Here is a 144,179-nt window from a genome sequence, read left to right as displayed (position 1 = left end):
TTTTTAATAAGTTATTTAACTTCTCTGGCCTTCTCTCTTCACATTGGTACAATGAGGAATTTGTATGAAATCATCTTTAAAGTTCCTTTCAGCTCTTTTTCTATGATCCTGTGATCACTTGGAAAGGTAGAAATATTTTGAATGCATTTTTCTAGAACTCTGGAATATTTTTAATATGACTGCCAAATATTTTGTTTATTTCAGAAGGAACAAGCTTAGGTTAAGTGCATTCGATATAAATATTTTACGAATAACTCTCAGAAATTAACAGTTAGGAAAAAATTAATCATATTTCTGTTTCGTGCTTTTTCCACTGAAAGGAAGGCCTTGATTTCCCACATACCACAGATAATCACTTCCAGATGTGCCCAGTTTTCAAAACAGCCTCTTCTTTGTGCAATCATGTTTGGGCCCTCTAGGTATGACAATCAGGAAATGCACAATTGCCAGTAAAATGCTTGGTCAACAAATAGACTGGCTGCTGTTCCCTTCGTCACACACCTCTTGTAAACTAAACAAATAAATCATGACAATAACAAATGAGATTTAGCCTCACTGCAGTCCCAAGCAGCTGCACAGTAATTGTCCAAACCTTAACAGATCCCTGATTTCTCTAGTGCTTTGTTTTTGCTTGTGTGTCTGGGGGGGAGGGGATGGATGTGTAAATTTGATAAGTCATAAAATGTTCTGATTAGTAATGTCATTTTCTTTCTGACTCCTTTCACTTGAGTTTCCCATAACTTTGAAACATTATAGTTCCTAAAGAGTCTTGATATGGTACAGAGAACAAAACTGAATTAATGGAAATTTTTTAAGATGGTAGGCACTTCTGCTATTATGTTGTGTGTTCCTTGTAGGGAAACATAGGGGAGCTGGAAAAGAGTGTTGGCCTTGGAGTCTGTGGCCTGGATTCAATCTTGACTCTGCCTCTTATTGACATTATGATCCAAGCCTCAGTATGCCCATCTGTAAGCTCAGCTGCACTTATCACAGTGTTTGACGCATAATAGTCACACAGCAAATGTCTGACAATGATTACATGAAAACCATTTATTTAGCTAAATAGTAACTGACTGACTGAAGTCATTTGGCCAAGTGCTCTCTCAGGTCCCTTCTGGTCGTATGGTCCTATTTAAGATGTGTCTTCATTATGTTTCTCCATTGACAGAGCTAAGATTTTGATTTTTAAGTTAAAGAAAAGATGTTGAGTCTTTTACATTCAGGCTAGTAACCAAAATCACATTATCAAGGGAAGAGTGGATGATAATAGCTGGAATTTATGTAGTAAAGGTTGTGGGTTGTGAGACTACTTTATATGCATTTTCTTCTCACAACAACTCTCTCAGTTAAGTACTTCAAGTATTTCTCTTGTCTTTCTACAAATGAAGAAACTGAGTCTAAAACAGGTTAAGTAACTGACCATGGATGCTCATCTAATATCCAAAAGTTCAACAGCTTTAGGAGAGTAGAACAAGAAATCCCTGCCTCCAAGTCCTATCCACTATTTCTTATGCACGCTGGCTCTAAATAACCTTGTCACCTCATTGGATTGGGCCTGTATTTAGGACATATGTCTCTATAGTCAAAAGGAAAAGTCTATTTTCCTCCCTGGTCAATATAAATGGACAGAAGGAGCTGTCCCCTCACCTTCCCTGCCCCCCTCAAAAAAATATGTGACATATATTTCAAGGTTAATATGGAAAGTGCAAGATCCTAACTTATATTGAAGGACACATGTAAATAAATCATCAAACCTGCTCATTGGAACTACTAGCAAGAAATTCAGCAATACAAAAGCTATGACAAAAAGATACAAAGGATCATTCTGAGAAGAATCATATGAAATGCGGCAGAAGGAACTAATGACCCAGAGCCTTTCCTGTTTAAATATGACCAGAATTTACAGGTTTGAAGGATCTCAATAAGTATCTACTAATTTCTGTGTGCCAGGCACTGTTGGGCACCAGGAATATAAAATTAATTAATAAAACAATCCCTTCTTGTAAAGAGATTTCATTCTTCTAGTCCATTTGCACCTGAATAAGAATTCCTTATATAATGTGCCCAAAGCATGGTCATCCAACTTTAATTTAAAGATCTGTGCAACCATCAGGAAACCATGACTTCCAGAGAAAGTCTTTTTACCTTTGGACTTGTCTGTTGTTTTTTTTTTTAAATCACCTGACTTATAACCATCAATTTCCCTCTTTGCTCTTTGTTACTCATTCTTCTGGAGAAGAGAAAGCTTTGTTATTAAAACCCCACTGGAACATATATTATTCTTAAATACCAAATACCCAAATAACATTCGAATACATTATTTTGGCTGTATTTTGCTGCTTGATTCTGACAATTTTTGATGTACAAAGACTTCACAATTTAAAAACAACTTTCTTCTGTTCTTCCTTCTTATTTTTTTCTCTGAAGGAGCCAAAAGCTCTCTGTGAGTACTAGTCACCATTTTGCTTTCTTATGCCCACTGTGTGAACCCAACCCAAAAACTGATGTTCAATTAGCCATTGCCAAATCACTTCCTGGTACTCAAAAACTCCTGTTCACAAGCATAACAATGGAATTGAAAATGCTCATGATTCAGAAGAAGCTTACAGACTTCCCAAGCAGTATTCCTACTCATAGCTGAACCTTGGCCATTTCAAAATCTGGCTGTCATTAGAATTTACATTGTATTCTTGAAAAGAGGGAATTGGACTGCTCAGACCTTAGCCACCTGGGATAGCAATGCTGAAAAGGCTAAATGTGGGGATTTTCATTTCCCATTTAAAAACTATTATTCTCTAAATTTGTGTGTGTGTGTGTGTGTGTGTGTGTGTGTGTGTGTGTGTGTGTGTGTGTGTAGGCATTGCTTAGCTGCCCACACTTGGAGCACTGAGAAGGGACTTTCTCCCAGTAACTTTGTCCACCAAGGCAAAGAAAAATCTGAGAAATGAAAAACTGGTGAATTTGATAGATGAAGAAAGCCAACAGTGAATCTTCACCACAAAGCTACTCAAATAATTATAAGTCACATTGTGATTGAGCCCAGAGGTTTGCAAAGCTTTTTACATAGATGAGACAATTTGATCCTCACACAACTTAGTGAGGCAGGGAGTAAAAGGACTACTAACTCTGTCTCATAAATGAGGTTCTAAGTTATGAGAAGAGAAGGAACTTGACCAGTGTCACACAACCAATAAGTGTTAGAGTGGGATTCAGACTTATCAAGTCTCTCTTGACTCCAAGTCTCCTGCTCATTCAACTACAGGCTTCTCCCTCTCACATAGATAAGGAAAGGGTCTGAGGACCAGTGCAATGTTTCTAGAATCCTCCTGACCCCTGCAATACTTTCTAAGATAAATGTGCCAGTAGATGGAGGAAACTTTTATTTCTTCCTCACCTCCTCTATAAAAGTGGCCATGAATCGTAGAGACAGATTTTCATGAAGATGCCTTTTACTTCGGGCATAGTGATCCAATAAAGCTTCAATTGCCAGTACACCACTCTGTGGCAACACTCATAATCCCTGTGATTTCCCAAACCAAAACAACTTTTCTCGACCACCACTTCTTGTGTGTATGGTCTTCCCCTAGTTAAATGTGAGCTCTTGAATCTGTATCTGCAACAGCTAGTGTGGTGCCTAGACAATAGTAACTGCTTAATAAATGTTCTGAATCATTCACTTATTCATTCATTCAACATTCACCTTACTAGAATATATGCTTACCCTAACAACGCTACCGTTGCTCAAAGCATTATTGAGCTCCTTCTTTGGAATAATTACATTTAGAATGATTTTATGAATCTGCAGGTCAAGGCTGGTTCCTTCCCCTGGAGAGAAAACAAGGGTACAGGTACCCAGAGTCATCTAGAATGATTGATGAACCTATAGATGAAGCACAAACACCAAAGGAATTCTACCCAACCCTGAAGACTGGTACACCTAGAAGTGACTGAGGCCTACAACCCCTTGGTCCCCTTATTCTCCTGGATGGTAAACAACGCTAACCAGAAGACCCATAGTCCTACCATTCTTCACAGGGCTGACTTCAGTGGTTACAAGGCTGACTTCAGTTCTCAGGACCAGAAATTGACAGAGACCCTGAGAGTCATGAATTAAAGACTAAGGTTTCCATTCCTTTTGTATCTGCGTCTTCCAGAAGCTTTTTATTGTTTTTTTTTAGACCACACTCTTTTCCTATGTTATATTCCCTATGTGACCTTCCCTTATGATCCAGAAAAAAAGGTAAAGCACATCAGCGTTTCAACAGTTATTGCAATAGAGCTGATGTGTATTCCACTACCTCCCTACTAAGCAGAGAAAAGCAGGCCTGAGAATATGTGTTCTGGAACCAATAGTAAGAGAGCAGTGGCCTTTTTTGTACTTTTTAATTTAAATTATTATAGTTATTGTTAATATTGTCCTCCTCATTTGTCATTGATCACTCTGCATCAGCTCATACAAGTCTGCTGGTGTTTTTCTAAATTCTTTATATTTGTTGTTTCTCACAGAACAATAATATTTAATTACATTCATGCACCACAGTTCATTTAGCCAATCCCCTGTTGGTAGATATTCACTTTGTTTCCAATCGTGATTTGTTAGTTTCTACCTTAAAATGCCTATCAATATATTTTTAAAGCCCTAACATGATATAGGGATGTTCAATGGTGAATACTTCTACCATTGAAGACTGTTAATTATTCTATGACTTTGAGAGTTGACTATGGCACTAAAATGATAGGTGATTATATTAGCATCATATGGCCATTTTTTCCAGAGACAGGACATGAACCTGGGTATTTTGATTTTGCTAAAATTTCTCTAACAGAATCTAGATCAAAAATGGAATAATGGAATATCTACCTAATGTGTGTGTGTGTATTGCCATTTCTTTCTATCTTTGGTCTCCTTGCAGTATTCCCATTTATGGGATCAGGTTAAAGGATAAAAATAATTTTGTGATTTTCCCATACAATTCCAAATGTTTTCTAAGATTTAGAGACCAGTTTACAATAACACCAACAGCTAGTTAGTCAATAAACATTTTCTTACTATGCTGCACGTGGAGTTTACTTGACTGCCTACCTAATCACACCTGTTCCAACATAGATGTTAACAATTTCAAGGACGCTTTTATTGTTTGCATATGAGTGCATCACTGGTGGCTTCTATTTCATTAATTAGCCATGAAAGAGAAACCGTAGCTTGGCAGATAAACATTTTTTTGTAAGACACAGCATAATCCAGTTTCAAATCTTACCCTTGACACAAACTGGCTTGTGACCTTGGCAAATTACTTAACCTCTCTATTCTCTATGCAACTTGCTAAGACCATAAACTGCAAAGCAGAAGCAAATTTGTTTTAATAGAGGAAGTAACTCACCAGGAGCTCCCTAGATTGATAAACTCATATGTATGATCAAAAACAAAAATGAGAACTCCATAGTTAAATTAAAATAGCATAGAAATATGTTTCTATTCCATGCAATCGAGAACAGGACTAATCCAAAGCTGTCCAAAGACTCACAGAATGTCTAAGTTGGGAGGGGCCTTAGAATCTATTCTGGTCCCTACATGCAACATGGGCCCCATCTACACCCACATAAAAAATATAGATCACTAAGTTTTGGCTTGAAGATCTCTAATGATGAAGAACTAATGATATCATATGATCCCCATTTTAATTATGGACAGAACCAAGTGTTAGGAAGTCTTTCATTATAGAAATTAACAACAAAAAAAAACTACTTCCCTATAGATCCATTCATGTATGCTTGGTCTACTCCAGGGCCAAGGAGAACCATTTAAAATATCCAAATGTGTAAAGATAAATATGACTACTGAAGTCTCTTGTTGAAGCTAAATTAGTCCAATTAGATATTTGGATTTGGAGTTCGAAGACCTGAGTTCCAATACCTGCTTAGCTAATTATAGTTGTTGTTATTATTCTCAAAAGTAATAATAACTAGCCTTTGAAGCTAATATAGTCTTCAAAATTTACAAAATGTGTTATAAATATTAACTCATTTCATCCTCATAAGAATCCTAGGAGGTAGGTGTTATTATAATCACCACTTTACAAATGTGAGAAAACTGAGACAATTAATTAATTTGTCCAGAATCACAAATCTAGTAAGTATCTGAGGTCAGATTTGAACTCAGACTTTTGATCTAGGGCTCTATCCATTGTGCCATCTAGCTACTTCTTATTACTTTTATGTCCATAGACAAATTATTTCCACTCCTTGACTCTCCATTTATTTATTTATACACAAGGAAATTGAACTAGATGACCCCTTAGGTGCCTTCTAGATCTAAATTTGCTACCTTTTGATCCATTCTCCTTGAAACAATGGCCTGACAGTCACTGAAGAACAGTTGAGATAGGTTAGAGACAAAAGGACATTTCCTGACACAAGAGGCTGTTAGTCATTGGCATGGTTTGTAATCTCTTTTTCCAGTAGTTCTTTGTGTTGGCTTAGGTGTGAGTCAGCAGGTTGGCCAGGGAACAGGATTGGAAAATGGCTTAGCACCTTTTAATTTTAAACCAAGATTTCTGTCCTATTAACCTCCCCCCTTAAGCTGAGGTGGTCTACCTTTTACCTGCCACCGTAACTACTATGGGACTGTGGCTTATTGTAGATATTCTATACCATGCAGCTACAGACAGACAATGAGAGTCATGAAGTATTATTGAACTCAGGCTGTAGTAGAACATAATGTACCAGTGAAAATTGTGAACACTGTCAGTGTTTTAGACATCAAAATGGGGAAATAGAACAGGGGATAGCCTGGACCCACAGAAATGGGAATATCAAAACTTAAAAGGAGAACTCAAGTTGGATGAGGGCTAAAGGCTAGAAGGACCAGCAATTGATAAGTAAGTAGGTCAGAACAAGTCACTTAAACTGAGCTTCTACACTAGAAGGGCGAAGTCTTGGGCACCTTTGTTTGGGGAGCTAAAAAAAGGAGCCTGTTTTTTTTTTCAGAAGCAGAAACAAAGTCACATACTTTTTAGGTCTCTTCTTTTATTTCTAATGTTTCCCTTTCCCAGTTGGGAAGGAGCTCTGAATACAGCCTCCTATTGGGCCCTGTTTAGAGGATAAATTGAGGGAGAGAAAGAAAGGTATTTGGGGCCCAAGTCCCAGCTTTTGGTCTCAGTGGCTCTGATAATGAGTTTCATTTAGACATTCTCGATATTCTGCAAGTTTCAAATTCCTTCAGTGGATATGGTTTAAAAAATAATGCTGGACTGCACTTAAATTGGAAAGATTCAATTATGCCTTTTCTTAATAGACCTTTGTGGGATATACAATTTATCTCATAAGCCAAAAAAACACCAAAAATTCAGCAATACCTTTTATCTGAAATGGCTGCTATACACCATCCCAGAATAGCATATTAAACCAATAGTGAACAAGCTTTATTAAAAAATATATATTTATTTATTTTGACAATCTTTTTAAATTTTGAATTCTATATTCTCTCCATTCTTCCCACATTTCCCACCTTCACTGAAAAGGCAAACAATATGATATCAGTTATACATGTGAAATCATGCAAAACACATTTCCATATCAGCCATATTGCAAAAACAAAAATTACTAAAGTAAGAAAATTATACTTCAATTTGCCCTCAAAGTTCATCAGTTCTATGAAGGTGGGTCATTTTTTTTCATCCTAAGTACTTTGGAAATGTCTTAAACCATTGTATTGATCAGAGAAGCCAAGACTTTTACAGTTGATCATCATTACAACATTGCTATTACTGCATGCAATGATCTCCTGGTTCTTCACACTTATCTTTGTATGGGTTGCTAAAGGTCTTGCCATTTTTTTAACTCACCTGCCTTGTTATTTCTCATGGCACAATAATACTCCATCACAATCATGTGCTACAACTTCTTCATCCATTCTCCAAATGATGAGCATCCTTTCAATTTATCTCTTTTAATTGTCTATTTTTGCTTTTCCTTTGTCTGAAGTAATGATTGCTACCCCTGCCTCTTTTACTTCATCTGAAGCATAATAGAGTTCTGCTCCAGGTCTTTGTTTTAACTCTGTGTATGCCCTTCTGTTTTAAGTCTGTCTCTTGTACACAGCATAATGTTCAATGCTGGTTTCTATTCCATTCTGCTACCTGTTCATTTTTCAGTTGATCTCATCTCATTCACATTCACAATTATGATTACCAACTGTATATTTCCTTCCATCCTATTTTACTTTGTTTATTCTTCCCACTTTATATTTTTATCCTGTCTTCCATCAACAATTCACTTTACTTTTCACTATTGCCTCCTTTAAACCTCTCTCCCTTTTGCCATCCCACAAATCTCTTATTCCTTTTATGTCCGGTTTCCCTATTAGGTAAAACAGACTTCTATACCTAACTGAAAAGTTCATCTATCTATCTATCTATATCTATATCTATATCTATATCTATATCTATATCTATATCTATATCTATATCTATATCTATATCTATATCTATATCTATATCTATATCTATATCTATATCTATATCTACATCTATATCTATATCTATATCTATATCTATCTATAGATAGATAGATAGATATAGATATAGATATATAGATACAGATATATATGCACATATATAGACATAGATATAGATATATACACACATATATAGATACAGATATATAGATATGTATGTGTATGTGTGTATGTATGTGTGCATGTATGTATGTATATGTACATATGTATGTATGTGTATGTTTATAGATAGATATAGATATAGATAGATAGATATAGATAGAAAGAAATATTCTTTACTCTTTGAACCAATTCCAGTGAAAGTGAGGTTAAAGCATTGCCCACCAGCCCCATTTTCCCTTCCATGATAAAAGCTCTTCCTTGCATGGCCCTTTTATGTGAAAAAAAATTTCCCATTCTATCTCTCCCTTCTACTAGTGCATTTTTCTTTCTCACCCTTACATTATTTTTTGGACATCATCTCAACATAACTGACTCATACCCATGCCTTCTGTCTATGTAGATTCCTTCTAACTGCCCTAATAATTATAAAGTTCTTGGAAGTCACAAGTACTATCTTCCCATAAAGCAATATAAACAGTTTAACTTTATTTAGTCCCTTATGACTATTCTTGGCCCAACTAGATTACACAATGGAGAGAGTGTCAGGCCTCGAGTAAGGAAGACTTATCTTTCTAAGTTCAAATCTGGCCTCAGATACTTACTAGCTATGTGACTCTGACCAAGTCACTCAATCTTGTTTGCCTCAGTTCCTCATTTATAAAATGAACTGGAGAAGGAAATAAAAAACAACTCCAGGACATTTAATGAGAAAACCCCAAATAGGATCGCAAAGAGCTGGATGGGACTGAAAAACCTGATCAACAACAATAATTACTCTTTCATGTTTACCTTTCTATGCTTCTCCTCAGTCTTCTGTTTGAATGTCAAATTTTCCATTCAACTCCAGGAGTTTTCATCATGAATGCTTGGAATCTCTGTTTCATTGAATATGCATTTTCCCCTGAAGGTTTATACTCAGTTGGGTAGGTTGTTCTTGGTTGTACTCCTAGATCTTTTACCATCCCAAATAACATACCCCAAGCCCTCCACTCCTTTAATATGGAAGCTCCTAAATCTCATTTGATCATGACTATGGCTCCACAATATTTTCATTTTTTTCTGGTCATTTGCAATTTTTCTCCTTGACCTAGGAGCTGGGGAATCTGGCTATAACATTCCTGACAATTTTCATTTTGGGATGTCTTTCAAGAAGCTATCAGTGGGTTTTTTTTTTCAGTTTCTATTTTACCCTCTAGATCTCAGATACCAGTGTAGTTTTCCCATATAATTTCTTGAAATATATCTAGGCTCTTTCTTTGTAGTCTAATAATTCTTCAATTACCTCTCTTCAATTTTCCAGGCCAGTTATTTTAGCAATGAGATATTTCACATTTTATTTTTTTTCATTCATTTAACTTTGTTTTATTGTTTCTTGATGTCTCATACATTCATTTACTTCCACTTGCCCAATTCACAATTTTTAAGGAATTATTTTCTTCAGCAAGCTTTCATGCTTCTTTTTGTTTATTTGGCAAATTCTGCTTTGTAAAGTGTTCTTTTCTTCAGTAACTTTTGTGACTCTATTATCAAGCTGTTAATTTTCTTTTCATAATTTTCTTACATTTCTTTTATTTCTTTTTTCCAATTTTTTTTTAACTCTTCCAGGCATTCTTGCTGCCCTTAGGTGCATTTACCATGTTTTTGTTGAGGCTTTTGTGTAGTGCTTTTCACATTGTTGTCCTCTTCTAAGTTTATATCTTCATTTTCCCTGCCACCACAGAAGCAGTATTATATCCCCAGAGCAAATGAATATCTCTTTGGGATAATTGACAATTTTAGAACGTGGCAACAGAATGAATAGAAAAGCAATATGGGGTGTCAGCTAGGTGGATAGAACACTGGCCCTGAAGTCAGGAGGACCTCAGTTCAAATCTGGTCTCTGACCAAACACTTGACACTTACTAGCTGTGTGACCCTGGGCGAGTCACTTAACCCCAGTTGCCTCAAAAAAGAAAAAAGAAAGAAACAAAAAGAAAAGCAATATGGTCCTCTTTGCATCAGGAAAATTAGCAACAGGTTGGACTAGATGACAGCTGAGAAGGATTCTAACTGTGTAACTCTCCTGTGAAAACAAAGATAGTCTATTAAAGCCCACATGGGACCACCATCTTGGTTGGGGCTTGAAAGGAAAGGAGAATTTCTATCTTCAAATCCCAATTCTTTTCACTGATATGGTAGTGATCATTGCACCATGTTGCATCATGTTCATTGTTAAATCACATGCACCATCTCTCCAAAAATAAACCAAAAGAAAACAAATGGAGACAAGTAAGTGTAATGCTCATGTCAATAACACCCTTCTCTGAGATTTGTAAAACATATAAAGAAGGCATAATGACACGGCATAAGTAGCAAATTCACTACTAGCTCTAGCAGGTAGAGGGGCATCACAGTTTATCCTGTATATAATTTTCTTTGAATATATGTTTGCATGTTACCCCCTATCAGATCATAGTTTTTGCCTCTTTTTAAATCCCCAGAAGTGTTTGGCATATAGCAAGTGCTTAATAAATTTGTTGTTGTTGATTGAGAAAGCTTTGGACTTGCAGTCAGGAAGATCTAAATTCCAATCTGTGCAATTCAGGATGTCCCATTGCAACTCATTTCTACATATAAACAGTCAAGTAAGGTTTAGTATGTCTCTAAAACCAAAGTCAAAAGATAAGTATTTACACTCAGGTTTGAGTTAGACATATTAATTTTTATATTCTCTTGTTACCTGCATATGTCTTCTGAGATTGCTTCAAAAATAGAATTTTTTAGTGTGCTTTCTCTCTCACAGATGCCAAAGATGATGAAAAGAGACTGAAGACAATAGAATGAGTGATAAAGCATTTACCATGCAAATCCCAGCTCTGCAGATAATGTAATACTTCTCCTGACTAATTCAGTTTTAAGAGGGCTATTTTTAAATGTGCTTCTATTGATCCTTCTCTCTATTGACTTTAACTATGCTCAATAGAGCATGGCACAAGCAGAAAACATTTCTATTGCTATATTTTTAAGTGAATTGGCTTCCCAGGTGGGATTTCTTAAGATCTCCTAGCTCTAAGCTTTCATAATGAGGCAATGTCATGTGGATTATAAAGAACTTCATTTCTTCAAAGGACAGACATCCAGACTGGCAGCATCAAGAAATCTTATTGGAGCGTAATATTTCCATGCCCTCAAAAAGAACATAAAAAGAGTTTGGTGGCAAATAAGAAATTATAGCCTATTGGGTGGTTTGCAACATTCCTGGCTCTGGCTCTACCCCAAACCCTTCCAAGCAACCCAGTACTATTTTTTTTTCTTGATGCTGTTAGCAGATCTTAGTGACTTCTGAAGGAATAGTAAAGATGGAAGAATAGAGAAAACACTAGGCTGAATTCTACCAATGTTGCCCTCCAAACAACTTTAAAAACAGTGCCTCAAAACAAATTCTAGATTGGAGGAGCCAACAAAAGATCAGAGTGAGACATTCTTGCAGCTGAAGGTAATATGGTGGGTTAACAGGAGAGATCTGTGACATGAAGGTGGAGCACATAGCCCATATGGATGAAATACCAGTGGTGAGATTAGGCAATGGTGACAGAAATGAGCAGCTTTGTGAGCTCTCAAGCCAGAGATGGTAAAGGGACCTAGCAATTGGTCAGAGAGAGATGACAGGAGATCCCTGTGCTGGCACTGGATGCAGCACCAGATGTTGTTTAGCAAGCCCATTGCCTATACTCACTTCTGAGTCATAGTTCAATGGCAGATGGAAGCACTTTCAATCAAGAGAGATCAGGAGCCCTGGAAACCTTGAGGAACAGTGTCAATTCCCATCTCAAGGGATCAGGGACCTTGCGGAACAGTTTGTTTTTTGTCCCAGGGGAACAGGGGCTCTGAGGAGCAATATTGATTGAAATACTAAGGGATCAAGGTAAGGACAAGAGTGGAAACCAGGAAAGCAGTAACCACACCTCTCCCAAGATCACACCAACTTAGAAATACTGAAAACTTTCCAACTCCCAGAACTAGCTCTGAAAACAGCAGCATGAAAAAGCCTAAAGTTTGAGGCAGAATCCTCCACCCCCAAGCCAAGAACAGAGTCAAACATTAATGTGAATTCCCAAACTAAGAAATAAAATGGAAAATATTAGAAAGAACACCCTGATGATAAAAAGTTGCTGTGGTGACAAGGAAGATTCCAACACAAACTCAGAAGAAGGCAATGAAATCAAAACAGCTATAAGCAAAACCTCCAAGGAAAAACAATACATATAAATTGGACACACGCCCCACAAGCATAACGGAATGGCTAAAAAAAATTTCAAAATCAAATAAGAGTAGAGGAAAGATCAGTGAAGAAATGAAAGCAATGAAGAAAATTAACAAAAGGCAATAAACAACTTTGTAAAAACTTGGGGCAACTATATGGCACATAGGACAGAGTGCCAGGCCTGAAGAAAGGAAGACTAATCTTCCTGAATTCAAATCTAACCTCCAACACTTGCTACCTGTTTGACCCTGGGCAGTCATTTATCCCTGTTTTCCTCAGTTCTCCATCAGTACATTGAGCTGGAGAAGGAAATGACAAACCACTTCAGTATCTTTGCCAAGATAGCCCCAAATGTGGTCATGAAGAGTTGGAGATGACTAAAATTACTGAACAACAACAACAAAAGGAGACAAAAACTGAAGAAAATGATACCTTAAAGAAATAGAAGTGGCCAAATGGAAAAAGAGGTTCAAAAATTCACCAATGAAAGTAACTCCTTAAAAAGCAAAATTAGGTAAATAAAAAAGAGTCATAAAATATCACTGAAGGCATTAATTCCTTAAAATTAGAATTGGGTAAATGGAAATTAATGACTCCATGAGACATCAAGAAGCAATAAAACAAAGTCAAAGAGATGAAAAATAGAAGAAAATATGAAATATCTCATAGGAAAAATGATTGACTTGAAAAATAGATCAAGGAGGGATAACTAAAGAATTATATTATCTGAAAGCTATGATCAAAGAAAGAGCCTGGACATCATATTTAAAGAAATATTAAGGACAACTGTACAAATATCCTAGAATCATAGGGTAAAAAAGAAATTGAAGAAATGTGCTGATCACCATCTGAAAGAGAACCCAAAATTAAAACTCCCAAGTATATTATTACCAAATTCCAGATTTTCCAGGTCAAAAAGAAAATACTTCAAGCACTCAGAAAGAAATCATTCAGATACTGTAGATCCAATCAGAATCACATGATATTTAGCAGGTACAGATTAAAGGAGTGAAGAATTTAGAATATGATATTATAGAAGACCAAAAAGCTGGGATTACAACCAAGAATAACCTACCGAGCAATACTGAGTATAATTCTCTGAGGGAAAAAAATGGACATGTAATAAGACTGAGTATTTTCAAGCATCCCTGATGAAGAGATCAGAGCTGAACAAGAAATTTGGCTGTTGTCAAGCAAAGTGTAAAGAGGTAAACATGAAAGAGAAAACACAATAGACTCAGTAAGATTAAACCATGTACTTATCTATACGGGGAAATGATACATGTGACTTCTAAGGACTTTATCATTTTTAGGGCAGTTAGGACTCTAGATATGAAGAGATTATAGGAATGAGTCAATTATGTTGTGAAAATGCAAATAAAAATTGTTAGGTGAAAAGGAGAATGTCCTTGGAGAGGGGAAAGGTAGAAAAAAAGGGGACAATTGTCTTACATTAAAGGGACCTGCAAGGAAGAGCTTTTTTTCTTCCACTTACTAATATTTTATTTTTTTCAAATAACATGTAAAGATATTTTTCAACATTCATTTTATAGGATTTTGAGTGCCAAATTTTTCTCCCTCCCCCTACTATAAGACAGCAAACTTTCCTTCTAATTTTGGTTGCATTGGCTTTGTTTGTGAAAGACTTTTTTAATTTGATGTAATTAAAATTATCCATTTTGCATTTTAAAATATTCTCTATCCCTTGTTTGGTCATAAATTCTTCCCTTCTCCATAGATCTGACAGATAAATTGTTCCTTGCTCTCCTAATTTGCTTATGGCATCACCCTTTATATCAAAATGATGTCCCCATTTTAACCTTGATATACCATGTGATATGTTGGTCTATTACTAGTTTCTGCCATACTATTTTCCAGTTTCCTCTGTAGTTTTTTGTCAAATAGTCAGTTCTTAACTCAGAAGTTGGAGTTTTTGGGTTTATCAAACAGTAGATTATTATAGTCATTTATTACTTTATCTTGTGTACCAAACTTATTCCACTGATCTGCCACTGTATTTCTTAACCAGGACCAAATGGTTTTGATGATTTACACTTTATAATATAGTTTGAGATCTAGTATGGCTAGGCCACCTTCCTTTGCAATTTTTTCATTAATTCCCTTGATATTTTTGACCTTTTGTTCTTCCAGATGAATTTTGTTATTATTTTTCTAGCTTTATAAAATATTTTGATAGTTTGATTTGTAAGGCACTGAAGAAGTAAATCAATTTAGGTAGAATTATGATTTTTATTCTATTAGCTCAGCTTACCCATGAGAAAGCAATATATTGTTTCCAATTGTTTAGATCTGACTTTTTCTGTGTGAACAGTGTTTTATAATTATGTTCATATAGTTCCTGAGTTTGTCTTGGCATCTGACTCTCAAATATTTTTATTGTCTACAGTTATTTTAAATGGGATTTCTCTTTCTATCTCTTGCTGCTAGGCTTTGTTGGTAATATATAGAAATGGCACTGAGTTATGTGGGTTTATTTTATATCCTGCAACTTTCCTGAAGTTGTTAATTATTTCAAACAGTTTTTTTTTGATTCTCTAAGTATACCATCATATCATCTGCAAAGAGTGACAATTTTTGTTTCTTCATTGCCTATTCTAATTGCTTCAATTTCTTTTTCTTCTGTTATTGCCAAACCTAACATTCCTAGTACAATATTGAATAATAGCGGTGATAATGAACATCCGTGTTTCACTCTTGATCTTATTGGAAAAGCATCTAGTTTATACCCATTACATATAATGCTTGCAGGTTGTTTTAAATAGATACTACATCTCATTTTAAGAAAAACTCCATTTGTTCCTATGCACTCTAGTGTTTTTAATAAGAATAGGTGCTGTATTTTGCCAAAAGCTTTTTCTGCATCTATTCAGATAATTGATAGAGTCAATAGTGCTATTGGTTTCCTAACATTAAACCAGCCCTGCATTGCTGATATTAATCTGGTCTGGTCATAGTGTATTATCCTCAGGATAAAGTGCTATAATCAATTTGATAATATTTTGTTTAAAAATTCTGCATCAATATTCATTACAGAAATTGGTCTATAATTTTCTTTCTCTGTCTTGGCTCTTTCTGGTTTACATATAAGCACCACATTTGTATCATAAAAGTAATTTGGTAGGACTTCTTCACTTATTTTTTCCCAATAGTTTATATAGTATTGGAATTGTTCTTTAAATATTTAAAATTCACTTGTAAATCCATCTGGCTTTGGAAATTTTTTCTTAGGAAGTTCGTTGATGGCTTATGCAATTTCTTTTGCTAAAGTTGCCTTTTTAATCTTTTTTTTCCTCTACTGTTAATCTGGGCTTTTTATATATTTTACAAATATTCATCCATTTCACTTAGATTATCATATTTTTTGGCATACAGTTGGGTAAAATAGATCCAAACTATTGCTTTGATTTTCTCTATGTTGGTGGTAAATTCACCCTTTTCACTTCTGATATTGGTAATTTGGTTTTCTTCTTTCTTTCTTTAAATCAAATTAACCAAAGGTTTGTCCATTTTATTCTTTTTTTTTCATAAAACCAAGTTTTGGTTTTAATTATTAATTCAATAGTACTCTTACTTTAAATTTTATTGTTCTGTCCTTTGATTTTCAGAATTTCTAATTTGGCCTTTAACTGGAGATTTTTGATTTGTTCTTTTTCTAACTTTTTTAGATTCACGCCAAATTCATTGATCTGCTCATTTTCTATTTTATTCATGTAAGCATTTGGAGATATAAAATTTCCCATAAGAACTGTTTTGCCTGCATCACATAAATATTGGTATGTTGTCTCATTGTTGATGAGATTATTGATTGTTTCTGATTTGTTGTTTGACTCACTCATTCTTTAGAATTAGATTATTTAGTTATCTAGTTCTGAGAGAGAGAAGATGAGGTCCCCCAAAGGAAGAAACTTTCAATTGAATGGATAAATGATGGGGGCAGGTAATGCTTGAAACCGTCTGAATTTGTACAAAGAAGGAAGAATCACACACACACACACACACACACACACACACACACACTCCACTGACAATAGAAATCTATCTTAACCAAAAGGAAAGTAAGAGAAGAAAGAGATAAGAAAAAGTGGGGGTTGGTAAAAGGGAGGACTTATAAAGGAAGGTTGTGGTCAGAAGCAAAACATAATTTAGAGGAAAAAGAGAGAGAGAGAGAAAGAGAGAGAGAGAGAGAGAGAGAGAGAGAAGAGAGAGAGAGAGAGAGAGAGAGAGAGAGAAGAAAATAAAATGGAAGGAAATGCACAGTCAGTAATCATAACTGTGAATGTGAATGGAATGACTCATCCATAAAATAGAAGAGTATAGCAGGATAATTAGAAATCAGAATTTCTCAATATGTTCTTTAAAAGAAAACTGAAACCGGGAGAAACACCCAGACTTAAAATAAAGGATTGGAGCACAATCTTTAAGCTAAATCTATGTAAAAGTTTCAGGGATAGCTATCATGATCTCAGACAAAGCAAATGCAAAATTATACCTAATTAAAAAGGATAAACATGGAAACTACATCTTGCTGAAAGGAACCCTAGATGATGAAGTAATATCAATACTCAACATATATGCACCAAACGGCATAGTATTCGAATTCTTAAAGGAATGGTTAAATGAATTACAGAAGGAAATAGTAAAACTATACTAGTAGGGTACCTCAACTTTCTCCTCTCAGAACTAGATAAATCTAACCCTAAAATAAATAAAAAGAAGACAAGGACAGGAATAAAATCTTAGAAAAGTTAGATACAATAGGCCTCTGGAGAAAACTGAATGGTAATAGAAAAAAAGTATACATTGTTTTTCTGAGTTGTGAATGGCACCTTCACATAAATTGATCATATGTTTTGGCATAAAAAACTCACAACCAAATGCAGAAAAGCAGAAATATTAAATGCATCTTATTTAGATCACAATGCATTAAAAGTTGTATTCAATAAATGGCAGTAGAAAGATGGATCAAAATGAATTGGAAACTAAATAATCTAATCCTAAAGAATAAATGGATCAAAGAAAAAATCATAGAAACAAGTAAGAGTTTCATTAAAGAGAATGACAACAATGACACAATGTTCCAAAATTTGTGGCATGGAGCCAAAGCAATACTTAGGGGAAATTTTATATCTCTAAATGATTACATCAATGACAAAGGGAAAGACCAGATCAATGAATTGGGAAGAGAACTAAAAAGAATTAGAAAAAAAAATCCCCAGTTAAATAACAAAATGGAAATCCTGAAAAACTAAAGATTATTAAAATTGAAAATTAAAAATTAATTGAATAAATAAAAATAGGAGCTGGTTTTACAGGAAAAAAAATCAAATAGATAAATCATTGTTTGATTTTAAAAGAAGAAATCCATATGATTACTTTCAAAAATGAAAATGCTGAGTATACCTCAATGAAGATGAAATTTAAGGAAGTATTCAGAGTTATTTTGCCTGATTATATGCCAGTAAAACTGACAATCTAAGTGAAATGGATGAATATTTATAAAAATATAAGCTGCCCAAATTGATACGATTAAAAACAGAATACTTAAAAAATTCTATCTTAGAAAAAGAAATTGACCAATTATGAATGAGATCCTTAAGAAAAAAATCCCCAGGACTAGATGGATCTCTAGTTGATTTCTACCATATGTTTAAGGAACAATTAATCCTAATATTACACAAGTTATTTTTTAAATAAGTAAAGAAGTTCTATCAAATTCTTTTTATGACACAAATATGGTTTTGATACTTAAACCAGGGAAATAAAAACAGAGAATTAAAGCTATAAACCAATTGCCTAAATGAGTATTGATACTAAAGTTTTACTAACAAGGAGATTATAACAATACATAACAAAGATCACATACTACAACCAGGTGGGATTTATACCAGGAACATAGGGCTCATTGAATATTAGGAAAACTCTCAACGTAATTGATCATATCAATAACAATAACAACAAAAATCTCATGAATATCTCAAATGATATAGAAAAAACACTTTTTGGCAAAATGCAAAACCCATTCATACTAAAAAAAAAAACACTAGAAAGCATAGAAATTAGTGGTGCTTTTCTTAAAGTAGTAAGTAATATCTATCTAAAACCCAAATAAGTATTATTTGTAATGGGGATAAACTTGAAGCTTTCCCAGGAAGATCAGGAATGGAACAAGAATGTTCATTATCACCACTATTTTTCAATATTATATTTTAAATGCTAGCTATACCAACAAGACAGGGAAATTAAAATGAAAGAATAAAAATAGGCAATGAGGAAATAAAACTATTACTCTTTGTAAATGAAATGATGGTATACTTAAAGAACATTAGAGATTCAACTAAAAAACTAGTTGAATCAATTAACAAATTTAGCAAAGTTGAAGGATATAAAATAAACCCATAAAAATCATCAGCATTTCTATATGCTACCAAGGAACCCCAGCAGCAATAGAAAGTGAATTCCATTTAGAATAACTGCAAATGATATAAAATATTTGGGAGTCTACCTTTAGGTAAGCCCAGGGATTATATGAGCACAATTACAAAACACTTTTTACACAAATAAAATAAGATCTAAACAATTGGAAAAAATATTAATTGCTCATGGGTAGGCCAAACCAATATAATCAAAATGATTACCTTACATAAGTTATTTCCCTCATTTAGTGTCATACCAATCAAAATGCTAAATAATTATTTCATAAATCAAGAAAAAAAGTTGTTGAGTCATTTCAGTCATGTTTGAATTTTTGTGATCTTTGGAGTTTTATTGGCAAAAATAATGGAGTGGTTTGCCATTTCCTTCTCTAGCTCATTTTATAGATGAAGAAAGTAAGGCAAACATGGTTAAGTGATTTGCCCAGGACCAAACAGCTACTTAGTGTCTGAGGCTCAATTTGAACTCAGGAAAATGTTTCTTCCCTATTCCAAGCCCAGATCTTTATCCACTATGCAACCAAGTTGCTTCTCCTTCTCAAGGAGGGGGAAGGGATGAGAGGAAGGAATATAATTTGTAATTCAAATTTTTTAAAAAATTGTAAAAAATAGTTTTTAAATGTGATCTTCTCAATTTCAGTATTTGTCCTGAGTTTTACCCTGAATGCTAGGGGACTCCTGGAAGAATTGAGTGATGTTCTCAAGGGCTAGTAATCTTGGAGCACTCCTTAGGTGGCATCAGATAATCAAAGGCAATTTCACACTTCCTCAAATCTCTGTGCAGACACTTGGGGTGGCCCCAAGGATCCCTAAGTCCAGTTATACATATGGGTCATAAGCTAGGGAAATTTGAGGTTCCAAATCCACCATGTAATCCAAGGCCATGTAATACCTGACGCTATAGTCTGTGATTTCATTTATACATGTAAGAAAACCATGGGTTTCCACGGGAGAAGCTAAGATATGCTACTCATGCAACTTCACCTCTCTTAGTGTCACTTTCTTCATCAGTAAAATGTATGGTTAGATGCAGATAAATCTGATATAGATTTAGATATATCTAGACATAGAGATAAATATAAATATGCAAATATTATATATTTGCATTTGCTTAGAGTGTATACATTATATGTGTTTATCTCTATTAACCAAAGACCAGCCTAGCACTTAATCAATGCTAGTTTTCTCTGTCTGTCTGTCTGTCTGTCTGTCTGTCTCTCTCTCTCTCTCTCTCTCTCTCTCTCTCTCTCCTCTCTCATATATATTTTATGTCTATATACACACAATCCTGGCCTGCACTGGGAAAATTTCTACATTCCAGTCAGTCACACAACATGTGTGAGTATATAAACACATACATATACACTTATAGATACACATATATACATACATTCTGAACGAATGTACTTTCAGTTCTGTGATTCTGTTATGCCTTATTTTATAAGTGAGCTCTCTCAATGCATGCACCAAGACAGCAAACAAGCAATGATGCAGCTATTCCTTAGATGCAGCCAAGAGCTAGCTAATAATAACTTATATTTCCCTCAGGCTTTAGGTCTGATGAATGACTTCCTCACAATGCTGGGGTATATTGTGCCAGTCTTATTGTCTCCATTTTATTGATGAGGAAGTGGCAGCTTTTAAAGACCAAGTTTCCTGACCAGAGAAAGGGAACAGCCTTGAAGCCACATTATATTTGGTTTTGTAAGTGGCTGAGTCCAGATTTGAACTCAGTTCCTCTGACTGCAAACCCAATGACCTATCTACTATGCTCAGATAGCTGCACCTCCCTTTACATAAATCCAATGTCTACAAAATATGACTTTACATGATTATAATAAGTATGCCCTTATTAAACAAGGTTATTGCACTCCCATGTTTATAAACAATTGCAACAATATTCTCATTGAGATACATTTAAGACAACCAATCACAATATTTAGGGAACCTCCATTTACAAAAGGGTTATTTACTTTACAAAAACAAGTTTATTTTAAATATATTTTCATATAGCACATAACTCACACTATCTTAAGGTCTACTCTCACATAAGTTTTAGGTCCCATAGCAAACTTATATCTTTTACTCATAGTATTGAGAATATTAGTTAGAAGTTGAAAGTGAATCTAAGATTATCAGCTTCAGTACCCACTGATATACCTTCCTTTTCAAATATCAGTTTAAAATCCTTTGTGTCAGTCATCTTAAATAGCTTTGAGAAAGGGATATTTATAGTAAGAATATTTTGTACAAAACATCTCCCAAAAGTTTGTTATATACTCTCTCCTGAGTAAACCCCAGGATCCAGGCAAAGTGAGCTCAAGCATAAAGATAAAGAGGGAATTCACAAACCATGGGTTTTGGAAGTCATTTTCTCCTATTTGTGAGGTGCTCTAGAAGTTCCCCTTAAGGATGGTGAATCTGCAGCCAGTCTATCCTTGGATATCGGTGCAGACACTGTCATTACCCAGTTTTGTACTGGCGGACAATGCTAGGTTACTGATGGGGAGACGGGAAGAAAAGAGCATCTGGACCTTTGAAAATCTCATGTCTCAATGTCCCCCTCTAGCCAAAGTGTGTGTGTGTGTGTGTGTGTGTGTGTGTGTGTGTGTGTGTGTGTGTGTATAGAAGGCTAACACTAAAGATTCTCCACCTTTCTACCTGGACAGTTCTGTTTCAGAGGTTTTAGCTAAAACTCAACTCTTTGCTTTCTTGAGCTCTTCAATTTCAGTTTAATCAATGCTTTTCTTGAGGACCCAAAAGGCATGACAAAATCTCTCAGATTAGACTAGACCTCCTGTCTCATGTCATTTTATTTCATCAAATGCCTTTGAAAGAATTTTCATAATGTATAAAGCCTATGATTAATTGAAATATATTTTCTTCTAATTAAGCTATCAAAGATAAAATGATATGTGGTAGTTTCATGTTGTCTCCCCCAATGAAAACCATCAATCAGAAAGTTTTTATTAAGCTAAATGCCTACTATGTGCCAGGCACTATAACAAAATTTGGGGTGACAAAGATAGAAACAGTCCCTGTTCTCAAGGAGTTCATGTTCTAATGGGGTAGACAAACACAAATAATTAAGCACCTGTAAGATACATACAGAGAAAATTGAATTTAACCTTAGAGATAAACATTCTAGTATCTGGAAAGATTTGGAAAGGCCTTCTTCAGGAGGCTACATTTAATCCATGGCTCACTCAGTCCATGAATTCCCCAGTGGCTAGGCTTATAGTGGAACAAGAGTAGAAATAGATATGGTGAGTCTGGGACACCAAGATGACAGGGAGGAAGAAGGAAGAAGGAGGCAAATGTCGAGTAGAAGAAAGACGTAGTGTTGGAGTTGAGGTGGTAGAAGGATAAGCCCAGGGCATCCAAGTTCGGGGCAGAGGACATGTCCCTGTCCTGCCATTCTGCACATATGGGAGTGATTAAGGGTCGAAAGGTACTGTCAAGTGAGGTCAGGGGCCCATTTGTCCTTTGGATCCCTAGCCCCTATAATATTGCTTGACACACAGTAGGTACTTAATAAATGGTTGTTGATGAGTTGACTATCATTCAATTTATACCAAATAATAGTTCATGTGCCCATCTTTTAAACTCTGTCATTAGTTCATTCAATTCCTTTTTTGTGAAGCTTGTCCAAATGGTAATAAATAATAAGTCTAGATAGACTTGGATTCAGGAGACCTAGAATAAAATGCTTGGTTCTGTCACTTACCTATGAGGCCTTGGACAAGTTATTTACCCTCCATAGACCTCAATTTCCTCAAACATGAGCAAGGGGTTTGGACCAGATGACCACTGAAGTCTCCTCTATTTATGAGTCTGATATCCATGATCTTCTTCTCCCATGCCCCTACATAAAATGTAGCCATTGGCTGCCACATATATCACTTTTATGTCACTGATTCACAATGATTCCAGGCAGCAAAGAAAGGGAAATGGCTGGATTCAGGGATATTGGAAGCACTAAAATGTAGTGATGATCATTCTGCCACCCAGTAGTGGTTAGACTTTCTTTCATGGCCTTATGGACTTGACTCTTTGTGATTTAGAACTCCCATGTGTAGCCCCCTCCTGTCATAATTGACCAGTATCTCACATGGCCCATTGTATTGAGGCAGCCCCAACCATACTTCATTTTACTCTGATACTTCTTGGCTACCACCTTAAATCTACCTTTTTTTCTCCAACTGTCTCCAACTTTTCTGTTCTGAATCATTGTCATGTCATATAATTTTCATTACTACTGGAAAAGGTTTATCAAAATTTGGAACTCAAAATCTTGTGGAAGTGGATGTTGAAAACTAAAAATAAATATTTTTTAAAATGGGGAAAAAAAGATTTATCAATCTGAACCCCTATTGTTCCACTTACCATCACATTACTTTCCAAACCAAAATATACATCCCCAGCTACCGATCCCTTTTTTTAATGTTGTCTCCCTCTGTCTGAAAACAAACTCTTTGTGGTTAGGGATTGTCTTTGTTTTGTATTTGTATTCCCAGAGCTTGTTATATAAGTTCTTAATAAATTATTTTTATTCATCCATTTACTCCCTCATTGTTGGCAGGAGAAAAAATATCTTGGGGAAACAACCTCTAAATATCTCTTTCTAGGTATAGCCTATAAACATTCATTCTAATGAGCCATGGAATAAATTATTGATAATACCACAAGATTACATTCATTTACACTTTGTCCAGCTCATTCAGTATAATTTATGGCCAAATATAGACTTATTTTCCCCAATTCTGACTTGTACATGTTCTGGATTGCTTTTGTGTGCCGGTCACTAGGATGATATATTGTTGGAAAATCAGGAAGAACAGAATAATGAGATAAGAGACAGTGAGATAGGAAACAGAATGATAAAAAGGAAACATCTTTATTATTAACATAAAGAAATATTAAGCATTTATTGCAATGTTTTCTAATATGTCAATTACGTGTAATTTCTATTCATCATATGCGTAATTAGCCATCACTCCAGTTCTCCTTCATTGGCCCTCATGAAGTAAAGATAATCCTGGATTCTTGAAGTCTATGACAAGGGAAAACAAGCCATGGCTGTTCCTAGCAAGGTAGAAAGGTCTCTAGTCTTGGGGTCTAGGGAAGAAGACTATCATTTGGCCCAAAAACTATCCAGGTAAGATTGGGGCAAGTTCATTGGCAAGCTATTCCTTGATTATGGCATATCTCAAAGACTACCTACCAAGGCATGGAGGCATTGCCATATGCTTTGGCAGAAGGAATAACCATGTATAAAATTACAGACTGGAGTGTTACAATGTGCCGAAGTGTGAGCCTGCTGGGTTTTTTTTTTCCTTTCAAACATATCCAGTTTAGGACTGCTTCCCATGTTTGGTATCATTTTATACTTAAAGTATTTTCTTCCATCAGGCCTATAGTTTTTAATTATAGCAGATTCCTCATGTGGCCTAGAGAAATAAGATGATTTGTCTATTGTCAGAAAGGCAAGTAGTGGCAGAACCAGTATTTGAATCCAAGTTGTCTGAATTCAAATCCAGCATTGTATACATTTTCCATTTACTTCTCTGTGTTTGTGGTGTGTCTGAACTACTACCAAGAAGAATGTAAGGTCCTTAGGAACAGAGACTATTTAATTTTGTCTTTGTACCACCAGCACTTTGCACAAGACTTAGCACATAGTAAGCATTTTATATATTTTTTCCAATTACATGTAAAAACAATATTTTACATTCACTTTAAAAAAATTTCAGTTCCAAATTCTTTCCCTCCTGCCCTCCTCTCCCCCCTTTATTGATAAGGCAAGCAATTTGATAAAGGTTTTAAATGTGTAGTCATGCAAAACATTTCCATATTAGTCATGTTGTGAAAGAAAAAAAAGAACAATGAAATAAAAGCAAATGTGTACTTCAATCTACATTCAGACTCCATCAGTTCTTTCTGTGAAGATAAATAGTATTTTTTTATCATAAATCCTTCAGAATTGTCTTAGATCATTGTATTGCTGAGAATATCTGAGTCATTCAGAGTTGATCATCATGCAATATTGCTGTTTTCTTGGTTCTGCTCACTTCACTTTGCATCAGTTCATGTAAGTCCAGGTTTTTTTGAAAGCATCCTGCTCATCATTTCTTATAGCACAATACTACTCCATCACAAGCATATGCCACAACATAGTAGGTATTTTAAAAATGATTTCTGAATTAAAACTAAATTCAATGGGGCATATGGTAGAAGAATGCAACACGGTCCTTGTCTTTTAAGTATTTGTAACTTGGTTATAAAGACAATTAAGAAGGAATAAACATTTAGGGAATAACTAAAGAACATCTATAATTGAGAGTGAAACTGAATTTTCAAGACACAATGCATTGTTACTAACAGTAGAAGCCCCAGCTCTTCTCTTTGGGCTGGCATGAAACCCTTGGGGATCATAGGACATCACATGCCTGTATTGATTAGGGAAACACTCACCGAGGCTCCACCTGTATATGTCCTCAGCAATTAGAGAAGCCATTCGTTTTGATGACAATGACAATGAAGCCTCACAAATACTTCCAAAGTGCATGTTACACCTATAAAATATTTTGACCCAAGCAATAGCTGTCAGTTATTCTTACCTAACCAGGGTAATGTGGACTATTCACCTGTTGTGTCAGTATCAGTAACCTGCAAAGATATAGAATACCATTAGTGAGACAATTGTATTTAGATTTAAATTTTCTTGGCCTGAAGACATTCATTCTCAGCTCAGCCATCATTGTCTAGAGTCCAGTAATTAGAAACTAGTATTACTTGTCCTGATTACCTAGTAAATAAAATATGACAAAAATAATAAACCTGATTCATCACTTTGTAGTGCCAGGGCATCCTAGAATTTCAGATTCAAAAGGTCCTTTGGTAGACATGTCTGAAAACAAATTTCTTCTCCACCATGACACACAGTTATATGGCATCTTCTTAAAGACTTCCAGTGAAGGAGAGGCCACTACCTCCCAACTCGAGATATTCTGCTTTGGAAAACTGATTGTTAGGAAGGCTTTTTTTCTTTAAATTTTCATTTTTTCCTCCTTGTATCAAAGCCTAATTTGCTTCCTTGCAACTCCAACTCATTATACTTTTCCCCCTCTAAATGCAAGTAAAAATGAGCCCATTCCCTCTTCTACCTGAAATACCTTCAAACATGAGAAAATGACTCTTTAAGACCTGCCTACCAGTCTTCCCTTCCCCAGATTAAACCACCCCAGTTCTTTCCAATGGCCTTTCAGGATGCCTTCCTTCTTGTCCATATCAAAATACACTGGTAGGAGGCTGGAGATAATGATCTCCTGTTGTATGACACTGATAAATTTGCACCGGAAACTTGAGATTTTAAGTTTTTATTTGCCCAGAAAACTTAAAGAATAGAGATGGACTGGAGGGAGGGCCACCAGAGAGAATCCTGGCCATTATAGGAGGAAGCTCTTACTTGAAAGAAGAAAATCAAGGACTTCCATGTTCTGAACTCACTTTGATGACTGAGAAGAAGCATAGCATTGCACTTATCCATGAAAGAAATGAAAGACAGCAAACAAGCATTCATCAAGAGTCTCTTGTTTCAGCTACTGGGCTAAGTGCTTTAGAAATATTGCACTTGTTCTTTATAACGACTCAAGGAGTGAAGTGCTATTATTATCCCCATTTTATAGTTGAGGAAAACTGATGCAGACAGAGGTTAAGTGAGCTGCAAGGGTCAAACAGATAGAAAATCTCTAAGGCCAAATTTGAACTCAGGTCATCTTTACTCCAGGCACAGTGCTTTATATATGTGAAAGTTAAAAAATAGACTGAAATACATGATTGTAGTCTGGTAGGGGAAAAGTGGCATAATTAGGAGCAATGATATGATGTATAAAACAATAATTTAGGTTACACACAAGGAGTAAACATCTTTTAGTAGTGAAACTATTCAGCTATAGAAGTGTGTTAAGGTGGCTAGTAGAAAGTCACCCTCTGAACCAGGGACAAAGAAACCTGGATAGCAAATGAGAGGAAATCAAGGTACTGGATGAAGGAAGACTTCTCAGGCTCTCATATGGTGTGGATGTTGCCCCTTTTCATATATTTTAGAACTTAATAGTATGGTATGATAAAATGATAACTGACATTAGAGTAAAGAGAACCTTGACAAGTGTGCTACCTCTAGCCTAGATCGTTAATTAGCCATGGGATTATAGTCAAGTCACCCAACCTTACTGAAACTCAGTTTCTCTACCTCTAAAATGAGAAAATAATAGCAATCTATGCCATAGGGCTGTAGAGATGATGAAATGAGATTATGTATGTAAAACACTTCATAAAACATAATTTGGTAAAAATTTACCTATTATTGCTAAAATTTTGTAAAGTTTCTAACTTAAAACAAAATAAAGGGTCCCTTTTTGAGGCCATCATTGTTTGTTTAATATTTTTATTTGTCTTGAAATGAGAAAATTTGACTGAAAAAATAATCTCCAGTTAGATTTTATAATTTGATATCCTGCCATACCAAGTTTATTAATTGCTATATAATTATGAAAATTATGAAAATCAAGTGTTTGGGGAATTGAAGGCAAACACCAAGCATGTAAATTTGAGGCCCATTCTTTTTTAAAGTAAGAACTTTTTTTTTGACCTGAGAATTTGCCACTCTACCAAAACTCAACTCTCAGAATGAGCAGATTCTCAAAAAAGATTCCAAAGGAAGATCAATTTCTAGCTCATGGTCAACCTTCCCAAAAGGAAAGAATTCCTTGATCTTTGGACCATTCTTGTGGGCTCATTACAGTTTTTCCCTACATATCTTGGTTTTCCTAGACAAATTTTTTTTCTTTTTTTTATGGTAACATATTTAACCATTGCCAAGACCTATTTAAATTCCATCAACCTATCTTTAAAAAATAAACATCACGTGCGTGGGAAGTTTGAATTTGCCTCCTATGGTTGTCATGAAGGAAACACTTTGTAAACTTTAGTGCTGCACAAGGTGTTGCTATTAAATTATTCATTATAATTTGAGTATTAAATATGTAAATACCAATGATAATAAATTCCTCTACCTTTTTATTCAGTAGGGAGACATCAAAATTGAAATCATTAATAAACCTATTATCAAAAAATGTTGCAGACCATAGAGGACATTTAATATGATGACAAACAATAATATCTTAAGATCATAGAATGAATTTGAACTTGGAGGACAGAGGAGAAATCTCAGAGTCCCAGAGAGGTTGAGTGCTTCTTTGTCCAAGAGTACAGAGGCAGTAAGTTTCAGAGCCAAGATTTCAATCCAGATCTGATCCCAGATCCAGATACATTTCTGCACCACTACTAGTAGTGAAGATTCCATCGACTTGAAAGCTAGTTATCCCATCATTATTGTCTCTTTACTTGAGTCACCTCTGTCTTTGAGTGCTGCCTCTAAATTTCCTCCTCTGCTAGTAACTTCCTCCTTATCTTATATCCTGAACTCATCTTATGTTCATGATTGTTAAGATTGTTAATGAATGGGAAGAATGCTAAGGTAAGGTACACTAACCCCACCATAAAGCCTCAGGTGACCAGGGAGGAAGACTTGCATATTCTCCATGGGAGCTGATTATACTTCTTGCTTCCCTGGAATCAGAAAACCCTTCCTTATATTGAGTCCAAGAAGAAATTCCTTTAATTTTAGTAATTCCTCTCCACCCCACCTTGGACTGATTTCTGCCCTCTAGGAATATACAGAAAAGGCCAAACATCTTGATAAGATACTGAAATTAAATGGGTGCTTACTATGCACAAAGCATTGGGACTAGAAGAGCCATCTCCCACCCTCAGGGAAAGTGCAGGATGGATAATCTAGGTAGGCAACCATTTACTGAACTGAACTGGTAACTTCCTTAACAACACCCTAGTGGCCTGCAAGAGTTAATGGGAGTTTAAAAACTACCTGGCTTATTCACAGTGCATAGCTTTAGAACTGAGAATATCAGGCCTAATGTGAAAAGACCAGTAGGGAGCCTGGATATGTGTGATATGTTGTATATGTTTTCCTAAGACTTGAGGTTGAAGAGACAGAGGTTTCAATATTACTTTTTGCATCTTAGTGATTAATTTGGGAGGGCTCAAATGCGTGTATATGTGGGGGGGGATAGAGACAGAGAGCCTCAGAACTATGAAGCCACTACTAGGGAGATGGTGATGTTAAAAGAATAGTCTTTTATTTTGAGTGACCACCAAAGAGTGGTCCTTCATTTTGAACTAATTATTCTGGCTTGTTTTTCTTTAGTCATTTTAGTTCAGTTTGACTCTTTGTGACCACATTTGGGATTTTCTTGGCAAAGACACTGACATGGTTTGCCGTTTCCTCCTCCAGTTCATTTTATAGATGAGGAAACTGAGACAAACAGGGTTAAATGACTTACCCAAGTTCATACAGCTAGTAAATGCTTGAGGCAAGATTTGAACTCAGGAAGATGAGTCTTCCAACTTTAGGCCCAGAACTCTACTGCATCACCTAGATGGCACCTATTCTTACTAATTAGGTGCCAAGCTCTATTGTTTCTCTGCTCCAGGAAGAGTCCAAGTATTGTCTGAACCACCCCCCTAAAGTTCAGCTCTTTTTTTGGGACATAGTCCTAATTTCCTTCACCTGCTTCCAGGTTTGAATGGGGTCTGTCATTTGGAAACAGTTTGAATTTTGGATTTAACATCAACACGTAATCCAAGCAAAAATGTCAATATGGTATGCGTTCCACTTCAGCTTCTCAGATAAATCTTTAACTGCAAAAACTTGGGGAGCAGGGTCATTTTCACTATTTTTAATGGAAAATGTTCTAACATGCACTGCACTTTTCACTGGTTTCTTCTACTTAGGATTCTGAGAATCAATTGATCTCTTCTTCCTTTTTTCTTGGTGACTTGGAATCATCATTGTATAATAATATCATCTGAGGTTATGAAGATAGAGAGGTCTGTTTATCTCTATGCTAAGTAAGCTCAAAGCTATCTCCCATTCTCTTCATATCTGTGTGTACACACATGTGTATTTTTTTTAACTTGTGATCTATGGCAGATGGGGAAGCCAAGTCTCCAGTCTGATTTAAATTGCATCTAAAATACAACTAAATTCATTCTGAGAGCCTAATGGGTTCTCCTATGAGAGCAAAAGGATTGTGTTTTAGTGCACAGGTCTTAGGAACATAGCCTTCACTGCTTAGAACTTTTATGCCTTTGTTTAGAGGCCTCAGGTATATTCTGAATAGTAGAAACTTTCAGATAATTCACCAGGAATCAAAGTCAAGCTCACTATCCTATAGTTTACAATACCATTTTCTTAAATTGTATGAGAACTAGGGCATTTCCCCCCTCCAACCCTGTAGTACTCTTCCTGCTCTCCAGTCTTTCAAAGATCTCTGAAAATGTCTCACTCATCACACATCTGGGCCTGGTGTAAAGGGCAACTGGCATAATATCCTTATTTAACTGTATTTCAATTTCTTATTATGTATTCTTGTTCTTTTCTTTCTCCTCTGAAAATCATTCTTCTTGATAGATAAACCAGATGCAAAATCAAACTTAAACAACTGTCTTCTCTCCATTTCTGTGTTAGCCAAGAACTGGAAATTAAATATATTTCCAATGATTGGGGAATGGATAAAAAATTTGAGGTATATGAATGTAAGGGGCAGTTAGATGACTTAGTAGATAGAGTGCTGGGCCTGTAGTCAGGAAGACCTGTGTTCAAATCTGATTGCAGACATTTGGCAGCTCTATGACCTTGTTCAAGTCATTTAACCCTGTTTGCCTTAATCCACCAGAGAAAAAAATGACAAACCATTCCAGTGTCTTTGGCAAGAAAACCTCACAGACAGTATGGCCCACAAGGTCATGAAGAGTTGGACACAATTGACATGACTAAACATCAACATATGCGTATAAGAAAGTATTAATTTGATTAATATAGAAAAATATGGGAGGATTTACATGAACTGATGTTGAATGAAGTTAGCAGAGCCATGAAAACAATAGACACAATGCCTACAACAATTTAAATGGAAAGAACAGAAAGTACAAAATTAAAATTAAAAAATGAATGCCCCTTAAAAATAAAAAAACAGACACTCCTTGCAGAGAGGGGGGCACAGACATGAAACATTTAATATATTAATAATTTGGTGATTTATTGGTCAATTTAGTTGATTTTTATTTTCTCCTTCCTCTTTTTCTTTTTAAAAATTTATTATAAAGAATGACTGGGGATTTGGGCCTGTGAAAGGTACTTAAGTGGGATTTAAGCGAGATAGAAGCAAAGAACACCAAGAAAATTATTTCTAAAATTGTAATTGAAGCAAGTTAAGAAATGTTAACTAATTTCTCTGCTTTGAGCAGAGTAAAAGAGAACTCAAGTATAATTCTGGATAATTGGAGTTCTCCACCACCATCCTGTCATCCTCCATTCTGGGTTTGTGGTCTGTTTCCAAAACTCATAATTTAATACCTAGAATTTATATGGTACTTTAATATTTGTGGAGGAGCTAACTGAAGCAGTGGATAGAGCACGGGACTTGGAATCAAGAGCACTTACCTTTATGGGCTCAAATCTAGCCTCAGATACTTAGTAGCTGTGTGACCCTGGACAAGTCACTTAACTCTGTTTGCCTCAGTTTTCTCATCTGTACAATGAGCTGGAGAAGGAAATGACAAACTACTCAAATTGGGTTCACAAAGAGTTGTACAAGACTTACACAACTCAACAAAAATTTGCAAAGTAATTTGCATTTGCTTACTCATTTAGTCTTCATAATAACCCTGTTAGGTAAGTGTTATTCATATCCCCTCTCTATAAATGATGAAACTGAGGCAAAGAGGTTAAGTGACTTGTCTGGGGTCTCACAGCTAATAACTGTATGAGGCAGGATTTGAGCTCATATCTTCCTGGCTCCAGGCCCAGTCCTCTATCTGCTGTACTACCTAGTCTACAGAATACTCTAATGTAAATATTTCTTCAGTTTTTGCATCTGTTTGTCTAAACTCACGTTTTTCACCATGCTTGACCTTCCTAATCTTACTGGATTTTTTATACCAGTTAGTCAATCCCTTCCTCCATCACTGTATTTTTAGATATTCTGTGTTTTGAATAAGGTACACGTTTCTAGAGTCTTATTTTTAAGCATCCTCTTGACCCTTTTAAGACTCAATGAAATGTAGGAGAGCAAACTTACATCCTTTTATTTTTGGCTTTGTATTCTCAGATATTACACAATGTCTTGCCCATAGCAAGTGTTTAGTAAATTTTGAATTTGCAGGATACAGGTAAATTACTCTAGGAATATTTGAGGCAATAGAGAACATGTTTTGCTGAGAAGATTGGTAGAGAAAGAAAGGATCGTGGAGAAGGTGGCATTTAGATTGAGTCTTGAAAGGAAAGGATTTGTAATCCTTTAAATTGAAATTTTAACAGGAGAGTACATTTCATTCATGGAAAATTTGCCTTTGAAAATTCAGGGACACAGAAGAAAATAGCATTTTTGAATCCTTGGAACAGATAGTCAAGATCGGTTACAATGACAAATGCATTGAGTAGAGTAATGTCAGACAAGGTTTGGAAAGGTATATTGGAGCCATTCTCTGACCTTGCCTTTTTTATTTCCTTTGCCTGGAGAAAAAAAGTACTTTCCCATAGTCTCACTGATTGGAAACTTGTTTAATTGGTCAGTGGACAGTATGAGAACCATTTATTTCCTTTGGGCTATTAACTGTTGTCAGGAGAAAGCAATGTGAGAGAATTCTGATTGCATCATCAGTTTCCTAAGAAATACACTGAGGTCACATTTTTTTTTTTTACTTATGCACTGAAAAGCCAGCAGATGGCAAGCTTGAGACTTTCCAGGCATTTCTGATTTGACTTTCAACTTGAAACCCTTGATATATGTGTGCACGTACTGATCCATCAGTCACTGAATCTCATGAATGGATCTTTGCATGTAAGTCTTACACAACTCTACAATTTCAGGGTTCACAGACATCATACTAGAATCTCAGCCATTGGTAAACAAAGAACATACTTTGTATTATTTCTTCTTTGTTACTAAATCATAGCATTTCAGTGTTTCATGGGAATTCAGAGCCAAGCTATGCTGGACAATTATTTATCCAGGCTTTAACTGGAGACCACCAATGAGGAGAAATTTAGTACTTTCTTCAGCATCCTATTCCATTTTGAGATGATATAACTTTTAATAAGTTTTGTTCTTCCAATATTAAGCCTGTCTGTGACTTTGTAACTTTTACTATCATTCTTAGTTCTGCCCTCTGGGGCAAAATTATCCAATTCCAATGCCTGCTTCACATGAAAACTCAGCAAATATTGGAAGGTAGCCATTGTGTATTCCCTTGGTCTGTTTTGGAGGCCAGACCAAACATTTCTACGTACTTCAACTGAGCCCTACATAATAATAACGTAAGACCCTCCATGCTCCTGATTACCCTTTTGTGTTTATTGATACTTTCCCTACAATGTGGTACCCAGAACTGAGTCTATCAGAGTGAATTGGTTTGGGGGCACTACTATTCCCCCTATTCCTGGGAATTCAACTTCTGTCAGTAAAACACAGGATTCCGTCACTTAGCTGGCATATGATGTTGCTGATTTATATTAAAAGGAGTCCATTGAAATCCTCATATCTTTTTCAAGACGAACTGTTCTCTAAGAGATGCTTTTATTATGTAGTTATCCAAGAAGCAACACTATATTGGGAAAGCTAGCGTACCTTGCACGACACATGTTCACTCTTGATTACTATGATTAAAGAAAGATGTCAACTATCCTTAAGTTGGACTTAATAAATCTTTGTGTTATCTAATGAGATACCCGGTAGCGTAGTTGGTAGAACAGAACTGGTCCCAGAATATCTTTATGTGTATTCTCAACATTTTTAAAATGCATTAAGCTATATTATATCCTACCTACAATTCAAAAGAAAGTCCGTGTATCAATGAAAACCTGTCTCCATTTCAATAAGTGAATTTGAACTTCACAAATCTTGATTTCATCCAGGGATCCAGGCAATGTCAATATGTGGATGGGCTTACATGTCTAATATGAGGCTTCTGCTAAATGAATATAATTAGCCTAGAAATAGAAATGGAACTATAATTCATCAATATGCTCATTGTTTTCCCCTCCAAATGCAAATCTTCTCCTAACATGAAACAACTTAACAAGCATGTGTTAAGTGTATACTATGTACCAGGTATTGTGCTAAGATCTGAGGATGCTGTGACAAAAACAAAAACAATTCCTACCCTCAAGTCTTTTAACCTGTCTAAGCTAGTTTTCTCATCTCTGAAATAGGAATAATAATAGCTGTATGCAATATTAGACCAACAAACCCCACTTCATAATCACATCACAGTTACTTAGGTTTCTGCAATTATTACTTAATTTAATCAAACAGTTTATAATGTATTTCTGGCTCTTCTACTGAGAAGAAAAGTAATTTTAAAAAAATACAACAGTGATTAGTGCCAGGAAAAGGGGCGAAGTGAGTATTTTATCATTTTTCTAGAGAAATAGGATGAATTCAGTGATTTTGTGGATAAAGTTTTAGGTCTGTTAGGGCACAGAACTGATTGGAAGGAACTGGAAATACAAGACTTTGTGTATATTTGTGTGTGTGAGAGAGAGACAGAGACAGAGAGACAGAGATAGACAGAGAGAGAAAGAGAGAAAGGGGCTTATCTTTTTCTCAACTCTAGCTTTTATTCTTCCATGTCCTAACAGCTGGCAATGCCCCTGCTGTAGCTAAACAGGAGAAGTTATGAAGAATATGTCATACTTTCTCTTGTTTGGAGATGACTTGGCACTAACAGCTGTTAGGACTTGGAAGGGGGAAGCAGGAGTATGCACAAGATGTTCCAAAAGTGTTAGTGCAGTTTTAAATCAAGAATTTTGGGACACCTTGTATCTGTATGATTGGGGTCTGAGAAGCAAACTAACTTTCTGGATGAGGGGTGGAGAACCTGCTGCCTCAAAGCCACATTTGGCCCTCTAGGTCCTCAAGTGTGGCCCTTTAACTAAATCTAAATGTCGCAGAACAAATCCCCTTAATTTAATATAAAAGATTTGTTCTATAAAATTTCGCTTCAGTTAAAAGGCCACACCCAAAGACCTAGAAGGCCACATGTGGACTCGAGGTCGCAGCTTCCTCACCCGTATTCTAGATACTCTCCCTTTGGAAAATATGAATATTTCATTGAATTAGAAACCAAGAAATGAACATGGTGACTATACACAGTGATTTTCAGAAGACTGATGTGCCACATGAACCTTGCATGCAAATCATGGAAACAATATTACTAGCTGGACTATAGTGCTTCATTCAGTGCTCTGAATCGCTATTTTGAGCAGGTTCTGGATAAGCCAAGTTTGAGTCTGTGTGTGTGTGTGTGTGTGTGTGTGTGTGTGTGTGTGTGTGAGAGCGCTTGTTTTCTTTGATCAATGTCTTTTTCAAAAATTTTGAAACATATCTTGTAAATTACAGTGAGAACCCAATGAGCCCATCACTGCTCTGTCTAAGGCTGGCTACTGACTGGAATGAATGAAATGCTTCATCTGATACCTTTTGGGACTCAACCATACCATCCCAGAGGGTGAGTAGGACAGAATAAGCAAGTTCATCCTTTCCCAGTATCACCTAGTAAAAAATCCTAAGAATAAAATGTTCACCTTAATTCTGACTTGACAGACTTCTCTGGACTAAGAGGGTCTTTGGGCTGAAGAAGAGCCTTATCCCTTCTAGGAAGTGGATAGTATTCCACTAGGAAGTGGAAGTATTTCTATAACTATGCCCTTTTGTCTTTTAGGCTCGGTAGCCTTCTCCATATTCTCTACTCTCTCCCTTGACACACTCCTCCCCACTCCCTCCCCCCTCCTCAGAAAGTTTTGAGAAAAAAGAGCTTTGACTCTGTAGGTGTATTTTCTCCTTTCCCAAAGAGAATGCTAAAGGGGGGAGGGGGAGGGGAAAGGTGCATCTTGGTCCTCTTGCAGTTCATTAGGGTCCCTGGGCGGGGCTGAGCAAAGGCCAGCTAGGGTATTGGCTCTAAACATATACATATATATCTGTCTTTTTCCCTCCTCCATCAACCTCCTAAATTCCAATGAGGTCACTGCGATGAGCAAGAACAAGACAAAAAGAGAAGGGGAGGAAGAAGAGGGTGGCGGTGAGGGGGAGGAAGAAGGAGAAGAAGAGGAAACAGAGACAGAAAGGGGCAATCAGACAAGGTCGACTTTTTCTGAGACACAGCAACTGTGAGGAGTGTGGTGCTGAATGTAATCTGCCTGGAAGAGAGACGGAAGCGGAGATAGAAGGACTGAGCCGCTTTTCTATTACGACAGTAACAAAGGGAGACGAGGCAGAGAGGAAGCAGAAAGAAGAGAGTGAGCCCTCCCACTCGTCTCCCCACACACACACACCCCCAGCAGAAGACAAAACCCCTAGGCTCGGGAAAAGAATCAAGAAAGCCCGAAGTGCTGGAAGACACGGGACGGAGAAAAAGCCAGCTTACAAGAGAGGGGGCGTGCAGGTTTCCCGCAGGGACTTTGGACGCAGCAGCACCCTGGACAGCGCCCGGGTGAGCGCATCCCTGACAAAAAGACTAAGCTCTAAGCGGCCATCCTCTTGAGAAGAGGTTACTTTTGCAGCATCTCCCCTCTATCTTTCCTTCCCTCCACTTCAGCTTGCCTTCAGCCCTGGAGCAGAAGGAAATCCTTTGTCCTTTGGCACTTTGAACGTGCCAGGAGGTGCCCTGGGTGCTTTGGTCCCGTCCAGAGAACCTCGCTTCCGTCTCTGGGACCCGCATACCTGCTGGAAAATGCTAAACTGGTGAAGAAAGGGGAAAAAAAGTTTTGGGGGGTCTGCTAGGGGGAGAGAGGGGAGTGCACGGGGAGAGCGGAAGACAGAAGGTGGATGGTTTGTTTCCCAGGCTGATCTGGAAGGAATGATGACCGAGGAAGGATGTGCACCAGCGGCCAGATCATTGGGAGCCTGCTGGTGCTCTCTGTGCTGGAGATAGGGCTGGGGGCGTCCAGCGTGGCCGTGGGGGCAGTGAGCTTCAGCCTGGCCCTCAGAGAGCACCAGCCGCAGCTTGGAGACTCCTCTCCGGTATGGAGCGGGCTGTGTGTACGTTAAGCCATTTCACTCTCTCTTTACCTCTTGTTGCTGATGATCATTGCGTGTTTAATAGCTCCTCCCCGGGAGGGAAGGCCATAATAAACCTCCCCCTTGCATGTCAGTCTGGAAAAGCATCCCCTGTGCATTGTTCCTGTTGGTAGGCTAAGCCTGTCCTCTGGGGTCCTTTTTTTTGTTTGAATGCCTGCTTGGGGTGAAGACCCAATGAAATAAGAATCTCTGGTTTACCTGGAGGGTGAAAGGGTCTTCTGGGAGATCCTGGAATGGTCCTGTTAGTTGGAATAATCAGGGGGTGCCTTTTTCAAGAATGTCAAGGGCATGTCCTCTGACTTCTCTGTTCCTTTAGAAGGAAAATCGGATGGAAACATGTCATGGGTTTTGTAGTGTCTTCAAAAGCAAGCAGGATTGTAATTATTCTTTTGTCTTAGGGAAAATGGTGCCCAGGACACACAAGTGGCAATCCAGATGTGACAAAGCTAGATACATAGGGTGTGTGTGTGTGCCTGTGTGTAATCTCATATGCCTCAAGTAATGATAATATTGTCCTCCCGTCCTTTTCTGCTAGTTCTCTCAGATGATTATTTATTATTTATCAGCATACACCTGGAAACCACTCTATAAGTTCTAGGCAATCCCTTGTTTGCAGTAGAAGGTAGGGGGTGAACAACAACAGAGTACAATTTGTTACAATACCTCCAATCACATAGTTCCTACTGAGAGGTTTCATACACTTCATGAGGTAAGCTGCCAGAACCAACATACCTTTTGTTTCTTCCTCTATAGAAAGATTCAAGAAAACTTTAAGAACTTATTCCTTCTGCTAGGAATTGTAGTTTGGGCCTAACTGCAAAAATTGTTGGGGGGGGGTTTCTTCTCCCTGGGTTCCATTAAATCTTGATACCTTTCACATTGTACCTTGGAAGATTGCTATTAGAAAATGTGATTTTATTTTCCTAGTAATTCTATTAGTGAAATTATAAAATTATTTGTGTTGTGTTTTAAGTGAAAAAATGGCCATTTGGGTGCATAAGTGTAATAATCCCAAAGACAATTATTCTTAATTTAGTTGATAGCTAATGCATGCATATTGATGAGGATTCTCATGGGGTTCTCTAATAAGCCTAAATTAAAGTAAACCTTACCCTTCAGAATTTAGTAACTGGGTCACATCTTTTAAAGTTAAATTTGAGCAGATTTTTTTTTCTTTATAAAAAAAGAGAAAAAAATTAACTCTAACTCCAAGAAAGCTTTAACGTGTTCAAATGAGTGTACAATTTTTCTTTGATAATAATAACAATTATGGCTAAATTGTGTAGCATACTTGGCTACAAAACTTTTTATACACATCATCGTTGGACATTCTTTTGACCTAAGCATAAGTAACCTTTTCAGACTGATAGTACAAATATATGGAATTAGAGTTTATTAGTTAAAATACAATGGAAACCTTCAAAATAAATTTTCTTCATCTTATATACACTAGGTAATATTTTTGAAGTCATGGTGCAGTCACAGAGCAGAACAATAAACTTCCAAACTCTTCCCATGAAAAATTGCAGTTACTATGAATTGTTACCTAGCTCTAGCGTTCATAGTGGTAGGAGAGGCTAGCTTAACTGGTGACTTGATGACCAGGATTCTTGCATTGTTTTCCAAATTTGCTCCTCAGCAAATCAAAATAAATGAAGAAACTGAAGCCATGTCTTCTTGGTGCCCAAACAGCAGGCTTGTTGAGTGCGGTTAGGAAGAAGATATTAATTAAACTGGTTATTTGGTATCATATATAGAAAAGTATCTAGGAATTTGGTTGACTCAGCTTCATTTTGCACCTGGTTGTTTGGCATCCTTGAGATGCAAACTACAAGAGGCCATGGTTGTGTCTTCATGAAATTAAGCTGTCTAGTCAGTTCAGTAGGGGGAAAAGCCTATAACTTTTCAGGACAATGAGGGTCTGGGAGGTCACCTAAATTAGTTTAAATTGATGACTTCAAGGTGTGTGGAAATTGTTCCTGACTGCCAAAAGCAGCAAATAATAAGTGGGCAAGGGGCTGGTATTTGAAAGTGATGCTGTAATCAAAATGAGAGGTGGCATTGAAAATCAAGGAAAAGTCATAGAAAAAGTTCAAAGTGACAAAGGAATGAAGTGGGTAGGAAGCTGCTTTTTCCAGAATATTGTGACATAGATGATAACAGCATTGAGATTTCCTGCAACTAACCTAGAAGCAGGGACTCAATCACTCACTTCTGCCTGCATGGTCCTAAACAAGTCATGAAATCAATCTTGAGTTGGAAGTGAATTCAAAGGCCATCCCATCTCACCCATATTTCAACTTGACTCCCCTCTCCAGCAAGGCAAACAAGAAGTCATCCCTTACTAACTCACAAAGTAACTCGTTCCAGTTTTGCTAAGCTACTTAACTTAGTTAGATTTCTACTTCTTCATCCACAAATAAGAAAATTGGACTAAATGATGTCAGTTGTTACTCTTGGCTCTAAAATTCTGATTCTATGTGTCCTTACCATTTTGTAGCATTTGTGTGCTTGGAACTAGCTCTTTTCTTCTCCCTACAAATACAACATAAGGCAAGCTCTTGGAAGCACATTAAAATATTGCCAATGTTTAGGTTACCTAAACAACCCTGCCTAGTATCTTTTGTATTAGATAGAATGCTGGCTGAAGAGCCAGGAAGACCTGGATTTTAATTCCATCCCAGATATTTATTTACAAGTTATGAAATGCTGGGCAAATCATTAACCTTGGCTCAGCTGTAAAATGAGCACAATTATTCTGTAGCTGTTGTCTAAAGAGGTTGTTGTGAAGAACAAATGAAATAATTTCTGAAAAGTGCTTTCAAAAACAGTGACAGACATTTGCTTTATTATGATTATGTATTGTCTTTATTACTTTACTCTATATAGTAAATCTAGTGCTTCAGATGGGTAGAATTTTTGTGAAGCTTCAGAGACCTACTTGTTTAATGGCCTCATCCTTCACCATGGCAACAACTCAACCAATTGTATGTTGTGTTAAAGTCCGTACATATGCAAATTTTAATCCATACCCCAACATAGAGATAATATTCCACACCTAAAGGGAGACTGCACAAAAGAGAAATAAAGCATTTCTTTTTTGCTATAATTCTAAAGTTATTTATTTCCCTGTAACTAAATAAAACTAAGTTAAAGGTAGGAGATATCACAACACAAGGAATGACATTGGGTTATGATATTTGAATCCAATTGATCCATGACTCAGGAGTTCCCAAATTTATTTGGCCTATTGCCCCCTCAAAAAAATTACTCAGTGCCCTCCTGGAAATCTTGTGAACTAGGAAAGAAGTCTCATATTAAGTGTACAATTGCATCTGAGGCTACTACCACATACCTGTATCATTCCAGTGCCCCCAGGGGGTAGTATCACCCACTTTGGGAATCACTGCAAGTGATTCTTTTCTCCCATGAATATGATTTAGCACTTGCTTACTCTGAATTCTGACTCCATGTGCAAAGCAATGCTAGGTATCTGAAGAAAATAAACCATTTACCTTAGTGTAACTTGCAACAACTCTAGTTTTATTTAATCAAAGTAGATTGTAGATCGTAGATTGTACAGTAGATTGCACAGCAGTTCTGGTAGGGATGACTACCATATTTGAAAAGATAATGATGAGTCTTTCTCTTTCTAGACACTAGAAAAATCTCTTTCTGCAGCCAAGGATGCCTTTAGACTTGTGGTAAATCACCATGTGGACATCTGGTGCTTATGAACATCCCCTCTACCATTACTGAATGTGCAGACTAAAGGCACGGTATTTCACCAGTTTCAATATTTCAGATGCCAAATATATGTTAGATCATTTCAGACTAGATCATCTGAATCTCTTTGGCCTAAATTATACACATCATCAATGAGAAATAACATGCATCTCTCTTCAAAATTACAATATGTGTTAGATCTGGCATTATTGTTTAGGTAGCCAACATCCACCTTTCGTAATATGTAACAGTATTACTAGATCAGAGAAAATACAAATTTCAAGCAGACAATCTATGAATAATAGGATCAGTAACATCAAGTAATCACTTGAGAAAAAAAACAATACATTAATTCCATTTTACTTTCAAAGTCCTAAAATAAGGCGTGTTTTTTCCCCAGTGAGTTAACATAAAGTTTAACTGAGCCACAGCTCACTCAGTGTGAAGCTTTTGGTTGTCTTAGCAACCAAATACAATTGCTAGGTGACTCCTATGATTGTGGATGGAATATTCCAAATGTCCTCTTGGTATACCAACAGATATATCTGTTTCCCGCGTTTTAAGAGTTGGTACGTGAAAGAGGAATCAGTATTGCTCTGTTTGGTCCCAGAGGGAAGAACTAGGAGTAATACATAAACACCACACCAAGGATTATCTTGTTTGGATAGAGGGAAAACTTCTTCACCATCCAAGCGTCCACAAATAGAATGAAATGTTTCATGACACACTGGGTTCCCTCTCATTCGAAGTCTTCAAGCAAAGAATGAATGTCCACTTGTTGGAAATATTTTGGAGGGCATTCTTAATTAAATATTTATGACTTCTGAGGTTCCCTCCCATTGTGATATTAGGAGACTCTTTTCTAGCTATAAAATCTGCTGTAATGCCAGCCTTGTAGTGGTTAGGTATGAAATCAAGGAGAGTCTGGAAATCAGTTGCTAAAAGGTGTTTGGGCATAAATAACCATGCTGACAAAAATATTTAATGCATTGACTACAACAGAAGAATCTATTTCCATTGTTTATCCCACTAAGTAGAAATGTCACTCAAAATAGTAAGATAAAAAAAAAAAAGACTGTGAGGCTGTAAGAGAAGCCAAAATAAATGTAAAGATTAAGTAAGGTTCATCCAAGTAAAGCCAATTATAGTCTTTGCCTGGGGTGATTTTTGCCTATGCCAGTTCAGCATCTTAAAGAGCTCAGGATTTCTTTCATGGCAGTCTCATTTTAGAAGGTGGCACTATTTGATTCTCCATACAGGAAAGGCATGTCAAAATATCTGCACTAGGCCTTGATGATTTGTTTCTATGAAAATGCCCATATTTGGATAACCCTGGAAGGGTAATTCCAAGCCAGCTAATTGGAAAATGTAAATTTTTGAACGGGATAGAATGTGAGGAAATTAGACTCAAATTACTCTTGGAATTTCAGCCAGAAAATATGGCCTGACTTGATTAGTCCAATGTGAGAAGTAGCCAGCTCTCGTACTCAGGAAGCCTTTCAATTAAAAGAAAGCCTCTATAAGAATGGTTTATCTAGGATAGACAAGTTTCAAGTTTTCCCCTGGGAGAGTTAGGTAGTGTCTCTGATTTATATTGGGGCTTTCAGAGTTGTGATAAGATCGGGCAAAGGGAAGAGTGGACTAGCTCAGAAGTCGAACATGAACCATTGGCTTCCTCAACATAATTTACCCCATAATTTAGCTCAGTGCCAAAACATGAAGTGGTGGGAATGAGAGAGGAAGGGATAAATACATGATCCCAATGATTTTCTCCCACAATCATGTTAGGATAATAGTTGTTGTTGTTGTTGTTGAGTCATTTTCATTTGTGTCCAACTCTTCTTGACCACATTTGGAGTTTTCTTGGCAAAGAATACCAAAGCAGTTTACCATTTCCTTCTTCAGCTTGTTTTACAAATGATGAAATTGAGGCAAACAGATTTAAGTGAATGGCCCAGGGTCACACAGCTACTAAGTATCTGAGGCTGACCTTGAACTCACGTTCAAAGTCCTGCCTCCAGAACTGGAGTCCACTGTGCCACACATATGCCCCAGGTTAACAGCAGTGAGAGCTAGGTGGCACAGTGGATAGAGCTCTGGACTGGAAACCAGGAGGAATCATCTTCCAGAGTTCAAATCTGGCCTCAGATACTTACAAGCTCTGTGATCCTGGGAAAGTAACTTAAACGTGTTTGCCTCAGTTCTTCATCTGTCAAATGAGTTGGAAAAGGAAATAGCAAACCATCCCAATATCTTCGCCAAGAAAACTCCAAACATGGAGTCAGTCAGACACAACTGAAATAAACGAACAACAAAACATAGATATAAATTGGTCCAAGGAATCCATTTCATAGATGGCATATTAAGGATTAGGAAAGTACAATAACTTGCCCAAGTTCAATCAACTCATGAGTGGCAAATCTGGGATTTAGACACAGGGCCTTTGATTCCAAATCTACTATTTATTTTACTATCCCTGAAGGTACTTGGCATAATCAACCTATGAACATTTTTTAAAAGATGCTTCTATTATGCATCCAGGACAATGACATCCCTGGAAAACACAAAAACGTAATAGCTACTTCCTGTCCACAGGCAAGAGGAACAGAAACTAAGTAACAAGTAATATGACTCAATCTGTGGTTGAGGCTTGAGTGGGCTGGGAGGGCCTAGAAGTGCAGAGGCCGAGAAAAGAGGAGGCCTGGATTTCAGGGAGGCTTTGGAGGGTCACACATTGCAATGGGAGAGACCTAATTTAGATTTGGGGCTTTTTTTTAATGATGTGTAAATGACGATTGTTGTTATTATTATTGAGAGACTGTGCAATGTGGTGGAAGGAGACACGTTCGAAGCCCAGTGGTCTAGTTTCAGATCCCAGCTCTGGCACAATCTGTGTGATCAACTTGCTGTATAATCTGTATTTCAAGATCCTTGTCCATAAAATGGAGTTGGACTAGACAGTCTGCAAGGAGCCTCCCAGCTCTAGATTTATGATACCTTCATCTTGGAAGGATGGTTAGACATTGCATTGGTAAAGTGAATAAGGAAGAACATTCTAGGAGAAGGGAATAAGGAGTCACAGAGCACAAAACATGTTTGTGGGACAGTTTATGGGACTAATCTGGATAGAATTTAGAATGAGTTTAGTCAAATGTAAGGACACCTAGACGGACAGGTAAGGTAAGAATGCATTATAGAAAACCTTGAAATCCAAGCCAGTGTAAATTTTTGTTATTATTTTAGCACCATGGCCAAAAGATCTAGAGGATTCTGCTGACAAGCCCAAGGTCACAGGTTCAGTGAAAGCTTTCATTCCCACGTATCTCAAACCTAAACTCAGTAAGCAGTCATCTTGTCAGCACTGGCATGTAGTCATATGAGACACTAACTAGGTGGACAGGAACAGATATTTGTAAATGTCTCACTAACTTAGAATCCATTCCCTGATCAGAACTGGTCAAGCCAAGAAGATTCTATATTATTGTTATTATTAATATTATTAATCTCAGAGAATGAATTTTCAATTTGCAATCACTATTATTTTGCCCCTTGATTATCTTAGTTTCCTTATACTTTTCCAAAAGAAAGATTTTGCACCATTGCTAGTTATATAGTATATAGACTTAGTCTTGCTAGCAATTGTGTTATTTCAATTCCTTTGTTTTTAAATGGATCTTTTTTTTTAAAGATAGTGACTTCTGAAAACGATGAACTTTGGTCTAATGCACCTATCCATCAAAAGAATAAATCCGAATTAGATTTGAGTGAAAATGAGTAGACCAACAGAACCCCTGAAGTGCAAGAAACCTCAGAGGCCAACCCAAGACTGAACAAGCACCTTTTCTGTAACATGCCCTATGCATAGTTATCTAGCCCTTGCTTAAATAAAAGGAAACCCATGATGTCTTGGGGCTGCTGACTTCACATTTAGAAAACAGCGCACACGTGCACATGCACACATGCACACATGTGCACGCGCGCACACACACACACACACACACACACACACACGCACCCCAAAGGAATCTCTTTTGGGGCTAAACATGCATGATTTATTCAAATGATCTTTATATGGAACATACTCAAGGTCCTTCATCACCTGGGCCATCCTGCTATCCAAATTCTCAATGTTCTTACTAAAACGTGAAGGTTTGTTTAGTTCTCCAAGTGGAATTTATTGAATCTCCTCATCTCTTACTGCTGGGACAGCGATTAAATCCTTTATTTGTCTCCTGGAAATCACTCTCCTACACAGCTTCTTCTGAGAAGTTCATATGATACAGATAATAATTCAACTAGTAACGGCAGGAGTTTGTATTGATAATACCATTTATTTCTCTGAGGTCCAAGTGCTCCTTTTACCTCATTTGTGTTGACATCCTGCCAGTTTGGTGAGGAAGTTTCTTCATTTATTGGGCATAGAACCTGAAGTAGAAAGAAATTAATTTTTTGGCTCAAGATTCAATTCATTATGACCTAAACCAATATCTCTTGTTTTCTCATCCAAGGATATAACCAACAGACTAGAATACCAGAAACAAAAATGGCCATGCAGCCAATGCAGGGTGGTAAATGTTCCTTGAAATGCAAGCTGCTCCCAGATTTTGGTTCAGGGCTATGGCAGTGGGGAGAATCCGTGATTTCTCTACTCTATCAGCAGCTTCAGATGACTATGAGTCATCTTGATTCGGGGAGGGTGACATGCCAGGGAAATTGTATGAACCCTAGTTATGTTGATTTCCCTTAGGAATACAAATTCCCTCACTTGGACTGTAAGAGAAACTGGAAATAGAAAAATCGATGAGGAGAAATCACAAGTCAGAGCATCACAAGGTCAATCAAGATTGACCTTCATAACCTCATATGTGTAACTTTCTCTCCATAGCTCCAGAAGTGGAGAAGACTTCAGAGGCCAATGAGTCCAGCTGTCTCACTTTTCCAATCTGTGTTGTACTTCAAGCATATAAAATTCTAAATATTTTTGCTTGATCATAATTACAACAGGAGGCACTAATTAATTCCATTTTACTTTGCTTGAGTTCAGAATATATTAAATCCATCATATTAATTCATTGGGCAGGACGAAAATTTAGATACACCTGGCCTAACTCAAAAAACAAAAAAGTCAAGCTACTATTCTGCAAATAAAAATGCTTCGTCAAACATTTAAAGCAAACAATTCTCTAGGTTAACATTATTATCAATAAGAACTAGAAAATAAAGTGAGTGTCCTACTGGCTTATAGACTCTGCCTTTAGACATGAAAATACATGAAATATAGATGTGAATTGCTAGGGCGGTCCCTTTCATTTTTGTTAACTTGTTTTTACAGATTCCTTTTGGTTTTATGCCAGTCATTTGTGAATTTTCCCCAGCCACCCATCACTTAGTTAAACTTGCCTTCTAACAAATGAAAACAATTAAGTAAAAGCAATTGGCACAGGTAATATATCCCATGATGTGGACATTCTAGAGTTGGCTGGTAATTATAATTACCCACCTTCCATTTCGTTCAGTTTTTTTCTTTTCATTTACATAATGATAGCCATTGAGCATATCATTTTTCTTGGTTGTATTAAATTCATCCTGCAACAGTTGACACATGCTTTCCTGTGTTTCTAGGAATTCCTCATATTTTTCATTTCTTACTCCATGATACCATTATCTTCAAATGTGATAATTTCTTCAGCCATTTCTCAATTAATTCATGTTAATGTGGTTTCCTTTTGTTCTACTACAAAAAAAAATTCTACTCTGAAAATTTTGTTATATGTTGAACTTTTTCTATGTTTGTTCTCCCTACAGTATTTCCCTAAATGTGAGATTTTCAGGTCACGTGATAAGAACATTCCATTAGAATGCAGAGCATTGAGTCCAAATTTGTTTTCCTAGATAGTTGAACCAGTTGTGAGATCTAACAGTAGTATATTATTGTTCTTATCTTTCTACAGATCCTTCAGTATTTACTTATTTTTGTTTTTGTCATCTTTATTTTCTAGATTTTTAAGTGTGAAGTGAATTCCATGATGTGTTTTAATTTTTATTTATCTTATCATTAGTGATGCAGAACAAGTGTTTATGTGCTTGTTAATAGCATGTAATTCCAAATTTTGGGAAATGAAGTATATATTTTCACTACTTCTCTATTTTGGAATGGTTCTTGGCTTAATTGAAAGAGTTTTCAAACTGCAGTTAGGAAGAACTGAATTCAAATCCAGCCTCAGACACTAACTAGCCGTGTAAATAACTTATTCCTCTGTCTGCCTGAGTTTCTTCTTTTGTAAAATCAGGATAACCATAACACCTACCTTACTGAGTTGTTGTGAGGGTAAAATTAGATAATATTTTCAATATGTTTTTCAAACTTAAGGCAGTATAAACATGCACACACACACACGCACACACACACACCCCTATCTATCCACCTCTCTCTCTATGTGTGTGTGTATAAATATATCTCCTTGTACGTGCTACATGTAGTATATACACACACATATATATAATACAAATATATATACATATATAGCTATTATTATCACCATCATTATTTCTGTTAGTCAGCAAATGTATATTAAACAGTAATTATGTGTCAAGCAGTGTGCTAAGTGCTAGGCAAAAAGGGTCACAGCATAAGGAGTTCACATTTTAGTGGTGGAGAAAGCATGTAAAACTCAGGCATACATGAGATATATACAGAGTATATTGAAGTTAATCTTAGAAGAGAAGCCAATAGTAACTGTGGGGATGTGGAAAGACATCCTACAGAAGAAGGTAAGATTTGATCTTATTCTTGAAGGAAGTCAGGAAAACTTAATAGGTGGAGATGAAGAGGCTGAGGATTTCAGGCTTGAAGAAAAGCCAATGCAATGGGAGACAGAGTATTGTTTAGAAAGAGCCCCAGGATTAGAGAGTATTTGGGGAGGAATAAAGTGTAGGAATACTAGAAATATAAGAAGGGAACATGTTGTAGAGAGCTCTAAAAGCCAAAAATAAAACATTTTTTTCTTTCTTTTTTTTTAAGCAATTGGAGTTAAGTGACTTGCCCAGCATCACAAAGCTATTGTCAAGTGTTTGGTCTGAGGCCAGATTTGAACTCAGGTCCTACTTTCTTCAGGGCCAGTGCTCAATCCACTGCACCACCTAACTGCCCCATTTTTTTTTCTTAAAGGCAATAGAGAGCCCCTGGATTTTATTCGTTAGGGGAGTGACGTAGTCAGACTTACTTCTTAGAAAAAAAAGTATTTTAGTAGCTGAGTGGAGGATGAATTTGGAGGGGGTAAAGAATTGAGCTAGGGTATCCAGTTAGGAAGCTATTTAAATGGTCTAGGCAACAGTTAGTGAGGGACTGAGCTTGGCTGTGACTGAACAGGGAAAAGTTGTATATGAGAGATGGTGAAGGTTAAAAAAAGAGACCAGACTTATGAGATCTGGAAAGTGAATGAATGAGTGAAAAGTCAACGATGACACTAAGGTTGAGAGTCTGTGTGACTTGGAGGGTATTCTTTATATATCTTGGATATTAGACTTTTACTTCTGATTATTGCTCTAAAATATATATTATGGTATATAATATGTTATATATTGTATATTGATATTTATATACATATAACATCAATGCTACATGTATTATAAAATATAAGTACAAAGACTTGTTCCAATCATGCCCCTTCTTATCATTGCCACATTGATTGCATGTGTGCACAAGAGTTTTAATTTTATGTGGTCAAGTTGCCTTTTTTTTTTATTTTGCAGCCTCTTTTATCCCCTGTTTTGTCACTTGCTTTTTGCAAGAAATATATTTTCAAGGACTAAGTCTGAGTAGTTTCCATTAGTAAGGTCCCTTTGATTAGCCAAGGAAAAACATTGCATGTCGAACTCCTTGGTGAACTCTAGGATCTATGTTTCCTCTTTCTTTGCTATTTTTCAGAGGACATACAACAATAATAGCAAAAGGCTTCCTTTACTTGTCAAGCTAAGAATCATCACTGGATTATTTTAAAAGAAGAAAAAAATATCACATAGCAGAAATGGAACAGAACACAATGCATAATGCATTAAAAATGACATTAAGTTAACAGTGTGGGGGAGATGTGAAGATGGATTGAAATTCTGAGGAATAATTGCAATTTTCCCTATATCCTGAAGACTATGGGCTTCTGGACAGTGCTTTTTTTTCTAGATTAGATGCTGGGAACTAGGATTTCACTTATTTGACTGTGCCATACCCATGATTCACGTGTTCCATGGAAGTTTTCACTTTTCGATTATTGTTCTTCCCTGATTATCCTCTTTCTTTCTCCCTTCTTTTCACCTGCTCTCCATGCCAACTAGAATTTCTACTTTGCTGCTGGTGGGGGCTCATGCTGCATATGTCCCTATGGTATTCATTTCAGTTCAACTGCTTGTTCATTAAACCATCTTCATTCAATGCTGTGAATGTTTTACTTTGTTGTTGACTAACAGAAAAGCTCTACTCCTATTAAATAACAATTTATTTGAACACATTCTCTTCAAGCAAAAGTAGAATTACATCTTCAACTGAATGCTAGATGACTCATAGTTGGCAAAGTAGCAGGGATTTCTGTTAAGGTACAAGTTCAATTGGATGACCTTCCAACTCTGAGTTATGAGATTCAGCCACATATTTTAGGCTAATAATTCTACTTTCACTTGCATTGTGACAAAAGGGGTTATTTTTGGCTCTTTTCCCTTGTTGACAACCATTCTTTTTCTTCTCTTCCATTCCATACCTGCTAAGACTCTGTCTTTATCACTAGAGACATCTATCCTCTACCCCATTCCTATCCCTGTTCTCTCCCCTGATTGCCTTGGGCACCAAGTTAGACCAATCTGTGTTCTACTCAAATGACATTTATCATCATAGTTACCACAAAACAACTGACATTTATTATAGATATTACCTCACTTTTTACTCAAAATAACCATGTGATATAGATACTGGAGTTATGATACTATTGTCCCTATATTAGAGAAGATGAAAAAAAAAAACTGGTCAAAGGCATTAAGTGCCTTGACCAGGGACACAGGCAGTAGGTAGATTGGACAAAATCTCAGAAAGCTTTGTAGATCATGGATATGCTGCAAACAAATATGGGAAAACACAAATCCCCATGATACACCAAGATGGATGATGATGATTGCAATTCACACCTCTAGAGCACTTAATGGTTTGTAAATTGCTTTTGATATATAAAGCTGTTTGGTCTTCCCAACAGCATTGGGAGGAAAGTGCTACTCTTATCCTGGTTTTACAGATTACAAAGCTGAAGCTCGGAGAGGTTAAATTGCTTGCCTAAAGTCACACAGCTAGTCATTTCTTGAGACAGGATTTAAACCCGTCTCCTAACTCCATGTACAGCACTCTGTCCACTTTGCCTCTCGCACTATCTGTGAATCCCCTCTATCAGGGGCTCCAAACACTTAAGGAAGCAGAGCAAAATTCACTTTTTTCTTCTAACAGAAGAGAATCTATGGCCAGAGGTGACGTGATAGTGAACTGTCAGTGAGTTTCTCTCAACCCATTCAGATAAGCACCTACTCAATAATTAATATTCTTAAAGACTTGTCTGAGGCATTAAAAAGGTAAGTGACTTGACCCTGGTCACACAACGTCAGTGGCAGGACTTGAAACTAGGTCATCCTGACTTTTCAGGTGGCACAGTGAGTAGAGTGACAGGTCTGGAATCAGGTGGACCTAAGTTCAAATATGGCTTCAGACACCTAGTAGCTGTGTGACCCTAAGCAAGTCACTTAACCCTGTTTATCTCAGTTTCCTTATCTATAAAATGAGCTGGAGAAAAATGGCAAACCACTTCAGTATCTTTACCAAGAAGAGCCCAAAAGGGGTCATGATGAGTCAGACAAGACTGAAATGGCTGAACAACTGCATCCTGACTCTTGGGTCATCTCCATCCAATGTGCCAAACTGCTTTTAGGCTTCTCTGCAGCTTCTGTGCTCATTATTTCATTGTACTAGAGTGCTATTCCACAACATTCACACCTTGCTTAGCCATTCTCCAATTCATAGCTATCTATCTTATGTCCATTTATTTGCTGTCACACAGGGAAGAAAAGTGTTACTTTGACAATATTTTGACAAATATTCAATCTGTCTCTCTGTCTTGGACCTCCTTGGCATGCAAAGATCTGGACATTTAGTCACTTTCTTAGCATGATTATGAATTACTTTCTAGAAGAGTTAGATGAAGTCACCGGACTACCAAGAATGTACTAACATAGCTGTCTTTCCACAGCTCTCGACTATTTCCAACACTGATTCTTTCTAACTCTTCACATCTTTTCCAACTTGTTAAGTTTAGGTAAAACCTCAGAGTTGTTTTTACTTCTATTTTCTTATTAAAATTGATTTATTACTTATTCATGTCCTTTTACTACTAATCTATTAAGGATTGGATTTTTTTCTGTATTTGTGTAAGTTCCATTATATACACACACACATAAATATACATATATATCTTGGATATTAAATGCAAAGATTTTTTCCCTAATTCATCATTTCCCTTCTTATGTTAAACCTGCTTTTGTTCATGCAAAATCTTTTCAATTTCATGTGCTTAAAATTACCTTTTATCTTTTGTGATCTTCTCCGTCTCTTGTGTAGTTAAAGTAGTGTCCCCTGATCAGAAATATCCTTTCATTCAACTACAACTTGCTTGTATCTTCTGGTTTCATTTATGACTTGGATGACAAAGCTGATACAATTAGTTTCTACAGTGGGAAAATGAGTCAAGTATTTCACATTCAGTAACAGGGTAATATCTTTGGGATTCTTAGCACCCTTTGTCTCCTTTTGCTGCCATCCTACTAATCATGAGTGAAGAAGCAGAAGAAGGACACAAAGGACTAAGGCCCACCTTGTATTGTTCTTTGTTTTATGTGTTTCCATGGCCAGACCTCATCATGGCCCATGTTTGTTGAGCATCTGTATGCAGTTAACTATCTTCAAAAGCTGATCCTCAAAAAATAAAATCACTTAATTGTAGTTAAAGTGTGTGAATCCTTTCCAGTGTAGTAGGATGGGCTAGTGTTTTTCTTCTGCTAGCAGAGACTTCAAAAATCCAGGGTTTTCTAGACTTTTTTACTGACATATGTGAGGACATTATAGAAGAACAATAATTCTTCTCAAAAATTCTAATAATAGCACCAACTCATATATGTGTGTATATGTATATGCATGCATGTACATATGCATGTGTGTGTGTATTTATACATGTATCACACAATAGCCACCAACTTTTATCTCCCCAAATCGTGAGTTTTTCAGGATCATATACAGTCATAGATTTTTCAGCTACAGTAGGATTGAATCCAGTCTGTTTCTTCTATAGATGAAGTAGTAAAATGACTTCCACCAATGTCACATAATTAGTAAGTGTCTGAGGCAGGATTTGTACTAAGGTCCTCCTATCTTCAAGTCCTGCACTCCATTGACCACAGCAGCCTCAAAACAACCACAAACACAACAATTAGTGTTTATGTAATTGTTAAATCTGCAACGAATCGGTCAAGTCATTTGAACCTCACAACAGCCTCGTGCACCAGGTACTACTATTCCCCACATGTCATCAATAAGCAAACTGAGGCAGAAAGGCAACGTGCCCTGGAGTCGTGTAACTATATGGTTAAAGTCTAAAGTGAGATTTGACCTCAGGTCTTCCTAACTCTAAATCAACTACTGAAATTCACAAAGTTAAAGAAATTCCCAAAATTGAGAGCTCTGACTTCAAAGTTCAGCAGTTCCTCTTTATTCTCTTTGCAGAGTGAGGCATTACTCTCGAGTTATTTGGAGAGTAGAACTAATGCTTTCAAAGCTACCTGGACATTTTCAAGCCCCTGGAAAGCCATTGATCAGTACAGGCAAGGAGGAGAAATGCCTCAACAGAGCCCTTAAAAAACAGCCAACTCATTTGTCAATGATCAGCTCACAATGTTTAGAAGAAACTTCAAAGTCTCGCAGTTCTGAATGTTGGCAACCAGGGGGCTGTGTTGTGGTTTCTTTTTAAAAAAAAGAAATCCAAAGACTTGAGAAACAAAATTGCAATCAGTTATGCCTCTCAGGAGAGAAAAATAACATTTTGGGCATGGCTTTTTCAGAAAGGCTTGTGAATAAACAAGTTCCCGTATTCTGCCGTAGGGTGCATTATTTCAATAAACAAGTCACAGATGATTCCATTAAAAGAAATGCCTTAAAATCCATCCTCTTAAAACAGAGCCATATCACGTGAGATCCATGCATGTCCATATCCATGTCCCAGAGGCCCTCACTAAATCAAAATAAGGACTGAATTTGGGGGCATATTTTGAAATTTAAACATCCTTGCTTAATGTAAACCCATTTTCTCCCCACTCAGCTATAATCAAGGCAAAAGGCATTCCTTAAGCAAACAGTTATGTTGGCAAAGAGTAGGATAATCCTAGCTATAATTCATGATGTTTCTAACCTTTCCCTTGCTCCCAGTTAAGAGGATAGCGTGTGTGTGTGTGTGTGTGTGTGTGTGTGTGTGTGTGTGTGTGGCTAGAGATTAAACATGTGATTTCATTGGTATAGGGAACTCCTAAATGTTGAAACCCTCTCTAATAATGCACCTTCTCTGCAACCTGGTCTTAGAGCATTACCTAGAGAGGAGGAGGGGGAGGGAGGAAAAGGGAGGGTAAGAGACATAGAGACAGAGACAGACTGACAGATAGACACACACACACACACACACACACACACACACACGCAGAGTGAGAGAGAGAGAGACAGAGAGAGAGAGAGAGAGAGAGAGAGAGAGAGAGAGAGAGAGAGAGAGAGAGAGAGAACTAAATGACTTTCCCAGGTATTTATAGAGGCAAGACTTGAGTTCAGGTCTTCCTAGTTCCTAGCTTTTTATACTCTAGGTCATGTTGCTCCTTCTATGAGGAAAAACAGCCTTTGGCAATATCAGGAGAGACCTGGCCTGAAAGTCTGGAAGACCTACATTCAAACACCTTTAACCTAGCTGTGTGAACTTGGGCAAGCAATTTAATTCCTCAAGCTCCAGGTAACTCTGAAAGGTTATACATTGCATAACAGATGCCAATCTGCATTGGCAGAGGGGAGAAGTTTCCTCTGGCATTGAGATTGCAGGCAGAGTCTCTATCTCTATTGTTAGCTGTGAATAAAAAAAACAGCATGGGGTAATAGAGAGCTTGTCTCAGAGTCAAGAAGATTTGGGTTCAAGTCCTGTCTCTGATACACTTTGGCCTTGTGACCTTGGGCATATTCCATGACTTTTTATTGCCCTCCCTGGAATTACCCTAAGACTGTAATTTGAGAAAGCGTTGGTGATCTGCATTGGTAGACAGAGCTTCCACACAGGGAGTAAACTGTGCTGATGAAATCAGAGGTCCAGAACAACACCAACAAAAGGAGCCAGTGATTCTTGGATCACAGGGTCACTCTGAGGATCAAATGAGGTAATGCCCATAAAATGCCATATAAATGTCAGCTAGGATTATTATCATTCCTTAGACCTTTGCTTTGCTCTTTAAGATCCGTCCATTTCAGAAACTTTCAAAAGACCAAAATAGGATGGAGCTGGGGAAGCTCTCGCACTGTCTTTCTTCAAAACTGCCATCTGGAACTCATTATTGGCCATGGGCTGCCCAGGAACTGGGGCATTCACATTTCATATTGCAACACAGAGTTCTCAGGAAGCTGGAAAGTAAATACTCTGTGTATTAAAGACCTTCTCAGAACAAAGCCTTCAGTGCCAGACTGCCTTGGAGCCCATACTAGAAATGGATTGATCATTCCAAAGTATCTCTCTCTCCTACAGCAGGCCAGGTTCATGTTAGGAAGCAATGGGCAGCAAAATCCCCTCAGACTTTCCCTAAGAAGATGAATCATGGCCCAGAATGTCTGGTTCAATTAGAATGACTCTTCCAATGGACTGTGGGTCCAGAGCAATCATACTGCTTGGTAGGCAAGAGAGATATTACAGGTTCTGTTTATGTGTTATTTCTCTGGATCTTCTGCCTCATATGTGAATGCCTCTGTTTCCTTTGCCTTCATGTGAGACCTCTTCTTTTCCTCTCCCTTTCCTGGAGATGAATAAATTAAAACCCAGCTCTAGGAAGGTATTTTAATGCAGAATTTCTTAAGATAAGTTCCACAGACTCTCAAGGGTTCTATGGTTAGATCTGAGGGAGTCTGTAGTCAGATTTCAGGGGGCCCATGAACTAAGATGGGATTAAAGACTACATCTTTATTCATACTAATCTTGGAAATTCAGCATTTCTTGCAGTTATGCATGTAACTACAATAGCTCGTAGGCTTTGCCAAAGTGTTAAAGTGACTCATGTCAACACAATATAGACATATTCCCATACTCTCCCATAGGATTCATTATTTCTATCAACCAAAATAAACATTACTTCAATAAAAATAAAAGGTCAAGAATTCCTATCTTAAGGTCCACAATTTTGTGGTGAAAAGAACATCAAATTAAAAGACCTGGTTTCTAGACTTGGCTTTGACACTTATTTTCTGTCACTTTAGGGTTGTTGTACAATTTTCTGGGCCTAAGTTTCCTTATCTGTAAACTAAAGGATTTGAGCAAGATTCCCTCAATGGTTCCTATAACCCTGTGATCTTCAGGCTAACCTTAGGTGAAAGTATCACATAGGTTCTATTTCTATGCTGTTAACCTTCATCTACTATGCTATATTAACCTCCTAAAAGTTTCCTGAGGGTGATCTCACCTCTCTCTCCCTGTGTCCTTGTGCTGTCTGGATTTCCTTCCTTCTCCCACCACCCTCTGTCACAAGTCCTGTGCTTTTCTCATTATTGTAGCCCCTTATGAAGCTTTTATAATAGGACTCACACCTTGTTCAGTGAATCAGATAGAAGGGGCATGGGCAGATGTGATAGAGCCACTATATGAAGCCAGCTGCTCAGATTTTGAAGGGGACCCTCTGAATCTGGCTTCAAAGCCAAACTCGGTTGATTACCAGCTATATGCCTGGGTAGGAGGAGCATTTTAACTTCTCTGGGTCTGCATTTCCTGCTCTATAAAATGAGGGGGTTAGATGAGTCACATGCAGCTTCCATGTATGATCCTGCTTTGATGCATACTTACCCCTGCCTAGGAGCAGGAGGGTGCCTAGGGTAGCTAGGTGGCTCAGTGGATAGGGCACTATCGGAAATGAGGAAGACTCATTTTCCTGAGTTCAAATCTGGCCTCAGACCCTTAATGGCTGTGCAACCCTGGGCAAGTGATTTAATCCTATTTGCCTCCATTTCCTCACCTATAAAATATACTAGAGAAGGAAAAGCCAAGCCACTCCAGTATCTTTGCCAAGAAAACTCCACATGAGGTCATGAAGAGTCGAACTTGATTGTAAAATGACTGAATGCACTTGCCTAAATCCAAGCCCAGCGCTGGGCAACAAGCTTCTCCACTGGGTCGTCTAGTCTGACTTTGATTCTTTTGGCAAGTCAGGGTCATTCTTCATCTGCCAAGCAGCCTGTAATAAGTGACCACAGATAAATGACGTCCTCTCATAGGGTGAGTGGTTTCTGGGCTACGTCCCAGGCCTTCCACCTTAGGAAACCTGGACAGCTTTAGAGAACATTGTGCACACAAACTGGCTGCCTGGAAGGGGCCAGAGCAGTTTTCTCCAAGAGATAATGAGATGGTCTCAGAGCATTTTTCTCTAAGCAATTGTGAAAATGGTTTAACAAAGTGTTTTTACTCTTGATGAGGTGTGGCATTCTAGAAGAGATTATCAAAAGTTTGGCTAGATGCCTTTTTTTTATTATTATTATTTCCCAACTATAGGAGACGTAATTTATGCCATGCTGTATATAACTTTCTTGAGTTTAAAAAATGTTTTTAAAAGTCAGTGAAGGGACAGTGTTCAGGGAAATCAGGATAATTCAAATTGATATAGCACTTTCAGATTCACAGATAGCACTAATTCCTTTGATCCCCACAGCAACCTTATAATGTGGGTGCTGTGGTTGCCCCCATTTTACAGATGAGGAAACTGAGACATTGAGATGTTAAGTGACTTCCCCAGGGTCACACAAGAAATGCCCCTGTGGGATTCGGACCTCAATTCCTCTTGACTCTAAGGTCATCTCACTGGCCACTATACCACCTTATTCAGCAAGGAGGATGTTAATCTCCTGGTCCTAATAGGAGTAGAAGACAAGAGAAATTAACATAGGAGGATGCTTACCTTGATACTTGTAATTCTATCATCAAAGAATCCGGTTTTTAGGGTAAGCTGAGTCCTGATTTTTGCTGGAGAGACAGATCAAGAATTCACCAACACTTTGCTGTTGACTAACTTACCAGATCTCTGTCATTTCAGAAGAGAGGAGAACATTGTAGGATGATAGTGATTCCTCTAGGGAATAGGAAACCACTCAATGGGCCCAGGATTTTTCAGTTTGAATTTGTTTACTTCTGAATATATTCAAGTCATGTCTGGGAGAAGTAAAGACAAAGGTGAAAGTGAGAATCTAGCTTTCCAGCTACTGGCAGTCTAGAAGGAATCTTGGAGTTCATCTTTGCCAACCCCTAGCCCTTCCACAGGTCAGGAAACTTGGTCCCAGAGAGGATAAGAGATTCACCCAACCTCACAAAACTAATTTGTGCTAGATGTGGGTCTACAGTGGCATCTAAGTAGAGTGAGGGAGGGTGAGAATTTGGGGGGAAATGAGAAATTAATTGATTGCTAAATTTTAAAAAGATAAATGCCCAAAGAGGACAATTTTTATGCAGCTATATCTAACTATGATGAAAGAGACATCAATGGCAGAATAAGCATTTATAAAGCACACACTATGTGCCAGGCACAGCAACGGGCATTGAAGATACAAAGATAGGCAAAGGACAGATGTATCTAGATGTGCAGACCTGCCCATTGTGCTCAAATTCTCCTGAAAATGCAAGCTAATGAGGCAGAGAAGTGTAGTGGTAAGAGGTCTCAATCAATTTAACCCACTTACAAGAAATTCAACTTTTGGAAATGTCTTTTGTTTGTTTCAATATCACCTTAACTTCTGACTGCATTCCTGCCACCTTCCCAACCAAGGAGACCATCCTTGTGAAGAAAAAAAATGCAGACCAAAAAACTAAAGGACATATTAATTGAATCAGACAATGTATTTAGTACTCCATCCACAGTGTCCCGCCTCTGCGAAGATGAAAGGGAGGGGCATTGGAAGGTTGTTGGTCATTCCATTAACTTCCATTACGTATGTTGTTTTCCAGTTCAGATTACTTCCCTTTCCAATAGTTCCCATAAGTCTTTGCATGATTCTTCAAATTCTTCATTTTTTATAGTGTAATGATACTCTATTATGCATATTCATGTATCACAGGCAATTAAGCTATTTCCTAATCGTTGAGCATTTACTTTATTTTCAGTTCTTTGCCAACGTAAAAAGTGCCATGATATTTTAGTGCATATGGGACCTTTGTTTCTTTCCTTTCTTTCCTTAGTGCATATGTCTAGCAATGAAACTTCTTGGGCACAGGGTAGGGACATTTCAGTTACTCGATTAATTACAAATTACATTTTGAAGAAATGCCCAGCTTCAACAAGAGTTTATTATTGAGCCTGCTTGTCCCCAGCCACTCTGGATTTGCTCATTCCGTCTCTTGGCATCTTTGCCAATCCATCAGGTGGGAGATGAATCTTCAGAATTGCTTTGTTTTTATTAACGTTTTGGAACAAGCTTCCATCTAGTTGTTGAGCTTATAATTTTTCTCAATAATTTGTTCAAATATTTAAACTACTCCCTTTTTTATTTAAATGTTTTTGTACTGTATTTATGTAAGTGTTGAACATGTCTTGGTATATTTATTACCAGATGTTTCATGCTATTTGTCATTATCTTAAGTAGAAGTTATCGCTGTTCAGTTGTTCAGTCATGTCTCACTCTTCATGGCCCTATATGGGTTTTCTTGGCAAAGATACTGGAGTTGTTTGTGATTTCTTTCTTCAATGGATTAAAGCAAAGAGAGGTTAAGTGACTTGAGCAGGTTCACACAGTTAGTGAGTGTTTGAGGCCAGATTTGAACTCAGGTTTTTTGACTCTAAGACCAGCACTCTACCCACTGAGCAACCTCGCTGCCTAAATAGAACTTTCTTTTTCCATTATTTTCTTTTGAATATTGTTATTGCTATCTATAAGTGCTACTGATTTTTCAGATTTATTTTTTATCTTGAAACTATACTGAAACTATTGTCTCAAGTCAGTTTCTTGGATGATTCTCTGGGTTTTCTAAGTAAAGCATCATGTCAATAGACTATAGTTGTTTTGACTCTTCTTTGCCCATGTTATTCCTTTAATTTCTTTCTCTTACTGCTGTCACTAGTAATTTTAGAATTATTTCAAATGCTTTGAAATTTCAAACTATGTCAAATATATATGTATATATATATATAGTGTGTGTGTGTATGTATGTGTGTGTACATATGCATATATATATATATATACATATATATGTACATATATATATAGAGAGAGAGAGAGAGAGAAAGAGAGAGAGAGAGAGAGAGAGAGAGAGAGGAGAGAGAGAGAGGAGAGAGAGAGAGAGAGAGAGAGAGAGAAGAAACAGCTAATTCCTTGTAAAAGAGAATTGTTGCTGAGCCTTGAAGGAAACTAGAGAAAGTAAGAGGCAGACTCCTGGGTCTCATAACTATGGTTATACACCTCTCTGTCGATGCCTTAATTCTGTCCTATTCTACTGTCCGTACTCTTCCCTAACCCTCCAACCCTGAATTTTTAACTCACATTATTTGAGGAAATGCATATATATTTGAACATGTATGTGAGGAATGATCAGAGACACATATATTTCTGTATGCCTCTGCCACTGGGGATAAGAGCGAGCAGGGGTAGGAACTGGAGCACGCAGATAGATGCATCATTGTTTAGCCCATCACTAGGCTACAGAAGTATGTGTCTGACAAACAAGATCCTTTTGACTACTTTTTTCAAAGTGCTCATGACTGGTAGTTCAAGTTCAGCCTAACTTTAGCAAGCCTTCCTTCCTTTCCTTCTCCCAGTCAAAGCCAGTAGTATGCATTAGCTGGTAATTTGCTTTTCTGTGTCTCTCCAAAGGCTCATTTCCCCCTCTTTTCAACTTCCTAAGAGATTTATATCGTGCTGTGGTGCTTCCCCCTTTGGTTCATAGGTTTGCTGGTCTTATCTGTGACCGTTATTATCAGTATGGTCATAGGTATGTCACAAGCTCTCTGCACCTCAGTTTCCTCATCTGTAAAATGGAAATAATAACATCTATAACACCTACCTCTCACAAAGTTGTTTCCAGTATCAAATGAGATAATATGTGGATAGGACTTTGCAAACCTTAAAGCACTATGTAAATGCTAGCTTGTTTTTGTTGCTGCTATTGCTATTATCAAGAAGAAAAAATTCATGGTCACCTATTATAGTGCAATGGAAGGAGAATAGGTTTTGGAGTCAGAGGAGACAGGTTTGAATTCTGACTTCACTGCTTTAGAGATCATGTATTCGAACCACCTCATTTTACTGATAAGGAAACTACCAAGAGAGGAAAACTGACTTCCCTGAGGTCATATTGCTACTAAGTGGCAAGGCCAAGATACAACTTGGAGCCTCAGTTTCTTGAATTGTAAATTAACTGAGCCTTAATTTCCTCACCTGTAAAAATAAGCTGGGGAAGGAAATGGCAAACCACTGAAGTATCTGCCAAGAAAACCCTACCTAGGCTCATGAAGAGTCAGATATTGGAACGACCAAACAACAACAACAAAATCAATAATAGTACCTAGAATCTCTCCCTCAGTGGAAAACTGTGAAGCTCAAAGAAGATAATCTATGAAAGGCAATTGGGCTTAAAATGCTACATATGCTAATGAATGATGAATGATATATTATAGGAACAGTGTAAACAAAGTGCTGGGGTGGAGTTGGTGCAAGGGAGGCAGCTCATTCCTGGCTGGGAATTTGTGAAGACTTCCTAGAGAAGGCATCATTTAAATGGGTAAAAATGGATAAAGACAGAGTAACATACTGGACTTGGCCTTAGGAAGACTTGGCTTCCAATCGCCCTCTAGTATTTACTAGCTGTGAGACCCTGGAAAGGTCACTTCTCGTGTGCCTCAGGCATTATGGAAGAATCAATCTACTTAGCCATAGATCTGGTTGTAATCTGCATTGCTTGAGGGAAGGGAAGTGCTTCCAAATTTCATCCTGGGAGGTAGCAAAAGAGCAACTCTTCCTAATTAGGCTTCCACTTTCCCCATCAAAATTCAACTCCCATTGAGAAGTTGTCCATCATGACAAAGGCATAGTTCTTTTCCTTGAACGACAGAGCAAGTCAGCTGGTGCCCTGACAGAATGGGCCATCTTGCTGAACCACTTCTATAAAAAAACAAAAACAAAACAAAACAAAACAAAACAAAACAATTCATGCTATGTCAATTTTATAGACCTCAGTAAAGTATATTGCTGGGAAATGGCTGTTCGGTTTGACTTGAATTTCTGAACTTTGTATTTTTTCCATTTGTTTGCATCTGTGATTTTTGCATAGAGAACCCCCATTGGATGGATTCCCTCTAACAATGAAGTTGCCATGTTTCATCCAGTAGAGTTTTCTAGACAAAGGAAAATTAATCAGAAAACCTTTTATTTACTCATTAATTCATCTTATAAGCATTTAAGTTACATCTTCTGCATACAATGTGTAAAAATACATGTTAAAGAAACATAAGGAAGAAGTGGTAACTGCTTTTTAGGAATTTGTAATGAAAGAAAAATAATTAGATGTATTTATAGTTAAAATATAACAAGAGGCAATGTGAGTGAGTGTCCTCCTGACAGTTACTATGCACTGACTATGTTACTCTCTTTCTGAATTGTTTTTCTTTCATAAAATAGGGGTGTAATATCCTTAGCACCTTACCTCTCAAAGTTGATTCAAGAATCAAATGAGTTAAGGAGTATAAAATGTTAAGCGAATTTTAAAACAACATATAAATCATGCCATTTTAATGCAGCTAGTTATAATATAAGTAATTAAGAATGCAAAGTGATAGGAGGTCAAATGAGCAACTGAGGAGGGGCTTATAACACCTATGTACTTGGCACATAGTAGGGCTCGCTGACTGACTCTGGCTGGGGGATCAGGGATGATTTCAGAATTGTTGGGGCCATCAAGTCTACTTTATTTCATTTCAGGGGTAAGGAAATAGGGGCCCTGAGAGATTGAGAGGCTTGCTGAAGGTAACCTAAGATACAATTGCCAAAGCCAAGATTTGAACTCAGGTTCTTTGACTCCCAGTCTATCACTCTTTCCACTCATCTCCACTGCTCCAATTGGTAGCATTTGACCCAGGCCTTGAAAGTTAGGAGGGATGCCCACAGGATGAGGCTGGGAACAGGAAGTTGGAGAAGATATTCTGGTTGTATACAACAACCTAAACCAAAAGAGAGGGAAGGAGGACGGGCCATGTTGGGATGGCTAGCTGGCACTCCCAATTGGCTGGCTCACAGAGTATGTCCACCATTCAGTCAATAAACATTTGTTAAGCACCCAAGCACTGTGCTAAGTCCTGGCAATATAAAGAAAGGTAAAAAGAAATACTCTCTGCTCTCAAGAAACTCTCAATCTAAAGGGGTAGACAAACTGAAAATAATTGTACGAACAAGCTATAGACAGGATAAATTGGAAGTAATAACAGAGCGAAGACACTAGAATTAAGAGGTACCAGGAAAGGCTTTATATAAAAGATACACGAGAGGAATTATTCAGCCACTATGGTGAAAGGACATTGTACTTTAGTACACCTTCACATAGTAGCATGGAGAGTAAAAGTAATATAATCCACTTTTCTTTGACAATAATGTGCTTATAATGTTACCTAGTCACCATTCTAAACATAGTTATGACTATGACCAACTATAGACTAGAACATGTCAGACATAGTGTTATTTTTTGGGGGGGGAGGGAGATTCCTCATCTTTTTATTTTATTTTATTTTTGCAACTATGTAAAACATTTCCATATTACTCATTTTATACAAGAAGACATAAAACAAAAGAAAAAATGAAAGAAAAAAGTTAAAAACAGCATGTTTCAGTTTGTATTCAGTCAGTATCAGTTCTTTTTCTGCAGGCGGATAGTCTGCTTCATCATTGTCCTTTGGGCTTCTCTTAGAGTGTTGTGTTGCTGAGAAGAGCTAAGTCATTCACTGTTCTTCATTGAATAATGTTGCTGTTATTGTGTACAGCATTCTCCTGGTTCTGCTCATTTCATATGTATCAATTCATGTAAGTCTTTCTAGGCTTTTCTAAAATTATCCTGCTTGTCATTTCTTATAGCACAATAATATTCCATTACAATCATATACCATAGTTTGTTTAACCATTCCCTAATTGATGGGTATCCCTGTGATTTCCAATTCTTAGCAAAAAGAGCTACTATAAATATTTTTGTACAAATAGGTCCTTTTCCCTTTTTTTGGATGTCTTTGGGATATAGACCTAACAGTGGTATTGCTGGATCAAAGGGTATGCACAGTTTTATAGCTCTTTGAGCATAGTTCCAAATTGCTCTCCAGAATGGTTGGATCAGTTCACAATTCCACCAACAATGCATTAGTGTTCTAGTTTTCCCACATCCCCTGCACAGTAGATGTTGATTTTTAAAATAAATGCCTCACTCATTCATTCAATATACAGGTGATAACTGAATCCTTGAGAACCGCTGAAATAATCTCTTCAAGATCACCACTGATAGTCTCACTGTTAAATCCAAAGGACTTTTGTCTCGTCGTTCCACATCAACTCTGTAGCCATTCAAACTATCTACCACTAGACACTTTTCTTGGCCTTTAATGCCCAAGACACTGCTCTCTTCTGCCTGACTCCCCATTCTCTCTCCTTTGCTGGTTCATCATCTTTAACCCACTCACTAAGAGTAGGCAATTCCCTAGACCTCTGCACTGGACCCTCTTATGTCATCTCTCTCTCTCTCTTTGTCTCTGTCTCTGTCTGTCTGTCTCTCTGTCTCTCTCTTTATCTCTCTCTCTCTCTTCTCCCTCTCTTATCTTCTTATCTTAACAGCTACCATGGGTTCAATCCAGATGCCTACCAAATCTATGTGTTCAGCCTCAATTTTTCTGGAAGTCCACATTATTACCTGCTTAGTAGACATCTCCAACTGCATACCCCAAAGATGTCTCACACTCAAAATGTACAACACAGAGCTCTATATTTCCCCAGAAACCTTCTCAAAACATCCCTAGTTCTATTGAAGGCACCACTGTCAGATGTCTTATGCTCATCCAGGATCTCAACCTCAGAGGTATCTGTGATTTTTTTTTCCTCTCCTTCACTCCCATAGACGTACAATTGCTTTGTTTTGTCAATTTCACTTTCATTGCATGTCTCACATATTCCATATTCTCCCAATTTGTGTAGCTTCTACCCTAGTTGTGGCCTTCATCATCACTCCCCTAGACTGCTGCAATAGCCCCTGGTTGTTTTCTCTACTTCTAGCCTACCTCCTCTCCAATTTATTCTCCACAGGGACACAAATTGACATTCCTAAAGCATATAACTGATCATGTCAATACCTACTCAAAAATGTTCAGTGACTCCTTGTTATTTCTAGGACAAAAATATAAAATATTCAGCCTGTCATTTAAAACCTTTCTCAATACGCCTTCCACCTACCCATTAAGTCATATTTCCTATTATTCCTTCTGATAGACTATGTTGCAATCAAACCTGTCTCCTCTTTCCCTAACCACACACACGTGGGTGATAGAGGATGATATGAGCTGGGGTGGGGAAGGAAGGAGAGGCCAGGGCAGGCCTTATACATAAATAAAAGGAGCAAGCATGCAATCATAAACCTGGAGCTGAGAATATCCTTAGAGGCATCTAGGTTAACCACCTCACTTTTCCTTTCTATAGCATTTTGCTCTCACCTCTAGGCCTTTGCAAGGCTGTCTCCCATGTTTGGAATGCACTCCTCTTAGAATCTTTACCTTCTTTTAAGGTTCACCTCAGATGTCATCTCCTGCATGAGGTTTTACCTAACTCCTCCCCAGTGGATAGTATTCTCCCCTCCCCTTGCAATTCTTGAGCTAGAGTAGTCAGGCAGGTAGGAAGAAAAGCAGCAGAAGGCAATGTCATGGAAGGCCTGGGAGGAAGGAGTAGTCAACATAAGAAGTAAGAGAAAAAGATGAGGACTAAGAAAACCACATTTGGTGTTTCAAGTTAAAAGCCACTTGTTAACCTCGGAGTTGTAGGGGATCGTAGAGGTAAGCTAAATTTCAAGGATTTAAGACATGAGGGACAAGTTCAAATATGAAGGCAACGGATATAGAAAGTTTTTCTAGGATTGTGGCTATGAAAGGAGAGACATGAAGAGAGAGACAGACGGACACAGACAGATGGACACAGAAAGACAGGGAAAAAGAGACAGAGAGAGACAGACAGAGTCAGAGACAGAGATAGAGTGAAAGGGTAGTTGGGTCTATTGGGGTTTTGGCTATTTGGTTTATTTTCTGTAGGATAGGGAAGACCAGGGCAAGTTTACAGGTAGCAGTGAAGGAGTCAGCAAATAAAGAGAGGGAAGATGATTGAAGTTACAAGAGTGTAGTCAAAGACACTGTTATATTAACAATAGAAAAGTGATAATGGAAAGAGCACAGAATTTGCTAGACAGAAGCCCTGTTTCTGACACTGACTAATTATGGGGCACTGGGCAAGTTATTTAATAGGAGCCTCAGTTTCCTTATCTATAAAATGGTAATAACAATATGTTTATTATCTAATTCCCAAAAGCATTATGAGGAAAGCACTTTGCAAACTTGAAACACCATTGAAATCTGAGTTAGTCTGGGTAAAAAAAAATAAAAAAGGAGAAACCATGGTTATGCGATTTAGAAATAGAAAGAATCAGAGGATTATAACTTGAGAGATGGAAGGGGCCTTAGTGGTTACCTATTCTAACATTCTCATTTTGCAGATGAGGAAACTGAGTTCCAAAGCCAAGCCAGAAAACCCTTGACCAAAGGCACACAACTGTTAAATAGTAAGTACCATGAGTTTTCGCAACCTCTCTTCAAATCCAGTGCTCTTTCCATTATAAAATGACCTTTTTCCATTCTGAAATAAAGACTTGTTTCAGATTTTTATCATTTCTACCCAGAATTGTGATGAGGTTCTCAGTTGAACTCAGATCAGGGCAACCACACAAAGTATGTGTCTAGATAATTTCATAGTTCAATGTATTAAAAATTATTTTAATTGCCTGATATTTAATTTATGTGATGACAAATAAGCAGCCAACTGCATGAACCAGTTGGACGGCACACTGTCTCTGGATAGAAATAGCCTTACTCCCTGGACTTCTGAGATTTAAGTGTAAGGTCAGGTAAATAAACACATGGAAAGGAAGATAGAAAATCAATGTAGGTAGGCCTCAGATAGATATTAAAAGAGGCAGTGTGGGGTCAAAGCAGCATTAGGAACATAACTAACTGCATGATGGAGTCAGTCTTTTAGAAAGACCTTATCTAGCTAGAACATTGAGCCAAATCTACAAAAATGAAATTTAAAAGGTATGGAAGTTAAAGTCTTACACTTGGACTAAAAAAAAAATTTTCACTAATACGAAATGAGGTAGAAGCATGGCTAGGCAGCAATTTTTCTTTATTTTAATTTTTTAATAATATTTATTTTATTCCCCAGTTACATATAAAGGTAGTTTTCAACATTCACCTTTATAAGAGTTAGAGTTCCGAAGTGTTTTCTCCCTCCCTTTCTCTCTCCCCCCTCTCTAACACAGCAAGCAATCTGATATAGGTTATACATGTACAATCATATCAAACATATTTCCTCATTAGTCATGTTGCGAAAGAAGAATCAGAACAAAAGGGAAAAACCAAGAGAAAGAAAAAAAAGTAAAAATAGTATGATTTGAAAATCGTATGTATTCAGACTGTATAGTTCTTCTTCAGGATGTGGGTAATATTGCCCATCATGAATCCTTTGGAATTGTCTTAGATCATTATATTGCTGAGAAGAGCTAAGTCTATCAAAGTTGATCATCACAACAATGCTGTTTTTACTGTGTACAATGTTCTCCTGGTTCTACTCACTTCACTCAGCATCAGTTCATGTAAATCTTTCAAGGTTTTTTCTGAAATCTGCCTTAGGCAGCAATTTTTCTAAAGGAGCTCTTAGTTCAAATATCCCATCTGACACTTCCTAGCTGTCTCTTCACCTTCATCAGCCTCAGTTTCCAAATCTGTAAAATATGAGGTTAGATCCAATGACCTCCAAGGTTCCTTTGAGCCCTGAATCTATGATACTCTGTGCTCAATATGAGTCAGCCATGTGATTCACAGTCAAGAAATTTAATTCAATCATAGGCTGTTTGGGGGGCAGGAAGTCCAGGATTGAGGAGATGACAGTCATCTGACCGTATTAGCTCACATCTGGAGGACTGTATTAAGTCTAGGGGATAACATTATAGGAAGGAAATTGGTCATATGGAGTGTCTCCAAGGGAGGAGGTTGTGATGATCAGCATGGTGTTGGCTCTCAAGGTTACATGTTGCATGTGCTTGTTTGAAAAAAAATGGGGATACTGAGTTTGAAGAAAAGATGACTTGGGGGAAATAAAACATAATTATTGTCTTCAAGTATCTGATGGACTGTCACATGGGAGAGGTATTTGACTTATTCTATCTGTACCCAGGAGGGAGACCCAGGAACAACTGATAGAAGAAATAGAAATACTTTTTTTAGCTCAATGTCAGGAAACATTTCTTAACAATGAGAGCTATCAAAAATTTGAATGGAGGGGCAGCTAGGTGGTGTAGTAGAGAGAGCACTGGTCTTGGAGTCAGGAGGATCTGAATTCAAATTTGGCCATAGACCAAACACTTGACACTTACTAGCTGTGTGACCCTGGGCAAGTCACTTAACCCCAATTATCTAAAAATTTTAAAAAAATATTTAAAAATAATAAAAATTCCAAATGGACTGTCTCACTGCTTGAGGAAAGGATAGAGTCTTCTTCACCAGAGGTACTCAAGCAATGGTTGAATGGTCACTTGTCATTTATGCTATAGAGGGAATTCTTATTTAGGTCCAGGACAGATTCTTTAGCCTCTGAGTTCTCTTACAACTTGGGGATGCTGGGACTCTAAGATTTATAGCCCAAAGGGAACTTTGAGAATATCTAATTTAGGGGCTCATCACCGTTTTTGTGCCATGGACCATTTTGTCAAGCATAAACCTCTTCTCAGTTTAACCCAATAAACTTTTATTAAGTATCTACTATGTACTAAGCACTGTGCTAAGCACTGATGTTATAAAAAGAAGCAAAAGTCCATCTCTGCCTTGAAGTAGCTTACAATCTAACAGATAATGCTAAATACATAAAATAAAATTTATTGTTACAAAATTATTTACATAAATATAAAACTTTTTAATGAATAAAAACAATTTCCTGCATTTCAATTAGGAGCTCCTAATCTACCAACCCTTGTATTTGAAAGATTAGAAAACTGAGGCCCAGACAGTAGAAAGGACTTGTCCAACATTCCATAGATAATAAGTAGTGGTAGTAGGATTCAAACCCATCTGCTCTTCCTCCAAAGTCAGGCTTCTTCATGCATCAATCTAGATTCTCAGCTGGGGCAATGGTTGTGGCAGTGGAGAAATGAGGAAGGATTTGGAGATGGAATTGATGTCATAGACATGAGAAGGACAACCATGGGTCTTAAGATGAGTTTGACATTACATTCACTTTTTCTGCAATGTACAGTTAAGTAATGATTTCAGGCTACAGTGAGAGTAAATGGAAAATGTCTCCTGCAGTGAAGATAAAAATCCCCTAAAAACATTAGATTCGGATGTGGCTAAAAATGTCATTCCTGGTTTAGCATTCATTACAAGCAGTTATAGGCAACAATAAATATGATTTGTGAGAGACAGTGTGGGGCAGTGGAGAGATCAAAGTCTTTTATTTTTATGTGCCCACTATTTCCCAATCCGTCCTCCACCCTCAACAAAGGAATCTTTCCTTGATTCAAAAAAAATAGTTCACAAAATCAAACATCATCTTGATACCATCAGGCAATGTAGAAAACATTCTGCACTCTTGAACCCCATCCTTGCCAAAAGGAGGATGATATTACCTCATCTCTTTTCTGGGACTCAGATTGGTCCTTGAAACATTTAGATTCATTTTTTTTTTAAATTTACATTCTTTTGGTCATATTTTAGATGTTTCCCTTGGTTCTATTTACTTTAGTCTGCATCAGTTCACATAGGTCTTTCCATGTATTTTTTTTCTAAATTTCTCACATTTGTCACTTTCTAAATGGTGCAAAAATAGAACATGAACTGGATCTATGATTTGATTAGTATAAAGGATTATAATTATATTGACATGAAGAACTGAAGAACTTTCCAGTGAAGACATTCCCTCTCCAATGCAGACTGGTTATCAGCAACTCATAGTCTCAAAGAGTAGTCAATGGCACTGAGAAGAAAAGGCTTCATAGTCAGTACATACCAAAGGTGGACGGTGAACCCATGTCTTCTTGCCTTTGAACTCTACCACACAATGATATCTTTAATGGCCACAGGTGATTTCACTATATTTAAATTCCACAGGTTTTGTGCAGCCATCCTCCCCCATGGGAACCTACTTTGTTTCCCAGGTTTATTTGTTTGTTTTGTTTTGTTTTGTTTTTGTTTTTGTTTTATATTGATTTGTTTTGTTACTACCACAAAAAGTGCTCCTGTGAAAATTTACATTTATGGTTCCTGCCTTTCTGCCTTTGACCTGAACATCTTAGGTGTTTATGCCCACCCAGTACTTGGATTTCTGCAGCAGAATGTAAAAGCATTAACTTTAGAGTTAAAGGTTCAAATTCCAGCTCTGATACTAACTGCCTGACCTTCCAGAAGTCAAATAACCTTTCTGTGTTCGGATCAGGAATATGCTATTAAATTGGGGGTGGGGGTGGGGAAGAGCTGACTAATTGATCTTTAAAGCTCCTTCCAGCCTTAAATCTATAATTGTATTCACAGTTCAAAATGAATGTTTCACACTGATTGATTTATCATGAATACCTATATAAACACCCAATAAGCTCGATTTTTAAAGTTTGTTATTACCTTTTATTTACTTCAAAGCAATTTCTACCTCAATAATTCTCCAAACATTTAAGTAAACCCAATCAACCCAGTGATACTACAAGCCATATTCCACATCCTTATCATCCCACCTCTTTTCTGCTTGTGTTTTGTCCTGACTTCTTAGGCACTGAGCTTTGCCTTCCACTCCTCTTAGTGTTGAGATAATTTCCTTTTTTTTGTAGTCAATAGGTAGAGGGTTTTCTTGGCTCTGTGTAGTTTGCTATGCACCAATGCAAAGGGGTCTTCCTATTTCCCCTCCAAATACCTGGTAATCATAGTTTCTTCCTGCTGCTATTTACTACCTATATGACCTTGGGGAAATTATTTAACTTGTCTGGACCTCATTTGCTTTTGATATAAAATGAGGACTTTGGACTAGATAATCTCTGAAATCCCGTCTAGGGTGGCTATTTCATTGGATTGTAAATCCACAGCTGATTGAAAGGCATATGGTATTACCTCTCATTTTTCAATTGGAGGAACTGAGGCTCAGAGAGCCCTGTCCATGCCCACGTGATCCCATTCCGTTCTGTCTTCTCCACATTGCTCCCCCTATCGTGAGCCTTGTTTATGAATCTTTGACCTCTCCTTTATTAGCTACTTGTCTACTGCCTAAAGAAATGCCCATATCTCTGCCTTCCTCATAAAAACCCTCACTTGTTCCACCAACTCTCAATAGCCATTGTCCTATAGGTCTTCTTCTTTTTGTTGCTGAACTCCTTGAGAGGTCCATCTACAATCAATGCCCCAACTTCCTTTCTTCTAACTCTCTCCTCTCCATAGTGCAGCTTCCACTGCTATCATTCAGCTGACACTATTCTCTCCAAAGTTACCAGTGATTTCTGAATTACCATATCTAATGACTTCTTGTCTGACCTTATCCATCTTCAATTCTCTGCAGTCCTAGAGATGATTGATCACTCTCTTCTTTTTTCCCACTTAATAGTATTTATTTTTCCAATTGCATGTAAAGATAGATTTCAACATTCACTTTTACAAGATTTTGAGTTCCAAATTTTTCTCCTTCTCTCCTTTATCTCCTCCCTCCTCAAGACAGTGAGCAATCTGATATAGGTTATACATGTACAATCATATTAATCATATTTCCATATTGGTCATGTTCTGAAAGAAGAATCAGAACAAAAAGAAAAAAAAACACAATAAGAAAAAAAGTGAAAAATACTTTGCTTCAATCTTCAAACAGACTCCATAGCTCTTTCTCTGGATGTGGATAGTGCTTTCCATCACGAGTCCTTCAGAATTGTCTTAGGTCATTGTACTGCTGAGAAGAGCTAAGTTATCATAGCTGATATTACTGTGTACAATGTTCTCCTGGTTCTGCTCACTTCACTCAGCATCAGTTTATGAAAGTCTTTCCAGATTTTTCTGAAATCTGCCTACTTATTTCTTATAGCTATTGTGCTATAGTATTATGTATCCCATTACATGTATCCCACAACTTGTTCAACCATTCCCCAATTGATGGCATTCCCTAAATTTACAATTCTTTGCCACCACAAAAAAGAGCTGCTATAAATATTTTGGTATGTGTGGCTCCTTTTCCTTTTTTATGATCTCTTTGGGAAACAGAATTAATAGTAGTATTGCTGGGTCAAAGGATACAGAGAGTTTTATAGCTTGGACATAGTTCCAAATTGCTCTCCAGAATGGTTGGATCAGTTTACAACTCCACCAAGAATGCTTTAGTGTTCCAATTTTCCCACATCTTCTCCAACTTTTATTATTTTCCTTTTCTGTCATATTAACCAATATGATAGGTGTGAGGTGGTACCTCAGAGTGATTTTATTTTGCATTTCTCTAACCAACAATCATTTAGAGCATTTTTTTCATATGACTGTAGATAGCTTTAATTTCTTCATCTGAAAAACTGTCTGTTGATATCCTTTGACCATTTATCAACAGGGGAAGATCACTCTCTTCTTGATATTTTCTTCTTTCTAGGATTTAATAACACTGCTTTCTCTGAGTTCTCCTACTGTCTAACCACTCTGTCTCCTTTGCTGAATCTTTATCCAGGTCACATCCACTAACTGTGAGTGCCCTGCCCCACAGACTGTCCTGGGCTCTCTTCTTCTCTCCTTCTATAATATTTCACTTGATAATCTCATCTGCTCCCATATATTCAATTATCATTTCTATGCTGATGATTCCCAGACTTATTTATCCATCTTTAACTTCCCACCTAATATACAGCCTCATATTTCCATCTGCTTCTTGGCCATCCCAAATTGGATTTCCAGGAGATATTTTAATCTCAACATTCCCAAAACTCATTTATATTTGCAGAAAAATGCTCCCCTCTTCTGAACTTCCCTAGTACTACCTAGATAAGCAACCACCATATTCCTAGTCACCCAGGCACACAACATAGGCATCATCCTCAGCTCCTTGCTCTCTCTCATCCCCCATATCCAATCTGTTGCCAAGTCCTATCAAATCTATCTTTGTAACACCTCTTTTATACACATATTTCTTCACTCTGATATACTCATCACTCTATTATAGGCCCTCGTCATCTCCTGCTTGGATTATTTCAATAGCCTTCTGGTTGTCTTCCCTACTTTGAATGTCCCTCCACTCCAATCTATCCACTACTTAGCTTATAATGATTTTCTTAAAGCCTTTGTCTTACCACATCAGCACTCTTTTCAATAAGCTGTAGTGGTCCCTTATTACCTCCAGGTTCAAATATAAAATCTGTTGCTTACCTTTTCAATCCCTTCATAAACTGACCCCTTCCTGCATTTTCAATCTTCTTATGCCTTACTCCCCTCTGTGTACTATGTATCCCTCTGGGATGCAGTGACACTGGCCTCCTCACTTTTCCTCTCCCAGGATACTGCATCTCTCACTTCAGGCTATTGTCCCTGACTGGCCCACATTCCTGGAATTTTCTCCTTCCTCATCCCTGCATTCTAACTTGCCTAGAGTCCTTCAATTCTCTTCTAAAACCCCACCTTCTTCAAGAAGCCTTGCCCAATCTCCTCTCCCACTTGCTGTGAGAGGCCTGTCTTCAGGATTATCTCTGATCTGTCCTGTCTATGTCTTGTTTGCACGTAGTTGTTTGCAGATTATTTCCCTCTTTAGAGTGTTGCTTTTTGAGAGAATGTATCATTTTTGCTTTTCTTTGTATTCCCAGCACACAGTGTCAGGCATATAGTAGGTGCTTATTACATTTTTTATTGACTTGATTTAACTTGAAGATAATTGCCTGATGTCACACACCTAAGCAGTGTCAGAGCTGTAATTCAAATTGAGGTTTGAAGATTCCAAGTTCAGGGTTCTTCCCAATGCCTCACATGCTGACTCATTCCATTGAGTATCTACCATCCCTTTTTATAATCGTAATTTCTTCTGAAGTGATAAAAACTCATTTGTTGTCTTCATATCCTCACTGGCTCTCCTCTGGGACCCCATGGACATAAAATTCTTAAAGTTGCCCCCTAGTCTTCTGCCCTTTAGGCTGAATCATACCAATATCTTTCTTCTTTACTCATGGGTCCCATTTCTTGGTATGTAATCATTGGCATTGCATTGCCATGGCCAGTCTCCAAGCTTCCCCATTTCTACATCTATGATGAAGAAGAGGACACCTTTTCAGCAGAGGATTCTGAAACATCTTCCACCTAAAAGGGAATGAGAGACCATATATCTTATTAAGGAGGCCAAACCCATGGTTGCAAAGGAAAGATGAAATATCATCATGTAAATTTGAGAAGGAAATTTAGGGAAAAATGCGGAAATGAAAATATACAGAACTTGGAAGAGAAAGAAATGTATGCAATTAGTCTTTACTGGAGATTAAAAATCAAATACTTTTCATGGCTCAGGGAGGATACTTTCATATTGGAATGTGTCACCACTGCCACCAAGTGGTAGGAATATGTTATGACTCTTTTGCTTGGTAGCCCTTAAAGGATTTTGAGGGACTTTAAAAGTCAGATGTGTTCTAACTCGATCTTTATATTTAACAGGTAATAAAAAAAAGAAAGAAAAAACCTGAGATCAGGGAGGTCGGGTGACTTTCCCAATATCTCACAGATAATAAACAATCAAAAGCAGATTTAAACCCAGACCTGGTGTACTTCTTCAGTGAAGAGGCTCAAATTATTGTCCCTCTCTGGCACCTTTAGGAAACAGTATTCACTTCTAGTTAGATTAAGTCTTCAAAGGAATACCAAGTATGTACCATCCTTCATCCCATCACAGTGAGATTTTCCTATGATTTCTAGAGAGAATGTGGTGCCAAGGTTTCATTTCTATTGCCATTCTCCACCTAAAGGAGGACACTGCCATCTGGCTTTAGCAAACCTGAATTCAACTTCACTTACCTAGATATATGACACTGGGCAAATCATTTAACCTCTGCCTAAGCTAAACTGTAAAATGCAGATGACAATAGCATCTGCTTTAAAGGTTGTTGTGAGAATTGAATAAGACACTATTGGAAAAACATCTAGCAATAGAAGGCACTTAATAAGTGCTAGTTTCTTTCCTTCCTTCCTTCCTTTTCTTTCTTTCTTTTTCTTTCTTTCTTTTTTCTTTCTTTCTTTCTTTCTTTCTTTCTTTCTTTCTTTCTTTCTTTCTTTCTTTCTTTCCTTCCTTCCTTCTTTCTTCCTTCCTTCTTTCCTTCCTTCCTTCCTTCCTTCCTTTCTTCCTTCCTTCCTTTCTTCCTAGAATAAAAGGAAATGTAAGTAAACTGAATGGCAGAGATGAGGTTGGTAAATCCTCTCTGGGTGTTGGGGCACTGTTACTACTTCTTTCCACTTCACCTTTGTCCAGTTTAGTCCTGACCCTAAAGGTTCAAGCTTAGAGGAAACTATCTAAATTACTAATGGTTCCCACATTAGTGGAAAAAACATGATAATTCCAGGTTCCAGCAGATTCCATAGAAAAACACTAAAGCTTAATTGGCTCATCTTTTCTGGAAAATAATTTGTAACTATATAAGAAAAGAAAAGTCATTAAACATTTCCTAGCCTATCATACCCAGAGGCCCCACTGTTCAGCAAATACCACAAGTAGGTCAGACAGAAAGGAAAGTTCCCATAGGTATCAAAATATCCATAGCAGCACTTTCATAGCAGCAAAAAACTAGAAACAAAGTGGGAGACTATTGATTGACGAATGACTGAAAAATTATGACAAAAGCATGTAATTAACTGTTTCAACACAATAAAGAATAGTATGAGGAATTCAGAAAACTATGGAAATAATTCTATACACAGATACAGAGTGAAGAAAGATAAATCAGAAAAGCAATACTCACATTGGCTTGAATAAAGCAAGTGATGAAAACCAATATGAAACCAGCCATCTTGGCTCTCTGCTCCTCCCTTCAGCATTTTAACCCTACTGTGAATCTCAGCTACTGCTACTACTAATAGTCCTTGCATTACTGGAAAATAAATAACAGAATAATTCCAGGTGCTAGAAGATGTCATAGAAAAGCACTGAAGACTTTTAAACAGGTTCAGCTTGGCACTATTTTCTGTGCTCAAAGCACTGTTCCTCATGTCTAGATGCCACTTTGGCCTCACCAAACCCCAGCTCTGAATTAGTTCTGCCATTCACTTTCTCCTTTCTTACTCAGATGTTGTGGACAGGAGCTCGAGAAAATCATATAACTTAGCTAACTGAGTCCACTACCTACCAATATTATCCCAGCTCAATTGAGCTCTCCCTGCAGCACAGCACTCCTTTTACTCTTCCCTAATCAATTTTATCACACACTCCAAAATGCCACTCCAAACCCTTCTTTCCTGCCTGAAGCCTTCCTTGATCCCATAATTGCTACTGCTCTGCCCCCAATTTGCTTTGTATGTGTTTTTCATTCACTTATCTTTAGTCATAAACATCCTCACCCCCATAGAATGTAAGCTTCTTGAGGGCAAGGGCTATTTGTTTGCATTCTGGTGTCCCTAGTGTCCAGCATAGTGAATGCCTGGCAAATAGGAGGGACTTAATAAATGTGTGTGTGAGTGTGTGTGTGTATTTGTGTTTGTGTGTAAAAATGAATGTGATAGAATCTGTAAGTTCCTTTAGTGATAAGCTCCTTCTCTACCTGCTTCATGAAGTGTATTCTTTATTATCCAGTTACTATACACTCCCCCAAGTACTTTATATTTGCTCTACATATAATTTGTATTTGCTTAAGTATGTTCATATTATTTTCCCAGACAGAATGTAAGCTTTTAGAAGACAAGGATGTTTTTGTCTTTGCCTTTGGGTCCCCAGTACTTATGGCAGTACCAGGCACATAGGATATGTTCCTTAAATGTTTGTTGATTGACCAGTCTTGATGTTGGAGAGGAGGTTAAGACATGCATTGCTAGCCTTTTCTGGGAGAAGCAAAGTTCCCAATGTTGGGAGCCCTATGGAATGAAGTTAGTTCTTCACTTGCTTTTGCTCAACTGCTTTTCTTCATTACAAGGGACAGTTCGTTGAGTAGATGAAAAGGTACCTCCAAAAGTGGCTGTGATGTAAAAATAAGTACAGCAATGACATTCCTTTAAAAAATGATTGAAATGAAATCTCGTCTAATTGTAGTACAGTAATTTACTGAGTACTAATCTAGTTCTTATCCCAGTTCCCTGGAAGGCATCATGAAATAGGTGAAACAATCTGGCTGTGGCACAGAGGACATGGGTTTAAGGGTCCCATCTGATGCTTAGTACCAGTGTGACTTTGGGCATATCACAACCTACCTGGAACCCCATTTGTCAAATGCAGGGTTGAACCAGATGGCCTTTCTTATCTACATGTAAGATTCTATGATTCCTCTTAGATTGGGGGCCAATGTTTAATGTCTCTATTTGAGCTGACTGTTTGTGAAGCTTAATTGACTTGGAAGGGTGGGTCTGATGATGAATTAATTAGTATCTAGAAAGTAATCTGAAATAGAAACTCCCTGACTGTATGCCAACTTTAATTTTATGCAAAATAATTCAAAAATTCTAGTCTATTATTAACTTTACAGGAGAAGAAAGGTAAAAATAGCTTCACTGTTTCCTCAATGACAAAAAAAAATACTGTTTTTTCCTACCCAAAATTCTCAGTAAATGGTAATTCTATACAACCACAGATTTGGCATATTAATATTAGTAATGACAATACTGAGATAGAGTAGATTCAAAAATACCTTCAGAATAATTGAAGGACTATAAGATTTACTCTAGGAATATCAAGGATCTTTAAGTGTCTTATATGGGATAGCTGACCTTACCAAAAGATTACATTCAGGTTCTGCCTCTTGACACCTACTAGCTCTGTGGCCTTGGAAAAGTTGAGTAACCTCCCAATGCCCCAGTCAACTCTCTAGACTTGAACCTGTAGAGAAAAGATTCCTCTTCATTGGGAGAGGGAAATCCTCACCAAGAGCCCCTTAGACCCACCAAATTACAAAACCAGAATGAAAAAAAAGAAACAAAACCCAATAGCCACACCTACCTGATGATGTGCTAGATGCTGGCTCATAAGACCAAATAAAGGCTTCTGTTCTAATGTGAGATGACAGCATATTACCAGGTGATTAAATAGAAAGCAATTTGGTGAAGGCAAGCTCAAAGAACTTGGAAGATGAGGAAGATATCACAGAGCAGGAGGTGGAAAATGCCTGTGCTTTCTCAACAGAAGGGAATGATTTTGAGAAGTGACAGTAAAGAAAGAAAGATTCCCAGCATGGAGATGGGAGCTGGGGTGTCCAGTGCTGGTAGCAGTCCATTGTGGCTGAAATGCAGCATTGCTGGAAACAGGATAATGGTGATAGTGATGAGGACAGAAATAATCATAAGATTATCATGATAATGGTTAGCTTATTATAAATGACAGCTCTTCAGTGATTTAAGGTTTTTGTTTCTTTTTTCTCAAAATGTCTTACATGTGCTATCATGTGATGGTCACAATACTCCTATGAGGTAGATTTTATTGTTACCCCAATTTTACAGATGAAAAGGCTCTCCAATATGCAGCTTCCTTCATTCTTTCTGCTTTCCCATACCAAAGAGGCAGCTTTATTTTTCAGCATGATGGTGAGATAAGAAGAGGGACAGGATATGTGTGTGTGTGTGTGTGTGTATTATATAGTGTATATATGTGTGTGTGTATTATATACAGTATATATGTGTGTGTATATTATATAGTATATGTGTGTGTTATATAGTATATGTGTGTATTATATATAGTATATATGTGTGTATGTTATATATAGTATATGTGTGTGTATGTTATATATAGTATATGTGTGTATTATATATACTATGTGTGTGTATTATATAGTATATACATGTGTATGTATTATATATAGTATATGTGTGTGTATATCATATATAGTATATATATGTGTATTATATATATAGTATATGTGTGTATTATATATAGTATATATGTGTGTATGTTATATATAGTATATACGTGTGTGTGTATTGTATAGTGTGTGTGTGTGTGTGTGTGTGTATTATATTAATGCAGGTCAGCACCTTTCTCTGCATCCTAATTTTTTAGAATTAGCTAAAACAGAAAGAGGAGTAGCTAGGTGGCTCAATGGGTAGAGTGTCAGGCCTAGAGTCAGGAAGATTGGTCTTCCTGAATTCAAGCGTGGCCTCAGACACTTACTAACTGTATGACTCTGGATAAGTCACTGAACCCTGTTTGCTTCAGTTTCCTCATCTATAAAAAGATCTGGAGAAGGAAATAGAAAACCACTCCAATGTCTTTGCCAAGATAACCCATTACTGAAAAACTACTGAACACAGCAGAGATGTTGAATTACCTAGTTACCTGTCCAGGTAAAACCCAGGTTTTCACAGTTCTAAGACTGGCTTTCAATCCAGGAGAGGAGAGGAGAGGAGAGGAGAGGAGAGGAGAGGAGAGGAGGGAGGAGAGGAGAGGAGAGGAGAGGAGAGAGAGGAGAGGAGAGGAGAGGAGAGGGGAATGAATTCTGTTGTGAATACAGAGAATCACAGATTCCTCCATAAAGATGGAGATGAGGGTAAGGTTGGCTAAACTACATCTGCAACAGTTTTGATTCATTTTACTTAACTGTTGACTGAGTAGAACGGCCCTCCGCCCCTGGCGCAGATTCACAAGATGTACAAGCAGGTTGAGAGAAGGGACTGGACTAAATCTTGGTAAACAAATTCCATGATAAGTTTCTTTCTGTTAGTATGATCTGCCATCATTCAAATTTCACTTCACTTATTTCAGCACAAAGAACAGTCCTCAAATCTTGGAAAATGAATAACAGATAGCATTAATATATTTAGGGTTTGCAAAATGCTTTACAAATAACATCTTATTTTATCCTCATAGCAACCTTGGGAGGGAATTGTCTCTACTATCCTCATTTTACAAATGTGGAAACTGAAGTAGATAAAAGTTAGGTGACTTGCCCAGGGACATTCAGCTGGTGTTTGAGGCCAGATCTGAACAAATTCATGAACAAATGAATTAATGGATGAGAACATAATTTTCTAAGCACTTAATACATGAAAAGTACTGTGCTAAGCTCTACAGATACAAGTAGAAAAGCAAATCCTGCTTTCAAGAGAAGTTTATAAAGAAATAAGGAGAGACACCACATACATGAGACTTCAGCTGTAAGTCACATATAAAAGCTCACTGTTCCTTAGGATGCAACAGCAAAGCAGATGCTAGTTGACTTTATTTAGAGTCATTTTCCCTGAAAAAAAAAATCTTGCAGTTTCTCAAGTTGAGGACGAAGGAGGGGAGGATGGAAGATATGGTTTAACCCACCTGGCACACCCTACCTCCTGTCCCAGCTTCAGTTTAGCTTCTCTCCCCCAGAGGGGGCAGTTGATTCTTAAAGCATAATGACATCTATTATGATTCAAGAGGTGACAAGAAATTTCTCTCCACTGCAAAATACTCCTCCCCTGAACTACTGGACATTCCTCACTTTGCTTCTTCCTTTTGATACTTCGATACTTCCAAAGATCTGAGACTTCACTGATAAAGTAATCCTTTCCATGGTGAAGACTGTAAACCATCTATGCCTTAATTCACATCCAGTGTAATTTTTTAGGTTCATAGAGGTGGAAGACAAATGGCAGGTCACTAAGTCCATTTCCCTCATTTCACAGATTGGAAAACTGAGGCCCAGAAAAAGTACAAGGTCACACAGCTATAAAATGGAAGAGTAAGAATTTGAATCTAGGTCTTTGATTCCAGCTCCATCTTTCTTTCCACTGCACAGTGCATCCTTCCTTAAATTCTGCTTAAACAAACTTCCTAACATTCTAGAGTACTTCTCTTAAATCTTTCAGTATTCATTGGGTGCTAACATAGTATTCTGACTAGCTATCTATTGTTGCTTATTTTTACTCTCTTAGCAAACCGTTGTCTTCTCTGATGACACAAGTCCTTGGCTTTTTCACATCTGCTTATAATTTCACCAATTAAAGATTCATTCAGGTTAACAAAGATCAGACCTGGGAGTCCTCAGGGATCAGTCCTTCAGGCTCTGGTGTGAACTGATTTAATCACCCTGATGTCTACTAATAGTAATCTAATGCTAATTTCTTCTCATAGGATTTAGGGTCAGAAGTGACCTTAAGGGTCATCTATGACCAAGTACAACTTCTTTCTTTTACAAATTAGAAATTGAGGATCAGGGTAATAAAGAATTTACTTTTTATTGAATAGGTGTACTAGTGTCAATACGTATTCATTGGCTGACTCTTGTGTGCCTAGATTCCAATGGGATGGGAATATTTAAGAAGTGTAAGATGTGGTCTCTGACCTTAAGGAGTGCTTGTTTGGGGGAATATGACATAATTGCTTAAAACATAAAACATATAACTATATAAGAAAATGTATGCTTATGTGGCTAACTCTCAAAAAAATCCCAGTTGCCTTGTTCCATCTGTCAGCTAAAACTCAATGAATATCAATTTTAAGTGCCTGCTATGTGCCAGGCATTATGATCAGTGCCAGAGTTACAAAGACAAAAGAGGAGAGAAACAAATTTCCTGCCACAAAGCAGATGGTTAATATGTAACCGATAGTAACTTCCTAGAGTACAAGGAGCAGGCCTGGGCCCTGTTTAATTAAAGACAGGACAATAAGGACTTAGAGAAAGGTCAAGAAGCAATCACCTGATGATTGAGAGCTTGAATGATAAACCTTATCTGAAAAGATCAAAAGAAAAGATAAGAGTGAAAGGCAGTTTAATAAAGATAGATAGGAGGCCTATTACTTTGGGAGGGTAAACAACTCTTCTCAGATTCTTCTCCTACCAGGTTTCTTCAAGACCTTCCGGGAAGTAATCAATCTAGGATCATAGATCTAGGATCATAGATGAAAGGGACCTTAAAAGACAATTAGTCCAACCCCTTCATTTTACAAATGAGGAAACTGAGGCCCATGTGAGTTAAATCACTTGCCCAAGATCACAGTGTCAGAGTCAGAAGTGGGATTTGAAGCCAGGTTCTCTGACTAGAAAAAACACTGTTCTTTTCACAGTACCATGGTACCTCCCTCAATCAATCAACAAGTATTTATTAAGTACCTAACGTATGCCAAGCACTGTACTAGGTACGAGGGATACAAAGATAATAAATGGGTGGTCCGCAATAGGGAGATAGATTTCTTTTTTTTTTCTTGAAAATTCTTTATTACAGATGGCACTGACCAATAAAGTGAGAAATCCCATAAATATACATGAAATGAACTGAAAATATTAATGGTTTCATTATGGGCCAATAACACATAAAAAATTAGAGAAAGATCTTTCTAGTTATAGACAAAGGCTGTCTGTCAACAATAGCCTTTTCTCCAACTTATACAATATTATAATAGATTTCTTGAGGACTAATATGTGTGTACATATGTGTACATGTGTGATCATATGTATATGTGTGTATGTATAGATGTGTGTATGTATGTATCTAAGCAGAGAAAGGGAGAGAGGAGAGAGAGGGAGAGAGAGAGACAGGAAGAGAGACAGGAAGAGAGAGAGAGAGAGAGAGAGAGAGAGAGAGAGAGAGAGAATGCAAGTTAATTTCTAGGTGGACACTAATAACTAAGGGCTCAAGAAAGCCCCCTGTAGAATGTGGCATCTGAGATGAGCTTTGAAGAAAACTAGGGAATCTGAGCTCTGATGCTGAGGAGAGAGTGAATACCATGCATGGGGCTCAGCATGTTCAAGGGTAAAAATATGGAAGATGAAATATTGTGTGTGGGCATTAAAAAAAAAGGGTCAATTTGGTTGGATTGTACAGTGGTAAGTTGTGAAGGACTTTGAAAGTAAAACAGAGACAGAGAAGCTTGTGTTTGAACCAAGAAGTAATAGGGAGCTACTTGAATTCATTGGGCAAGGAGCAGATATGGTCACACCTGTCCTTTCATTATGTCACTTGGGCATCTGGGCAGAGGAAATCAACATGGGCCCTGTTCTCTTCATTCTTTGCTGGGTTGTAGGCCTCTACAGGGGGAATAATTCCATCCGAAGACTGATGAGCCTGGTAGCCCACATCTCCTAAATGTTCTTTTTTAATATACTGTCTGATAACCCAGTGCCATCCTGGCTCCTCACAGATGCCCTGGAGAAGCCACCGAACATGAGCCGGTAGTATGAGGGAGAAAGGGGGCTCTTGACCCTTTGTCCTAACTTAAAGCACAGAGGCAGCAGCTGCACATTATGTACCAGACTTTATTCAATGCCTATCTGCTGATTAATGGGTAATAGGATTAAAAAAATTCAGCTTTCTGTGCCATTTAACAGTTTAAGTTATGAACAGATCTTATTGGACTCAATATCATTTATTCTTAAAAGTTAAGTTAAAGGAGAAAAAAGGGGCAAGCAATGAGTGGTAGAAACAACAATCAGTGTGGTTTTCAACCCAGATACATTTAATAAGAATACCCGAATTCACGTGACTGACAAGATGCCTTTATCATGTAAGAATGACACTTATTAAGCTGCTTAATTGAAGCAGTAAAATAGGCATGAACAATTCTTAGACATCTCTGTGCTATGGACCTACCAAAGGTTGTTGGGTGAGAACAATCAAACTAATCAAATTAAGAAAGAGGGAATTGCTTCAAGCCATTAGATGAAGTCAGATGATGAAGTGTATGGGGATTGTTTGAAAGAATTCACAAGACATCTCTAGACCTAATTATGTCAAAAAGGAGGTTCTAGCATGATCATTCCAACATCTGTTTTAAGAGTTAAACATTGGGAAGACGTTGAAGAGCCAGACTCTTGTGCCTCTAAGCAGAGGTCAGCACAAGGGAGAGAAGGGGTACTCAGAGGGAGTATGGAACTCTTCCTCTCTCCCTCCCATTGACCAGGTTGTCAGAAAGTCTGGACCAGTCACCAACAATTCATACAGCCTGGAGCTGAGAAAGGACAAACTGGACTTGCTGAAGAAAGACAACATTAGGGAACAGAACCTCTTCAGGGCAGAGAGAAAGGCAATTTTGATATTCTAACATGACTCAAACCCTCAGCGTTCAACAGAAAGCTAGCCACACCTCAGGGGAACTTCATGAGGGGAACAAAGGACTTCCAGCCAGCCAGGAACTGGGAGCTACATCTTTGCCACACGTGCTTTCTAATCATAAGCCCGCTCTCCCTAGTATACTGTATGTGCTTGTGGGACAGGGTGACACAGACTTGGGGGAGGGGATGATTCTTTTAAAACTAACTATCAGCTGCGAAGTAATTCAGAGTCCATAGGATGAGGACCCACAATAAAAGTATTAGAGAAACCTCCAAGCCCCTCGAGTTGTTTCCCAGAATGCTGAGGGTAAGGGGTGGGCATCCTGCTACCTTCTAGGGACCTACACACCAATATGAGCTGGATTGGGGAGAATGGTCCCAGGGAGGGTTGCTATCATTTATATGACACTTTGCAAGGATAATATCTTTTCACATTATCAGATTTTATCCTCAAAATAACCCTTTGAGATATTATTACCTTTACTTCAGAAATGAAGAAATTGAGGTTGATTTAATTTAACTGACTTGCCCAGTATCCTGCAACTAGCCAGTATCTGAGGCATTGTATAGATTATTCACAGAGAGATCTTGTAGAGAAGTGAAAGTAATCCTATGGTTGGTAGCTGTTAATTTTTTTATCACTTTTTTTTAAATGATAACATCTGTGATTCACCCCACATACACTTGCATCTGGCGTCCTCAAAACTGTGTCAGCTCCACTGGAGACATCTTCCAGACATCCTAGGGCAAGTCTGACTCCTTTTCCTGTCTATATTTTCTTTGGTTCTATTTCTACTTCTTCATATAATGAGTTATTAATTGTAATATTCAGGATGATATTTGATTACTCCGCTGTCATTAATAGAGAGATTAGTGTGTTACAGCAATCTGGAGAGACTTCTTCATTTTTTTTTACCTGTTTATTGTCCCTTTTCAAGCTTTATGCTTAAATGTTTCTAGGATGATCTGGCTAAGTTGGGTCTCTGACCAAGTAAACTTAATTTCCTTCCATAAATTTTTGCTGTTATATGCAATGACAATGCTCATAATGCTGCCTTAACTTCTATAATATCCCCACCTCCACCCACTACATGATCCCCACCTATAAGCATTTGGACTCTACCCTAGGAACCATCCTGGGCTCTGATTAGGGATTCTTTGCCTTATCTTGTCTGGAAAAAAGCCTTCATTCAAATTCCTTCTCAGTTAGAAGTTCCAAGCCTTGCCAATAAGAGTAACCGTCTCCTCGCCCTGCCTAGCTCCTCTTTATTTATTTATACCCCCATTGTTTGGTAGAATACCTAGCATACAGTAAGCTCTTCATAACATCTTCCTTCCTTCTTTCCTTCCTTCCTTCCTTCCTTCCTTCCTTCCTTCCTTCCTTCCTTCCTTCCTTCCTTCCTTCCTTCCTTCCTCCCTCCTCCTCCTCCCTCCCTCCTCCCTCCCTCTCTCTCTCTCTCTCTCTCTCTCTCTCTCTCTCTCTCTCTCTCTCTCTCTCTCTCTCTCTCTGTCATTATTTAATCTATCCTAGCCTATCAACTATCTATCACCACTCTCCCTATCTACTCAGTTAGTTGTGATATGTATAAAATGTGAATACTTGCTTTATCCTTTCCCACATTCACCACACATAGTTTCATTTTGTTTTGTTTTCCAGGTCTGCAGGCACACGTATGGCTACACACGTACAAGTAGAAGGATAGATACCTTGCTAGCTAGTAAGCTATGTTTACATGTATCTATTACTCTCTTCCTCTGCAAGATTTTTTAAAAAATTTTTATTCATTTTATTCTGTACTTCAGAAATAAAAAAAAATCACAGTAGAATACAAAAAAGATGGTTGTGCATGAAACTGAAAATCTGTTCTGTATAACTTCCTATTCCTTTTAAGCATATAACAAAGTTATCATACAATTTTCTTTTCTTTTTTTTTCCCAAATAAGTTTATATGCTAAGAAGCTGATATTGCTTTTAGTTGTCATGTCTGTTTGACAAAGAGGTAAAGTATTTTTTGGCTAAAGTAGTTTCTAGATTCTTTTAGTCTCATAGGGACTCAATTTATTGTTATTTGTTTCCCTTTTTTTTTTAGCACCCAAAGCATATTTAAATATCTCAGGTTGGTGTTATTTAAATCCCATGCCATATTTTTTGCTTGTTTATATTCTTCTAATTTGGAATTGATTTTTATTTTTCCTCTAATTAATAAATTGTCTGTATACAACCTTTGATACTGAAATGACTTCTTTTGGGCAACCAGTAATTTCCAGACTGTTAAGCTAGAACGAATTTCTCTTCTTTTTTCTGTGATGTTATTGTCCGCTCACCAGGTATAGAACTTCTGATGAATGATGAAAACATGTAGGATATCTAGGCATAAGATGTCTTTATGCTCAATCCAATTCAGTTTGACAAACATTTATTAAATAGCCATTATGTGAAGGCATTCTCCAATGTGTATCAGTTATAAAGGGGGTGGGGGTGGGGTAGGGGGGAGTGGGGGTGTGCTGAAGATCTCTGTGTCTGCTATTATGGCTAGCCACTGGGTCTTGGGAGTTCCTACTCCCTGTTGAATCCTGAAGGTCACGAATTAGAGTACCAGTTGGCATACTGACATGTTTGCATGAGATAAAGTGATTGAAATTTACAGACTAGGTTTGTAGCTTTTATCTACCCTTCCTTTACTTCTGTCTATTACAGCAGATATATTAAAATTAGGCAATTGCCTCATCTATGAATTGTCTTTTTTTCTTTTTGGTCTCACTGAAAGACTAGAATGTGGATCAACTACCTGCAAACTTTGACTTCATTCTCTAAACCAAAGGAATCAAACTTATGCCTGAAAGGTCTCATTCGTCACACACACACACACAAAAAAATCCTCCCAGTGCTGCCAGAACAAGATTAAATTGTAATTGGGAAAGGTTTTACAAAGAAATAAACTTCAATAAAACATAGATAATGCGTATTTGTGGTTTTCTGAGTCAATGTGCCACTGGATACATTCTGTATCTCCTATCACACAATCATTTCCCTATACATAGGACACCACTGTGAAATGGGACAAAGCATTTGGGATCTGGTGTTAAAAGACCTGAGCGGAGATTTGGGCTTTCTTACTACCTGTACGACCTTGAGGCCAGTTGCTTCTCTTTGGTGGGACTCAGTTTTTCCTTTAAAGTCAGGGGTTTGGACTACATGGTCTCTGAGGTCCTTTCCAGGTTTAAATTGATAATTCCATGACATCTATGATTCTATAATTCCCTGTTGAGATAAAAGAGCTAGATGGAGGTCTTGAACATATTTATAGATTATTTTTTTTTTATTCATGGTGGATAGTACTGTGGTGGCAGGGGAAGAGAACACTGTGCTATTTTTAGAATAAGCCTCCATTTCCAGGGTAAACGCTAATCAAATCTAATCTCTATGTTTTGCTTTCCTCTACCATAGTTTCTATGCAAGGGCAACCAAAAGACAAACAAGAGCCTGCCTTATCTCACAACCCCATGGTCAATACCAGACACCCACATTAAGAAATTTTTATCCCTTCACCTCAAACAAAGCAAACCGCTATCATTCCAGTGACTGAGCAATTATGAACCCAGATGACTATATCTTTTCTCTATACTCTGAGACCCTGAGGGAGATGGTTTATATTCAGAAGCCACATGATCCCATGGAAACATTTCTGTATTTGCAGCTGATGCTTCTCCCTGCCTTGACTTGTAACACAAAGAATACAGTTTTTCTGGGGGCTTATATTCTCATTGTAACAAAGTAGCTTTTCTATCCAGGGATAGCATGCTGTGCTAAATGAACAGAAAGAGTCTAGCTTAGAAAACTAAGTGAAACTAGAGGGGAAGCTGGTCTTTCCACTGAACACAATTGATAACAGGAAAATCTCGGTGCCCAGAATATTATCCAACTAGGATCACAAAGGAAAATATAGGATTCTGCTTCTTTTCAAAACATAATCCAAATGGTATATTGTTACAGCATAAGAATCCCTGCAAACATTGTTTTCATACAGTTATGTTTCATGTTATTTTATTTTTACCAATAAATTTTACATAGGAAATCCCTAAAAGTTGTTAATGACCAGTTGTGACAATGTAACTGTTTTTGAGGCCAAATGTTTAAGTGCATAATTACGAACATTAACACTTTTTTTTTTTGTGTTTTTTTTTCCTTCCTTTTTTATGGGAGGTAGTGAAGGGAAGTTTTAGAACACCATGAATTTCCTGTCTTCTTTCCACTTTAAGGCTTGAAAATAGCATATGCATAAAGTTGCACAGTTTTTCTAAAAGGGGCTGGAATTGTTTTCCTTCTTCACATTGATTCTTCTCAGTCCTTGTTTACTGCTGCAACAGATTCCTGGAAGCAGAAATGGTGAAAAGCCTAGCAGGCATTGCGGAGCATATAGTACATCTAATTTTGCAACACAAAAAAATCTGAATAATAAAGATAAAATTAAAGGATGTGACCAGTTCATTTACTTAGTGACTACATCTTGTATCAATTTACCTACATTTTACACTGAAATCTTCAGATGTTGTCAGGAGGGCTAACTTTCCAAGTAGAAAGGGTAGGAAGTCATTTTGTAGAATACCAGGAAAACTCTCCATTTTGAAATATGGTACCTGATGATGCCTAAAATTATACTGTTACTGCTTAATTCCTTTATGTTGAAAATTTGCCACTCTGCATGCTTTTCTTTAAAAAAAAATAAGAGCATGCTTACAAAATCCCTAAATAGGTCTCTAAACCTGTTTTATGAAGTACCAGGAAATCTCTTTTTCAAATTATCTTCCCTGTTGATATCTAAAATTCCATTATTGTGATTCATTTCTTTTAGACATGCTTTTCTCTACGATCTTTTTTTTTTTTTAATGGGAGATTAATATGTAAAGCAAAATGAATCCCTCAGCACTTCAGTAGGCATAAATTGATTAGAGGAATTTCTTCCCTGGACAGAGCTTTCCTGTCTGACAGCATAACAATACTAGACTCCTCTTTGGGAGGACAGAATTCAGACAGAGGCCACTGAAAGACTGATTTCATCTTCGTCACATTTTCCCACTCAGGATCAGCCCTACAATTAACTGGTCAAATTCTCCCTTTTGTAGAAAGAAGAAGCATTATGTGTTGGAGAAAACATTGGATTTGGAATCAGAGAACTTGGGTTCAGATCCCACCTCCGCCATTTAATACCTAGGAGACCATGAGCAAGGCCCTTAATCTATATGGGCTTCAATTTCCTTATCTGTAAAAATGCAATGGGATTGTAGGCTAAAATACCTTCCTTCTCTAGTTTCGTAATCCCTATGATCCAATTGTAATGCATAATAAAGTTATGGCCACTTCAGAATTTTCTGGATGAAGTACCAGAGGGGCCAGTAGCTAACTCATAGTGAGTGGTACAATTCGTTGTCAGGAACTATGCAATAATCAGTTTCTTCTCTCTGTCTCTCTCTCTCTCTCTCTCTGTTTCTCTCTCTCTCTCTCTCTCTCTCTCTCTCTCTCTCTCTCTCTCTCTCTCTCTCTCTCTCTCTCTCTTTCTCTCTCCCCTTTGCTTTGTAGTTTCTGCTTTGCGGTGTCTGTGGAATTCTATGTGCCAAAAAAAAGTCTGGACTTGTGGTAAGTTTTTGCATTGTTATTCTGTGTCTCTTCAGGGCCCAGAGTTGACTGGCCTCATCTCCTCTATGGCCTCCATGTGCTGAAGGCTACTTATGTATTTGGGATGTAATGAGGGCAAAGAAGCAAACCCACCCAACCTGTCCTCCCTTCCAGAAAAACAGTGGGGTCACTGGATGGCAGCACAACAGAGAAAGCTTGAATGCGCTCTCTGAATAGCCCTAGAATATCACTTCCAATCCTGGCAGCAGTGCCAACTTCTCCTCTTCCACTTTACAGACTGCAGGCAAGTCACATGCCTCTCCCAGAAATGAGCCAAAGCAATTAGCTGGAGTCCTGGGGAACTTTAACTGCTTAAGTACAGACCTGGACCTAAGGGATCCCAACTGGCTGTGATTGCAAACCCAATTTTGCAAGTGGGCACCCTGCAGCCATCAAAAGTTGTGCTGGTTTTGATTCTTCTTTTTTAGCTCAGCTTGATTTTAACACCCTGCATGACTCTCTTAAGTTCTGAGCCCTGAACACCCCATGTCTAAAGTGCTTACAGCTCTTCATCTGGCCCAGAGTGTCAATGCCAGAGATGGCAGGGGGCCTTCAATTGTAGAAAGTGCTGCTGGATGGACACTCATCTGGGTATACAGGGCTATGTGTGTGTGTCAGTGGCCAACTCCTGCTGTCTTCGGGGATGCTTTACAGAGGCTAGAACATGGAAGGGGGATAACAGGATCTCTGTTATATAGGTTGCTTTGAAAAGACAAAACAAAAACAAAATCAACTTTTGCAAATTAGTGGAGTTAATAATGGCCATAAGCCCCAGAAGTGAGTGTTTGATGTCTCCCAGAACAAGGGAAGTGTTACCATGCACAGACAGCCACAAATCCTGTTGACGGTGGCAGGGGACAGGGTGGAGAGAGAAGATTAGAAGACATGAGCGTAGTTTAGGTCTCTAGTTGATCTCTTGGCAGGTTACTTCTCTCTGAGCAAAGCAGCATGGGGCAGGAAAAAAGAGCTCTGGCATGTCAGTGAGAGGCACTGAGTTCAAATTCTGCCTCTCTTGCTTGCTACTTGTGTAAGTTTGGGCAAGTGACTTTACCTCGACGTGCCCCACTTTCCTCCTCTGTAAAATGAAAGGCTTGGACTACGGTGTATCTGAAGCCCTATCCAGCTCTAGGTCTGTGCACCACAGTACTGCAAGTATGCTGCCACCCCACCAGACACTTGGAGTGGATAAAAGGGGAACATTAGCAAAGATTTAAAAGGCCCTCATAGAAATGTGTCCTTGGAGGGATAAGAGTTTAAGCTTGGGAACTTGCCATTCTCCATCTTCACACAATGTTCTCACCATTGCTCCTTCTGTCTGCCAGGGCCCTGACTCCGTAGAGTTAGGCTTTCTCTCTAGCTGGGATGGCAAAGTCAAAAGGAGATGATCTTCTTCTTTCTGACCCCATCTGTCAAGAAAAACATCAGATCACAGCCTTTGCCCTATGCCCTGGCCCTTGCCTTCAGTAGTATTTAGAAGCATCTTTCCATGGATTATATTGCTGTCTTCTCTTGTTCTATATGCAGGAAGATTCATAAAAATTATTGTAACTTATGTGCCAACCTCTATTGCAGACGATAAACTAGTAGAGAAATTCTTAGAAGCACTGAATAAGATCCTTCATGTCCATTATGCCATAGTAGAACAGGCACTAAATTTGGAGATAGGAAGACAGGTTTAAGTCTCCTGAACCCTCACAAACACTTGATAGCTATTTCCTTACCTATAAACAGGATTTGCTAATGGTCTTTAATCCCCTTCCAATTCTAAATCTATGATTTTATCACACTCATAGGTTGCACCAGAGATTCCTTTTCCTACCTTGGGTCTTCTGTCTTACCTGGATATCTTGGTGGATGGTGAAAAGGCTTAATAATAACTCAATGATAACTGAGTGTCCTCTATGTATGATTCTCCACTGGGTCACTTGCTTTGTTTAGAGAAAGATCATTTCTTTCAATGAAGTCCCTATTTCATTAGTCATGAAGGAACTTCTTGAACCAATATTATCATGATTATCCATTGGATTTAAAATATATGAGATATCAGTGATATCCTGGAAATCTTGGTCAAATACATTACAAATTTTTCAGATCTATACTGACAACAATACAAACTCTGTACTCAATAGGGTAGGATACTCTGATGAACAGTAAACTCTCTTAAAGCCTGAAAGACTTGGCTATGTGACCCTGGAAAGTAACTAAACCTCTCAGTACTCAGAGAAAATGATAAGCTGCATTTATAATGAGTTTACTCACCTGTGAGTTCCCAAACCCTACCGATGTTGTTATTGGTGTTTTCAGTCACATCTGACTTGTCTGTGACCTCATTTGGGGTTTTCTTGTCTTTTTTTTTTCAGGCAATTGGGTTTAAGCAATTTGGCCAGGGTCATACAGCTAGTAAGTGTCAAGTGTATGGTCTGAGTCCAGATTTGAACTCAGGTCCTCCTGACTTCAGGGCTGGTACATTTGGGGTTTTCTTGACAAGGATACCAGAGTAGTAGTTTGCCATTTCCTTCTCTAGCTCATTTCACAAATGAAGCAAACATGATTAAGTGCCTTGCCCATGATCATACAGCTAGTATGTGAAGCTAGATTTGAACTCACAAAGATGAGTTTTGCTGAATCCAGGCCTGCCACTACACCACCTAGCTGTTCCAATTTCTGTCATAAGGTATATCGTTTGTGAGGACTACAACACATTTAGCCATGACATTACAGAATCTTAGAGTCAAATGTGATCCTTGAAGTATTCTTGTCCAGCATCCCACCTATAAAAAAGAGCCCCTACATAACTTCTTGGATTTATTGTTGCTGTCACATTCTTAAAATGATGGTGAACTTTCTATTTCCTTCGAACAGGATCAAAAAGTGTCTTTTCCTCACCACCAGCCCTCTGTCCAAGTCGACATCAATTCAAGTTTGAACACGGGAGGGCTACAATCTATCAATCAGCTATCAACTCACATAATAATATTATCACCCAGATAGCATTTATCAGTCCTGATCACATGGCCATCAAGACAGAATTGTGGGAAATCGCCTTGCAATCCTTTGTCTCTTCAGTACCTAGGAGAGTGCTCCTTCCAAAGTAGGCTTTTTAAAATGTCCTGATGATGAACTTATTGATTGCTGAAACCAAGATGCTCAGTGTTTTCAACGTTTCCTTGATCCACAGAGGACTCTATCTAATAAAAGAAATGAGATTTGTTTCTTAGAGAGCCCAAGCTCACTCTTAGTAATTCCTGTTTTATTTTCCAAGTGTTCACAAACTGTTCTGAATTCACAGGTTAATCTATTATTTCTGGGACCTATGCCCTCCCTGCTTTGTGAAAACTGAGGCTCCATTTGTCCATCCCCAGATTTAGGCTTTTAGTCTACTTTTACCAACTCCCTTCAAATCACTCCCTTCACTCACTCTCTGTTCCAGTTAAACTGCCTTACTCACTATTCCCTAAACTTTGTATCCCCTTTCCCCTGCCCCTACTCTTCCCCATGCCTTTCACAAGCTTTTTCTCATGCTTGCAAATCATTCCCATCTCATCTTCCCCTTTTAGAACCCTTAACTTTCTCTAAGATGCACCCTCTTGAGATTAGGTGATTTCTGACTTTTCTGTGTAAATGTAGTTTCCCCATAGTTGAGTATAAACGCCTGATGGAAAGCACAATTCTGTGGTTTGTCTTTACATTCTCAAGACCTAACCCAGTGCCATAACAGAGTAGAAGCCTGGTAAAAGTTAGTTGAATTTAACCAAATTGGACTTTTACTAGCTATGTATGTGTTTAAACATAGAAACATGTATGATTGTGTTACATGTATACTTACATGTGTGTATATATACATATATAAAAGAATTGACAAAAATCATTTCATGATGATGTAGATTTACTGAGTATTTAATAGAAAATCAGTCAAAATTTAAACATTTATTAATATCCTGTGAATGTACCCAGAGCAGACATCCTCCTTTAGGAGATATCTCAAGAATGTGGTCTCATACTGTGTAAAAGATGTTTCATATTCAATATGGAGACACAGTAACTCCTCCTTGGCCACTCTGCTTTTCTATGTGCCATCTTTGCCTGTTAAAACATAAGCTCCTGGAGGGCAGGGACTATCTTTGTATCCCCAGCACGCAGCACAGTGTTTGGCATGTGGCAAAAGTGCTTAAGGAATGCACTTTCATTCATTCAATCATTCAGTCAACAAACATTTATGAAGTATCTACTAAGTGCCAGGCACTGAACGAAGCACTTGGGACACAAAGAAAGGGAAAACATAGCGCCTGCTGTCAAGGGGCTCAGAACCCCATGCATGCATGCATTCATTCATTCATTCATTCATTCATTCATTCATTCTACTTCCCATCACCTCTTCTCTGACAACATCCATCCTCAGACCCTATCCAGGCTTACTGGATGAAAACAACCTAACCCAGTGTGTCCCCCTCCCTTGATTTCCCTTTGTCACCCCCCGCTGTAACTTTCAAGCCCACCCAGACTCCATGGGGCTATGGGGCAGGAGAAGTTACCTGACTGCTCATACAACTTGGATAAGCCAAGAGTCTCCAACCACAAGCCTGGTAGTGGGATGGAGGATGGCTAAGCCTTACCATCTGCAGTCCCCCCTGCTGCCAACCTGGTAGGCACTGACTCTGATCTGCTGATGCTCCCTGTGGACTTCTGGGCCTCGCCATCTGCCCTGAGACAAAACGTGCTTGTGTGAACTATGTCCCTCAATTAGAGTGTGATCTCCTTGAGGACACAGACTGCCTTGCTTTTTTCTACTCGTATCCCTGGTTTTAAGCACTGGCCTTAATGAATACCTATTTTCAGGAACTCATTTGCTATATGCCCTCTGAGTCAGGTTCTTCTCCCCACATTAATTCCAACACCCCATCTCTTATTTCTCAATAGATGATCCTATTTTCGGCCTGCTGCATCTGTGGGCTAATTGGCGGCATCCTGAATTTCCAGTTCCTCCGAGCAGTCACCAAGAAGACATCCTCACTCTACCCACTACGCCTGGCCTCCATGTCTCTTGCCTGCATTGGGATTGGGGGCTGTACCCTTTCTTCTTGGCTTACTTGCCGTCTGGCCAGCTACGAACAAAGACGCATGTTCTCTGAGCGAGAACACTCTTTGCACCATTCCCACGAAATGGCAGAAAAAGTGAGTTCTGGGCCGGGCCCCATCACTGCCCATTTGTGTTGAAGGGTGCACTCTGCGGCTGGGGGAACCTGCTGCCACTTTTAGATGAGAAAATGTCTGGGAGACCCATGGCGGCCATCATCCTCTAAAGGCTTAGTCCTGCTGGATTGGTGAGAGCTATTTCTCAGTATTATATCTTTATACTTCATGGTTTTACCCATTTCTGCATAATTCTCTGGCATTTCTGTCTATTCAGAGACACAGTCCTAAAAACAGCACTTCCCAAATAATGGAATGCCTTATTAATATGAATGCTCATGTGTTCATACTGGAGGAAGCACAGTCCCTGGGATATCCTGTGATCACTAACACCAGTTCAGGGAAGACAATGAATTCCCTTCTCCTTCTACCCCAACTTTTCAGCTGGAGGATTTCAATGATATAAATCACTTCTACAAATGTAAAAATAGTTAGGAGGGGAAAAAGACGATTTGTCGGCCCAGATATTGAGATCAACACAGAGGACCTAGATTAAAATCCTAGTTCACCTACTAGGTGAATCCATCTAGGTGATACAGTAGGTAGAGTGTTGCACCTTGAGTTAGGAAGACCTCAGTTCAGATCTGGTGATCAGGGCAAATCATGTTACACCTACTAGCCTCATTCTCCTAGTCTGAACAATAGGAATAGTAATATCACCTGCCTCCCAGGTTATCTTGAAGATAAAATGAATTAATATTTGTAAAGTCCTTTGCAGATGTTGAAGTGCTATGAAAATACCAGCAATTAGTAAGAGTAGTGGGTGATGGTGCAGGACACGTTGCTTCCCTGGTCTGCCATTTCCTCATCAAAATGAAGGTGTTGGCCTCCCAAGATCTCCCTCAGTTCTCAATCATCTCTTGGTCCTGTGCAATATTTTCTTTGCTCCTCACCTTATCGGTGACCCACTTCTGGTGTCTTTCTTGAAAGTTAAATAATTTGACAGCCTCATTTCAGGAAATCCCCTTTAGTGGGAAACCTTAATAATCCTATGTAACAGCAGAGCAAGCCATTTTCTGTATTTCTATTGGATATGGCCCATATTGCTTTAGTCTGCTCTCGCTACTGAAATGCTTGAGAAAAGGAACAATGCCTTTAACAAAAGGACATCTAGAAAAATAATTCTCCCATCATCATTTGCATTGCATCATGAAGAGAAAAATGCCAAGAGTTAGGGCAGAAGGAAGAATAACCTGCTCCTTTAGCATCTTAATTTGTCATGTCAGAGAGGAAATGTGGGCTGGAAACAGTGCCTTTTATTACTGAAGCTTTATATGAGTTTTCAGTTTTGGTGCAACTTTGAGAGGAAAATTAAGGGGAGATTGCTAATGAGTCCAAATAAAAGCAATTTCAGACCTATTGACGAGTCCTCCAAAAAGAAATTCATCTTTGACTTAATGGGCTTTCAAATGGACAGAGGTGAACCAGGAGAAGCAGTTATCCATGATCTCCTAACAAATATTGGTAATGTCTTGCCCTACAGCAATTTCCTCATTCATTGTGGATACTGGCTGTTTTGTGCTTTACATACATACATACATACATATGTGTGTGTATATATATATATATACACACATTTGTACATAATTTATACTAGCATGATTTAGGCATGTTTTACACGTGTATGTCTGTGCGATATTTACCATATGATTATTATATTTATATTAGAGATTGAGGGGTATTGAAATAACCGACTTGCCCAGCTGCCCGGTGGTGCCCCCGACACCAGAGTTACCTACAAGGTACGCTGAATTCTAGGGAGTTACCATGTCGTTATGTCACATCAGGAAGTACTTGCCTTTCAGAGGGCATCATGGAGACAGCCAATCAGCATGGGCTGATGCTGTGATATCACTTCCACAGGGGCCACTTCCGGGACTACCACTTCCAGGAAGTGACCTCCTTCTCCATGACACACTCTTGCTGCTTAAAAGTTGGTTGAATATTTTCAATATTCAGCCTTTCTGGAGGCATCCAAGCACATTTCTGCTTGGATGAGTCATGCCTTTTCTAACTTTTACTGCATCACATCTCTAGTTCAGAACCATCATGCCTAGGCTGTCCTTTTGATGTTAGTATAACCTGTGTCAGGATATGAAAGAACCGTCTATATCTTTCTTGACAAGATTTCATTAACAGAGTTTGATGCAAATACAGTGAAAACTCTCTTAAGGTGCTTCCACTTTTAAAGTTTTCCTATGTGATATATTTTTAAAGCAAATCTCATGTGAAGGATGGAGAAAAATAGAGTACCCATTTCTAATTTCACTAGCATGATTAAAACTATGTACAATTTTATTTTTACACATATACACATGTATATTTTTTAGTTTATTTGGCAAAAAATGCATATTTACAAATAGGTAGCTTGTCTCTGACAAAATGGGAATAAATACTCTTGCCTCTTGTAGATATGCCTGCCTAAAAAAAAAAATCCAAATGAAAAGTGAAGCCCATGTCCTTGTCAGTAGTTTTACTAGGTCTGAGTGAAGGTGATATAAGTGAAAGAAAAAAAAATATTTCCTTTTTAAAGCTTTCTGAAATAATTTTAACCATTAATTTTTTTAAAAAGCATATTTTATTGGTTGATATGGATATTATTACTTTATTCTTTATATATATATATATATATATTGATCGATTGATTGATTGATTGATTGATTGATTGATTAAAAAGCTGATGTTCAAAAGAATGAGAGGATAAGGAAGCCTAGAGTCATTGCTTCTGAAAAGTGATTGTTTTGAACATTTTGTTTGATTTGAAAAAGAGTACAAAGGAGGGAGAATCATTTCTGAAGAGGCTGAGGTGAACTCGGTGGTGGAGAAGAGTGATTGGAAGGTGACTCGTCCCAAGTTCAGGTTTACAAATGGCAACATTATCTGACAAAGTTCCAGACACCATTCAGTCATTTCCAGTGACCACTCAGTACATTTTCCTAACTTGTGCCTTACCTGTTTTTCCTGGAAAACTCAAATCCAGCTTTTGTAGTAGGCTAGAATTTTAGGAATATGGTGCAGGAACTCGTCCCTAAACATTTCCTCACTTCAAGTTCTTTGACCTCTGTGGGCTTCATTTTCTTCATTTGTACAATGAGATATTTGGACTAATGACTCCCCCCCCCCCTTCCCTGCCCCAGCTTTAGAGCCCAATGAGCCTATAATCCTCTTCTAGGGCTGACAGTTTCAAGAAATCATTTTCTTTTACTCTTGAAGATTTTCTACTCTTTAAGAGCATCTGTAAAAATGGCCCTTTTAAAGGTAACTTATCAGACCATTAATTCAATTGGAATGAGAGGAAAATTTGTTGATAATTACTTGGAAACAGGAGAGAAGATCTGGACTTACTGGTGGAATGTTGTGGATATGTCAGAGAAGGAAGAGGGGTCCAGAAATGTGAGGTAGAAGAATATGAAAAGATTAGACACTTTGTCACCATTTCTGAAAAGAAAACAATCCTTTCAAAATTAGCATGCATGTTGGGGGGTCAGGGAGCCATAAAACCTCATCTCCTTATCCCTCCATCTTGTTCACCACTGATTTCCTCTAAATAGAAAAAAAATCCATTTTTTCAGAAAGTTTGAATAAAAAAATAAACATTACAAAGCAACCTCCCCTCGGATGCCACTCCCTCCCCATCTCTTTTCAATTCGCCTTTATACAAACTCTATAAAAATCATAGTATGCAACCATAAAGATTGATCTTGCATTGGTATCTTTCTTTTCTGTCTTTTTGTGAAAGGACCTGTACAGGAGAAGAAAGGGAATGTGTGTGTGTGTGTGTGTGTGTGTGTGAATTTGGGCTACACTAATATGAGCATTTGTGGAGAGTGCCTTCATGTGCCAATAGGCATTTGTCTGAAAATAGACATGAAATATGTTGAACAGGATGCAAATATGTGTAGGCAGGTGAACAAGGCTTTTTTTTTTCTGTCCCTGCTATGACCCATGGTCATGTTCAGTGGGGCTCATATAACTCAAATTAGCTTGTTTCTTGTAAGTTCTAGATAACCCTTTTTGGGTCATCCAATGGGTCTCTATTTTCATTTCCTTCCCAAAGGACATTTCCCTGTTCAGGTGTTCTTAGTAAATGGTCTTTTCAAAAGCAATTTAGGAGAGTTTTTACTGTATTCTAGTGTTATGAGAAAAAAGTGTTTCCCTTCAAGACCGTACTCAACCACCACCCCATACTGTTAGTAGCCCTTTGCTTCTCCTACATAGCCAATGGTGCAATGGTCATCTCCACATTCTAGGCCTCACTTTCCTCACCTATAAAATGTTGGACTGCCTGATTGCAAAGTTGCCTTTTAAAATATTTCATCAAAAGTATTCAGTGCCTTCAGGGAGTAAGGCACTTCACTAGGCTCCAAAGCCCACACCAGCAGACAGCTGCCACCCTAACGGAGATTCCATTCTCCCGTTGTCGGGGGTCTTTGCTATTTCCCAGTGGTAAAATTGCCATCCCCACCGGCACTTGATACCACCTCTGTTGACAATCTCAGAAGAAAAGCCCGAGATGTGAATACATCCAGGTACTTGGGCCCTTTTTACTTTGTATTTGGATCTTTCCAAATCATGATGAGGTAGAGGGCAGGAAAGAAAGGTTTCACCTTCCTGGATTGTCATGTGACTAGAGTACTTGGCTCTCTTTCAGTGCTAGTCTAGCACATCTGATGAATTCTAAATCACCATGTAGTATCATCTAAGTGCCACCCTCCCCCTTAAAAAAAAAGGGGGATTGGTCAATTTTTCAAAGTTCTCTGAAATCTGACATACAAAACCATTAATTAATTTCCTTCCTTGCAAATGCATTTTGATTAATTCATTTTCTTTCTCTAACAGGAAATGACAGACAATATGAGCAATGGAGGGCCACAACTAATATTTAATGGAAGAGTATAACACATTTTTTAAAAATTAAAACTTTTTCTTCTGGATTTCCATCTGAAAACGATATGCCAAAGGATTCATACAATATGGAAACATTGTTGGCTTTTACTGCCAGGTTTCTGGTGTTATGGAACTTGCTGGCACAATTCCCTCTTGGATTTTCACTAACATTTTTCTTCCTGGATTTGGCCACATGTATCTCTCCATTTCTTGCTGTTGGGCTAAGAACTTTCCAGGAGTGTTCTGGGAAGGGCTTTCTGATCAGCTTTTCAAACCACATCCACGAAGACTTTTCAGAAGACGAAATAAGTGAAATAAAAATTGGGTTCCCATATGGCCTAAACCACCCTTTGACTAGCATGTGAAAAAGACAGGGGAGAAAGAAAGGTGGGTCTTGCCTATGATTAGCCTCCATGTGCAAAAGAAATGAATGCCCATTGCCTGAGGATGTCTCTGTACTGAACACTGGGCAGCTGCAAGAACACCAGGACTCAGAGTCTCAGCCATGCCTTGTAAAAAACAAACAAACAAATGAACAAACAAACCCTGTAAATATTTTCAATTTGTGGATTCAGCATATTTCATATTTTATTCAGAAAATAAGATAAATAAAATGAACCCCAAATTAGAGGTAAAGTGATTTTTTTTCTTTTCAGAAAGAATACCAGTCAGTACGATAGCTTTATGTGGTTTGCACAAAAATTGGAGAGGTTGCCAAAGGATTATGATTTTCCAAAACCTATGTTCTCTTTCACCAGACTGTGCAGAAGAGTCTGTAGGTCCATAAACAACAACTCTGGCTACAGAGAAGTATGTGTACATGTATCCTGTAAATATAGAAAATATATATAGCATATATTTATAACATACATGTATGTAAATAGAATGGTGAAAAATGGGGAAGATTTGAGCTATAGATAAGACCTTATTCCCACAATTGTGGGGGGATTTCTTCCTATACCTTTTTCAGAGTCCACACATCATTGAATTAATTTTGATGTGTCCTTTATTTCTTCTTGGACCCATCTGGTAGATGTAAATATTGCTGTATTTGGTGCTGGGTACTTTGGAGGAGATTGTTGAACAAGATGGTGAAGCAAAAAGGAAAATTGTAGGTGAAGTGGACCTTCTGAGTATGGTTTATGAAACACAGCTTGTTATATCATGGTATTATTTCATATGAACGTCACCCATATGTGAGGTAGGCACCCGTATGTTTATTTATATGGCTTTTCATGATCTAAGTCATTATAAATCCCTTCTAGCCAAACTGAGGCAGGTGGATGATAGATGATTCAGTATCCAAATAACGAAATGCTTAACTAGCAGTTAGACACTCTGTGACCCCAAAAGAAACCTCAGCTAGAAGAAAATGAGAGAGAAAGTGTATGAAAACTATTCATGCCTGAATCTTTAAATAGCCCCTGGTAACTATGAGTAGAGATAGGAAATGACCATGCTCTTGGGAAATGCAGGTATCACCTTCATATCATCCTCACCTTTGTTTGACTTCACATTGTATAAAGTTCTTCCTCACATGATTTCATGTGATCCTCACCACAACTTTAGGAAGCAGGTAAAACAGGTATTGTTTTCCCCATGTAAAGACAACAAAATTAATATCTAGAGAAACTGAGTGACTTCCTCTAGGTCTCACAGCTTGTAAGTGAATGCAGCAGGATTCAAATCTGGGTCTTCTAGAGGGTTCTTCCCATGTGCTTTCAATCATGCCATTTATGCCTCCCTTCTGTTTGATGGACATAGAACCTCTGGCAACAACTAGGGAAATTCAGTTTTGTTTAATGAAATTTCCCTGAACTGGATACTGAATTCAAGGTCCAAGGGTAAGCTAGAGACCACTTTTAAAAAAATTGAGAAAGAAATGACTTCTATTACAGTTATTATGTCATTCATCATTTCTATTTTAGAACTTTGCTATGAACTTTATGAAGAAAAAATGTCAAGAATTTCAGCAAATGAAAAACTCAAATTCTGTTGCTAAGTTCTAAACTGCTTAATAGTCATCCCCTTCCCAATCCTATGGAAACCAACGAATCTAAAGGTTGAGTGAACACCTCTACATTGTCTCTCTGGATAAAAACATTGGCTCGTAGCCTGTTCAGGGCTATTGTTTTTTTTTTTTTTTTCTTGCTAAAAGCCTTGCCAGCTTTTCCATATCTCTACATTGTCAAGCCAATTGATTTCAGAAGTCACCCACTCATCCCATGAAAAATATTGAACAAATGATGGCATATGAGAGATGTGCATGTGCCCATCTGGCCTCTATCCCTGTAAATCCTAGATGTCCACGGGCATTCTGTTGTAGTCCTGCTCTCTAAAATTCTATTACTTGGAAGATTAGAGGATTTATTTCTTTTTCTTTTTTTTTAATAACAGAACAAACACCAAATGTAACTTAATATGGTGTTTTTCTTTCCTTTATAGCCTACTTTGCACAATATAGAGTTGCAATGTATTAGGCCCAGAGCTGTTTTCTGGGAAAGATATTTATGCCCCCTTGAAAACTTTTACAAAATCCAAAGTGGAAAAAAACAACACTTTTTTTTTAAAGTAGCCTGTGGATAGACTATCGTTACTTTTTTTTAAAGATGTCACAAGAGACTCTAACAACCAATATAATTAAGAAAATGAACCAACAGCATATGCTAGATGACATACCCATATATCTCTTTTCAAATGCAATTATTGTAAGTTAAAAAAAAACTTTCAGGGCTGAAATCACATTGAGGTTTAAATGGAATTTTTTCTGATCTCATTCCAGAGAAGGGAAAAAGCTTGGGAAAGCATCACAAATCCAAGCCTGTGTGCTTGGAAATTGAATTTTCATCACACATTGAATTAAGAGCTATAATTTTATAAGTGACTTCATTCAAGAGTTGGCATGAGCCAGTGCCCTCCAGGGGGACTGTAAAGGGAGACCTAACGCCCAACTGTCAGGGAGGCTGATGTGGTACTGAGATGGAGAGTCCAGCCATGCCACAGCGGGGCACATCCTGCCAGAAGCCTCAGAGGGAGAAGGGGTAGTCTGCCTGGAAAATGGAGAAATCAATTGGGCTGTGGTCACCAAGGGAACATTTGACAGAAGAGTTGTTCCTGTGACTGTGCTGATGTGTGTCTCTTTAATAAAACGAGGAGTGCTTGTGGAAGCCCTGTCTGCTGTGGATTTCTTTCCATTGGGACAGTTCATAGGCTTTAGGCAATTAAAAGAAAAGTTTGCTACTGAATTTAGAAAAACCAACTTGCCCCGTGTGCAAAGACAGTAGCTGCAGATATATGAGTGAGTACACATACACATTGGAATCACACATTTTCTGCCTGTTCCAGAGACAACCATTGTCTGAGTCTTCAACTTACTGGCTATTATTTCAAGCCCCATTATATTTGAGCCACCATTATATGGGGTCCCATTATTTACTGCCCTGATTTTTTTTTCTGTTTCAGTAAACAGTAGTCACTAATTAAGAGATTTACTGATAACAGGACTGTCACCGAAACAAAACAAAACAAAATAGAATAGATAACAAGTTGGGATAGGTTAATCATCTAATCCCTTTCAGGAGACCTTGAGCAGAATAGGCAAAGCATCCACTCCCAACATTCAATTTCCCTGAAAGTTAGAAATACCTATTGACCCAGTGGAGACTTGATTTTATTCCAGATGTAATAGGGAAAAGAAGTTTGGAAGCTGAGAACTTTGCACTAAATGCAATGATGAACTGCTTACTGAGGGTTGGGATATGTCAAATAAAAGGATGGCTGTGATTTCAGTCCCAGAGCACAAGGGACAAGAGGATTGTGCCGTTTCCCATAGGATTCTAGAGCAGAATCAAGTTTCAGAACTGAACCTTTCTGACACTGCACTTGCCAATTAGCAACTGGTAGGAGGGGCAGGAGTCAAAAATGATATTGTGCAAGGGATTTGAACTGTATCCTGTTCTTAGCATGGACATTGCCAGGTGTAAGAGTTCTCTCTACCAACACAAATAGTGAACCTTCCATGATTTAGGAAATAAAACCAAGAGAGTTGTACAGGGCTTCCGAAAGTTAAGTAAGTTGCTGGGGGTCAAATGACTAGTAAGTATCAAAGACTTTCAAATCCCTCTTGGTCTTCCCAACTCCAGGTTCAGTATGTTGTTTATCCACTGTGCAATATTGCCTCTATCCAGGGAGGCAGTCACATTAATTAGGAATCAGCTTCCAAATGCCTCCAGCACAAATTGGTTCTAAGTAATCTGTGGTTAAGTGTTCACCAGGAAAGGATATGAAGGCCTTCCTCTCCCCCAACTCAACATGCTGTCCACCATGTCGTACTGCTTTCTTGTCCTACACTTGGAATCTGTAATATTAAATCTTTCATTTCTTAAAGTCTTTGTCCTTCACAAGAGATGCCATTAGTCCAATGAATTATTCAACAATTTAAAAAAAAAAAGAATTAAGGAGTTTCTTAAAACTCTACTAGTTCATCTAAACCATTTGCTAGCTGGATGACTACAGCCATGTCTTAATCCAACAGCCCAATGGCCTCCTGATAGAGTCTTGTCCCAACTGCAGATAGCCATCCCAAAGAGCACCCACATTTCTCACTTGATGATGAAGAAACTGATTAGCAAATGCTCCATCAGATCTGAACAGCACCTTGATTAGATCCCACGCAAATCTGGGGTGCCTTTATGTGACACGAAGCTTTCATATTTTGTCTTCACCTCTGACTTCTTATTCGCTTTAGCTTGAAGCTTCCATTATTCCAGACAAAGTGTTCTATTCTTTCTTCTTTCTCTTGAACTTCTAGTTTTTCTACTTTACGCGTACTACACTTTTTAAAATGATGGTATCTGCACCATTCATCTTTTGTCAAATGCCTTATCCACTTGATTATCATATATACCATTTCAGGGGCTTACTCGTAGCCTGGGAGCGTAAATTAAATCCCATTTTGAGTTTCATTCTCAAGTTTTTTTCATTATCATAATAGCACTTTCCCATTTACCTGGTGATTTCATCACAAAATCTCTGTGAATGAGTGAGTGAAGGAGTACAAGAATTATTCCCATTTTGCAGATGGATAAGTACCTTGGCTGGGTGGATAGAGATCAGGTTTGGAGACAGAACACTCAAGTTCACATTTCACCTTGGGCACATCCCCAGTGGGCCCAATGTGGCCCTGGGCAAATCACCAAAACTCTCAGTGTCGATCAGTGTTGCAGAGAAAGTGCTGACTTGTGTGAGCAGAGAGAATTTCCTCCTCTGGGAGGTCCTCCTATTGGTGAAATAAAAGTTCAGTGTGCATGCCCCCATTGTATAGAGAAATAACTGGAGGTTTGGAGGAGTTGTGTAACTTGTTTGGGGTCACACAGCTCACCAGCAGCAATGCCAGGATTAAACGCCAGACCTCTTGGCTCTCGATCCATAGCTCATTCCATCTAGCTTCCTGAATGGGAAGAAATTTGAAGCAATTCAAGGGATTCTGACTTTGGGATGGGCTAAAATGTCCATCAAATGAGTACGGGGGACTTCAGAATTTGTGTTTATAGGTGAAGGGAAGTCATTTCCTGAAGGCCATAGCCAGTTAGGCACTGACTGGTATATCACTCACCTATCCTGATCATATTGCCCACATCCATGAAATACAAATGTGGAGAGGAAACTACAGCCATCCACTTCCACCCCTTCCCAAAGAAGCATTTGGGGTGGAGGTCTGATCACAAAGGTACAGCTATGGTGACATTCCAGGTGCTCAAAGCTAGAGGAGGTTTCAAAAGCCATCAAAGACTACACATGTATGAACCAGAAAACTGTCTACACTGAATGCTGCTGCATCACCGACAAGTGGTCCATCTAGCCTGCCTGTAAAGAATTTTAATGAAGAGGAACTCATAACCTGCCAGAGGCAGCCCATTTCACTTTGCACATGTAAAAGTGAGGGATATGTAGGCCACTCATTTACCCTGCCCCAGGCGGGGTGATAACATGCTACTCCATCTTGTCCTCATACACTCATCATCTCTATGGAGCCAGAAGATTCCCAGCTGTCATTTAGTTGAACCTCTTCATTTTATTGATGAGAAAACTGAGGCCCAGAATGGTTAAGTAACTTAGCCAAAGATGCAGAGTGAGTCTCAGAGGCAAGATTTGAAGACAAGACCTTGAAATCCAGACAGTCATAGCTATTTCTGAATGTCTTTTTATTGTTAGGACGTTTTTCTTGAGATCAAAACTAAATCTTCCTCTTGGCAGCTTGCCACCATTCCTTCCTGTGCTGCCTGTAGGGTCAAGAAGAAAACCTCTCCCCACCTTTCCCCAGGAGAGCTTTCAAACCCTTGATCTGAACTGTGAGGTCCCTTGTGCATCTTCTCTCCTCCACTTACGGCATGACCTCAAGAGTTTTGCCATCTCAATTGTTCTCTCCTGGAAGGGCTCTAGCTTATTAATATCCTCCCTAAATGTGGCACCAGAGAGGGTAAGACCAATCTAAGAGACCAGCATATTGTGGGGTCCCAAGCAGAGCCCTAAGGAGACCTGGGAACATCCACAGGTTGCTTGGAAAGGAGGCATGAGAGCCGGAGAAGCTTTGGTCGAGCATCTCTCTGACTGTTCTTTCTTCCGTGTGACAGACGTAAGCTAACAACTCATCTGTGTGGCATGGGAGGACCAGGCCAAAAGCCTCCATCACCTGTTGGCCCTGGACAGTCAGACCAAGCTACTGAGAGCTGCCTGGCTATGAGTTCCTGGGTCCTTTAGACTATGCTAAAATGCTGCTCAAAAGTGCCACCTGTGTGAGCAGTAGATGATGAAGTGGTCCTGGCAATGGTGCTACTCTGACCATCCTGTGATTGGTGATCTTTTAGCTAACATCATCATGAAAAGAGTAGTCACTCACACAGAGTGTCCCAAAAGTCTTAAGGCTGGTTTTTATCTTCAGAAATCTACATCAGCACCAAGACTTTTGGGACAGTCTGTACAGCTCTTAACAGTTGCAAGAGGACTTTCCAGCTATTATCTCATTTGAACCTCAGAACACCCCAGGGAGGTGGGCACTAGAAGATTGTTATTCCTCATTTCACAAGAGAGGAAACAGGCTCTAAGAGATTCAGTGAGTTACCAGGGGTAACAAAGCTAGTAAGGTCAGAGACTAATTTGCACCTGGCTCCTTGTCTCCTAACTCCAGTAAGTGTGGCCCCTTCTCATAGTTGTTTTTTGTTTTTGTTTTTGTTTTCAATTTTTTTTTTTACAGACAAGGCATCACAGCTGCTTTCTCAGTCTGCCTGTGTTACCAAAGCTGTCACCCTCTCCCTTTAGCTGCCTACCAGTTACATTTCTTAGTTATCTCCAGTTCAGCATGTCCAGTCCAGTAAGACTTCCACTCCCTGTTTTTCTATTTTGCCAAAGATCCTCCTATCTTCTGACTTCTAACTTCTCAATCACCAGGTTGAGGACTCCACATCTTTTCCAGGCCTCCCATTTCTCACTTATTTTAAGCCCTCATCCTTTCTCTCAACTAGACTAATGTAACTGCCTCCTATCAGGTTTCCCTGGAGACAATTTCTCAATTTTTACTCAGTTCATGATAAGACAAAAGAAAATTTTATATAAAAAAATATAGCTCCTTCCCTCTCCATTTCATCCTCCATAGAGCAGACAAATTGATCCTCCTAAAGCACAGGCCTGACTATATTGTCCCCCTCATCTGGCACCTCTGCTGTGACGGCTTGCTGAGCCCTTTTCAGAGCCACTCATTAATCTTGAATGTCCATCCAATTCACCCAGCTCTCACCTGTGGCTCCAAGAAGCTGTAGCATGCTCAGTGGCCACACCCCGATGAACCATGTTGGCAGACAGGCTAACCCAATGGGCCTCCAAGCTGCGGTGAGGTGGGGGCAGTGGGTGGTGGGCTGGAGTGCCATGGAGTGCGCTCAAAGCTCAGTCAGGCACCCCAGGTCATCCACTGCATCTGGGCTCTCGCCAGTCATCTTGACTGTTGTCTTGCCACTGGACTTGGATGACTCAGGAAGAGAGAGTGAGGCTGACGACTTTGTGCAGATCTGCCTCACTTATATCCAATTCACGCAAGAGTCAAAAGATATCACCCTCATGATGTTATTGGCCCTCTTCGAAAATGAAGGACAAACAAGTCTCAATTATAAACTGTTTTGTCTCCCAGTAAAGAATTATCCCCCATCTAACTCCAACCTACTTTACTAGGCTGCCCCATGAAGACCAGAAGTCCTTTAGGCCTAAGTAAGTGGGTCCTATGACTTGGCAGGTTGTTTTGGCCAAAAGAGGTAAGCAGGGAAGGGTTGGTGAGAATCGCTGCAGGTCATAAAATAAATGATGTCATCCAGGATACATTCTTTCCTGTAGTCCAGGATGACTCATTCTGGGCCCCCAGATACAATAAGGCCCCTCCTGGACTCCCAAATGCCATGTTTTGAATAAGTTAATTCTCAGTAGCATGTGTGTGTGTGAGTTATAAAAACATTTGGAATTTTGAATTGTGATGTTGATTCAGAGCTCTTTAACTAGGGCTATTAGGAACTTTTTCTTTCTGCCTTTGGTTTTATCACCAGCAACTAATGCTAGAGACAACTAGAAGAAATGAGTGGAGAGCTGGGGTCAAGCCTTCCTTCCCACACTGACTTTATCACTTAATAACTGTGTGCACTTAACTCCTTCACTTAATCTTTTGTAGCCTCATTTACTTTATCTGGAAAATGAGGGAAAACATTACCTTATTGGCCAGAATGAAATAAGCTGGAAAAGTGATTCAATTTAATTCAATTTTTAAAGCAATTATTATGTGCTTATTAAATTGAGACACTGTGCTGAGGAGGTCAAGATTAAAAGGAAAAAAAAATCTCAGTTTGCCCTCAAGAAGCTGCCATTTCCTGAGAAGACAGACAGCGTCCATGTATGAGGGCACACCTAGGTCCCAGTGAATGTGAATAACGAATCCCATGAAGTGATTGGATGTATTTGAATTGCACTATTCAAAGGGATATTTATATCAAATATGGTCATTGCTTTCAGCCCAGTGTAAATATGTAGTCCATCCAAGTAATGGGACCACTTTGTGGTATTCTGTATTTGAATCAATCCGCATCTAGCTCTCTGAGGATTTTTTTTTCTAAGTCATAAGGAGCATGAGCTGATGGCTGATTCCCAGTGACCTTGGTCTTGTCCATTCTAACCTTGGGGCATCTGCCTTGTTCTCAATAACCCATTCCTTAATGGCCCCCCCCCGTAAAAGGTCCAGTTTCTTTACCCTATGCTTGTGTGTCTTCCATCACCTCTAAGGTAGCTGTTCAATGCCAGTTGCCCTTTTCCTTATGTCACCCTTGGTGACTCCCACATAATTTCTCCTCCACCCTGAAGCTGCATCTTCATGTTTCTCTCTTATACTTGAAGATCCCTTCTCTGAGACTCCTTCCCAACTCTCTCTTCTTCTGGCTCACCCCTGCCAATACTCACTGGCAATGAAGGTATGAGATATTGTTAGTCTTATGAATGGAGGCGATTTCAGAAGTGGTGACCAGAAACAGAGGAACTAGCATGAGGATTAGAGCTCACCAGTGTCCCTGGCTTCACTAAGGTAAAGTTAATAAAATCCTTCAGAATGGAGGTATCACCTACCTCCATAGCCTGGAAATATGCTCACATGGGCTATTGGTATTCTTGAATTGTTGGAGTGTCTACGGGGAATTCAGTGGCCAATAGGAAAGAGATAACTAACAAATGTCCATTGGGATTACTAGTGGACCCACAGTGTCAGTACTAAAACTCCATGAAAGTCTTTGCCTTCCATCTCAGGTGGCCTAAAGCCACCTTTTTCAGGGCTATTGCAGTGACTCATAAAGTCTGGCAGGCCGTACCAAGCTAGAGGGGCTCCAAGAATTGTCTCAGACGTCATAGAATCACCCAATTAGGGCTAGAAGGGAAACCAAAGGCAACTGAGACAAACTCCCTCATTTTACAGGTAAGGAAACTGAGGTACAAAGAGCTTGACTTGCTACAAGTCGTAGGTATCTTAGGTTACATTTCAACCCAGGTCTTAACGGCTCCAAGTTCAGTGCCCCATCTACACCTAAAGCTGCCTGTCATGGTGGTCTAGCTTGTCTGTCATCAGGGGACCAGCACAGCTTGGCCCAGAGGTACATCATCAACCTGGCTGCAGAAGGATGAAAGACAGTAGCTCTCACCAACCTTTTGCTGCTTCCTCCCCATGTCAACTTATTCCGTGGGGTGGGGTAGGGGTGTGGTGGCATCTGTATCAATTCCCTTAGCACCAGCACCCATGAAACCACAGAACCTTGATGGATCAAAGTTAAACAGTTCACACAGAGGATCAGTCAATGGATTAGAATATGGGGTAGCATTTGGAAGAGGAGGCTTGAAGCCCATCCTAGGGACACGGCTGTTGGGACCCAACTCCTCTGGAAGAAGATTCTTCAAAAGCATGCTAGGTGAGTTATACTGGCCTTGTGACTTTATAGTCACATTTTGCTTCTGACAAACGCAGCATGAACTGGCTTATTCATCATGTAATTGGACACCTAAATGGCACCATGATATCTCTGTCTGTCATCTGAGAAAGAGGCTTAAGTTGGCCAGAAAGGGATTTATTTTGAGACCAAACAACCTGTCAAATCACAAAGACCCGCTTCCTTAGGGTTAAAGGAGTTCTGGTCTTCCAGGGTCAGTAGAGTACAAATGCCTGACAAATTAATTGATCATTCAATTAATAAGAATTTATTAAGTGCCACTAGGTTCTAGGCACAGCCATGAAATTGAGTCATCAGCTCTAAATCATATCCGTATGGTAAATAAAGGAAAGATTGATAAAAATCTGTAAGCTCTGAAAATCGGCAACATATTTTGTTTGGGGCTTTTTTAAAAAACCCAAATGCAAGCTTGAACTGTGGATTTTCACTACGGGAATGGATCAACAAGGGGGAACCCACACAGTCCATGACTTTAATAAAGTCAGGTAAAGGGAGTAAAAACCACACATCCCATGTGGCCTGAGTGTTTTCAGAAGCCCTTGGCTGATCCATGGCAGCCACCACTAAACATTTTGCCTATTTAAAATGCTGAACAAATCACCCTACATGATTTAGAGGCTGTGATCTGAAAAGCTTTGCTACACGTCTCATGTTTTATTTTTAACAAACGTGAAGTGGATTCATGTGTTGGCCCAATGAAGGCGGCAGCCCACTGCCTCCCAGTTCATTGGGCAGATGGGGCTTCCTCCAGCAAAAGCACAGATTTAGCACCAGGGCTCCAACACTCCCCCTCCCCTCAGGGTCAGGTCTTATTACCAATGTTCAGAATGTTACTGGAGTGTCACAAGTGGGAGCTTTGCTTGCAAATAAAATTTCAGAACTTGGCACTTTCTCACTCACTTTTTTTTTCTTTAAATCACTTTCCTGGAAACATATGTAATACTCCTTACACAAAGTGCATGGAAGCCAAGAAATCCAATTATTCCAAATCCATAAATCACGAGTTGTCAGCCCCCCAAAGGGAAGAAACATATGATGGGAATTGTTTGAAATGTCAATGGCCTGCAAAATATACAGAACGTTGGCAATATGACATTGCCAGGAAACTTGTCTATAGTTAGTGAACCCTGAGATTTGGAGATGAAAGTATTCAGATGAAGAAACTGAGACCCACAGAAAAATGATTTGTCCAATGTCACACAGCTAAGACATAAATAAATAGCAATGCTTGGATTCAAATCGAGGATTTCTTACTCCAAATGACGGTACACTAAACCCCACTCTGGAAACTTTCCCTCTCCCTCTCTATCTTCCTTCCCTAGCTACAGGTCTCAGCACTTAACTCTCTCTCTCTCTCTCTCTCTCTCTCTCTCTCTCTCTCTCTCTCTCTCTCTCTCTCTCTCTCTCTTTCTCTGTGTGTGTGTGTATGTGTGTGTCTTTCTTTCTCCTAGTTTTATTTTTTTCCCTCACTTACCTCCCCCTGTTTCCTGCATCATTACTTGCCAACTTTTCCTTCTTTTAGGTTCTCCATCTCTCTGTCTCTCTTTTTTCCTGACCATTTTTTCTTTTTTCTCTCCTCTCCTCTCTTTTCCTGTCCCCCCATTTCAAATCCCTCTTTTAAAAAGTATACTAAGGAATTAAAAATAATTTCTTTTAACTGCTTAGTCATTTTATTATCAGAGAATAATTTCTATTAACTAATTACAGTGAGAAGAAAAAAGTAGAGGTATGGAGCACCTTTCCTTTGTGCAGGTAATTTCCATCTCAAGTGAATAACTAATATGGAATAGGACCTATCTGTGCTTCCTCTTCCACCAAACAGGGACCACTGGCCTCTCCTCTCCTTCAGTAGTACTCAGGGCATCTATCTCTTCAATGACACTCTTGGTTGGGAAATCCTAAGCTCTTGCCTGATTCTAGCTTGTTTCATATTTCTGACATTGCCTGAGAGACACAGAATTGCCTGTTAGGAATTTGCTGTGACTTCAGAGCAACTTCTTGGCCACAGATGACTCTAGAGTCTGAGATCCAGCCCAGTGGGCTCCAGGCTCTTTATTAATCACAGGGAGACATGCAGAATTCTTGCTGATGAGTTTCCTTGCCAGATTAACCAATAAGGATCTCTATCTCCTCCTATCCACCCAGTCAGAGCTGCTAAAACTCCCGTCTGTGTCTCCCAAGGACCATTCGGATTTCCTGAATTCTCCATGATCACTGCATAGAGAAGACATATAGTAGATGGGTGAAACAGCCAAAGATACACAGGCTTTGTCACCCTTCCAGTCAGCCAATACTAAAGGCTGAAAAGAAAGGAGTGTAGTGATCAATGTAATCTAGCTGTTAGCTCTGGCTGGTCCTATCGCCAAAGGTTCACCATTGCTATCACCATCCCACAGCTATTTGGAGCTAAATAGCACCTGGCTCTATGAGACACTTGGAATAATTCCACCACCCAACCCAGGAATATTTGGTAGTCACATGAACACTCTTGTATCAACATTCATGGTAGAAACGTGCAACTAATGCAACAGAAGGTCTCAAGTTTTCAGAAAAACATGGGAGCCAATTTGCTAAACCACAAGCTAGCAACTGGACTGAAAGTGAGAAGAGGTTGCTTGCTTGGGGTCAGTGATTTTTCTGTTTAAATTGCACAATAAATCTCCTTTGCACAAATGAAGGCAGTGACGTGGAAAGATGAGGGATACAGTTGAAGAGAATTTTTTCTCCCTCCCAGACTTTGCAGAGCACAGTGCTGAACCCAGGAGGTGAGATGTAGGGCTCATTTCAAACACTATGCCAGGTCCCACTCAGCTCCAGAACTCCTGAACCTAAGTATTTCAGATAATAATTATTCAAGGTGGCTTGAGCCCCCAGCCATGCACACACTCTGTAATAGGGCTGGCAAAAAGTCTTCAACCAAATAGCCAACATTTCTTAATAGAATAGCCAAGTGAAGTAAAGGAATATAAAATAGCAGATTTCCTCATGGAAAGAAAGGGACAATCTACTCAGAAAACACGTTTGAATTGAGAAAACTCTGTCACTGATAGGATAGGTGATAGAGGGTAGACAGGGTAGTGGGGGAGTTTATGGTCACTCAGTTCTCCTCTCAGCCTGCAGTCAGCAGCCAGTTCTGCCACTAGGTGGCACTGCTGTCACTGGTCTCATCCTATTCACAATGGAAACCCCCCTCCTCTTGGTGGTGCCCCAACCCAATGCTGCAGAAAGTCTTTAAGGAGGCTTCTATGATCTCTACAACTCTCAGAGAGCTTGGCCCTCCACATCCCCCTCTCAATTTGGAATTGAAGGCTGCCTACACTGCCCTTGTTTGCTGTCATGTGTTGCTTTGCCTTGCCCATCCACCTTCATCTTGCTTGTGCTCTCTTTCCACTGCTCCCTGTGGAGTCCCACTCTATTGTGAATAAAGTGCCCTTCATCGGAGACCCCCCTCCTCTCACAGGTCCTCCTTCTCCTCCTCCTTTGCTATCAAGGAAACCTGGCTCTACTCTAAAGACAGCACGCTCCTCCTAGCCATTGTCTCCACTATATAGGTTCCTTCTCTAGTGCCTACTTCTGTGTTTGGTGAAGAGGACAAATGGGCCCACTCTTATTCCCCACTAGCAGTTCCAGACCCACCCCCTTCCTTGTGTAAGCACTCAGCAAACTCTCCTTCTTCCAGGTTTACTTCATCCAGGTTTACTGTCCTATTAAGTTCCTTGTCATTCCCCTCCACTATGCCTTAGGTCATCATGCCTTTTTTTTCAGAGAGTTTAGTACCTGTCTCCCAGTTTTCCTCTCAGCCTAACTCCTGCCCTAAAACTTTAGGACTCCAATATCTATGTAGACATACCTTCAAACACACTAAAATGGTTGTCCCATCATTATCACCCACAAATGCTCCACCTCTGTGTTCCAAACATCTGATCTTCCATCTGACCATACACTCCTGTACTGCCATCTTTCCATATGCCTCATCTTTTCCACAACTATTCTTCACCCCTGTGGAACTCTCCAGTCATTTTTCTCTTCTCTGCTTTCAGGATCTTTTTACTCCTATTCTGGCCTTACTTTCCACCCTTTGGAATTTTGAGACTTGTAGTTAACATATTCAGCTTCACACTGTCCTGTGCCTTTGAAGTGTTTGCTTTCTTGTTCTAGCACCACTTAACCCCTGTGAACTGCACTCTTAGAATACCTTTAGCATCTGCCTTCTCTGTTCCTACTCAGAATCTGCTGAAAAAAATCTCCAGAGGAAGAAACAAACTGCCCTGAAAGCAGCCACTGCACATTGACCCTATCTATGTTCCACCAGTACTTCACTGCGGCACATCAATCCAACTCTTCTGCTGGTTGACTCATCTCCCATTCCTCCTGGTGTCTGTTCCAAACATTTCTTTTCTCAAGCCAATTATGGCACTTCCCTCTCCACACCCTCAGCAGAAGATCCCACTTTATACTTTGCCAAGAAAATTGAGGCTGTGTTGGGAACTCTCTTTTTTGCTATCTTCTTCACCTCAAATCATTTCAATAGCTCCAACCCCTCCCCATTCTCTCCTCCTTGGATCCCACTTCAAGTCGGCCCTTCTGCTTGCAAAGACCAACTTCTTTTCCATGATTTCATTTGTTCTTTTCCTTCACAAGTATGCCCCTTCCATTATCCTGTCTCTCCGGACAATCTTCATCTCTATATTTTCCCTATATTTCCTACTGTCTACAAACATGATCAAATTTCCCTCAATCCTAAAACAAAACAAAACAAAAAACCATCACTTGACTCTGTCATCCCCTTAAGACATCATATAATGCCTCTTTCCTCCATTTCATTGTGAAGCTCCTAGAAAGAAGCTATCTACACTTGCTGTCATCACTTCCTCACCTCACTTCTCAACCGCTTGCAATCTCATTAGTAGCCCCATAACTCGTCTTCAAGGTTACCAGTGATCTCTTAACTGTTTAATGCTTCCGGATCTCTCTGTGGCTTTTGATACTGTTGATCTCTCCCTCCTCCTAGACACTTTTTCCTCCCTGGATGTCCATGACATTGATCTGTCTTCTTCTCCTCCCATTTATCTTCCTATTTCTTCTCAGTCTTCTTTGCTGGCTGTGTGTTTTTTCTCCTCTCCTCTCCCCCTTATCTCTATCCTCTTTCTCCTCTCTCATCTCCCCTCCCCTCCCCTCCCTTCTCCTCCCCTCCCCTCCCCTCCCCTCCTCTCCTCTCCTCTCCCCCTCTACCTTCCCTCTCCTCACCTTCCCTCCCCTCTCCTATCCTCCCCTCTCCTGCCGTCCCTGCCCCTTCTCTTCTCTCCTTTTCTCTTTAACCTCTACATCACTATCTTACCCAACAATTTCACAATGCCTTTAGGCACTCACAGGAGTGCCGAACATTCCTTATGGCCACAAGTGAGCACAATCTAGGACAGGGCAGACTAATCTACCTGTTCTGTGCCAGGCTCTGTGCTGAGCACTTCATAATTATCTCATTGGAGCCTCACAACACCCTGCAGAGTGGGTGCTATTCTTATCTACAATTTACAGTTGAGGAAAGTGAGGCAGAAAGAAATTAAGTGACTAGCCCAGGATCATACAACTTATAAGTATCTAAGGCTAAATCTGAACTCGGGTCTTCCTGACTCCAGGCCTAGCACTCTATCCATTGTGCTAAGTAGCTTCCTCTTAAAACAGAAAGTGTATAACTCCAGCAGCAAAATTAGAATTCAGCACCCGCTCTACCCCCTCTACATTTCATTTATAACTTGTTCCACCACCTCTCCCCCAGCTTTCCATACTTCATTCTCTGGAAATATCTAATGTCAAAGATCCGTGTCACTCTACACCCACACAGATTTTGCAGTTAGAAGACGATTTATTTCAGCATTTTAAAAGGGCTTTAAAGCCATCTTCTTGAAATAAAAGGAAACAGTTTCCTAATTCTGTTCTACAGGGAACTGCCACAGATAGCAGTGAATTGGGGATTTCCAGAGCTGACCTTGCAGGGACCACATGAACATTGCATCAACCAAATTTCTTAGCAGGTTCTTAGAGTCCCAATGCAAAGTTTCTTAAAATACCATATGTAGCATCTCCAAAGTGATGGAGGGAGGGCAAAAAAGACAGCCTCTAAGCAATATAGCCCTCATCCTCATGATTCAGAAAGAGACCCCACATTCAATAGGAATGAGACTCTAGACCCTTGAAAGTCTGTCTGCTTCTAACTTCTGTCTTCCTTCAGTCCACGCACAGCTTCACAGAGAAGATCTATTCTAGGGAATCTCCCAACCATGTGAATGGAACATATTTCATCTAGAAACACTAAATGACTGTCATAGGGGGTCAATAAATCTCCTTCACTAAAGAGCAGCAGCCAGAGACGGATGGTGCTGAGAGATGTGAGTGGTTTCATTTAGGCAAACACTTAAAAAGGCCTGGCTCCAAACTCGGGCATCTATAAATCAAAGCAGAAATACCACAAGAAACAAGCATCTTGAGAGATTATAGGGATATCTGAATTCTGCCTGGGCAATAAAAGACAAATAGAGGAACACCACAGTATTTCAATATTTCCATATCTGGTCACCAATAAAGTGAGAGAGTCATGACTAAGTCACACACGGACATAGACTTTGAGTTCCTTTATGTATTTTATTGTTGCACTTAAAGTCTCTACTGGGTGCTAAACCTAATTCAACATATACAGATAGAGTTCCTCTTTATATGAAGATGAATATGTACCCTTCATTGTTAGCATGCCCCTCCCCCAAATCACATTTTTTTACACAGGGATGAAGACTAGACCTGAGATTTTACTGGTATAGGGAACCTGTGGATGATGAAACTCCCTTTATCCATTCAGATTGGCAGCTTCTCGGTCACATAGCTTTTAAAAGGAAGGGAGGGAGGAAGGAAGTAAGGGAGGGAGGGAGGGAGGAAGGAGGGAAGGAGGGAAGGAAAGAAGGAGGAGGGGAAAGGGAGGGAGGAGGGAGGAGGGAGGAAGGGAGGGAGTAGAGAGGAGGATGCCTCTACCACTAAACACCTACTATGCACCAGCCATTGTGCTAAGCACTTTACACTTATTACCTCATTGGACCCTCACAACAGCCTTGGAAGGTAGGTGCTATTATTATCCCCATTTTACACTTGAGGAAATTGAGGCAGACAGAGGTTATGTGACTTTCCCAGCAGCTAGTAAATCTCTGAGGCTGGATTTGACCTCAGGCCTTCTTGATTCCAAGCTGTGCCTGGGCCACTAAGAGGTTAAATGACCTACCTAGGGTCACACAGCCACTAGTTGTCAGAGGAGCAATTTGAATCCAGGTCTCCCTGGCATTGAAATCAATTCTGTACCCAGTACATCAGGCTGCCCATAAATCTGGTGAATATAGCATCCCTGGAATCCAACCTCTTTAAGCACAGAGACTTTGGTTCACTTGGGATTTTCTATCTCTGTAACAGAGCAGAGTGTCAGGTACATATCCCAAAATGAATGCCATGGATTAGTGGACACTGTCCCCAGATGAAGGCTGAAACCTGATGAGGTTCTCAGAGAGCTGTCTGAGGCTCAGAGACCCTAAGAGACTTGCCCATAGGGACTCAGCTAGGAATAGTCGAAGAGGAGCCTAGAACTCCTTCTCTCTGACTTACACTTAGTAGGTACTTAAGAACTGCTTCTTGACTTGAAATGACTTAATTTGAATTGAATGCTGGAGAAAGGCCTATTCTCTCCAGCAAAGACTAAAAAAAAATTCAACAAAAGCTATGACTTTTGTGGGAGTTTGTGCCTAGAATTGGTCTTTGTATTTGACTGGATAATTTAATTAGTTAGTCAGTAAGCATTTATTAAGTGCGTACTATGTGCCAGGCACCCGAGCTATGTACCAGGGACAAAAAGAAAGACAGAAGATGGTACCTGGCCTCAGGGAACTCACAGTGTAATGGGACAGACAATATGGCAACCACTGGGTGCGAGCAAACTATAGACAAGATAAATCCAAGATAATCAGCAGAGGGAAGACTAGCAACAGAAGGGAATCAACAGAGGCTCCTCATGGGAGACAAGATTTAAATTGTCCCTTGCAGGAAGCCGAGAGAGCTGGGAGGCAGCAACAAGGAGTATGCCAGTATTTCCATGGAGGACTCTCAGTGAAAATGCTGGGAGTCTGGAGATGGAGCTCAGTGTGTGAGGAATGGTGAGGAGGCCTGAGGGTGTGGTGATGGCTGCGGTAAAGGGAGACTACAGAAGCAGGAGAAGACCAGGCTGCCAAGGTCTCTGAAGGCCAGATAGGAATTTATATCTGATCCTAGAGGTTATGGGAGCCAAGAGATGTGCTGGATTGGGGATGGGGCAGTGACTTAGTTAGATCTTCTTTGCTTTACAAGCTAGGCCATGGACTTTAGAGATCATTTCATCCAGCTTCTTCTTGTTATAGATGAACAAGCAGAGTGCCATAGAGATCAAGGGATTTCCTAAGGTTATACGGTTAGCAAACTGTAGACAGAAGTAAGATGATCATAGCTCTAGACCAAACTTTCTCAAACCTTTTAGTCTCAGGACCCCTTTATACTCTTAAAAATTGAGGAACTCCCTGCCTCCTCCTTCAAGAGCATTATTTATGTTAGTTATGTCTATTGATATTTACTATATCAGAAATTAAAACATCCTGGTATTAGTACAAAAATAGTTGTGACCAGGCAGACCCTCTGGAAGGGCCTTGGGGACCCTCAGGGATCCATGGGCAGTAGTTTGAGAACCAGTGCTTTAGAGACAGAAGCAATATCAAATGTCATCTAGTTAAAATATCTCATGAGGAAACTGATGCCTTGTAAAGTAGTAACTTGCTAGGGTCCCATGTGGAATAACATTAGAGCTGGGTTGAAAACCCAAGGCTGTTTTTTTTTTTTATATTCTTTCATGAATCTGGTGTCCGATTCTGTTTGTTACAGGTCCATGCACTTTCAGCAGTAAGGAGGGTCTGCAAAATGTTAAATCTGTTACATTCAAGAAAATGTTGCTTAATTTATTGAGGATTTACGCTGCCTTAATGCCTGGTCAAATCTTTTTTTTTTTTTAATCAGGGTTTGAGTGATGGTGGGGTGTGGTCTGGTAAGGAGGCAGTTCGGATGTCCATCCAAGGTGGCGTGTGGGGTTTTTGTATCTGAAAATCCTAATGTCTTTTGGAAGAAGCTATCATAGTAATTTAAAAAGATAATGAGAGGTGAGGGTGTTTGCTTCATTTTCTTAGGGTTCTGGATTAATGGATTTTCAGTCCAATGAGTTTGTAAAAAGGCCTCCCTGTGTCATTATGTATTTAAAGCGCACGGGTGCCATCTGGTGACGTCTTTATGAATCACACACATTTGCCTTATATGTGTGACCAAAGAATAATATACTGTGTTGTGAACGTTAATGATAAGCATTTCTGTGGGGATTTAGGATTTGCTAAGCACTTTACAAATATCTCACATTATCTTCCCACTAATCCTGTGACATAGATCTATCCCATTTTACCCCATTTTAGAGATGAGGCAACCTTGGCAGTGCCTTGCCCAGGGTCACATAGATGGTAATTGTCTGAGGCTGGGTTTGAACTGTGATAAATGATCAATTGGACCCTATTTTATTGGACCCCTGTTTTACTCCAATCAGTGCTAATCAGTTTGTATGATTCCATAGGGGTGGTAATTCTATTCTGATATTAGGCCTCAGAGCTGTGATCACAGGAAGTTAGAGGACCTCTGCCTTGGTTTTGCCTTGTTACGATGACCAAGCCCAGAATGGCAGAGGTGCCTCAATTACTTGGAAAGCCCCAGCAATTTTCATTGCCCCTCCATCCCTTGTTACCCTTCTGTTGCCCAACACAGGGAGATGACCATGAGCACTTGGCCAATGAGTGACCAGCCCATTGGCCCGTGTAGATGTTTGATATCTCTTTATCATCCCAGCCCCAGGCTCTGCTCATCAGCTTGGTAGAACCTCCTGAAGTCTGTTGAGGTCTGCTCACAAGCCCGTTTGTTAACCAATGGGATTCTGAATTTTGTGCCGACCCTCCTGGAGGGTCAAGGGCAAGGTCTGTCAACGAGATTCTATATTTTCAGTTGCTTCATCTGTATTGTCTGAGTATCAAGCACTATAAAGCTAAGGCCCAGGAGGAAGGGGGCATCTCAGATTGTGAGGAAGATCTGAGGTCTGCTTAATTGGAGGGGGCAGGGACCTTTAATAAAGCACCATTGGATCAGAGCTCCGCCTCAGTGGGTTTTCTTGCAGGTTGGACAATTTTGGAGCACTCAGTCCTGAGTCCAGGTCTAGCATTCTGTCCACTTCACCACCTAGCTTCCCTCCTACAGAAGAGTTCATAGATGCAGAGCTGGGAGGGCTCTCAGTGATCATTCATTCCTAGCTTCGTTGTGTAGGTAAAGAGGAGGCTGAGGCCCAGAGACAGCAAGTGACCTCCCAGAGTCACACAGTATGAGAGGTGGCCGGGACCTTCTCAACTGTCCACAGGGCATACAGGCACTGCTCCCAGACGGTCAGTGAGGTGCAGCCCCTGCTTTTTCAAGCTCCTTTCCTCATTTCTCCCATCCTGACATCCAGCCTCAAGCTGAGTCTTCACCTTCCAGCACCGCTCCCAGCTCTGCCCTCCGGGGCCAAGCAGAACCGTATGTCTTCTTCTCTAGAAACCTTTCCTCTCTTCGAATGCTTGAAGGGAACTATCCTGCAGGTCCGACTCCTCTCTTCTCGAGGCTAAACCTCAGTTTTTCCTACAACGGACCTTCCTCAAGGCCTTCCACAGTTCTGGTCGCCCTCCTCCGGGGGCTCACCAGCTTATCGATGTTCTTCCTTCACTGCGGCACCAAGGGGTGAGTCTGGGCTCTACTCGTGCTATGTGTGGGGTGCAGGGCAGCAGGCTGCTCATCTCCTTTTTCCTGGAAGCTCTGCCCATCTTCATGCAGCCCAAGATGGTGCGGGGAGGGAAGGGAAGAGGCAGGATTCCAATCCATCTCTTCTGACTGCAAACCCAGCCCCCCTGCTTCATGTCTCCCAGTGCACCTCATTCCCGGTCCATCTGATATCCTTGGTTCTTCATCCAGTACTGACCCACGTCCTCTGTGGGGCACAGATGGCCTTGACAGGCTGTGCATTCATTCCACTCCCCGGGCACAAGTTATCCCCAAGTTATCCCCGACACTTTTTTTTTCCTTACCCTTGGAGTCACCAAAATCCCAGGACCCCAAGACTATGGGATCTTAAATACAGTTAGAAAGGATCTGCAGAAAACCACTTAATCCAGCTCGCTCATTATGGAGGGGGAATCATGATTCTTCTGAGATTACGATGTGCTTACAGGATACGTACATGCTGTTATAAAACAGATGTATCCAATATTAAAAATGTTTATATATTTTCTTGCACATTGATAAAACGTAAATGCGATACAAATGCGATTAGAGATGTGTATATATTAAATACACTATATCATATGTGTGTATGTCTGTATGTGTATCTAGCACACTGCTACGGGGCTCAGTGCAGAGCTCGGCCCGGAGTCAGGAAGCTTCGTATTCCCTGGTTCACATGGAGCCTGAGACCTTAACCAGCTGTGAGACGCTGGGCAGGTCACTTCACCCCGTCGGCCTCAGTTTCCTCATCTGTAAAATGAGTTGGAGAAGGAAACGGCAAGTCTTTCCAGCGGCTCCGCCAAGAAAAAGTCGGACGAGCCTGAAACAAGGAACGCGTTTAGGAGCCCGCAGGGACGACTGGGGCCCCGGTGCCCAGCCACGTGCCCGGGACAGCCCTAAGAACAGCCTGCAGCCAGCCGCCCCGCCCCACTTCTCCCAGGCCTCCCAGCGCGCGTACGTGACACCAGGAGGGGGAGGAAAGGGGAGAGAGGAGGAGGAGAGCCGTCGGGCACGCCTCCTCGCGCATGCTCGTGTTCGTCCTTGCCTCCGCGGTGCATGGGCGACCCCTGGCGGCCGGACGCCGCCCCGCCGCCGCGTTTCTCCAGAGCCTCGTGACACGGCGGCAAGGGGCGGGTCTCGGCGGCTCACGCCGGCGTTGCGCGCGGGCGCGGCGCCGGTTGTCGACGTCACTGGCCCGCGCCGGACCTGGAGGAGGAGGAAACGGGTAGAGGGTCGGCGGGCGCATGGCGGCAGTGGGCTCCGCGGCCTCGGGCCCCGGCTCGGGCCTGCAGCTGCCCACCTTCGCGACCGCCCGAGCGCTCGTGAAGCCCGGCTCGTGCCTGCGCGTGGGTCCGCACCGTCGTCACGTGGCGCTGGCCCCGCGCTTCCTGGGCCGCAAGCGGAGCGGCCTCCGCGAGCAGCTGGACGGGGAGCTGCTGCGCTACTCGGAGAGGTGGGGCCGCCGATGCCGGCGGGGCGGGGAGGCGTCCGGGCTGGCCTCCCTGAGTGCCCCGGGAGGGCCCAGTCTGGGCGAGGGTCTGGACGGGGGGGAGAGGAAGGGAAAGGGAGACGGGGGCCCTGCGGGGGGGGGCGGTGAGGCCCCCACGGGCCTGGCGGCTGACTCTCTCCCTCCCCCCAGCCTGCGCGGCGTGCCAGTGGCCTACGACAACCTCAAGATCGTGGGCGAGCTGGGCGACATCTACGACGACCAGGGCCACGTGCACCTCGACATCGAGGCCGACTTCGTCCTGTTCTGCCCCGAGAAGGGCCAGAAGCTCGTGGTAAGTGCGAGGCCGGGGGACCCCGTGTGGCCTGGCGTGTCTGCCGCCCACCGCAGCGCCCGCTCGGGCCTGGGGGCAGGTTTCCGCTCGGGGGGGGGGGGGCGGGGGCTTTGAGCGCTGTTGCCGGGGAGAGTGGTCACGGGGGGGGAGGGGGCAGCGGTTTTCCTAGGCTCGGTGACTTAGGGCAGGAAGGCACTGAGCATCCTCAGCACCCCCGCCCCTCCCCACTTTACAGATGGGGAAACTGAGGGTCGCACCATGACAGCGGGGGTCCGGCACGTGTGCTCGGAGGGTGGGCGGGGCAGAAAGGTGCCTGTGAGGAGGTTGCTTTCCCTTCTGCCCCCATTTCCAGACTGGGACCCAGCTCCTCCGTAGGAACCCTTAGCTCTGAGTCACGGAGGGGTCGCTCACCTTGACCTAATCACTGCTATTCTCAGTGCTGAGAACCCCTGCTGGCGCTCTGCTCTCCGGGTGTCTCATAGTCCTGGGGCAGGGGGCCGGTCAGTGGGTAGAGGGCTGGTCAGTGGACAGGCAGGCTGCTTGGCTGTCCCAGAACTGAGCTCCTCTTCTTAGACTTGCGCCCACTTTATCAACAAACATTTGGTAAACGCCTGCTATGTGTCAGCTGTTGCACAGAGTGCTGACTAAAAGACCCCAAAGAAGCTGGCCCCAGGTGAACGGAGACACCCCATTCCCGAGGGCGGGCTGGCTGGCTGGTGAGGCTGAAGAACAGTGGGAAGATCAGGAAAGATCACGGCAGAGGTCACACTGGAGGAGGTGGAATGATGTGAGGGAGGCCCAGGCACAAGGCTGGTTTGGACCAGAGCTCAAGGAGCCTCTGAAGGGGGGCTGGAGCCAGATGGTAAGGCCCTAAACCCCAGAGGTAACAGGGAGAATGGGGCCATTTGAGACACGGCTGCCACAGAGCTGACCTAGAAACCCTGTCCCAACATTGCCTGTGTCCAGTTGTTTTTTTTATTCCTTTGGTTTGATGTATTTCAGGGCATGCTCACCTGGTTCAGGCTGTACATATTTGGCACCTGGGTTAGCGAGTCATTGGGGAGTGGGCCATTCGCCCGTTGGGGGACACGCAGCCTCATATTCCTGGGGCCCCTTCCCCCAGAGTCTTCCTTACTCCCATTTCGAGGTGATGGCCAGGCCTGGCTCCTCTCCTCAACCACATCTCTGGCATCTCTTGGCTTCTTTCTGTTCTGGCTGACATCCAGAGGCGGGTGTTGGCAGGGCCAGGGTTTAGGGGCTAGTCTCCCCACTGGGGTTTGTTTCTTCTCTCTGGTCAGTGTTTATGCCTGTTTGGAGTATGGAGGCCCAGTTTTGTCAGTCTCCTGGCCTCACGTCTGTGGTGATTCCCCATCCCTTATTGCTGGCCAAGAACGTTCCACCCTTAATAGTGACAAGAATAATTGGTGCACATACAGAGCCAGAGCCTCCTGCCGGGAGGGGCTCCCAACTGTTCTGCCCATCTTACAAGCCCCTTTGCCTCCAAGGCCTCACAGTTGGATGTCACCCATCTCACACCTACCCATCACCAGCTGACCTGACGCTGCTCTGCCCCCCCATGCCCTGTGTTTGTTCTTCTGTAGTGTCACCCATACCTAAGAATCTCTAACTCTTCTGCCTCCACTTTTCTCCACTACCCCCAACTCCTCTGGGAGGAGGGGCTTTTTAGGAAGGGTCTTTGTGATGCTTTACAATGAAAGAACATGCTTCAATATTATTTTAAAGCTGGAGAATGGGTTTAGCTTTGTAGACAGCTGGCTAAAATGAACATATTCAAGATGTAAATGCAGGATGTTTTACATATAATGGACATGAAGTCTTCAAACAGTCACTATTCTTTGTGTCCTGCCAAACTGATTCATTAAAAGAAGGCTTTGTAAACTTTCAAATTAGTTTTGTTTATGGAAATTCAGCACTGATCTTTGTTATGGAAAACATATGTTTCCTGCCCTGCATAAGCTTCTGTCTGGAGCTGGCCACATCCCTGAATTTTTTCTGGCTGGTTTCATTGGGGGAGGCAGTAGTCTGGTCTCTAAGGGAATGACCTTCCTTTCTTGAGCATCTAGGAATAGTTGTAGAGGTCGGTTTTTGTTGCTGGGAGGAAATCTCCCACTTAAATAAAATTTTTATTTATCAAGACCACCCTGCACTGGCTGACTGGGGGTAAGCTTTAGTCCAGGTATGTTTTCTCCCTCTTCAGGTGGATGTGCAGCTTCCTGTGCAGCTCAGCATGGTTCACCTTGTGCACCAAGGCCTCTCTCACAGCCTCATGCTCTTCTCCCCGCAGGGTGTAGTCAATAAGGTGGCCCCCAGCCACCTGGGCTGCTTGGTGCATGGGTGTTTCAATGCCTCCATCCCCAAGCCGGAGCACATGCCCATGGAGCAGTGGCAGAGCCTGCATTTCCATTTGGGAGATGAGCTGGAGTTTGAAGTGTCCCGCCTGGACTCCGATGCTGCAGGCGTCTTCTGCATTCGAGGAAAGCTCCTTGTTAGCAGGTGGGTTCCTCTGCATGCGGTATGCCAGTCACATGTGCAGTTTGGGATATGTAGAGTGGATTGTTGCAGAGGGGATCCTGGAGGGCAAGGGAGGCTGGAGGCTCATGCCATGAAGGGCCAAGGTTGTCACATGGGATCAATTTTCATTTTTCCTTTTCTTAGCTGCTTTTTCTTTTTGACTTGAAAAAAAATATGTTTTTTAAACTCTTTGTTGGCGTAATGTAATTTAATTTTTAATAATCCTAAGGTTATGACCAGAGAGGCTTTAGACCTGTCTCTAAAGCAGTTAAGGAAACTATAGCCCATCCAGGTGGGAAAGAGCCAGGATTTGACCCCCTGACCTCTTGACTCCAGATCTAACACTTGTCTGTACATGGACACGAGATTGCTGTTCCCAAGATTTTCTTATTCTAGTGGTTAGAAAATGTATTTTAGCTTTGAACTTATATAGGGGAAAATTCTTGAAAGAGTTTGTGAAGTTTACACTGTGGGGCCTGTTCCCATTATAATGGCCTGGTCAGCTCAGTGTGAGCAGTGTTGCTGGGGCTTATGGAGTCTTTCCTGGGGTGGCATATAAGAGAACCCTCAGGTTACTGCTCTACGTGGCCTTCAGAGATGGGATTGTCCAAAGCCATCATTTAGAGTGAGGAAACCAAGGCCTTTTTTCATTTTGTCTTGGATCTACCCAGGATGCTCATTACTGGCGCAGGACCCTTCACGTAGTACATGGTTCATAAATGTTCCTTGTTGTGGAGACCCCCAAGATTAAGAGACAGATCTAAAGCCTCTCTGGTCATGATTGTCAGAGTGAGTTTGAATTTTCCTCTGACTGAAAGCCAAGACCTCCCTGCCACACGCCTACCCATCCTGATTTTTGTCGTCTCTAAGAGAGACTCCTTTCTTGGGGAAAGTGATGGCTGTGAATTGGAAGGGAGGGAAAGAAGGGGAGTTGGGCCTACTGGACATGTGGATGGTTGGGTCAGGACCAGTCCTGTGTCCTTCCCTTTGTCTATGCCACCTGGGTAGGCTACCTCCCCAGTGATAATAATAACTTTCAACCATTGTGTTATCCAGGGCACTTCAAGGTGGCTGGTGACTGGGGGGATGGAAGGCATTGGAGGGCTGTCAGCTGATTGGTGGTGGGTGTGTCTGCCGCATTAAAGTAGCTGGAGTAGAGGTGAACTAGAAGAGCCCAGTATTGGCTCTGGGTGAGGCCCTGGGTAGGTGCCGCACTCTGTGCCTCAGCTCTTATCTGGGCCCAACACTCCCCCCCCAAGTGCATCTCTCCCCAGGGCATCCCTGCATTCTTATTAACTTCTGTCCTGTTCTCCACAGCTTGCCGCCTGCACTTCCCAAAGGGTCTGGGGACATTGGTAATGAGGCCGAGCCTGGAGCAGGGGGAGAGAAGCCAAAGAAGAAGAGCAGAAAGAGCCTGAAGCAGCCCCATGAGGACTGTGGTCCCACACCGGCTGCTGTGCCTTCAGATGTGGCTGGGGCAGCGGAGACCAGCCCCCAGGCCCTCGAGACTGAGAATGGACTGCCTGAGGAGCAGGAGCCCCAGAGGAAGAAGCAGCACCACCGAGAAAAGCTGGAGCAAGACCCTCTGTGGCACGCCAGTGACTCGAGCGGTTACCAGAGTGACCACCAGAAGAAGAAAAGAAAGAGAAAAAGGCACAGTGACGAGCCTGAGGGTCCTGAGGCCCCTGAAGAGCCAAGACCAAAAAAGAAAAAGAAAAAGGAAAAGGAGTGAGTCTTCTCCAGGCAGAGGGGAGGCCAGAGGGGCCTGTCCAGTCCAGTGGGCCAAAAGAACGGCCTGAGCTCGCTCCCACCAGTCTGGAGAGAGAAAGAAATGGTTGCACGTGAACATTTTAATATTCCAGAGAGAAAAAATGACTCCCAGAATCCAGGGTCAAGTTCCAGTCTCTTTGGCCAAACACGTGGGTGCTGAGTGTCACGTCTGGGCTGTTCCTGAGCCCGGGGGTCTCTGCGGCAAGGAGGATCGAAACCCACTTTGGGAGTTGTCAGTGTCCAAGGGAGAGCCACAGTTAGGGGAGGCTGACTTTCCTCCTTCCCATTGATCAGCATGGCAGGGAACAGAAAGTATGGCCCTGTCTTCTTGAGGGCTTACGTGGTGGTAGGCCGGCCAAAGAGCAGGCATCCCTCCTTGTAATCTTGAGGGAATTTAACTTTACTGCCATGATTGCCCTCATTTGGGGGCAAATAATAATAATGACAATGGCTCCCCTTTTTATAGTGCTTGTCACGATGTGCCAGGCACGGTGCAAAGTATTCTTACAACTATCGTTTGACCTGGTGCCAAGTGTGTTAGTTATCTCCTGTGACCCTCACAACAACCCTGAGAGGGAAGGAGAAAACTGAGGCTCAAAGAAGCCAAGGTTCTTTTTCAGGGTCACCCAGCTAGTCAGTGTCTGAGGCTGGATTTGAACTCGGGGCTTGACTCCAGGCCCAGCACTCTAACCACTGTGCCTCCTAACTGCCCTAGCTATAGTCTTCAAGGTAGGCCTTGCATTAAGAAAACTTGATAGGCAGAAAGAGTAGGGTAAAACTAGATTTCCTAAAGTATTCTTCACTTTATGGAAAGATTGATCATAGGATTGTTTTTCATCTTGTCTTATTTTCAAACAGGTTTTCATTTAAAGAAGTTTAATTTGTGTGCAGCTTTTCTGGAGTGGGGTGGAATTTCTTGTGAAAGTTAAGGTATGTGTATATTCTAATTTTTAAAAAGTGCTTTGTTTGGGGGTACATATAAATATGCGTGTATAGCTTTATAAATCTCAATATTACCAAAGTGCCTTTGAAATTGTATGTATAATAAAAAGATATTCTTTGATTTATTTAATTTAGCTTTTTTTTAACACTAAAATTTAATTGTGAGTTTAAATATGTTTTAAACTCTGTTACTACACAGACAGTATCACTAAATAAAGGTTAGGGTGCAATTTGGTATAAGTTTGATAGTGGAATTTTATTTAGCTTTTATATTACATGATTTTAAAAAAAAAGATTATCACTCTTGAGTGTTCATGTGAGAAATGAATTCATTATCTTTGTCCTCAGCTCCACGTTCACAAAGGCTGATCAGTCATTGGTGACTGACAGCTCATCTTCATCTGCCCCTTTGTGCCTAGGTCCTTTTGGTTTGGGTTTTGAGAGGAAAGAAGGATTTCAGAATGACCAGTAAGGAGCCCGCATAGCCATAGGTGTCGTCAAGACCTTGGCCGCTCTGCCGTGCTCATTGTGACCAGGCCCAGCATTTTCACTGGGGTATCCAGACATCCAGCTGCAGATAACATTGGCCGTTTCTTTTTATGGAGATGACACCACAGCTGGGATGATGAGAGTCTCTCAAGTGAAATCCTTTTAAATTATAAAATGGATTTCTGTATTTCCTCGCTAGGTTGTGGATGCCCTCGATTTGAGGACTTGGCTTGGACTAGCACTTTGCACTTTCAGTAGCTTTGTGGCCTTAAATTTCTGGTTTCCCTGCTGAGCTCCTTGACTCATTTGTAAGTGAAGGTATGGAATAGATGACCTCTAAGGCCCCTTTCAGCTCTAAAGCTATGGCCCTAAAGTATTTACAGGTCATCTGGGCAGTAATTTTTCCAGTATATATACTAAGCTGGTTTGGGCTAGTCCCAAGAATAGTTGGACAAGCAGCAGGTTCATAATAAACATTTTTTATTTGGCACCAAAGCAGTATAACTGGAAATGTAGACCCCAAAGAGGTCAGCACATGGGAGCAGTCAGCTGATTGAAATCCTAGGTCAGAAAGATGGGTGGCCGGGGGCAGCATTCATTGTCAAAACCCATGCTGGTTTTAAGTATGGGTGAAGATTAATGGGTGTGTCATTAAGATTAATTTGCGGACCACTCTATGACAAACTAAGCTCTAGGGAAATGAAAATCTTGAAAGGAGGGAAAAGTCAATCATGTCTCACTAAATCTGCTGTAGCTGTTAGTTGTAAACGTAGTTCCTACTGCCTTTTGACTTTAGTGAGGAATATGTCAAATTAACAGTATTTTTTCTTGATTTTTACTAAACCTGATGGTTGTGGTTGAACTCATTATAGCCTAATCATGAAACAAGCCGAATAGTTACTGGATATGATTCTCTTCAGGCATTTTTGACCTTGGGCAAATATAGCTATGTAACTGTAGTAAGAGGGTTTCTGTATTTATAAAGTGGTGATTGTGACAAATTAATTGTGAGTAATAGTAGTATTCATGGAAAACTACTTTGGAATAGCAAATGAAAGAAGCACATTACTATAGATCATGTTTTTCTTATTTCTAGAATATTTCAGCTGGGGCTTCTGCCAACTTCACTGGTTTAGAATAAACAAATTACAACTGTGACCAAAATGAACAATATACTCTATAGAACTTATGACAGGAGGTTTGTTTGTGCTCCACAATCACCCTGAAGTAAGACACATGTGGAAATAGCGGGTTCTGGCCTCCCTGCAAGTCTGGGCGATATTGCCTTTAGCCCCAGATCAGGGTCTTTTTTGTATGTTGTGTCCGCATCAGGAAGACTGTTGGCGGGACAGGCAATAGCGGGAAGGACCCACACACTCAAGAATGACCAAGGAGACCCGACTGACCAGTAGTGAACTCATGTGTCTCTACACAAATAGATGAACTATGAGTAATGAGAGCAGCTAGAAATGGAAACATCCAGATTTTCATTGTGATGGCATTGACGGGGGTTCCAGGGATGCAGGTACTAGTCAGTCCATGCTTGCTCATCTTGGACGATTCCATCCATATTTGTTCACGGTTAGGCCTGTCTTGTTCTGGGGTACGTCTCCAAATAGGCGAGTTCAGAGGACCTTGCTGTTCTTAGGGAATTAACGTTGGACAGTGTGCCGCAACTGCTCTTTGAGTGTGACAAGCCCTTTTGGCAAGTATTCGTCTCTATTTTTAATGCCTCACCTGATGGCTATAAGCTAAGGTTCTCTCTCTGTCTCTTTCAAGGAATCTTGAATATGTTAGACATATTGAAAATAAAAAAACCTCTCAAGAAAAATAAAGTTTAAAAAAGCATGCTTCAGTCTTCATTCAGACACCATCAGTTCTTTCTCTGGGGATGGATAGCATTTTTCATCATAATTCCTTCAGAGTTGTCTTGAATCGTTGTATTGCTGGCAATAGCTAAGTCATTCACAGCTGATCATCTTACAGTATTGGTGTTACTTTGTACGCAGTACATTTCGCTTTGCATCAGCTCGCGTAAGTCTTTCCAGGTTTTTCTGACAGCATCCTGCTCATCATTTCTTATAGCACAATAGTATTCCATCATAATCACATACCACAATTTGTTCAGCCGTTTGCCACCAGAAAAGAACTGCTATAAATATTTTTTATATATATAGGGTCCTTTTTGTTTTTTTATCTCTTTTGGGATACAGACCTAGTAGTGGTATTACTAGGTCACAGGTTTGCATGGTTTTATAGCCTTTTGGTCATAATTCCAAATTGCTTTACAGAATGGTTGAATCAGTTCACAACTCCAACAATGCATTAATGTCTCATTTTTTTCCCATATCCTCTCCAGTCTTTGTCATTTTCCTTGTCTGTCTTAGGAGCCAGTGTAACAGCTATGAGGTAGTACCTCAAAATTGTTTTAATTTACATTTTTCCAACAGTAGTGAGTCAGCATTTTTTTTTATTTTGGCTAGGCAGTGGGGTTAAGTGACTTGCCCAGGGCCACACAGCTAGTAAGTGTTATGTGTCTGAGGCCAGATTTGAACTCAGGTCCTCCTGAATCCAGGGCTGGTGCTTTATCTGCTGTGCCACCTAGTTGCCCTCAGAGCATTTGTTTATATGCCTATAGATAGCTTTGGTTACTTCATCTGAAAACTTCATATCTTTTGATCACTTATCAATTGGGGAATGTCTCTTACTTTTACAAATTTGACTCAGTACTCTATATTTGAGAAAGATCTTTATCAGAGAAACTGCTTCAAAATTTTTTGCAGTTACTATTGCTATTTCCGTCCATCCTATTCCCTGCCACTTTTTCATATATATATATATATATATATATATATATAATTTTATTAATTTATTTTGATTTATCAGCAATCACTTCCATATGCTTTTGAATTTAAAATTTTTCTTGCCCTTCCTACCCACCACCCTCCCCAAGACAGTGCACAGTCTGATATAGGCTATACGTTTACATTCCTATTAAACATATTTTCACATTAGTGAAGTTGTAAGTAAAAATTAAAACCAATAGGAGGAACAGAAACAAAATTTAACAGAACAGAAAAAGATAGCTGTTCAACTTTCACAGTTAATGATTACTATCTTGTCTTTTTCTTCATTCTTTTTTCCCCCTGTTTATGCTCTTTCTCCTCTCTCCCTTCTCCCCCTCACCAGTACTTTGCTTTTGACCACTGCCTCCCTCAGTCTCTCCTCCCTTCTGTTATTCCCCTTCCCGCCACTGCTTCTTCCCTCCCTTCCATTCCCACTCCCTTTTCTTTAGCCTTTTCCCTCCTACTGCCTGTAGGGCAAGTTAGATTTCTCTACCTAACTGATTATGTTATTCCCTTCTGGAGCCAAATCTGATGAGAGCAAGGTTCAAACAGTGCTCAACCCCTCCCTTTTTTCCCTCTGCTGTAATAGGATTTTCTGTCTTTTCCTGTAATCTACACTTTTCTGCCTCCTCCTTTCTCAGTACATTTTCTAAGATCAGACCAATCCACCCACTTGGATCCATCCAACCCACTTGATTAGATTTTTTCTTTAATCATTACATCAAAGTCAACCAATATCCACCCGCTTTATGTATGCTTCTTTAACATGGTGTAGTAACAGTACAGTTCTCAAGAGTTGCAAGGTCATCTTCCTTTGTACGGATGTAAACAGTCAACCCTTATTAACAACATTTTGTATCTTTCTGTCCCATTTACCTTCTTATGTCTTTCTTGAATCTTGTATTTGAAGATCAAATTTTTTGTTGAGCTCTGTCTTTTTATCAGGAAGGCTTGGAAGTCCCATATTTCGTTGAATATCTGTCTCTTCCCTTGAAAAATCATGCTTAGTTTTGCAGGATAGTTGATCCTTGCCTGCATTCCAAGCTCCTTTGCCTTATGGAATAACATGTTCCACACCCTGTGGTCTTTTAATGTAGCAGCTGCAAGGTCCTGTGTAATCCTGACTGTGGTTCCATGATATTTAAATTGTTTCTTTCTGGCTGCTTGCAGCACCTTCTCTTTCATCTGATAATTTTGGAATTTTGCTATTATATTCTTTGGCATCACTTTGGGATCTCTTTCAGGTGGTGAATGGTGTATTCTTTCTGTGGTTATTTTACCTTCTGGTTCTAGGACTTCTGGGCAGTTTTCCTTTATGATTTCCTGAAAGATACTGTCCAGGCTTTTTTTTTTCATCATGATTTTCAGGTAGTCCAATGATTTTTAAATTGTCTCTCCTGGATTGATTTTCCAGGTCAGTTGTTTTACCGATGAGGCATTTTATGTTTTCATCCATTTTTTCATTTTTTTGTTTCTGTCTGATTCTTGCTCTCTCAAAGAGTCATTAGTTTCCATTTGTCCAATTCTAGTTTTTAACAGATTGTTTTCTTCTGTTAGTTTTTGTACTTCTTTCTTCAGTTGGCCAATTGTATTTTTAAGGGATTTGTTTTCTTCAGTATACTTTTTGTCCAATTGTATTTTTGAAGGACTCTTCTATCTCTCTCATTAGACTTTCAAAATCCTTCTTGAGCTCTTCTGAAAGGGCTTTTTGGGCTTCAGACCAGTTCATATTCTCTTTTGTTGTTGCAGCTGTGGATTTGTTGACAATGTTGTCCTCTTCAGAATTTCTGTCTTGATCTCCACTCTTCTCTAATATGAATCTCTGGTACGTTTCTTTTTACTTGAGGTTTCTTTATTCCCTGGCCTTTAAAGAGATTGAGCTCTCCTGCTAGGGAACAGAGGGCACTGACCCAAGCTTCTTGTGTTGGGAGCCTAGGTCTTGGTTACTGGCTTTGTGTGCTGGGGCCTCTTATGTTGGCAATTGGAGGCTGTAGAGTTCTGGCAGCTTACCTCGTGTTGAGCTGGAATCAGCGAGGCTGGAACTTTCAGGGAATTTTAGGTTGTCTGCTTTTCCTTTCCTTTAGCTTTCTTCAGCTCCCTTTAGATAGGTGCTGCAGGGTGTTTATCTGCCTAGGGCCCCTTGCAATGCTTTCCTCGTTTCTGCTAATGCACTGGTAGAGAGTGCCGAGGCAGCTGGTGGTTTTCTGAGCTGGTTTCCACGGATTCCCCCTTCCCCCCCCCAACTGAGGCACTTGGAGGCGTTGGTGTTTGCCTGCTCTACTACCTGGCTTCAGAATCTCTTCCTGGTTAACAGTTGGAGGCTGTAGGGTTCTGACAGCTTACCTGGTGTTGGGCTGGAATCAGCAAGGCTGGGACTTTAAGAAGACTCTAGGTTGCTTTCTTCAGCTCTTATCAGGTGAATGCTGCAGGCTGCTTATCTGCCTGGGGCACTTTGTAGTGCTGCTTCCCTTATTTTTGCTGAGGCACTGGGAGACCGATTTGCTGGGCTGCTGCACTGCTGTTCCTGTCTTCTGGTTCAGCTGTTGTAGGGTTTGTTTGGTTTTTTTCGTAGGGTGATATTTTCTGGGTTTTCAGAGGTTGATAGGGGAAGGTGAGAGACTACCTTTTTACTCCACCATCCTGGCTCCTCCCCACCACTTTTTATTCTATTTTCTCTTTCCTTTCACCTTGTCCCTCAAAAGTGTTTTGCTTCTGACTAACCCTTCCCCCAATCTGCCCTCTCTTCTACCACCCCTCTTCTTCTCCTACTTTCCTGTAGGTTTAGATAGATTTCTGTCAGTTGAGTGTGTATGTTATTCCCTCTTTGAGCTGATTCTGATGAAAGTAAGGTTCACTCTCTCCCTTTCACCTCCCCACTCTTCCTTCTCCACTGTAAAAGCTTTTTCTTGCCTCATTTATGTGATAATTTATCTTGTTCTGTCTCTGCCTTTCGTTTTTTTCAAGTACGTTTATCTCTCACCCCTTAATTTTATTTTTTTTAGATACTCTTTCATATTCAACTCATACCTGTGTTCTCTGTCCATATATTCTCCTTCTAACTGCCTTAATGAGAAAGTTCTTAGGAGTCAGAAATAATCATCTTCCCATGTAGGAATGTAAACAATTTAACCTTAATAAGTCTCTTAAGACTTCCCTTTCCTGTTTACCTTTTTTATGCTTCTCTTGAGTCTTATATTTAAAGTCAGATTTTCTATATCGCTCTGATCTTTTCATCAAAGATGCTTGAAAGACCTCTATTTCATTGACTATCCATCGCCCCCCAAGGGTTATACTCAGTTTTGCTGGGTAGATGATTCTTGCTTGTAACCTTAGTTCCTTTGCCCTCTGGAATATCATATTCCAAACCCTCTGATCCTTTAATGTAAAAGCTGCCAAATCCTGTGTTATCCAGCCTGTGGCTCCACAATACTTGGGGCTGCTTACATTATTTTCTCCTTGACCTGGGAGCTCTGCAATTTGGCTATAATGTTCCTGGAAGTTTCATTTTGAGATCTCTTTCAGGAGGTGGTTGGTGGATTCTTTCACTTTCTATTTTAGTCTTTGGTTCTAGAATATCAGGGCAGTTTTCCTTGATAATTTCTTGAAATTTGAAGTCTATCCTTTTTTTTTGATCATGGCTTTCAGGTAGTCCAATAATTTTTAAATTATTTCTCCTGCATCTGTTTTCTAGGTCAGTTGTTTTTCTAATGAGACATTTCACATTGTCGTCTATTTTTTCATTCTTTTTTTTATTGTTTCTTAATTTCTCATAAAGTCATTATCTTCCATTTGCTACATTCTAATTCTTAAGGAATTATTTTCTTTGGTGAGCTTTTGGACCTCACTTTCCATTTGGCCAATTCTGCTTTTTAAGGCATTCTTCTTCTCGTTGGCTTTTTGTACCTCTTCTACCATTTGACCTAATCTGTTTTTTAAGTTATTTTCTTCAGTATTGTGTGTGTGTGTGTGTGTCTGTGTCTTGTGTGTACGTGTCTCCTTTACCAAGCTGTTGATTTGTTTTTCATGATTTTCTTGCATCACTCTCATTTCTCTTTCCAATTTTTCCTCTACTTCTCTTGTTTTTCATAATCCTTTTTTGAGCTCTTCCATGGCTTCAGACCAAATCATATTTTTCTTGGAGGCTTTGGATGGAGGAGCTTTGACCTTGTTCTGATAAGTATATGTTTTGATCTTGTCACCATATTAGCTTTCTGGTTTTTTTTTCTGTTTGTTCATTTTTCCAATCTTTTTTTTTTTACTTTTAACTCTTGTTAAAGTAGGGCTCTGCCTCCAGGTTAAAGGGTGCACTGTCCCAAGCTTCAAGGGTTTTGTGTAACTGTTTTCAGAGATACTTCTAGGGACCCCTAAGTGTTCGGTCCTTCCCAGGTGGTGTGCTCTAAAGAGAGGTGTGTTTACTACTCTTCTGGTCTAGGGGTGACCACAAGCACTCTTTTCTGCCCTGGAACTATAATAAGGCTCCCTGCTCACTGCAGCCCCAAGCTCTGCTATGCCAGTGCTCCTCCTTGCCAGACTGCAGCCTGGATCCAGGTATGGGCAAAGTGAGAGTCTTGCCTCAGTGCTAGCAAGAAGACCCCTGTAGTCTCCTTCTGACCAATGGTTGGACCCCCTTACTGTCTGTGGGCTGACAACGCTGGAAGCAGCCACTCCTGCTGCTAATGCAGTGGCTCCCAAGGCTGCTCTTGGTGTGCTGGGTCTGTTCTGGTTGGCCTCTGCGGGACTGTGTTCCACTCTCACCCGGGTGTGACAAGACCTTTCCTGCCTACCTAAGTTGTCTTCTGCTGGAAGCTTCTTTCACCCTGGCCTTTTTGTGTGGGTTTTGCTGCTCCAGGAGCTGTTTTATGGCATTATTTAAAGGTATTTGGAGGGGTTTTGGGAAGAGCTCAGGTGAGTTGCTGCCTTTTCTCTACCATCTTGTCTCCACCCACCTTTTTAAAAAAAATAAAATCTGAGATTCCCCTTCATCCCTGGGACTTTGTTTTTTGTGTTTCCTATACCTTGTCCCCATTAGACAATTTTGTTCAGCTGCTTCCAGTCAAAAAATCGTTCTTGACAGACAGCAGAAGCAAAATCAGATTTGAGGAGTTTATCTCTTTTATGCAGTGATCCAGAGGGAAGAGAAATTTTTTTATCTCTATCAAGTGGATAATTAGAATTATACAATGATATGTAGAATTATGTAATTATCGAATAATTATGAAAATAACAAAATCCAGAAAAAAATTATAAAGAAGAGAAATGTTGAAGAACATGGAAAGATTTTATTGCTTCCTTCTTAAAATTGATTTTATTTATGTATGTGTACATGTATGTATAGTTGTATATGTATGTATGTGTGCATATATACATATCCACTGTATACAAACTGAGTAACAAGTGTTCTGTACAGATTCTTATGGTTTTTGTTTGGGGGGTGTGTGTGTGTGTGTGTGTGTGTGTGTGTGTGTGTGTGTGAGATATGTAAATATGACCATATGTTTGTCATATGCGTGTGTTGTGTGACACATTGATGTACAAATCTGTGGCATGTATATATTATGAACACAACTTATGACATGTATACTTATATACACACTTAGGAAATCCTACAGTTTACAGATAACTATTGGTGATTAGGAGCAATTGTGTTGGTTTTTTTGTTTGTTGGTTTTGGTTTTGGTTTTTACGAATTTAAATACACCTTATGGGTGGGGCTGGTTCCTTCTTTGTCCTTGCAGCCCCAGTGCCTAGGACAGTGCCTGGCCCGTGATAGGGCTTCCCGGGTACTTGTTGACTGACAGCATCTAAGGATTGAGAGTTGAAAGAGACTTTCAAGATGAGGCAGGCCAGTTCATTTTATGTTTTATATTTTATTCAGGCCTTTTGTGTTTAGCTCCATAATCCTTCCCCCATGTAGCCTAACAAAGTCGTTAAGCGAGACAAACGGACAGACGTAGAGACCGCGCCTGGCGGCACATCTCCTGCTTCCCGCTGGTAGCTTGCAGCCTCTACCAGTTTCCAAAATGAGGAAAACATTTTAGCAAAGGTCCTTGGGACCTAAGGTAAGACATCGCACATAGAATGAATTCTCAGCTCCTTTTTGGTGTTTTCATTCGCTTTAGTGTAGCCATCATAGGACTCTCGTCTTGGGTTTGTTTTATTCTGATTCAATTCGTAGGCGTCTCCACTGATTCTTGGGGCACAGTGAGGTCCATTACATTGATGTACCGTGATTTGTTCCACTATCCTCTGTTCTATGGGAACCCACTTCCCGTTTTTTTGCTATGAAATTTTAAGAAAATGCCTCTTGTGGATATTTTTGTATGTATTTTACCGTTCCATTTTTGAGCTTTGTAAGTCAGATATCCAGTAAAGTCCCTGAATCAAAGAGTATTCACAGCTCAGTAGAATTTTTTCTTTCTTCACGCAATTCGAAATTGTGCTCCAGAATGGTTAGAGCAGCCCGCAGCTTGATCTGTCGGCAGAGTGCTGATATTTCTGTTTTCCTGAAAGCCTGTCCAGCTGAAATGGCTCCTCAATTGATCATTTTGACAGTTTGCTCTTCAAGTGGAGTGCAGGGGGATGGGGAGGGAGGGGGTGGAGTTGTTGTCATTTGCATCTTCTTCCCAATTCGGAAAATTGTTTTCTTACGGTTGTTGATACTGCGCATGTCTTCTTTGGAAAACTTTGTATGCTTAGTGTGTCAAGGAATGGATCCTCACTTTGTGTATTTGTGTCAACTGTTTCCTGTTTGTCTTTGATACCATGTTTTTCAGAGCTGTTTGATGCAAAGGTGTTTTCCTCACTTGATGGCTCATCATATTCTATTTCTTTTGTTTAAACAAAAGCTTTAAATTAGGCCTCATACAGTTGAAATGGTCTTGTTTTTCTTTTGTGATTTCTTTTATACTTCTTTGATTATGAATATTTCTTCCATAGTCTTTCCATAGTTGTGAAAGAAACTTCCTGCCCTATTCTCTTTTGTTTTCTATGATGTAACCATATTGTGACATGATATTAACTTTTGGGCTAAAATTATTTTCTATCAACCTTTTGATTTTTCCAATTTTTTTTTTATACAGCAACAAATGGTTTTAATGTTATTGTTTTATTTTGTAATTTGATATTTGGTAATACTAATCACCTCTTTTCATACTTTCTCTCCCCATTATTTCCCTTCAAATTCTTGACCTTTTTTAAACTTGCAGACACATTTTGTTATTCCATCCATTTCTACCAAGTAACCTCCTTGTCAGTTTTGATGGGCATAGTATTAAATATGTTAAAATTTAGGAAGTAGACATGTTATTAATCTGTGCAGAACAGTCATGGATATCTTTGCAATTATTTAAGTCTTTTATTTCTGCAAAGACTACTTTGAGGTTTATTTTCACAAGTCCTAAATATGTCTCAATGGACTACTCAGATATTTATATTATAATTTTAAAATAGAGCTTATCTTCTGTTATTATGTAGACATTCTACAGACTGTTTATTTTGGTCCCTCGTAATTTCTGGAGGCTATTAGTTGACTCAGCATTTCTTAAAATGCTCAATATTTTCTTGTAAAGCATCATGTCCTGTGCAGAAAGATGATTTTATCATCTCTTTGCCAGTATCTGTCTCTTTAACTACTCGCTTTTTTCTTCTAGAATGTCTGCTGCTATATGAGATAGTAACAGGGCAAGGGGATCCTTGCTTTGCCGCTGTGCTTATTGGAAAACTTTCCATTGTTTCCCTATGTCACAGAATGCCATTGTGGCTCTTGATTTTAGATGTATACTGTTAGTCACCTTACAAGATGGCCTTTCCTTTGTGGTTTTTAGTTTTATTTTAAACAAATCACTTACATGTTATCAGAAAGTTTATGTATCTGGCCATTTTTTGCTATTTTTATGATTACTCCAGCTAATAGTTTATGTAATGTGACAAAATATCATTCATTATGTTACTGTAGTACATGACCCTATTCAGTGCTATCTGGCTTAGGAGGGAAGGAACTTCTGATAAGACACCTGAAAGAGAGGTCAAATCCTAGCCTCTACTTTTCATTCTCAAATTGCTAAAAAGAAACCAAATATCTCAAAGAAGGAGGGGAGCTAAAAGGAAAGGACAGAAGGTGTCATATGGCAAAAAGATTGAGTGATAACTCATCTGGCAGCGAGCCAAAGAGGAGAGGAGGAATACAAAAGAATTTATCAAGACAGGGCATCACAGATTGACCAGCAGCAAGGCTTTCAAAGAAGGAAAAAATGAATAATATTAAAAGAATGAGATAGATGATGTTTATGAATATATGCTTAGGAGTAAAAAAAATGCAATTTTAAAACACCTCAGTGAATCAGAAAGTAAAGAAATATGATCTGCATGGCACCTAGAGAAATGGGGAGACAACTTTAAGAAACTCCAGAGTAGCTACAAAGGGACATAAAATAATTAAAATTAGAAATAAAATGGAAATTCAGGCCCAAATCAACTTTAGCTCCTCATCGTATAAATGAGAAAACTAGCTTTTGGCCTATGATCCAAATCCAGCATCCTCCATAAGTCTTAAAATAGCAGCCTTACTAAGAGGAGAAATCCACCTGCAATGAAGACAGGACTGTTTGGATTATTGCAGGTGAAAATGCAACCTAATTCTCCATATATCATGTGAGGATTCAGGCAGCAAGCTTACATGCGTTTTTCAAATCACAATAAATTTTAGAGAGGAAACCTTCGGGACCAAATCATACCTGACCAAGCATCTCAACTCTGACACACCCGCAGAAAGCCAGAGCTTCCCCTCACTGGGAGGCTTCTGGCGGAGACTGGGTGCCCACCTGTCAGATCACACTTGGACTCGATGGCCACTGAATTTTCTTCCACTTCTAAATTCTATGAATATGTGATTTTGTGATACCACACAAATTGATGTCCTTCAAGTCTCTGCTTGAAGACCTCCAATGAAGGAGAACCCTCACCCTGCCCAGTCAGCCTGTACATTTTTAGATTGCATCATGCTTAGGAAGCCTTTCCTGACATCAAGACTAAAATGGCTCTTTTCTCCTTCCACGTGTTTTTACTGATTCTTCCTTCTGTGACCAAATGGAACAAACCTAATTCTTTTCCACCTGACAGCCCAACCCATACCTGAAGTCAGGTGTCATGCCTTTTCTCAGTCTTCTCCAGACCAATCCTCATCCCTGCCCCGTTGAGGTTGTTGTCAAGCTCAACGTTAAGAGAAAAAAAGTCAATTTGTTAATAATTGAATGTAAAAGCGCAGAGCTCTTGATGGCTCTTGGGGGTCATCCTAGGCAATTCACAGAATATTCGGTCCTCGTTTTTGTTCCAGAAGAGCTGCCAGTGACCGTCCTAATGAAGACAGAGATTTTCAGAGGTTGGCTTCCTATTTGTCAGCAGTGTTTTCCTCTCCTTTGACATTTGCAGACGTCTTATATTGCTTTGTTTTGCCTTCCATTTCTTGCATGTGAATGTTTTCTTCCCCCTGTTTTGAGCCAGTTACCCTTTCTCCAAATTCTGATGCAGAAATCCCTTCTTGGGTGCAGTCTTTTGACACTTTATACCAAACTCATGTGAATACCTCTGAATCGTGCATTATAAACATAAAGCCTAATTAAGAGTCAATATTAAAATCTACAAACATGCTGTTAGCCTGGATTTCCAGCATGAAAATCAAAGGCAAAGCCTGGGTAGGGATTGGTAATTAGTTCCACATTTGTTGGACATCATTTAAAAATGTGCTGGCACCCCCTGTCTCAAGGATAAACCAGGACAAACTCCCCTTGCCAGTTCTTGTTCAAGGAAATAGCCATAGCAGGTAAAAGATTAGTTAAAAGGGGGTCATAACCTTTGACAGTTTGAAAGTAAATAAAATGAGCTTTAATGTATGAGATGGTGAGCAGCAAAGGAAAGAAATCTAAGCGTCATGTTACTCGAAACACAAAAACACTCCTGCCTCCTTTATTCCGTATCCTGTTTGTTCTGTATCCTGCCATGTTTAATGCCTTTCAGACTAGATTGTCTTGAGCCAGGACCTGGCCGGTAAGTACCCGGGAGCAAGACCGATTCTAAAGAAGCAAGATTCTAGGTTTGTGTGTGTGCTCATGCTTGTGTGAGCCAACCCTACCTGTATACGTTGATGAAAAGGCATGTTCCAGCTAACATACTGTGTCGGGCAGGCATCCATCTCCATTTCAGGTATACCTTCTCTCCCATTCTTGGTGATTTATGGTTTAGGTAGGCTGCTAGAAGGCAAGCTGGAGAGAGTGCTCATCCTTGGAATCAGGAAGACCTGCTTTCGAATCCTGCCTCAGACACTTTGGTGGCTGTGTGACCTTGGGCAATTTATTTAATTTCTATTATCCTCGGTTTCCCCATCTGCAAAATGGGTGTAGTAATAGCACTTATGTCACAGGGTTGTCCTAAGGATCAACAAGATATTGTGGAAAGGGCTTTGTTAGTCTTGAAGAGGTATCCAAGTGTTAGCTTTTATGATTGTTCCCCTCTCTGGGCCTCCATTTTCTTGTTTGACAAACAAGGGTCTTGGGCTCAATGGCATCTGCAGATTCAACTCTAAATTCTGTGCTCCCGTCGTCCTGTGATTTGGTTATTTCTGGGCCCCTTCCAGGTCTAGAATGCTGGCAATCCAGAGGGGAAGCATCATCCGATTGTGTTGAAGTTGCAGGAGATAGCAGTGCTGCTTTCTTGGTAATGGAACATGTGAAGTGCACATCTTCGTCCTATAATAATGTTAGTCGCTGTTATTTTTATTACTGCTCATAGTCAAACAGAGACAGCTGAGTGGCACCATAGTGCATAGAGCACTGGGCCTGGAGTCAGGAAGACTCATCTTCATGAGTTCAAATCCAGCCTCAGATACTTAGACTAGGTGAACCTGGCCAAGTCACTGAACCTTGTTTATCTTAGTTTCCACGTCTGTAAATGAGCTGGAGAAGGCAATGGCAAAACCACTTCAGTGTCTGCCAAGAAAACCCCCAGTGGGGTGATGGGGAGTCAGATGTGATTGGAAAATGACCGGACAACAACAAAGAGGGAACCACCTCATTTTTTTTCCTAAGAACTTTGTTTTCAAAGACGCGTCTTTTCAGTCATCATATCCAGTGGCACTTTTCCCTCCGGCTCACAGCTGAAACCTTCCTGGTCTGTCTCCCTCCATAGACTGTGAGCTCCTGGAGAATACGGGCTGTCTTCTGTACACATCACCAGCGCTCAGTGTTCTGCACATAGTAAGCTCTTTAATAAATGCTTCATTCTGTGGAAAATGAATGAAGAGTTCTGATTTTAAAGATTCTCATGTAGTTGTTTAAGTCTTTCTGTTAGCCCTTTTCCTATCAAAATAAAAACTTTCTTTGGTTTATTTCAGCATGTAGTTTTGTTTGTTTTGTTTTGTTTTTCTCCCAGGAAAATGTTATTTGCTTGAGGGCAGTGACTTTCCTCTCTGTATCCCCAGGACCTGCCTTGGGGCCTGGCAGGTTGTAGGTACTTTGTGGTTGTGCTTCTGAGCTTTGTCATTCGGCCTTCCCGTCTTCCCTGGTCAGAGCCTGTTCTGACAATTCTAATAGTCTGGGATAGAAACAAAAGGTGACAAGAATACTGGGTGAAGGTCGTCAGGAAAACTGGACTCTAGATGGGTGTAGTATTCTGGGAATGGATATGTGAATCGTGGGTTCATGATATGTTTGAGTAGCTAACATGGCTTGGCTGGTCTGAGCCTATGAGCACCTGTCCAAGGTGGGTCCCATTAGATGTAGTCAGAGGCCATGGCTGTCAAGATGGGAGGGGCCTCTCTGAAGAGGGTACAGGGACTTTCGCAATGAAACCTCAGTGCCATTTTCATGCAGTGTTAGTAAGCAGGCCTTTAAAGGCAATGGGAGGCCAAGTCCATTGCTCATCTTAGTAAAAGCAGCTATTGGTTAGAATACTCCAATCTGAGTGTTCTGTTTTCATCAGAACAGAATAAAAAGCTTCTTCTAGAACATTAAGTCTCTTCTGTTATCCAACAGAATGATCTTTGGCAAGGAAAGGTCATGGGATTTTGTGATGTCATGTCACGTGTTTTGTGACATTCAAGCCTCTGCCTATTATTTCAGTGATACTATCATTTATTATGTGACAATTTATTGGGGCAAATCATTTAACTTATCTGTGGCTTGGCTTCCACACCTCTAAAATAATACTCAGAACTAGATCAATTCAGCAAACATTTATTAAGCACGAGCTACAATGTTTATGATGTCATGTTTGGGTCTCCAAATACTCATGAAAAAAATGGCTGCCTTTGAGTTCAGTTCAACTCAATAAGCATTTATTAAATGCTTACTATGTGCCAGGCACCCTACTAGGCTCTGGCGGTGTAAAAACAATCAGTATCGCCTCTGCCTGCAGTGAATTTATGTTCTGCCTATACCTAGCCCATCTCTGGATGGGCAAGGCAAATTCCAGAGCCTTTATACTGAGCAGTATTGCTCAGTATTAGATACCTCTGCTTTTGGATACCCAGGCTGAAGTGCCAGCTGGCCTCTCTCTATTTACCACGTTTTAGTAGCAATGCCTAACATTCATGTGGTTGTGAAGCATGCAGCCATGATCTGTGGGGAATTAAAGCTCAAGATAACCCCCGGGGCCACGGAGAGATGTGTGGTAGGTTACAG

At 39.6% G+C, this 144,179-nt stretch overlaps 2 protein-coding genes across 2 annotated transcripts; both read left to right on the top strand.

Moving 5' to 3' along the window:
* The first annotated feature begins 36,479 nt into the window (after nt 1-36,479).
* On the top strand, nt 36,480-102,885 carry TMEM196 (transmembrane protein 196). The gene is made up of 4 exons (XM_021000097.2): nt 36,480-37,494; nt 89,569-89,625; nt 94,582-94,836; nt 99,694-102,885. The coding sequence occupies exons 1-4, from the start codon at nt 37,330-37,332 to the stop codon at nt 99,751-99,753; spliced, it is 537 nt and encodes a 178-aa protein (XP_020855756.1). The 5' UTR covers nt 36,480-37,329; the 3' UTR covers nt 99,754-102,885.
* A 19,446-nt stretch (nt 102,886-122,331) lies between these two features.
* Nucleotides 122,332-142,890, top strand: POLR1F (RNA polymerase I subunit F). Its single transcript, XM_021000107.2, has 5 exons — nt 122,332-122,601; nt 122,788-122,929; nt 125,235-125,443; nt 126,779-127,189; nt 128,090-142,890. Exons 1-5 carry the CDS (start codon nt 122,393-122,395, stop codon nt 128,109-128,111), a joined length of 993 nt encoding a protein of 330 aa, XP_020855766.2. The 5' UTR covers nt 122,332-122,392; the 3' UTR covers nt 128,112-142,890.
* Nucleotides 142,891-144,179: the final 1,289 nt, after the last annotated feature.

This window comes from Phascolarctos cinereus, unplaced genomic scaffold (genome assembly GCF_003287225.1).
Source record: "Phascolarctos cinereus isolate Bilbo 61053 unplaced genomic scaffold, phaCin_HiC Scaffold_1;HRSCAF=81, whole genome shotgun sequence".
NCBI classification, from domain to species: Eukaryota; Metazoa; Chordata; class Mammalia; order Diprotodontia; family Phascolarctidae; genus Phascolarctos; species Phascolarctos cinereus.
This window is presented reverse-complemented; position numbering and strand designations above follow the sequence as displayed.

Bases quoted from the DNA above. Each gene is read 5' to 3' on its own strand.
- TMEM196 (XM_021000097.2), top strand. From the start codon at position 37,330: ATGTGCACCAGCGGCCAGATCATTGGGAGCCTGCTGGTGCTCTCTGTG. The intron at 89,626-94,581 runs GTAAGTTTTTGC...ATTTCTCAATAG, and splicing joins AAAAAAAGTCTGGACTTGTG to ATGATCCTATTTTCGGCCTG. The intron at 94,837-99,693 runs GTGAGTTCTGGG...TTTCTCTAACAG, and splicing joins CCCACGAAATGGCAGAAAAA to GAAATGACAGACAATATGAG.
- POLR1F (XM_021000107.2), top strand. From the start codon at position 122,393: ATGGCGGCAGTGGGCTCCGCGGCCTCGGGCCCCGGCTCGGGCCTGCAG. The intron at 122,930-125,234 runs GTAAGTGCGAGG...TTCTCCCCGCAG, and splicing joins AGAAGGGCCAGAAGCTCGTG to GGTGTAGTCAATAAGGTGGC. The intron at 127,190-128,089 runs GTGAGTCTTCTC...ATTTTCAAACAG, and splicing joins AAAAAGAAAAAGGAAAAGGA to GTTTTCATTTAAAGAAGTTT.